Raw genomic sequence first — 119659 nt, 5'->3', positions numbered from 1 at the left:
ACCTTAACAGGCACACCCACCTGCTGCTGTGACCATGCCGACTGCACAAACCTGTTACTGTTACCAAGCCTACAGCAGAGCAGACTGGGCCTGCTTCCCAAATTACACCCTATTCGCTATGTAGTGCACTACTTTTGACCAGGGCCCATAGTTAAGATGTCCTGTGAAGTCAAATGTATGATCATGAGGGGACTGAACTTGTAAGGTTCTCTCTCGCTCTCTCTCTCTCTCTCTCTCTCTCTCTCTCAATTCAATTCAAGGGACTTTATTGGCATGGGAAACATATGTTTACATTGCCAAAGCAAGTTAATTGTCAATGAACAGTAAATATTACACTCACACAAGTTCCAAAAGAATAATGACATTTCAAATGTCATATTATGTCTATATACAGTGTTGTAACTATGTGCAAATAGTTAAAGTACAAAAGGGAAAATAAATAAACATAAATATGGGTTGTATTTACAATGGTGTTTGTTCTTCACTGGTTGCCCTTTTCTTGTGGCAAGAGTTCACAAATCTTGCTGCTGTGATTGCACACTGTGGTATTTCACCCAATAGATATGGGAGTTTATCAAAATTGGATTTGTTTTTGAATTCTTTGTGGGTCTGTGTAATCTGAGGGAAATACACTGCTCAAAAAAATTAAGGGAACACTAAAATAACACATCCTAGATCTGAATGAATGAAATAATCTTATTAAATACTTTTTTCTTTACATAGTTGAATGTGCTGACAACAAAATCACACAAAAATGATCAATGGAAATCAAATGTATCAACCCATGGAGGTCTGGATTTGGAGTCACACTCAAAATTAAAGTGGAAAACCACACTACAGGCTGATCCAACTTTGATGTAATGTCCTTAAAACGAACCTAATGGTCACTCTGGCAGAGATCCAGAGTTCCTCTGTGGAGATGGGAGAACCTTCCAGAAGGACAACCATCTCTGCAGCACTCCACCAATCAGGCCTTTACGGTAGAGTGGCCAGACGGAAGCCACTCCTCAGTAAAAGGCACATGACAGCCTGCTCCAGATCGCTCAGGACCTCAGACTGGGGGCGAAGATTCACCTTCGATCAGGACAACGACCATAAGCACACAGCCAAGACAAAATGCAAATCAATTTATAACATTTTTGACATGCGTTTTTCTGGATTTTTTTTGTTGTTTACTGTCTCTCACTGTTCAAATAAACCTACCATTAAAATTATAGACTGATCATTTCTTTGTTAGTGGGCAAACGTACAAAATCAGCAGAGGATCAAATACTTTTTTCCCTCACTGTATATAATATCCCACAGTTGGCAGTGCATGTCAGAGCAAAAACCAAGCCATGAGGTTGAAGGAATTGTCCGTAGAGCTCCAAGACAGGATTGTGTCGAGGCACAGATCTGGGGAAGGGTACAAAAACATTTCTGCAGCATTGAAGGTCCCCAAGAACACAGTGGCCTCCATCATTCTTAAATGGAAGAAGTTTGGAACCACCAAGACTCTTCCTAGAGCTGGCCGCCCATGACAAACTGCGCAATCGGGTAGAAGGGCCTTGGTCAGCGAGATGACCAAGAACCTAATGGTCACTCTGGCAGAGATCCAGAGTTCCTCTGTGGAGATGGGAGAACCTTCCAGAAGGACAACCATCTCTGCAGCACTCCACCAATCAGGCCTTTACGGTAGAGTGGCCAGACGGAAGCCACTCCTCAGTAAAAGGCACATGACAGCCTGCTCCAGAGCGCTCAGGACCTCAGACTGGGTCGAAGATTCACCTTCGATCAGGACAACGACCATAAGCACACAGCCAAGACAAAGCAGGAGTGGCTTCGGGACAACTCTCTGAATGTCCTTGAGTGGCCCAGCCATTTTAGAATAAGGCTGTAACGTAACAAAATGTGGAAGAAGTCAATGGGTGTGAATACATTCCGAAAGCACTGTATACATACACACCCATTAATTGTTGAAGAATATAACTATGAAGCTTCATGAGCTTAGTTCAACTGTTGTAGCCCATCAGAACCCAAAATATATGTCAGAATACGGCGACAGTGAAATGCGGTCGGTGAAGTCATACGCAGGACACGGAGCTACTGGAAACCGTACTTTAAATAAAAGACGCCAGAAAAATACACAGTCTCCAAAACAACGGAGAAAACGAACGACCTGTACACTGTCGAATGACACAAACAATAACACACAACACACAATGCACGACAGAGGGTTAAATAGGGAATACAATACAACATAATGGGGAACAGGTGTACACAATCAGACACAACAAGTCAAACACCGAGACATAGATCGGTGGCAGCTAGTACTCCGGGGACGACGAACGCCGAAGCCTGCCCGAGCAGGGAGGAGGAGCAGCCTAAGCTGAATCCGTGACAGTACCCCCCCCTTGACGTGCGGCTCAGCCGTGCGCCGACCCCGGGCTCGGGGACGGCCAGGAGGACGCGGAGCAGGGCGAGTCGGATGACTCCGGTGGAAGTCTCTCAACAAGGAGGGATCTAGAATGTCCCTCCTGGGGATCCAGCACCGTTCCTACGGACCGTACCCCTCCCACTCCACGAGATACTGCAGGCCCCCCGTCCGACGCCTCGATTCCAAGATGGACCGGACTGAGTACGCCGGAGCCCCCTCGATGTATTGCGGGGGCGGAGGAGCCTCTCGTACCTCATTCTCCTGGAGTGGACCAGCTACCACCGGCCTGAGGAGAGACACATGGAACGAGGGGTTAATGCGATAATACCTGGGCAGTTGTAACCTATAACATACCTCGTTCAATCTCCTCAGGACTTTAAAGGGCCCCACAAACCGCCGACCCAGCTTCCGGCAGGGCAGGCGAAGGGGCAGGTTTCGGGTCGAGAGCCAGACCCGGTCTCCTGGTGCATACACCGGAGCCTCACTGCGGTGGCGATCGGCGCTCGCCTTCTGCCACCTGATGGCACGCTGCAAATGGACGTGCGCAGCATTCCACGTCTCCTCCGAGCGCGGAAACCACTCGTCCTCCGCAGGGGCCTCGATCTGGCTCTGATGCCAAGGTGCCAGAACCGGCTGGTAACCTAACACACACTGGAAGGGTGTCAGGTTAGTAGATGAATGACGGAGGGAGTTCTGGGCTATCTCTGCCCAGGGAATATATCCCGACCACTCCCCCTGCCGGTCCTGGCAATATGACCTCAGAAACCTACCCACATCCTGGTTAACTCTCTCCACCTGCCCATTACTTTCGGGGTGAAAACCTGAGGTAAGGCTAATCGAGACCCCCAGACGTTCCATAAATGCCCTCCAGACCCTAGAGGTGAACTGGGGACCCGATCAGACACTATATCCTCAGGCACCCCATAGTGCCGAAAGACGTGTGTAAACAGGGCCTCAGCAGTTTGTAGGGCAGTAGGGAGACCTGGCAGGGGAATGAGGCGGCAGGCTTTAGAAAACCGATCCACAACGACCAATATAGTAGTGTTTCCCTGAGAGGGGGGAAGTTCCGTCACAAAATCCACCGATAGGTGAGACCATGGCCGTTGTGGAACGGGTAGGGGTTGTAACTTCCCCCTGGGCAGGTGTCTAGGCGCCTTACACTGGGCGCACACCGAGCAGGAGGAAACATAAACCCTCACGTCCTTGGCTAAGGTTGGCCACCAGTACTTCTCACTAAGGCAGTGCACTGTCCGACCAATACCTGGATGACCAGATGAGGGTGACATGTGAGCCCAGTATATCAACCGGTCGCGAACATCGAGCGGCACGTACCCCCGACCCTCTGGACACTGCGGAGGAGTAGGGTCGGAACGTAACGCCCGCTCGATTTCCGCATCCACCTCCCACACCACCGGTGCCACTAAACATGACTCCGGGAGTATGGGAGTGGGCTCAATGGACCTCTCCTCGGTGTCATATAGTCGGGACAGGGCATCTGCCTTAGCGTTCTGGGACCCTGGTATATATGTGAGCTTAAATACAAAGCAGGAAAGGAACATCGACCACCTTGCCTGGCGAGGATTCAACCTCCTCGCTGCCCGGATGTACTCCAGGTTACGATGGTCAGTCAGAATGAGAAAAGGGTGTTTAGCCCCCTCAAGCCAATGTCTCCACACCTTCAGGGCTTGAACCACAGCCAGCAGCTCCCTATCCCCCACGTCATAATTGCGCTCCGCCGGACTGAGCTTTTTAGAATAGAAAGCACAGGGGCGGAGTTTAGGTGGCGTACCCGAGCGCTGAGACAGCACAGCGCCGATCCCAGCCTCGGAAGCGTCCACCTCCACCTGGAATGCCAAAGAGGGATCCGGATGCGCCAGCACCGGAGCCGAGGTAAACAGGTCCTTCAAGCGTTTAAACGCCATATCAGCCTCAGCTGACCACTGCAGGCGCACCGGACCACCCTTTAGCAGAGAGGTAATGGGAGCCGCTACCTGTCCAAAGCCCCGGATAAACCTCCGGTAATAATTGGCAAAACCCAAGAAGCGCTGCACTTCCTTTACCGTGGTCAGGGTCTGCCAATTACGCACGGCAGAAACGCGGTCAACCTCCATCTCTACCCCTGACGCGGACAACCGATGTCCCAGGAAGGAGATGGACTCCTGGAAGAACAGACATTTATCCGCCTTCGCATACAGGTCATGTTCCAACAGTCTACCAAGCACTCGACGCACCAGGGACACATGCTCGGCCCGTGTAGCGGAATATATTAGGATGTCGTCAATGTATACCACAACACCCTGTCCATGCAAGTCCCGAAAAATCTCGTCCACAAATGATTGGAAGACTGAAGGAGCATTCATTAACCCGTATGGCAAGACGAGATACTCATAGTGACCCGAGGTGGTATTAAATGCTGTCTTCCACTCATCTCCCTCCCTAATGCGCACCAGATTGTACGCGCTCCTGAGATCTAATTTTGTGAAGAATCGCGCCCCATGTAATGACTCCGTCATGCTAGCAATCAGAGGAAGAGGATAGCTGTATTTGATGGTGATCTGATTTAGACCACGGTAATCAATACACGGGCGTAAACCCCCATCCTTCTTCTTCACAAAAAAGAAACTCGAGGAAGCAGGGGAAGTAGACGGCCGTATGTAACCCTGTCTCAAAGATTCGGTGACGTAGGTTTCCATAGCGGCCGTCTCCTCCTGAGATAGAGGATACACGTGACTATGTGGAAGCGCAGCGCCTACCTGGAGGTCTATCGCACAATCCCCCTGACGATGAGGTGGTAATTGAGTCGCCTTCAGAGCCAAATCGTCGTACTCAGGTGGAATATGCAAGGCGGGAACTTGGTTCGGGCTTTCCACCATCGTTGCCCCTACGGAAACGCCTAAACACCGCCCAGTACACTGATCAGACCATCCCTGGAGAGCTCTCTGCTGCCATGAAATGTTGGGGTCATGAGCGGTTAACCAGGGAAGCCCCAACACCACGGGAAACGCAGGTGAATCAATCAAATATAACCGTACTATCTCCTCATGACCCTCCTGCGTTCTCATCCGGACAGGCGCCGTGACCTCCCTGATCAACCCAGACCCCAACGGGCGGCTATCTAGGGCATGAATGGGGAAGGGCACATCAACAGACACGATAGGAATCCCTAACCTATAGGTGAACTGACGATCAATGAAATTCCCAGCTGCGCCTGAATCGACTAGCGCCTTATGCTGGGAGTGAGGGGAAACCTCGGGAAACACCACTTTAATACACATATGATCAGCAGAGAGCTCTGGGAGAGTTGGGTGCCTACTTACCGGGAAAGACTCATCAGTGCGTCGCCCACTGCCTCGATTCCTAGGAGACCTTCCCCAGCACCGACCAGCAGTGTGTCCTCTGCGGCCACAGTTGGTGCAGGGGACAGCTTCCCTCCTGGTCTCCCTACTAGTCTCCCTAGCACCAGCACCCCCGAGCTCCATAGGGGTCGGCTCGGACGTGCTGGGGGATGGAATGGACGGCCCCGAATCCAGACGTCCGCGGGTAGCCAACAGGGTATCCAGGCGAATCGACATGTCCACCAGTTGGTCAAAGCTGAGGTTGGTGTCCCTGCAGGCTAATTCCCGACGCACGTCCTCCCTCAGGCTGCATCTGAAGTGGTCGATGAGGGCCCTCTCATTCCATCCCGAGTTGGCGGCTAGCGTCCGGAAGTCCAGCGTGAACTCCTGCGCGCTCCTCCTCTCCTGTCTAAGGTGGAATAGACGCTCACCCGCCGCTTTACCCTCTGGAGGATGATCGAATACAGCCCGGAAGCAGCGGGAGAACTCCGCATAGCTGACCGTAGCTGCGTCTATCCCACCCCATTCGGCGTTGGCCCACTCCAGCGCCTTGCCGGACAGACAGGAGATGAGGGCGGACAAGCTCTCGTATCCCGAGGGCGCCGGGTGAATGGTGGCGAGGTAGAGTTCCACCTGGAGTAGGAATCCCTGACACCCGGCCGTGGTGCCATCATAAGCCCTCGGGAGCGAGAGCCGAATCCCACTGGACTCCGGAGATGGACCGATGGGTCTGGCTGATGGTGGTTGCATCGTAGGAGGAGGTGTGGGCAATCCTCCTCTCTCCCATCGCCTCAAAGTGTCCATCACTTCATGTATGGTGGTACCCAGGTGCTGGACCCTGGCCTCTTGGAGGATTATGCGCTCCTCCAGTGATCCCCTAGGCACACCCGATCCTGCTGACTCCATGGTGGTGTGTTATTCTGTCAGAATACGGCGACAGTGAAATGCGGTCGGTGAAGTCATACGCAGGACACGGAGCTACTGGAAACCGTACTTTAAATAAAAGACGCCAGTAAAATACACAGTCTCCAAAACAACGGAGAAAACGAACGACCTGTACACTGTCGAATGACACAAACAATAACACACAACACACAATGCACGACAGAGGGTTAAATAGGGAATACAATACAACATAATGGGGAACAGGTGTACACAATCAGACACAACAAGTCAAACACCGAGACATAGATCGGTGGCAGCTAGTACTCCGGGGACGACGAACGCCGAAGCCTGCCCGAGCAGGGAGGAGGATTAGCCTCGGCTGAATCCGTGACAATATAAGCTTGCTTTACAACTGTATCACTGTAACACTGTACATCCTGAAACTATGGATGATCAGTACTTGCATCCATAGCTGTCTATGAATTTGAGAGTATTTACATTTCTCCAGCACCATCCCTCAGCTGTTTACCAAAACAGAGGCGGGTTAGAGGATTTGTTGTTTTTTGAATTGCAGATTGCCCCTTTAAAACAGCCCTGGAAATAAAATCACCTGGGAGCATTTAGCCCCATGAGCGGAAAACGGCATTTGCTATTATCTTAACATTTTAACAAGCTTTGGGATGATAGATGATATTACAGTAATGGTAATCCTACATACAGCTGTGTGCAGAGGATTCCCAGATTGGGGCGTGTGATGACACACACGCACACAAATGCATGTGTGCACCTACAGTACGCATACACAAGCATGGCACAAGAGAGCACACACACACACAAGCACAGGCACACACGCACACACACACATACACACACATACCATTCTGTACACTCTTAGAAAAAATAGTTATTTGGGGTTCTACAGTGGGGGAAAAAAGTATTTAGTCAGCCACCAATTGTGCAAGTACTCCCACTTAAAAAGATGAGAGAGGCCTGTAATTTTCATCATAGGTACACGTCAACTATGACAGACAAATTGAGGAAAGAAAATCCAGAAAATCATATTGTAGGATTTTTAATGAATTTATTTGCAAATTATGGTGGAAAATAAGTATTTGGTCAATAACAAAAGTTTCTCAATACTTTGTTATATACCCTTTGTTGGCAATGACACAGGTCAAACGTTTTCTGTAAGTCTTCACAAGGTTTTCACACACTGTTGCTGGTATTTTGCATTCCTCCATGCAGATCTCCTCTAGAGCAGTGATGTTTTGGGGCTGTCGCAGGGCAACACGGACTTTCAACTCCCTCCAAAGATTTTCTATGGGGTTGAGATCTGTGTGTTTTGCTAAGTCTGGCAGTAACCCAACTATCAGAGGCAGAGGATCTCTCTTTTGGCTGCTTCTGACAACAACTACATGTAAGTTGTTCTTCTACATCATAATAATGATATGTCTGAATAGCATTTTGTATTCATTTTGGCAGATTAACTAATGCTTATTTCTGAAGATTAACTCATGTTTGTGCTCCTTTTTTCTTCTCCTCAGGAACCAGCCAGGCAACAACCCATACTGTAGCCTACAGTTCCATTAAGAAGTTAGAGTTGGTACCAAGATTGGTGTGGTCCATTATTTAAACAGAGATGCCTCCCTGGCCACCAGTGCATATTTCCAAACTATGTTTGCATATAATGACAATACAATTTCAAAACTGTGCTGGTATTCTTTTGTGCATTATTTGTTTATTATATAATATTATTCGCTAAAAATGATTATTTATTAGTAGTAGACACATTTCATAAATGGCACCATACAGGGTTGAATATGGAACCGATTTTGGTTCTGTGAAGAAGAACCCTTGGGGTTCTAATGAAAGAACCCTATAAAAGGGTTATATATAGAACTTTTAGGGGTTCCATATATGAAGCAAGCGATAGAACCCTATTTGGTTCTATATGGAACCTTTTTTTCTAAGAGTGTACTGCACTCTGCTCACAGCAAGGCCTACTCACGCTAACTAAACTAAACAGAGATAATATTATAACATACCAAAATCATAATCCCGTTTGAGTCCCACAGCTGTCTCCCAAAGCTCTGTTCAATCATCTCTCATCTGTGCTACTCTCTACTACTGTATCTACTCTGTCGGTTGGGGATCTCTGTATGTGACACACAGAGGTAATCTAGTTGAAATGGTACGCAGTGAGGGGAGGAAGGGAGGAGGGGGGTAAATTACAGGCACTCAGTCCTTACCTTCAATTGGTCAACAGTGTGGCCCCATAATGTTTGTTTTGTTTATAAGCTCCGGGGGAATAATTGCAAAATTGCAAAAGACGTAAATGTTGTTTTTGTGGTGTTTGTTTTGTTGAAGCCGTGATTGTGAAGGTAAATTGTTCTGCAACCCGCGGCAGGGGGTCTATCAAGATCTTTATGGTGTAGGTGGCTTTTAGCAGAACCCATAACATGGTGTCACACTTGTGCTGCCAGGAAATAGAACATTTATGGAAATACGGAGAAGTTAAATACGAAGAAGTTATACAGTACTGGTCATTGAGTTTAGGCCTACTGAATATTGCCCCCTGGAATATGTGTGATGCGTGATTTGAAGGAGTCAGGCGCAGGAGGGTAAATCAGAGTATACAGAGTTTATTCCATAATCCAGCGTAACCAGTCCAGTGCGCAAAACAGGCACACTGGAACAAACATGCACACGGGGAAAATACCCCGGCAATACAAAATACTGAGCTCAACCGAGCTACTAATCCTCACAATGAACAATCACCCACAAGGACAAGGGGGGCAGAGGGAACACTTTAACACTGTGTGTAATTGACAAGACAAGACAAATGGAATGATGAGATATGGAGCGGCAGTGGCTAGAAGGCCGGTGACGACGAACGCCGAAGCCTGCCCGAACAAGGAGAGGAGCCAGCTTCAGAGGAAGTCGTGACAATATGTGAGAGAGGTAGTCAGACAGAGAGGCAGAAAGACCATCTATACTGAAGAAAAATACAAACGCAACATGGAACAATTTCAAGATTTTACTGAGTTACAGTTCATATAAGGAAATCAGTCAATTGAAATAAATTAATTAGGCCCTAATCTCTGGATTTCACATGACTGGGCAGGGATGCAGCCATGGGTGGGCCTGGGAGGGCATAGGCCCACCAACATAGGCCCACCAACATGGAACAATTTCAAGATTTTACTGAGTTACAGTTCATATAAGGAAATCAGTCAATTGAAATAAATTAATTAGGCCCTAATCTCTGGATTTCACATGACTGGGCAGGGATGCAGCCATGGGTGGGCCTGGGAGGGCATAGGCCCACCAACTTGGGAGCCAGGCCCAGCCAATCAGAATTAGTTTTTCCCCACAAAAGGGCTTTATTACAGACAGAAATACTCCTAAGTTTCATCAGCTGTCCGAGTGGCTGGTCTCAGACGATCCCGCAGGTGAAGAAGCCGGATGTGGAGGTCCTGGGCTGGCATGGTTACACGTGGTCTGCGGTTTTTAGTCTGGTTGGATGTATGGTCGAGAAATTAACATTAAATTCTCTGGCAACAGCTCTGGTGGACATTCCTGCAGACAGCATGCCAATTGCACGCTCCCTCAAAACTTGAGACATCTGTGGCATTGTGTTGTGTGAGAAAACTGCACATTTTAGAGTGGCCTTTTATATTCCCCAGCACGAGGTGCACCTGTGTAATGATCATGCTGTTTAATCAGCTTCTTGATATGCCACACCTGTCAGGTGGATGGATTTTCTTGGCAAAGGAGAAATTCTCACTAACAGAGATGTAAACTAATTTGTGCACAAAATTGTGCACAAAATTGGAGTATTGAATATTTCTGGGATCTTTTATTTCAGCTCGTGAAACATGGGACCAACACTTTACATGTTGCGTTTATATTATTGTTCAGTATACTATGGAATTAATATTTCAGGACTGGTCACTGGTCATTGAGTTCACTGGCCCCTGGAATAAGTCAGAGGTGTAGTCAGGCAGAAAGACCAGAAAAATCATCTAAACTGACCGCTGAAGGCAGAGGAGCAGACGGTTCAGAAGATTTCGTTTGTATTTATTTAGCCAGGATAGTCCACTCAGTAACAACAGAAGAGCAAAGTGTTCATTCACCCTGAATAACAAGCCTACAGTATGTACAACGTTAACATCACATTGGAGACTAGTTAGTATTTTAAACCCTGAAGCAATACAAACTCGTAACTTCACACTGCTTTACTAAAATTGCATTGGCCAATACACTACTGTAATACCGTAATATATGCCATTTACGTAGCAGGCGCTTTTATCCAAAGTGACAACAGTGTGTCCACACAATTTCATATGTGACCCCAGTGAGAATCAAACACGCAACTCAGATGTTGCTAGTGCCATGCTGTTACTAACTGAGCCACACAGGACCACTACAATACATAAGTATAATACAATACTGTAAAATACAATACATTATTACAATACAGGTGGAAAGTGTATGATTGCTATCCCCATGAGCGTGCCACATTCCTTCAGGCCATGGATGAGGCATGCAACGACATCAATCCAGACCAGGGTTGCAAAAACTTTGAATACATTTCCTGGTTTTCCCGAAATCCCGGTTGGAGAAGGGAATAAGCAGGCAATCCGGTATTCTCCAACCAGGATTTCTGGAAAACCATGGAATTTATTGAAAGTTCACAGAATTTTGCACCCCTAATCCAGACCTATGTCAGGTTTGGATTCGCCATGCCAAAAGGTTTTTCCACAGGTGCATGAACAATGAGGACATTTACTATGATGTCGATGAGAACCTATGGCCAAACACTCAAGTCAGGCTTGATGCAAACTAGACCCTGCTAAACGTTATATATCTTTCATTAATTTAATTTGTTTCATTTGATTACAGTACACCTATAGTGTATATATGAAGAATACATGTATTGTTTTGCATCAATGATTGTGAAAGATGTCTTCAATGATCATACCTTTAATCACACATGGGACAGGAATTATGAAATGTAGATTTTCAGTAACTCTTGAAGGGTAGTGTAAGTGTATTGCCTGATATGAAACAGTGTAATTACTGCAATTTACAGTAGGCCTACTGTAGCATTTTACATTCAAAAAGCAATTTTGAAACATATATCTTGTATTTTTTGCTATTCGATTAACTGGTTGTTAAAATATCCTTAAGAGTCTAAGTAACATAATAAAAAAATCCCCATCAAAATCCATTAGCTAGATATACCTGTTTTTTTTTGCATGGGCTGTGTCTAAATCCGCCACATGTCGGCCTTCTGCATCTGTGGTGGTAGGTGGCCTAGTTACAGCGATGTTAGTCAGACCATGAGACATCCTGAAAATGGGTCTTCTCACAAAAACGTCTGTGGCGTCCGTTTTGCTCTACGATCCCCACAAGTGTCACGGGACTCTTCTGAATTTAACCCATACAAATGAATGGAAGTATTGAGGTAGTTTTGTGCCAACAAATATAAGGGGTTAAACATGAGTCCAAAAAAACTAAAATATTTCCTGAGCTTTCTTATATCTCCTAGATATAGGACAGACACTTCAAAACCTTATTCCTTATGATGTATTTTTTTACTGTCTTTTTTTTTTTTTTTACAATTTATGAATGTGTTGGCTATAGTAGTGAAGGCCAAATTAAATATTTGTTTTTTATACCTAAAGGGGTCCTACAATTCGAAATAAAATTGCTAAATGATCCGTGGTATTAAAACAAATCCATATGTTAGCTTAGTAGATGGTTAGGGTTTTTTGAGTTAAGGTTAGGGAAAATATTATTTTTAATGGTCAAATTGTATTTATATAAAAATAAAAATAATAGCCCCTTTTTCTGCAATCTTGTCTCATCGCTGCAACTCCCCAACGGGCTCGGGGGAGGAGAAGGTTGAGTCATGCGTCCTCCGGAACATGACCCGCCAAACCGCGCTTCTTAACACCTGCCGCTTAACCCGGAAGCCAGCCGCACCAATGTGTCGGAGGAAACACTGTTCAACTGACAACCGAAGTCAGCCTGCAGGCGCCCGGCCCGCCACAAGGAGTCACTAGAGCGCGATGAGCCAAGTAAACCCCCCCCGGCCAAACCCTCACCTAACCCAGACGGTGATGAGCCAATTGTATGTCGCCCTATGGGACTCCAGGTCACGGCCGGTTGTGACATAGCCTGGGATCGAACCCAGGTCTGTAGTGACGCCTCAAGCACTGCGATATAGTGCCTTAGACTGCTGCGCCACTCGGGAGGCACATGGTCAAAAAAAATTACGCTCCAGAAAGTCCAGAAATGTAACGAAAACAAAGCTGTGTGTGTGTGTGATAGAGAGTGAGTGAGTGAGTAAGTGAGTGTGAGTGTCCATGATGAACATGCCTTCTCCCCCCACCAACATTCCCTACACCAATGGACAAATAATCCCTTTCTTTTGCCAATTTTGTCCTGTTTCAGGATTGGACTCAGAGATAATCTGGGATTAAAAAGACCAGTGAGGGCTGGTCTATCTATCCCTCATTCATTTAGAATATCAGCCTAACATGTTCAACATCCACTGGTCATGTCCTGTGAGTCCAAACACATACCAGTACAGATCCTCACATACTTTATTATTTTATCAAATAGTGAATTTATCAAACCAATTCACTATTTACCAGAGCTAGCATGCTAAACAATGCATTATGAATGACTGCTGTTTCTCAGAGTTGAGGAATTAATTATAGCCTATTCCCAGTCTGTCATACACCGAGTGTACAAAACATTAGGAACAGCTCTTTCCATGACAGACTGACCAGGTGAAAGCTATGATCCCTTATTGATGTCACCTGTTAAATCTACTTCAATCAGTTTAGATGAAGGGGAGGAGACAGGTTAAAGAAGGATTGTTAAGCCTTGAGACAATTGAGACATGGATTGTGTGTGTGCCATTCAGAGGGTGAATGGGCAAGACAGAATATTTAAGTGCCTTTGAACGGGGCGTGGTAGTAGGTGCCAGGTGCACCGGTTTGTGTCAAGAACTGCAACGCTGCTGGGTTTTTCACGCTCAACAGTTTCCTGTGTGTATCAAGAATGGTCCACCACCCAAAGGACATCCAGCCAACTTGACACAACTGTGAGAAGTGTCATGACGTGCCTTTCATTATTGTGATGACTATTACTTATCAAATAATTACCTACTATGTTTAATTGTTTCTAGATTAAATTAATCATGTAACAATTAACTCATTAGGAATTTGGGGCACCACAGGAAAGGTTGTTTAACGAGTTATCGTTTCCCGAATGAACTCTAAAGATATCTAGATATTGCTTATCATTTAACAGTCATGTATTAATCATTTACCTCATATCAGTCTCATTCTGAAAGTCGTAGGCTCTTTAAGTCTGCACGAACCCGGGTCTTACTGATCATTCCGTACCACACAAATGTATTTCATTATTTATTTACTAACTAATTAAAAATGATAACACAAGATACAAACACATTCACGGTATAGGTAGGGATTAGAAACTTAATACAATGAAAACGGGTCCCTAGCGGACTAACACAATATGACACTTGTTACAAAAGATGGCGAGTTAAAGAGAGAGAGAGAGAAAAACACTTGGATACACATGGACCTACGCTCATAGTAATCCTAATACTTTGCCCAGAACTGCCGCCCGTTCGGTAAGAAGTAATGCATGTATTTACGTGTTTGTCTTCGTCGTCTCTGTTGGACCCAGGCCTTTGTGGGAAGGGTCGATTGGGCCTTCTCTTTTCGGATGTCCTTTTAGATGTAAGGCTCAGATTGTCCACAAGAGGTCACAATGTCCTTCTTCTTAGTCGTCTGTTTACTTTCACTCATTCTGGAAGTGGTCTTCTGAGGACAGCTAATCAGCCGTGTCAATGATCCCCTGTGGGGTGATGAGAGCAGTGTAGTAGATTATGGTTTGAAGAGAGTAACAGGATGGTCCCACTTAAATTCACCTTCTTAGATACAGTACTTAGAACAGCTACTCAGCCGTAACATTGATTGTTAGTGGAGGCAACTTTGTCGTCTTCACCTCGTGTTGATTTTCAGGGTCGGGACCAATATGGACAAAAGCTGCAGCTTGAGGTCCATCTAGTCTGATCTGATAATTCTTATCTCAGTCTTTTATGCACTTTGTTAAAGAGGGGCATTTCCGTCATACTGACACGCTCTCTGAGCTCCCTCAGGCGTGGCTAGTTACGAGGCAAAAGTATTATTATCACTATGATTTTGTTAGAAAGCTAAAATCTCATTCCTATCTTCACGAAAACATTGTCTTCCTCCTTGATATTTTCTACCCAAGGTATAGGATGTATACCTGATATCCACAGTGTAAAAGCTCTTCAAGTCACAAGGTTTTCATTATAACGCCTTTATACAATTATTAATGACATCACAAAATAGACATTAATTTTCCATATTCCATTTCTCATCATTCCCAACGTTTCGATGTTGAAATATATTGTCCCAATGTTCATTGTTGGAGGTTGAAGATATTGGGCGGTAAAAGTCTCTGAAACAAAGGACATTCCTTTCACCATACTAGAGGGCCAGAGATAGGATAATCTATCTCTAATTTATGGCAGTATTAAGGTGTCAAGACCGGCACAGCCCCCCCTGTAGGTAAAAGGGTTTGGTTGTTGTCGGCCATTTGCCAAGCTGATATGAGGCCTTTGATCCTCACACAGGGAGAGTCATGACAGAAGCATTGGAGTCAACATGGGCCAACATCCATGTGGAAAGCTTTCAACACCTTGTAGAGTCCATGCCCGACGAATTGAGGGGGTGCAGCTCAACATTAGGAAGGTGTTATGAGTCATAGAAATGATTACTGCGATAGAATCTATTTTTAATTAGCTTAAATTAGTAGACCAAGCTGGGTTAAACCATAACTTGGCCAAGGCATTAGTATGCATAGTTTAAATACAGTGCATTCGTAAAGTATTCAGACCCCTTCCCTTTTTCCACATTTTGTTATTACGTTACAGCCTTATTCTAAAATGGATTTTTTTTTTCTCACCAATCTACACACAATAACCCATAATGACAAAGCAAAAACAAGGTTTTTAGACATTTTGGCAATTTTATTACAAATAAAGAACATAAATACCTTATTGTAAGTATTCAGACCCTTTGCTATGAGACTCAAAATTGAGCTCAGGTGCATCCTGTTTCCATTGATCATCCTTGAGATGTTTCTACAACTTGATTGGAGTCCACCTGTGGTAAATTCAACTGATTGGACATGATTTGGAAAGGCACACACCTGTCTATATAAGGTACCACAGTTATCAGTGCATGTAAGCGCAAAGACCAAGCCATGAGGTCGAAGGTATTGTCCGTAGAGCTCCGAGACAGGATTGTGTCGAGGCACATATCTGGGGAAGGGTACCAAAACATTTCTGCAGCATTGAAGGTCCCCAAGAACACATTGGCCTCCATCATTCTTAAATGGAAGAAGTTTGGAACCACCAAGACTCTTCCTAGAGCTGGCCGCCCGGCCAAACTGAGCAATCGGGGGAGAAGGGCCTTAATCAGGGAGGTGACCAAGAAGCCAATGGTCACTCTGACAGAGCGCCATAGTTCCTAGGTGGAGATGGGAGAACCTTCCAGAAGGACAACCATCTCTGCAGCACTCTACCAATCAGGCCTTTATGTTAGAGTGGCCAGACTGAAGCCACTCCTCAGTAAAAGGCACATGACAGCCTGCTTGGAGCACCTAAAGGACTCAGACCATGAGAAACTAGATGCTCGGTTCTGATGAAACCAAGATTGAACTCTTTGGCCTGAATGCCAAGCGTCATGTCGGGAGAAAACCTGGCACCATCCCTACGGTGAAGCATGGTGGTGGCAGCGTCATGCTGTGGAGATGTTTTTCAGCGGCAGGACTGGGAGACTAGTCAGGATCAAGGGAAAGATGAACGGAGCAAAGTATAGAGAGATCCTTGATGAAAGCCTTCTCCAGAGCGCTCAGGACTTCAGACTGGGGAGAAGGTTCACCTTCCAACAGGACAACGACCCTAAGCACACAGCCAAGACAACGCAGGAGTGGCTTCGGGACAAGTCTCTGAATGTCCTTGAGTGGCCCAGCCAGAGAGCGGACTTGAACCCGATCGAACATCTCTGGAGAGCCCTGAAAATAGCTGTGCAGCGACGCTCCCCATCCAACCTGACAGAGATAAAAGGTTCTGCAGAGAAGAATGGGAGAAACTCCCCAAATACAGGTGTGCCAAGCTTGTAGTGTCATGCCCAAAAAGACTCGAGGCTGTAATCGCTGCCAAAGGTGCTTCAACAAAGTACTGAGTAAAGGGTCTGAATACTTATGTAAATGTACACAGCTTTGTTTTCGTTACATTTCTGGACTTTCTGGAGCGTAAACCTGTTTTTGCTTTGTCATTATGGGGTATTGTGTGTAGATTGATGAGGGGAAAAAACAATTTAATAAATTTTAGAATAAGGCTGTAACGTAAGAAAATGTGGAAAAAAGTCAAGGGGTCTGAATACTTTCCGAATGTACTGTATGCTAAAATGTTCATTCTATTCTACTGCCATTTACTTTATGTTCGTATTCTTATTTTTTTTACCAATTCTCATTGTTGTTACATTGTTGAGAAGGTACCTGCAAGTAAGCATTTCGTTGGACTATGTAAATAATGCGTATCCTGTACATACCACTAATAAAACTTGAAAACTAATTTTCTGCATTTATCCTAAGCCCCTACAAAAACTAAATCAATTTCCCCATAGGCTTAGTCCAACAAACCATGGCGGAGTTAGTGCCTACAAAAATATTCCATTACCATTTATCTCTATTGGCTGCTAACAGCTGAACACTGATAGCTAACTAGCAAGCACAAAAACAGTCAACAACTTCGGGAGTACAGACCCCTAGAAATCGGCCGAGCGCCCTCTAGTGGCAAACGTAAGAACTGACGAAAATGCACAGTCAAAGAAGAGACTAATTATTATTTTATATATAGAGCAATACTAAGACAAAATAATGTCTTAGCATGTGTAAATACTAAGATTTACACAGTGTGTAAATTATAACACATTAGTGCAGGAAATTGAATAAATGTATTAAAATGCTGGAAGTGAATGCTGGAATTCAAGAATTAACTATGCAAATGAGCAAAAGTGTGCATTAAATAAATAGATGCCTGGCTCAAATAGAAGCCTTTCTCTAATAAGCGCCTGTTGTGTTCAGTGATTTAAGCAAATAAACACCCGGGTTATTAATTGAAGTTTAACGGTACTTAACTTTAGTTTGTTGTTTGTGTTGGGAGCGACGAGTGTCCTAGGACCAGGCGGCCACTGGAGAGCTGTGTGTCGGCGCTGACTGATGCGGGGAGGGAGGTGCGCTCACTCCTTCACTTGTGCACAATCAAGAGTGGAAAGAGGCAGGCAGGAATGTTGCTTCTAAATTTGGGTTAGAGTATATCATAGGCGAACAAGCTTAATAGATAGCACTCGTGAGAATTTAGGACATGCACTATTGGTAGCATACGTGAGATTTCAAAACTTCAATTATTGCACACAACATTCGTAAAAAGGTTGGCACAGGAAATGCATTTGAAAACATGAACACAGCAAATGTGAGAGAAAAAAGGAAGCTCTTCGTTACCAGGTGACACTCCTCACCCTTTTGAAGGTTGCTGTCCCAGAAACCTAGGTTAGTGCCCTATGATTGGTACCTTAGTAGCCATTGACCTCTAGTGGACCGCAGAAACTGTTGTGGACTGTCCTCTGCAACTTCAGTGTGAGCTGGGGGCACTCCTGGTCAGTGGCCTGTTGTTCCTGCATTGTTGGTCGTACACCTGTCATTGTCGGGTCGCCTTCTCCGCGTTCTCATAGGCCTCCAGGAGGACCCCATGATGATGCTGCACACACTGGTCCACAGATCAACCTGTCTGGGGAAATTTGACTTCAAGTTTACATTAATTCGGCAACCGTGCATGTCTACCAAACATTAGTGTACCCGTTCCCACTGTGGACCATGTTGTTGTAGGCTTGAAAGAAAAGTCTGACTAGAAACCTCATATGGAGAAAAGGAATGCTTTATTCTATGTGGGTGTGGCCAATGGTACAGTTTTAGAGGCCGTCCTCTTGGCTGCAGAGATAAATGTTGCTAAATGCAAATAAGAAAAACACAGTTTTCTGAGCAGGTTCCACTCCTGCAGTAACGTTTTGATGGGCTGGGGCGCTGCTTGCCGTGCTGGGTTGTCCAAGGGCTGGCCCTGGTCCAACAGTGCTCCCACTTGTCGGCCTTTTGCCAAACACTCCAAGGCCATGTGTTTGGGGGGGTCCCCCTCTACTGAAGTACCCTCCAATGAACTGGGTCTGGGGCGTCTCTTCGTCTCCTTGCTCTGGAAGCCTAGAGAGGACATTGGCGTTGACACTCTAGAGACCACTGTACTGGGACACCAGTTTTTCGTGAGCTGGACCCCTGGCACTCCAATAACCTATTGAGAAGGTCGGCAATCATGGAGAACTTGGGGATAATTTTACTTGTGTTACTGTGGTAGGGGTAGTCCATTCCTTTACTGCTTCGACCTTACCAGGGTCCGGTGTTGACCCCCTAGGTGCCCACCACATGCCCAAGGTAAGTGACCGGTCTCTGCAACAGTTGACACTTCAGGAGTTGTAGTTTCAATACATCGCTCCAGATGCGCTCAAACACTTCTTCCAATTGGGTCAGGTAGATGAGCAATGACTCTCCTACCTGGTTCCCCAGCACCTTTGCATCAGTCGCTGGAATGTGGGTGGCACGTTAGACAACCTGAATGGCATCCACTCAAACTCGAACAGCCCAAGCGGGGTGGTGAAGGCAGTCTTCTGGTCCACCTCCACCTGCCAGTAGCCACTGGTGAGGTCAAGAGTGGAGTACCAGGCAGCCTTTTTCAGGGTGGTTAAGGGGTTCAGGGTGGTTAAGGAGTCCTCGATCCGGGGGAGGGGATAGGCATCTTTGTGGGTCACTGCGTTAAGCTTTCTGTAGTCAACACAGGAACACCATGTACAATTACTCTTCTTGACCAGGACAATAGGTGCAGCCCAAGGGCTAGCGCTCTCACGAACACCTCCTCCGTCCAGCATCCGTTTCAAAAGGCTGCGCAGTTCCTGGTAGAGTGCTGGAGGGATGGGCCGGAACCGTTCATGGCTGAGTGGGGCGGTGCCTGTGGGGATGTGGTGGAGCACTGCATCTGTATGGCAGAAGTCATCTTTGTGGCTTGCAAACACCTTGGCCCATCTATTCAACAGTTCTGAGAGTTGTTCAGCTTGAGCTGGGGTCAAGTCTTCCCCTTTCAGGACCTCTGTTGGCACTGTGTCTGCTCAGCTGCTTCTGGGGTAGCACTAGTCACTCCCATCTCTATGGTGCGGGGCCCTTTTGGGTTGAGAGCAAGGTCCTTTTCCCCTCTGGATCAGTGGAATGGATGGTAGCCAAGGGCCGGCCCTGAGGGAGCTCAGCAGAATATGGATTCACATTCTGCATTCTCACCAGGCAACGATTTCCTTCAATATGAACCAAGGCTCGAGCGACCTGCCACTCTGCTTCGTCCTCCATCCCTTCCACTAGGCCAACTAATGGTTGTTTCACAGAGGGGCCACATACCTCAGCCTTGCTCTGTTGCAGATGGTGAAGGCTTTGTCCCACTCCTTCCGGGTCTCTGGTCTAATGGCGGTCTGAAGCTGAACATGTTGAAGGGGAGTAGCTCCAAAGAGCTCTCACCAGCAGGCGGTTAGCTTATTCATTCCTAGCACTCCCCGATCACTCCCCAGACAGTCATCTTGTACCAGGATCACTCCCTTTTATGGTATCTTCACCCCTCCTACCTCAAAATCCAAGACACTGTACCCCACTTATGGGAAGGACAGCCCATTAGCCGCCTTCAAGGTAAACCAGTCGATATCGATTGCCTTACAGTGGCTGGGGATGTTTTGTATTTGTATTTATTGTGGATCACCATTAGCTGCTGCCAAGGCCTACTCTTCCTGGGGTACAGCAAAATGAAGGCAGTTATACAATTTAAAAAACATAACAATACATTCATAACAGATTTCACAACACACTAAGTATGTGCCCTAAGGGCCCTACTCCACTACCACATATCTACAACACAAAATCCATGTTTACGTGTGTGTATAGTGCGTATGTTATCATGTGTGTGTACTGTAAGTAGTGATGAAGTCAGTCTCTCCTCTACTTTGAGCCAGGAGTGATTGACATGCACATTATTCATGTTAGCTCTCTGTCTACATCCAAGGGCCAGCCGTGCTGCCCTGTTCTGAGCCAATTGCAATTGTCCCTCTTTGTGGCATCTGACCACACGACTGAACAGTAGTCCAAGTGCGACAAAACTATAGCCTGTAGGACCTGCCTTGTTGATAGTGTTGTTATGACCATGACAGTTTACAATCCAGGGTTACTCCAAGCAGTTTAGTCACCTCAACTTGCTCAATTTCCACATTATTTATTACAAGATTTAGTTGAGGTTTAGGGTTTAGGGAATGATTTGTTAGTTTAAAGCTGGCTGGTTGTCACCCTCCTGACGACGTCAGGCCGCGATGTGACCACTTCTCCTACAAAGATAGGAGATGGGGCGGCCTCTCTGGTCCCACTGGTAGTTTGGAGCAGCTCTTTCCAATATTATGCGAATAAATTCAACAGGCACTGAGTGTCTCTAGAGGATCTAGTCAAGGTAGCAAGCCTTGCGTCAGCACTTAGTAAGACTATAATGAACATGTGTCTAACTTGCACCGTTATGCAATTATTAAGAGACTAGATACAAATAGCTAATCCTGGCGACCAATGTTCTAGCATTAATTTATCAAGGCAAGCAGATCAGGGATGTCAAGGTGGGACCAAAGCATATGCTATGTGTATAGTGTATGTAACAACTACCAATAGACCTACTCAATTATAAGTGTATAGTCAATCAAAAAATTACTCTGTAAAACGAGGAATGCATTTACTCAATTAAACTAATATAATTGATTAGTCATGAAAGAAAGACTCAAACAATTGCAGTGTACATGAAATACATGATGTGTTAGAGACTACTCAGAGTAAATAACTATCACCAACACGTGAATAAAGAACCATAGATAATGCATGCTTGAAAATGGCCTTGACTCTTCAGTCTGCAGGTCAACAAATGCTATACAGAACCGAAAATCTATACATGAATAGAAAGGAAATTCTGATGAGAAAGAGGCCTTTCTATTCATCTAGTCTTCTACTCAGTATCCCACAGCAGTCCACGGGGGTGGACTGGCCATCTGGAAAATGCCATGACATAGACTGACCAGGTGAACTCAATATTAGGACGGTGTTCCTAATGTTTGGTATACTCAGTGTATATTTACATACAGTAGCTCTGAGTTCTACATTACCATTCAGTTGGCCTGATCATCACTAGGGACACCAATGGAAATAAGTCGCTGAATTTATTGTGCTATTTACTGTGCGTACATTTTTTTCAGTGACAAATAAAATCCATCTGTCAAGCAGAGTGCTAATCAGACCTGGTCAGTGAGGTGTGATGAATGACTCAATGACAATCAGCCACAGAGGAGCAATAGGCGTGTTTAACTCGGAATTGGATCTTTACATCAAACGTGTAGGCCTTCTAGTATCTTTACATCAGTAATGGTCATCCAATCTTTGGTTGATAGACAGACTGTTGGCTGATACATGTAGCTAACAGCTATATTGCCTGGAACGAACTGACAAGAGCCAAGGTGTTGTGTTGCGCTAAGAGGTGTGTAACGTGTAGACTATAAGAACGCGCCTGTGAGCGTTTTTCTGTTTTATCAACACTTCAGCAGACAGCTCCACAAAGGAGACTGGTGTTGAGAAAGGCATTGTAAACAACCTCTACTACTTGATGCTCTGTTCTTGTTTGTTTCTATATCCAGCCCCATGGGAGCAGCATGCACTGTTTGTAATGCTATTAAAATTTTCAACACGTCAGCACCATGGACAGTACCACAGTGGACAGCTCTGGTGGAAGTTCAGTAAAGCTACGTTTGTTCTCCTCCTACTTTGAGAGTTTTGAACACATTAGGACTATTAATCAGTGTTGTGTTTACACCTACAAGTGTTTATTTTAAATGAGGAACTAGAAAACCAATGGAAAATCGTTGTTCACTGTGATAGAAAAAGACATGCAGTCCGTGAAATAAAATGTGGTGAAGAAATGTTCTACCGCATTCGAAACTCGCACACATAGCAAGCTATCCATTCTCATCTTCGAAAGAAAGTGTTGCTGGTTTCTTTGAAAATGTTGTCTTCCACAAACCAACACTGCTCAATACAATTATTTGACAATACTGAGAGATAAAATGACTAGAAACAGAAGTCAATTGTTGTAATTTTCGACTTCATCAACAGGCTATTGTAATAGTTTATTTGTTTGAATAGCAAACAAACAAAATATTCAAATGATGAAAGTTGGTTTTCCCTTTTTCTTTGGAAGAAGTTATATAGCCTACGCTACTTTGCTATAGGCACGTTGCACAACACAATCAAACTTGTGGATTTGTTGTAGTGAGCATTTAGTGCTTCTTAGAAATGTTCAATGCAATAATTTATCTACACGTGAAATGGAGTGGCCTTTTTTCCAAGGTAGATTTTTTCATTTACTGTATTCCCGTTGATTGAACATCAGTCACGTTTCATACAAATCATGTACGTTCTATTCAGTTTCGAATGAAGGAAATCAGTCAATTAAGAAACTTAAATAATAAAAAATGTAGCCTACACGTTTGTAACAACAAAGGAAGATATGAATTAGATATGAGGTCACTTAGAAATATTTTTTGTGTATTCTGTAGTTTTTTCTTAAGTGATGGAGAGAGAGAGACGGAGGTGGTGTGGGGGGGACTCTAGTTAAGTGATAATGCCCTCGAAGCCGGTGTGTCCATAGCAGTGGTGGTCCTACTGGCCTTCCTCATCACCGTATGTGTTCTCTGCTACCTCTTCATCGCCACAAAGCCCAGTCGCCTTGACAATGGCCTGCCACTATGAGCACCAGGTAACATATCTGGCCAGAGGTAGCGACATGTGGTTATCATAGACTAGCTAGTCGGCCCCCAAGGCTTCAGGAAGCACTTCCTCAGCAGGAAGCTGGACTGTGACAACCAGCCGCCCGACCCCGAGAGACTGTTCCAGAGGTGCTTCATGGCCACCGTCACCAACGTCAACATGGAGGGCCCTTCGTAGTGCACCTTTTAGGGAGCTTAGAAGGACATGGAGGTTCCGATTCAGATGTATTCCACCCCCCCCCTTCCCCAATACACATGTAAATATTGGACTATAAATTGTGCCTTCTTGTATTATACTTATGCTAAAATGTTTACTCTATTCTACTATTGTTGTTGTATTGTCGAGAAGGAACCTGCAAGTAAGCATTTAGTTGGACGATGTATACCATTCGTATCCCGTACATACGACTAATAAAACTTGAAACTTGAAATGAGTTGTTGTGTGGAAGGTTGCCCAAGGCATTCAGATTCCACTATGTCTCTCTCCCTCTTCTGATCATTCTGCAGCTTCTCTTTAGGAGCTCATTTCACACACTAGTATTCCTCTCCAATACCTTGACTTTGTTGTTCTTAAGCCATTTTGCCACAACTTTGGAAGTATGCTTGGGTTCATTGTCCATTTGGAAGACCCATTTGCGACCAAGCTTTAACTTCCTGACTGATGTCTTGAGATGTTGCTTCAATATATCCACATAATTTTCCTTCCTCATGATGCCATCTATTTTGTGAAGTGCACCAGTCCCTCCTGCAGCAAAGCACCCCCACAGCATGATGCTGCCACCCCCATGCTTCACGGTTGGGATGGTGTTCTTCGGCTTGCAAGCTACCACCTTTTTCCTCCAAACATAACAATGGTCATTATGGCCAAACAGTTATATTTTTGTTTCATCAGACCAGAGGACATTTCTCCAAAAAGTACGATCTTTGTCCCCATGTGCAGTTGCAAACCATAGTCTAGCTTTTTTATGGCGGTTTTGGAGCAGTGGCTTCTTCCTTGCTGAATGGCCTTTCAGGTTATGTCGATATAGGACTCGTTTTACTGTGGATATAGATACTTTTGTACCTGTTTTCTCCAGCATCTTCACAAGGTCCTTTGCTGTTGTTCTGGGATTGATTTGCACTTTTCGCACCAAAGTACGTTCATCTCTAGGAGACAGAACACATCTCCTTCCTGAGCGGTATGACGGCTGCGTGGTCCCATGGTTTTTATACTTGCGTACTATTGTTTTTACAGATGAACGTGGTACCTTCAGGCATTTGGAAATTGCTCCCAAGGATGAACCAGACTTGTGGAGGTCTACAATTATTTTTCTGAGGTCTTGGCTGATTTCTTTTGATTTCCCCATGATGTCAAGCAAAGAGGCACTGAGTTACACCTCCAATTGACTCAAATTATGTCAATTAGCCTATCAGAAGCTTATAAATTCCATTTTCTGGAATTTTCCAAGCTGTTTAAAAGCACAGTCAACTTAGTGTATGTAAACTTCTGACCCACTGGAATTGTGATACAGTGAATTATAAGTGAAATAAACTGTCTTTAAACAATTGTCAGAAAAATGACTTGTGTCATGCACAAAGTAGATGTCCTAACCGACTTGCGAAAACGATAGTTTGTTAACAAGAAATGTGTGGAGTTGTTGAAAAACGAGTTTTAATGACTCCAACCTAAGTGTATGTAAACTTCCGACTTCAACTGTATCTAGTCCCCCCCATTTGAAGGTTGTCATAAGTATTTGGACAAATTCACTTATATCTGTATTAAAGTAGTCAGACGTTTAGTATTTTGTCCCTAGCACCCAATGACTACATCAAGCTTGTGACTCTACAAACTTGTTGGATGCATTTGCAGTTTGTTTTGGTTGTGTTTCAGATAATGTTGTGCACAATAGAAATGAGTGGTAAATAATGTATACGGATAATCATGAATAGATCAAATTTGTCACATGCTTCGTAAAAAACTGGTTTATACGAACAGTGAAATGCTTATTTTCAACAATGCAGATTAAAGATAAAAACAATTCCAATAATAGAAATAGTGACACGAGGAATAAATACACAGTGAATAACGAATAACAATGAGGAGTACAAATAACATGGCTATATATAGGGAGTAACAGTACCGAGTCGATGTGTAGTGGTACGAGGTAATTGAGGTAGCTATGTACATATATATACGGTTGAAGCGATTAGGAAACAGGATAGATAATAGACAGTAGCAGCAGCGGGCAGCTATTTGATTAGCTATTTAACAGTCTTGTTTAGCAGTCTTATGGCTTGGGGGTAGGAGCTGTTCAGGGTCCTGTTGGTTCCAGATTTGTTGCACTGGTACCGCTTGCCGTGCGTTAGCAGAGAGAACAGTCTATGGCTTGGGTGGCTAGAGTCTTTGACAATTTCTTGGTCCTTCCTCTGACACCGCCTGGTATAGAGGTCCTGGATGGTAGTGAGCTTGGCCCCAGTGATGTACTCACCACCCTCTGTAGCGCCTTGCGGTCGGGTGCCTTGCAGTTGCCGTACCAAGCGGTGATGCAGCCAGTCAAGTTTCTCTCAATTGTGCAGCTGTAGAACTTTTTGAGGATCTGAAAACTCTCAACCCACTCCACTACAGCCCCATTGATGTGGATGGGGGCGTGCTCGACCCTCCGGTTCCGGTAGTCCACGATCAGCTCCTTTGTCTTGCTGACGTTGAGGGAGATGTTGCTGTCCTGGCTACACAGTGCCAGGTCTCTGACCTCCTCCCTATAGGCTGCCTCATTGTCGTCAGTGATCAGTCCTACCACCGTCGTGTCATTAGCAAACTTGTTGATGGTGTTAGAGTCGTGCACGGCCATGCAGCGTGGGTGAACAGGGAGTACAGGAGAGGACTAAGCACACACCCCTGAGGAGCCCCCATGTTGATGGTCAGCGTGTCGGATGTGTTGGTGCCTACCCTCACTGCCTGGGGTCGGCCCGTCAGGAAGTCCACGATCCAGTTGCAGAGAGAGGTGTTCAGGCTCAGGGTCCTGAGCTTGTTGTTGAGCTTGGAGGAGACTATGGTGTTAAATGCTGAGCTGTAGTCAATGAACAGCATTCTTACATAGGTATTTCGTTTGTCCACATGGGTGAGGACAGTGTGGAGTGCAATAGAGATTGCGTCATCTGTGGATCTGTTGGGGCGGTATGCAAATTGGAGTAGGTCCAGGGTGTCTGGGATGATGATGTTGATGTGAGCCATGACCAGCCTTTGAAAGCATTTCATGGCTATAGATGTGAGTGTTACGGGCGCTAGTCATTTAGGCAGGTTACCTTGGCATTCTTGGGCACGGGGACTATGGTGGTCTGCTTGAAACATGTAGGTATTACAGACCGGGTCAGGGATAGGTTGAAAATGTCAGCGAAGACACTTGACAGCTGGTCAGCGCATGTTCTGAGTACGCGTCCTGGTATTCCGTCTGGCCCTGGCGTAGTAGGATTCAATCTTATTGCTGTATTGATGCTTTGCCTGTTTGATGGCTCGTCGGAGGTCGTAGCAGGATTTCTTATAAGCGCCCGGATTAGTGTCCCGCTCCATGAAAGCGGCAGCTGTAGCCTTTAGCTCAGTGCGGAATTTGCCTGCAATCCATAGCTTCTGGTTGGGGTACGTATGGTCACAGTTGGGACGACGTTGTCGATGCACTTATTAATGAAGCCGGTGACTGATTTGGTAAACTCCTCAATGTTATCGGATGAATCCTGAAACATATTCCAGTCTGTACTTGGGAAACAGTCCTGTAGCTTAGCATCCGCTTCATCAGACCACTTCCGTATTGAGCGCGTCACTGGTACTTCCTGTTTGAGTTTTTTGCTTGTAAGCAGGAAGCAGGAGAATAGAGTTATGGTCTGATTTACCAAAGGGAGGGCGAGGGAGGGCCTTGTATGCATTTCTGTGTGTGGAGTAAAGGTGATCTACAGTTTTGTTGCCTCTAGTTGCACAGGTGACATTATCATGTTTCAGGAGAAGACCCAGATGCAGACAGTGTCGAAGTAACACAAGTTTATTACAAAAAAAGGGGGCAGGCAAATGACAGGTCAAGTGCAGGCAGAGGTCAGTAATCCAGATCAGAGTAGAAAAAGGTACAGAACAGCAGGCAGTCTCAGGGTCAGGGCAGGCAGAGGTCAATACCGGGAAAACTAGAAAACAGGAACTTGAGAAAGACAGGAGCAAGGGGAAAAACGTTGGTAGGCTTGACGAAACAAAATGAACTGGCAACAGACAAACAGAGAACACAGGTATAAATACATTGGGGATAATGGGGAAGATGGGCGACACCTAGAGGTGGTTGGATACAATCACAAAGACAGGTGAAACAGATCAGGGTGTGACAGACATGCTGTTAAAAATGAGGTAAAACGGATTTCAGTTTCCCTGCATTAAAATCACCGGCCACGAGAAATGCCACCTCTGAATGGGCATTTTCTTCTTTGCTTATGGCCCTATACAGCTCGTTGAGTGTGGTCTTAGTGCCAGCATCGGTTTGTGGTGGTAAATAGACAGCCACGAAAAATATTGATGAAAACTCTCTTGGTAAATAGTATGGTCTGCAGCTTATCATGAGGTATTCTAACTCAGGTGAGCAAAAACTTGAGACTTCCTTAACATTGGAGCTGTTGGAAACATAGAGACACACCACTCCTCCCTTCGTCTTACCCAAGTATGCCATCTGGTCTTGACGATGCATAGAAAAACCAGCAAGATGTATATTCATGTCCTCGTTCAGACAACTCTGAGAAGCATAAGATATAACAGTTTCTCAGGTCTCGTTGATAGGATAGTCTCGAACGAAGCTCATCCAGTTTGTCCTCCAGTGACTGCACATTCGCCAACATAACAGAGGGCAATGGCAGTCTAGTTTGTTCGCTGATGAAGTGTCGTCAGGATGCTGCCTCGCCTGCCTCTTTTTCACCACCACTTCCTCTTCGTTTCCAGGGGATTAGGGCCTGGTCCGGAGTAAGCAGAACGTCCAGAGCTGCCGACTTGTTGAAGTAGAATGCTCATCCAAATCGAGGTTACTGATCGCTGTTCTGATGTCCAGAAGCTGTTTTCGGTCATAGGAAATTATGGCGGAGACATTATGTAAAAAAATGTTACGATCAGCATAAAATAACACACAAAATAGCAGACTTGGTCAGAGCCCGTAAAACGACCATCGTGAAAAATGATGAGTGAGAAAGTCACAGAGGCTCAAAGATCATACTCATTTCTATTGAGCACAACATAATCTGAAACACAACCAATACAAACTGCAAATGCATCCAACAACTTTGTAGAGTCACCCTGAAATAAAACATGACATTCTGTACTGTCACCTCATGAAATGGTGAAAGTAAGGCGATACGGTCTGGTTAGGCGTCCAGACAAATTAAATAGTGGAGGTACACCATACCGGTAAAACATGAGCCTATTACAATAATGAAAACATAATGTCAAGAAAACTGTAGGCTATTACACCATTATTTATCATTACCATTTGTCAGAGGCATGAAAAATGAGCGAATGGACTTGAAAATGGGTGGTAGGCCTTTAGCCTACACTCCAAAATGCAATGTGGTTCAACGAGAACACACTGACATTTTGCCAAGGCAGAGATGAGTGGCCGAGGGGTGCGGACAGCAGTGGAGGCATTAATTCTGGCATAATGACAATCGCAAATATAAAATATATAAACGCAACATGTAAAGTGTTGGTCCCATGTTTTATGAGCTGAAAAGAAAAATCCCAGAAATGTTCCATACTCACAAAAAGCTTATTTCTCTAAATGTTTTGTAAATTTGTTTACATCCCTGTTAGTTAGCGTTTCTCCTTTGCCAAGATAATCCATCCACCTGACTGACAGGTGTGGCATATCAAGAAGCTGATTATACAGCATGATCATTACACAGGTGCACCTTGTGCTGGGGACAATAAAAGGCCACTCTAAAATGTGCAGTTTTGTCACAAAACACAATACCACAGATGTCTCAAGTTTTGAGGGAGCATGCAATTGGCATGCTGACTGCAGGAATGTCCACCAGAGCTGTTGCCAGATATGTTCATAAGCCACATCCAACGTCGTTTTAGAGAATTTGGCAGTAGGTCCAACCGGCCTGAGAACCGCAGACCATGTGTATGACGTCATGTGGGCGAGCGGTTGCTGATGTCATGGTGGCAGTGGGGTTATGGCATGGGCAGACAACGAACACAATTGCATTTTATCGATGGAAATTTGAATGCACAGAGATACCATGACAGGATCCTGAGGTCCATTGTCGTTCCATTCATCTGCCGCCAACACCTCATGTTTCAGGATGATAATGCACGGCCCCATGTCGCAAGGATCTTTACACAATTCCTGGAAACTCAACATTTCCCAGTTCTTCCATGGCCTGCATACTCACCAGACATGTCACCCTTTGAACATGTTTGGGATGCTCTGGATCGATTTGTACGACAGCGTGTTCCAGTTCCCGCCAATATCCAGCAACCTCGCACAGCCATTGAAGAGGAGTGGGACAACATTCCACAGGCCACAATCAACAGCCTGATCAACTATGCCAAGGAGATGTGTCACGCTGCATTAGGCAAATGGTGGTCACATCAGATACTGACTGGTTTTCTGATCCATGCCCATACTTTTTTTTAAAGGTATCTGTGACCAACAGATTGCATATCTGTACTCCCAGTTATGTGAAATCCATAGATTAGGGCCTAATTAATGTTTTCAATTGACTGATTTCCTTATATGAACTGTAACTCAGTCACATCTTTGAAATTGTTGCATGTTGCGTTTATATTTTTGTTCAGTATAATTATATGATTAGGCCCCACGGCTGGCCCGCCCATTAGGCAGGATTAGGCAGCCACCTAGAGTGGCAGTTTTACGAAGGGCGACATTTTCAGAGCTAAACTGACCAAGACACACCTCCAACAACACATAACACCTCACATTATTCTGCCTAAAAACAATTATAACTTCTCTCACCCAGTGGCATGAGGGCAATTTAGGTGAGCGCTGATGCCGCCCCATGATAAGCAGTGCCACTTTGCCAAAGGCAGGGGCGTAAAATATTTAGCTTGTCCATGCCCAGCGCATCTCTCCAGGATGCTGTTGGAGAGACGCAGCGCTGCGGCTCTCCACCAACGCTCCATCAAATTCATTTAACATAAATGATGTAGCCTACGGTAGAAAGAGTAGTAGTCTATGTGGTTTTTCTGTAGCCCATAGACTGGACACCAAATGTATTACAATGTCATGAGACGGACACTTTTCAATCATTGACTTATTAATGAGGAGAGAGAGTGCGGAAGAAAGTCAACTAAAAAGGCAAGCGGGCAGACATCAGCTTTGGAGCGGGTGCGGCATTATTTACATTATCAAACAGAGGTGAACAGCAAATGGTGCCGAAAGTAATTCCTTTCAACAATGGTCTTCATTTTAATTTGACTTCACTTACAACAAGAGGGCTTTGTTGGAGCCTATTTCATACATGTATGACAGAAGCAATTATACTATCCATAGATTTGTCCGTATAGCCAAATCCTCCAATGCTGTCACCATGCACTCCTTAAATACATCGGTGTCTGGGAACGGTTTGGTGTGTTTGGGTAAAACTAGGGCTCAAATTGAGTAAGGGTATGCCATACCCTTTGTTAAAGAAAAGGGCAAAAAGGATACCTATTGTTAGCTTCATATTTTGAAATGAATTCATAAAAAGTATCCAGATAATATAAAGCGTTCTATAACAATGCCTCATGCTAGAAACAAGCTTTAAAATGCCCACAAAATACATGACTCTGATGCATATGGGGATATATTGATTCCTCACTATGACATTCTGAAGCTGAGCTGCGGCCTTCAATATTGGTGGAGACAAAACATTTACTTAGCGATCCCTATTAATTGAGCTTTTCACTTTCTGAAAATAGAGGATTTTTAAACCCATGCAGCTTTTAGGAAATCACTTATGTTGTTGGGTTAAGCAACGGACGAGTAGCCAGCAGTTTAAGCTTAAATTGTTCTGCGTCGTCGAGCCTCTGTCTGGGTGGAAAGGTAACTTTTGAAAGTGACATGCTTAGATTCATAAGGATGTCTAATATTTAATTATTTGCATACAGCAACCGTGTCGTTGAAAAGAAGACACTCTGGTTTGACATTGGCGAAATATGGTAAGAATGCCTGTCTCTGTCCATTCTTCCCTGAAACTTTTATTTCATTATCCACCTTTCTTTTGAGACTTTTTAAGAATACATTTTCTCTTGATTGCAAGCAGTTTTTCCACCAAACAATGCACAAAGAAATAAAACTAATTAAATAGAGGCATTGGTGATTATCTGTGTAGTCAGATCGAAAATATTAGGATATTTTATTGACATTGTGTTATTGACATTGAATGTTATTGTTACTGATTATATAGCCTTTGCAGTGTAATTTTTGTTGTTTAATTTGCCTATGAATTGGGCCGCTATTATGTTCTGTTCTGCCGACTATTAGCTACTCACAGTTGAGCTCGCTCAGTTTAGCTCAAGCTGATTGGCTAATTTTGTATACTTTTATTATCAAGGGAGTCCAATTTTGTATACTTTTTTTTATCAAGGGAGTCCAGATGCTGGCTGGCTTCAATGCTACGGGCAGCAACAATGTCATACTGGTTTGGACCAGACATGATCAGATAGATGGCCTACACAAAGAGAAACATAGGGGCGCTGTTTCGCTCGCTCAGATGCTTTCTCCTGTGTGATACATTCAGCCTCTTGCGAATTGAAGGAAAATTATGAAACACAGAGACCAAAGATAAATTATTATTTGTATACATTTTTCGTGCTACATTTTTTGGGGCATTGGCATCCATGAATACACGCCACTGCATCCATGTACAGTAAAGTGAAATGACGAGACAAAGTCATTGATGCGAGTAACCAGTCTTGTTCCGCACATTGCAATTCATCCGGGTATATGAAGCACACCGGTAAAAACACTGGTGGCGCAGTAATTAACATTTACCAACAGATGGCATCAACATGCCATCTTACACCCATAACATCTTCCCTTTTATAAAATAGGACAGGAGCTGTCAATTCACTAACAAAACAAACCTAGTAAGAATATCCATCATGAACAATTTAGTTTTTTTCAGGTATAAAATAAACACATTTTGATAGTCTCTTCACTTTCCCATTTTATTCCTTCTTTTATTTATTTTTTAAATCTCTGTCTGTCAACATTCCATAATAGGAAACCTACAGATGAAGTATTTTAGGTGGCTGGGACAGCCGCCCGCAGCGTGAAAAGACAGGGGGCTTTTCTGTGAGGACTGTGGGATCACGCGCAGACGTGTCACCTGACTGTCTGAGGGGAGTGTTGATGGGCGAGGGAGTGGCCGCCCTGTGATCCCCTGGCTCTTCGCCCAGTGCTTCAGGCCCCACGTGACTTGCTGGGGGTCTATCCCTATCACCATCAGGGTTCTGAGTAGGTGCTGGCTCAGCAACCCAAAGGTCAACCCTGTTACGACGGTACAGTGGTCCATTCACTTCGACCAAGTAGGAGCGTGGTGTAACATTCTGCACACAGGATCCGAGTCTCCAGAGGCCCGTCCGCTCCCCTGGTAGTGGCTTCATCCGCACCGCTTCACCCACCATGAGCTCAGGTAAGTCCTTTGCCGATTTGTCGTAGATGAACATGGACACCTGTGTTCTGTGACAAAGCTTCTCCAGCACGTCTGTCACCACACAGGGCTCCAGGAGAGTGTTGGCCACTGGCAGAGCTGCTTTTAAGCGCCATGCCATGAGGAGCTGAGCCGGGCTGCTATTCATGCCTTCCGTTGGGGTATTGCTCCACTGCAGGGCCACTTTCCAGGCATCCTTGCCCTCTCGCAGAGTTAATTTTTTTTGAGGTTCTTCGCGATTTTGACTGCCGACTCTGCGTCTTTTGGATGTCATGGCGATGAGGTGACGTGCTTGAATTCCCATTCTGCAGGAGAATTGGGGTCCATTATCTGAGATTACCCTATCTGGCTAACCAGAGCGAGCATGCTGAGAGGTCGGGGAGGAGGTCAATCTCCCAGAAGTCTGAGTAATGATCGACTAACAGAAGAAAGACTTTGCCACTGTGCTGGAAGATATGTAGACTTATTATCTGCCAGGGCCGCGTCGGTAGCTCGTGGGACATCATTGTCTCTCTCTGTTGCTCAATGGCGTATTCATTGCAGATTGTGCATTTACTGACATAGTATTTTATTTCACTCTGCATTCCTGGCCAATACAGTGTGTCATGTGCTTGTCTGTAACAGGCCTCACCTCCAATGTGACTTGAGTACATGCGCGCCAACATCTCAGGGTGCAGGGACCGGGGAATAACGACTCTCTGACCCTTGAATATCACTCCATTTTGAACACTGAGCTCTTCTTTGACTGGCCAATATTCTCTGATGGCTAGAGCAGTTTCTTCCTTGCAGTCGGGCCAGCCCTTCAGAATCACAGATCTCAATGCCTGGAGGTGCTCGTCCCTGTCTGTTGATTTGTACAAGGCGCTGGTCAATACCATTGAGGTAGTCAGCCTGGTTGATGTGTTCAACACCCACTTGCTCTGTTTGTAAGCTGTATACTGCGTGTTGTTCATGCATGGAGCGTGTGTGTGTGCCTGATGCAGTAGCCCTGCTGAGCGTGTCACTCACATACATCTCTGGCCCTGACTTAAACACCATCTTGAGGTTGTAGCTTTGTAGAGTTTTGGGACGTTCAGGAGAGGTTTGCTGAATATAGCAATAAGGGGCTTGTGATTTGTCCCTGCGGTAATGTTGTCGCCCGTGGTGGAAGCGTTGGCATGCAAACACAATGCTGAGGCACTCCTTCTCTATCTGGGCATAGTTCTGCTCTGTTGGAGTGATTGCCCTAGATGTGAATGCCACAGGCTGGCCCACCTGCATGAGGCAACAGCCCAGTCCATACTGGCTTGAGTCACTCTGAATAGTGATAGGTTTTGACACATCGTAGTATCTGGGTGACCAACTGCTTTATTTCCCTCACCACTGTGTCGTGTTTTGGGAGCCAATGCCAGATGGCATCTTTGTCCACGAGCCTCCTTAGTGCCCCACACACCTCCGAGAGCCGCGGCAGGAACTTGACCAGGTAGGTGACGAATCCGACGAAGCGCTGCAGTGCCTTCATGTCAGATGGAGGGGGTATGTCCAAGACAGCCTTCACTTTCTCAGGATCCGCCTTCCTGGGATGTTTTATTAACGCTCTGACAATGGTAAATTTAGGTTATTTGGAGGTATTTAAATAACTTCCTTAAAACATTTACTGAATGTTTCAATAAGACTTATAATAACACTGCAAGCTTATTTTGGGTGAACTTTTTGGAACCAGAAAACACATTGTAGAATGTGTAGATTACTACATAAACTAATTGATAGCATCAAAATTCAGAACAGTAAATAAAAGGACATTATATTCACTACCCATTTAAAAAACATGTCCCTTTTCAAAAACATTACAGGCTACGTAGACAAGCTCCTGGATCTCCTCTTCAATGAGGTCACCCTTGATCCAGCGCCGTATGTGGGGAACCTGTGCGAGCTGTCCATCCCAGGACCCCTGTGCCCAGAGTAAGAGGCCTGACAAGGAGGCCATAGCTGGATTTGTCTCCCTCTTCAATCTTGTTGATGACTGAAGCCAAGTGGGTGACTGAATCCTGCTTGATTGAAGCGGGGTACATGGGTCCCCCTCCTTTCCCGCTCCCCTCCCCATCAATCTCTGTAGCATTTCCTAAAGCCTATAAGTAATTCACTTTAACGTGACATGATATCACATTTTGTTACTTAGTATATATATTTTTTGCTTCCGGACAGAAAATGAGTGTTACAGATTGTACGAACTAATGGGGTCCTGTTGCACACTGTAGGGTGGCCAGGTGCTTACAGTGCATTCGGAAAGTATTCAGACCCCTTTACTTTTTCAACATTTTGTTACATTACAGCCTTATTCTAAAATTGATTAAATAGTTTTTTCCCCCTCATCAATCTACACACAATACCCATAATGACAAAGCATACGTTTGCAAATTTCTTGGGTATTCTTGGGTATGACACTACAGGCTTGGCACACCTGTATTTGTGGAGATTCTCTCATTCTTCTCTGCAGATCCTCTCAAGCGCTGTCAGGTTGGATGGGGAATGTCGCTGCACATCTACTTTCAGGTCTCTCCAGAGATGTTCGATCGGGGTTCAAGTCCAGGCTCTGGCTGGGCCACTCAAGGATATTCGGAGACTTGTCCAAAAGCCACTCCTGCGTTGTCTTGGCTGTGTGCTTAGGGTCATTGTGCTGTTGGAAGGTGAACCTTCGCCCACAGTCTGATGTCCTGAGCGCTCTGGAGCAGGTTTTCATCTAGGATCTCTCTGTACTTTGCTACGTTCATCTTTCCCTAGATCCTGACTAGTCTCCCAGTCCCTGCCGCTGAAGAACAACCCCACAGCATGATGCTGCCACCACCAGGCTTCACCGTAGGGATGGTTCCAGGTTTCCTCCAGACATGATGCTTGGCATTCAGGCCAAAGAGTTCAATCTTGGTTTCATCAGACCAGAGAATCTGGTTTCTCATGGTCTTGAGAGTCCTCCAAGCGGGCTGTCATGTGCCTTTTATTGAGGAGTGGCTTCTGTCTGGACACTCTACCATAAAGGCCTGATTGGTGGAGTGCTGCATAGATGGTTGTCCTTCTGGAAGGTTCTCCCATCTCCACAGAGGAACTCTGGAGCTCTATCAGAGTGACCATCGGGTTCTTGGTCACCTCCCTGAACAAGGCCCTTCTCCCCCGATTGCTCAGTTTGGGTGGGCGGCCAGCTCTAGCAAGAGTCTTGGTGGTTCCAAACTTCTTCCATTTAAGAATGATGGAGGCCACTGTGTTCTTGGGGACCTTCAATGCTGCAGACATTTTTTGGTACCCTTCCTCAGATCTGTGCCTCGACACAATCCTGTCTCGGCGCTCTACGGGCAATTCCTTCGACCAACTGTGGGATCTTATATAGACAGGTGTGTGCCTTTCCAAATCATGTCCAATCAATTGAATTTACCACAGGTGGACTCAAATCAAGTTGTAGAAATATCTCAAGGATGATCAACAGAAACAGGATGTACCTGAGCTCAATTTCGAGTCTCATAACAAAATAAGGTTTTTCTGTTTTTTATTTTGTATAAATTTGCAAAACATTCTAAAAACCTATTTCACTTTGTCATTATGGGGTATTTTGTGTAGATTGATGAGGAAATAAATAAATGTAATCAATTTTAGAATAAGGCTGTAAAGTAACAAAATGTGGAAAAAGTCAAGGGGTCTGAATACTTTCCGAAAGCACTCTATATGGCCATACATTAATTTTCTGTATGGGCTCTCTTGCCTGCATCTAGCTGATCTAGGGTGTAATCATTAGTCCAACAGTTGCAAACAAGAGTTTCTATTGGATATATTCAGGTATGTTTATCCCCGTATCATTCCGTTTGCTTCCGTTTAAGAAACGTTTTTCAACAGATTGGTGGAATGAATACACCCCTGATCACCCGCAACCACAGTTCACTTTCATAGCAGCCACATACAAACAGCTCATTGTATATATAATTCCTTCTCGCATCTGTCTATGTGCTCTCCTCCTCTCACCATTTTCCTTAGCTTGTGGACTTCAGTGCACAACAAATCAGCTGTCTTCCAGCTGTCTTCCAAACCAAACCTTCATATCATGACCGCTAACCGCTACACACAGCCTACAACTTTGTCACATCAAAGTAAATCACCATAGCTACTAGAACTAACGCATTAGTAAACCTGCTACAATCATGCAGTACAGTGTACAGTCAGCAGCAAGCAGTTTAGCAGATACACCGGCGGGCTCCTGTGGCAATACATTAATAAAACCAAAAGCTTACCTTGACTTGGAAGAGTTCCGGTGTTGGATAGCCATAGCCAGCTAGCTAACATAGCATCCCTCTCTGTTTGAGCCGGGTGTTTGAGTAGTCTAAACTAGCTAGCTGCATTCGATGCTATCTAAGTAAGTAAAAGTGAAAAATATATACAGTGGGGAAAAAAAGTATTTAGTCAGCCACCAATTGTACAAGTTCTCCCACTTAAAAAGATGAGAGAGGCCTGTAATTTTCATCATAGGTACACGTCAACTATGACAGACAAATTTAGAAAAAAAAATCCAGAAAATCACATTGTAGGATTTTTTATGAATTTATTTGCAAATTATGGTGGAAAATAAGTATTTGGTCACCTACAAACAAGCAAGATTTCTGGCTCTCACAGACCTGTAACTTCTTCTTTAAGAGGCTCCTCTGTCCTCCACTCGTTACCTGTATTAATGGCACCTGTTTGAACTTGTTATCAGTATAAAAGACACCTGTCCACAACCTCAAACAGTCACACTCCAAACTCCACTATGGCCAAGACCAAAGAGCTGTCAAAGGACACCAGAAACAAAATTGTAGACCTGCACCAGGCTGGGAAGACTGAATCTGCAATAGGTAAGCAGTTTGGTTGAAGAAATCAACTGTGGGAGCAATTATTAGGAAATGGAAGACATACAAGACCACTGATAATCTCCCTCGATCTGGGGCTCCACGCAAGATCTCACCCCGTGGGGTCAAAATGATCACAAGAACGGTGAGCAAAAATCAGAGAACCACACGGGGGGACCTAGTGAATGACCTGCAGAGAGCTGGGACCCATGTAACAAAGCCGACCATCAGTAACACACTACGCCGCCAGGGACTCAAATCCTGCAGTGCGAGACGTGTCCCCCTGCTTAAGCCAGTACATGTCCAGGCCCGTCTGAAGTTTGCTAGAGTGCATTTGGATGATCCAGAAGAGGATTGGGAGAATGTCATATGGTCAGATGAAACCAAAATAGAACTTTTTGGTAAAAACTCAACTCGTCGTGTTTGGAGGACAAAGAATGCTGAGTTGCATCCAAAGAACACCATACCTACTGTGAAGCATGGGGGTGGAAACATCATGCTTTGGGGCTGTTTTTCTGCAAAGGAACCAGGACGACTGATCCGTGTAAAGGAAAGAATGAATGGGGCCATGTATCGTGAGATTTTGAGTGAAAACCTCCTTCCATCAGTAAGGGCATTGAAGATGAAACGTGGCTGGGTCTTTCAGCATGACAATGATCCCAAACACACCGCCTGGGCAACGAAGGAGTGGCTTCGTAAGAAGCATTTCAAGGTCCTGGAGTGACCTAGCCAGTCTCCAGATCTCAACCCAATAGAAAATCTTTGGAGGGAGTTGAAAGTCTGTGTTGCCCAGCGACAGCCCTAAAACATCACTGCTATAGAGGAGATCTGCATGGAGGAATGGGCCAAAATACCATCAACAGTGTGTTGAAAACCTTGTGAAGACTTACAGAAAATGTTTGACCTGTGTCATTGCCAACAAAGGGTATATAACAAAGTATTGAGAAACTTTTGTTATTGACCAAATACTTATTTTCCACCATAATTTGCAAATTCATTCATTAAAAATCCTACAATGTGATTTTCTGGATTTTTTTTCCTCATTTTGTCTGTCATAGTTGACGTGTACCTATGATGAAAATTACAGGCCTCTCATCTTGTTAAGTGGGAGAACTTGCACAATTGGTGGCTGACTAAATACTTTTTTTCCCCACTGTATACTACGAATTATAGCTATCTCTCTCTCTTTTGCATCTCCTTAATTTTGGAAGAAATGTATTTGTTCAAAACTGTTCAACTATTGTCTTTCTCTGAGTCAACTACTCACCACATTTTACGCACTGTAGCTTATGCTTTCAGTACTAGATTCATTCTCGGATCCCTTGATTGGGTGGACAAAATGTCAGTTCATGCTGCAAGAGCTCTGATAGGTTGGAGGACGTCCTCTGGAAGTTGTCATAATTACTGTGTAAGTCTATGGAAGGGGGTGAGAACAATGAGCCTCCTAGGTTTTTTATTGAACTCAATGTACCCTTCATTGCAAAACAGTGTGTTTGAATCAATTATTTGGTGACATTAATATACAGTACCAGTCAAAAGTTTGGACACACCTAATCATTCAAGGGTTTTATTTATTTTTATTTTGACTATTTTCTACATTGTAGAATAATAGTGAAGACATCAAAACTATGAAATAACACATATGGAATCATGTAGTAACCAAAAAAGTGTTAAACAAATCACAATATATGTTATATTTGAGATTCTTCAAAGTAGCCACCCTTTGCCTTAATGACAGCTTTGCACACTCTTGGCCTTCTCTCTACCATCTTCACCTGGAATGCGTTTCCAACCATCTTGAAGGAGTTCCCACATATGCTGAGCACTTGTTGGCTGCTTTTCCTTCACTCTGCGGTCCAACTAATCCCAAACCATCTCAATTGGGTTGAGGTCGGGTGATTGTGGAGGCCAGGTCATCTGATGCAGCACTCAATCACTCTCCTTCATGGTAAAATAGCTCTTACACAGTCTGGAGGTGTGTTGGGTCATTGTCCTGTTGAAAAACAAATGATAGTCCCACTAAGCGCAAACCAGATGGGATGGCATATCGCTGCAGAATGCTGTGGTAGCCATGCTGGTTAAGTGTGCCTTGAATTCTAAATATATCACCGACAGTGTCACCAGCAAAGCGCGCCCACACCATCACACCTCCTCCTCCATGCTTCACGATGGGAACCACACATGCGGCGATCATCCGTTCACCTACTCTGCGTCTCACAAAGACACGGCGGTTGGAATCAGAAATCTCAAATTCGGACTCATCAGACCAAAGGACAGATTTCCACTGGTCTAATGTCCATTGCTCGTGTTTCTTGGCCCAAACAAGTGAAAAAAAAAGTATATAGAATACCAGTAAACATACCAAGTATAAGATGTCCTTTAAACTATAGGAGCTATAGGTGCAATAATAAATTCATATAATTAATGTGGTGATTGAATATATTATCTACTGTATATACAGAATAAATAATAATAATAATTTTATAATAATTAAACAGTTGATCTACAGTTGACCAAAACATGGAACACTGAATGAGATCAGAGATGTCTTTGACTGATCCATCATAAGATTATTAAAACAAACTTTGTATCAATGAAATCGTTTTTAAACCCCACAACCAGAATAATATAAATATTACAGGACTATTACATAAGTGGTTTGTCCTCTCGGGTATAATAATTTAGATTAATTTAATTTATAAACCATTTTCTGTGTGGGGAGTGGTGAACTAGTGGAGGGAGAGACTATTGGAGCTATCTGTCATGTAGAGAGTCTTAAAGACATGCCCCGGTACTTTGATGACTAGTAAGTATTTTTTAAACCTCCCGCTTTGGGCTGGATGTGTCAATGTGTAGTTGTATAATCTATGCATAATCTATGAGCAGAATTACTGTTTTACCTCAATTAGCCATTTCTGGAAGGTGTGCGTGCCATTTTCCTTACATTTACCCCCATGTGGGCCATCTCCCTAGATATTCGAGTTTCAGCCAATTAACTTCAGCCCCTCACCATTTGAGTGACAGCTAGCAAGATGCACACACAGTAGAGCGAGAGAGAGCAATGACGTGGTGCACATCTCTGCACATTTGTGGCGTAGTACCCATTTTTGGCTCGTGGGCGCTACTTTCAGAACTACTGGTTAAAAAGTATACAAAAGGACCAGAGAATATCTTTAACATCAGGAAGTTAGATAAATACTATGCCATGCTGCAATGTAGTGTATGGAAGAATATCTACACTGAGTAAAAAAAACCATTAAGAACACCTTCCTAATATTGAGTTGCACCCCCCTCCCCCTTTTGCCCTCAGAACAACCTCAATTCGTCAGGGCATGAACTCTACAAGGTGTCAAAAGCGTTCCACAGGGATGCTGGCCCATTTTACCTCCAATGCATTCCACAGATGTGCCAAGTTGGCTGTATGTCCTTTGGGTGCTGGACCATTCTTGATACACACAGGAAACTGTTGAGGGTGAAAAACCCAGCAGCGTTGCAGTTCTTGACACAAACCGGTGCGCCTGACACCTACTACCATACCCTGTTCAAAGGAACTTAAATATTTTGTCTTGCTCATTCACCCTCTGAATGGCGCACATACACAATCCATGTCACAAAGCTTAAAAATCCTTCTTTAACCTGTCTCCTCCCCTTCATCTACACTGATTGAAGTCGAAGTGACATAGCTTTCATCTGGATTCACCTTGGTCAGTCTATGTCATGGAAAATGCAGGTGTTCCTAATGTTCTGTACACTCAGTGTATTTCTCTTTGCAGCATGGCCATCTAGTGGCCATCTGTTTTCAACCTAAAGTGAGAAACATGCATCATCCACAGAGCTAGAATGGGTTCTATCTCATTCTATTTCTATGGCATCACCCTCAAGCTGTGTGGTCTGTACAGGTCAGTTGAACTTTAGAACTATTTGGAATGTAACTGGATACTACAAAAGAGTGATGATTATAACTATACCAATATATATGCTGCATGTGAACTGAATCATCCATGGGCCCCATGAAAACCACAGTCACTTAGCATCATAACCTGTTCAACATGTGACTGTTCTGCTATACACTTCCCTTCCAAGACTGTGTCTGTGCTTGCGTGCTTGTGTGTTTTCAGTTCCTGTGTACGTCTATGAGTGTGTGAGTGTGTATGAATACCTTCCAAAAAAAAAAAAGTAGGGGCGTGGATCAGAAAACCAGTCAGTATCAGGTGTGACCACCATTTGCCTCATGCAGCGCGGCACATCTCCTTTGCATAGAGTTGATCAGGCTGTTGATTTTGGCCTGTTGTCCCACTCTTATTGAAAAGCTGTGCGAAGTTGCTGGATATTGCCGGGAACTGGAACACGCTGTCGTACACGTCGATCCAGAGCATTCCAAACATGCTCAATGGGTGACATGTCTGGTGAGTATGCAGGTCATGGAAGAACTGGGACATTTTCAGCTTCCAGGAATTGTATACAGATTATTGTGGCATGGGGCCATGCATTATCATGCTGAAACATGAGGTGATGGCGGCGGATGAATCACACGATACTGGGCATTCAAATTGCCATCAATAAAATGCTATTGTGTTTGTTCTCCGTAGCTTATGCCTGTCCATACCATAACCCCACCATGGGGCACTCTGTTCACAACATTGACATCAGCAAACCACTCGCCCACAGGACGCCCATGTCTGCGATCTGCCCGGTACAGTTGAAACAGGGATTAATCCGTGAAGCGCACACTTTTCCAGCATGCCAGTGGCCATCGAAGGTTAGCATTTGCCCACTAAAGTCGGTTACGACGCCGAACTGCAGTCAGGTCAAGACCCTGGTGAGGACGACGAGCACGCAGATGAGTTTCTGAGAGGTTGTGCAGAAATTATTTGGTTGTGCAAACCCACAGTTTCATCAGCTGTCCGGGTGGCTGGTCTCAGACGATCCCGCAGAAGCCAGATGTGAAGGTCCTGGGCTGGCGTGGTTACACGTGGTCTGCAGTTATAAGGCCGGTTGGACGTACTGCCTCTTCGAGGCGGTCTTTGGTAGAGAAATGAACATTCAATTCTCTAGCAACAGCTCTGGTGGACATTCCTGCAGTCAGCATGCCAATTGCACACTCCCTCAAAACTTGAGACATCTGTGGCATTGTGTTGTGTGACAAAATGGCACATTTTAGAGTGACCTATTATTGTCCCCAGCACAAGGTGCATCTGTGTAATAATCATGCTGTTTAATCAGCTTCTTGATATGCCACACCTGTCAGGTGGGTGGATTATCTTGGCAAAAGAGAAATGCTCACTAACAGGGATGTAAACAAATTTGTGCACAAAACTTGAGAGAAATAAGCTTTTTGTGTGGGATCTTTTGAAGCTCATGAAACACTGGACCAACACTATACATTCATGTTGCGTTTATATTTTTGTTAAATATATTTTCTTCCAATCGTGTAGGATCCGACATTTTAATGATAGCCCGCTGGCCCGGGGCCAGTGGATCTCGTCAGTCACTGGCCCGACATGCTATTTGTATTTGAGCAATATGATTGGCCGTTCATTAAAGCAATACCACACTCCCGCAAGTCACAACTTCTCGAGCACTCAAGCAGTACAGAAGTTGATGCCTTCACACAGCACACACGAGCTGAAGCGCCCATCAATCTACTCACTGAGCTTATTTTAGGGAAAGTAAACCTTCAATAGTGAACATACTAGCAATATGCTGGCTACTGTTGATAGTCTGCAGATTGAAAGCTACAAAAAGATACCTAGCATTTGTCTTGGCTAGCCGACTGTAGCCATGTCATAGCTCCAAATAATTTTTTTTATAACTAAACCTCATTGTTATATCTGTAATAACTATTTTGGAATGTTTGTCTTAAAGGGGCAGCTTCCTATTTTTAAATATTCTTAAACTGACATACTTTAGAAACAAATGTGAATGCAATTAATACAATGCAATTCAAAAGAATAGAGTAATGACTTGCATAGCTAAATTATATTACTCAGCTTTTTAATACATATCATAACAACCCAATGTACCCAATTAATAGATGAATATGGAGAGAAAGCATGCAATTTCCTTTAAAGTATTACACCATGTCCGGGCCAGTAGAAATTATGTTCGGGACAGTAGATTTTTGGCCAACTGGCACGTTGGGCCATGGCGTGTTTCATATGCAGCCACGGAGTGCTGGCGCATAGGCTATTTACTGTGCTTTGATTGATGAACAGCAAGCTTGACTAGTTTATAAAAGGTGTCAAACTGACTGAATAAAGTCGATCTCATATACAGGGCCTTCAGAAAGTATTCACACCCCTTGACTTTTTCCACATTTTGTTGTGTTACAGCCTGAATTTATGTCAAAGTGGAATTAAGTTTCTCTACATTTTTACTAATTAATACAAAAAGAAAAGCTGAAATGTCTTGAGACAATAAGTATTCAACCCCTTTGTTATGGCAACCCTAAATAAGTTCAGGAGTAAACATTTGATTAACAAGTCACATAATAAGTTGCATGGACTCACTCTGTGTGCAATAATAGTGTCATCTCTGTACCCCACACATACAATTATCTGTAATGTGTAAGGTACAGAGTCGAGCAGTGAATTTCGAACACAGATTCAACAACAAAGACCAGGGAGGTTTTCCAACGCCTCGCAAACAATTCATTGTCTGCTTTAATTTTAACCCATCTACCAAATTGGTGCCTATCCCTTTTTAGCATGGTGAAGTTATTAATTACACTTTGGATGGTGTATACAGTGCATTCAGAAAGTATTCAGACCCATTGACTTTTTCCACATTTTGTTACGTTACAACCATATTCTAAAATGGGATTACATTTTTTAAAATCCTCATCAATCTACACACAATACCCCATATTGACAAAGTGAAAACAGGTTTTAAAAAATTTTAGCAAATTTATTAAAATAAAAAACAGAAATACCTTATTTACATAAGTATTCAGACCCTTTGCTATGAGACTCGAAATTGAACTCAGGTGCATTCTGTTTCCATTCTGTTTCCTCATGAGATGTTTCTACAACTGATCAAATAAATGTGTGAGTAAGATATGACTAAAGTGCTACACCCTCAGTTAAACTAATAATGTATGGCTAATTAGTATACTAGAGCTTAGAGAATTAATCAAATGTGTTTATATCCCAGCAACAGAGTATAGCCTGGTTCCCAAAACATACAGGAGAAGGGAGTGAGAGGCTGGCAGGATATTGTGAGGATGCGATAACTGAAGTTTGCAGCCTGCCCGAGCAAGGAGTAGGAAAAGATAAGAACAGTGTGTGACCTAATGGTCAGGAGAGCAGAGGAAAATATGAACTGAACCGAAGTGTGTGTGCTTACAAGATGTGTATAGTGGAAAAATACAGGCCGCCTAGGTGGGGGAGGGGCGGGATTTTTCGTATGACGTATGTGTGTAAAAGGATTGTACCACCATTTTGTTTTAGAACGTTCTCATTGAATAAATCCTGATGATTGTATGCTGGGCTGCTTGGTCTGATTATTAGAGATGTACGACCTCTGGGATACAGACTGAGTAATAAGTTCATTTTTGAAACATTGGGATAGAAATTCACGTAACTGCTTGGTCCTTTCGAGCCGGAACTCAACACCCGTTGTCTGTCGTCCCAGGGAACCCCGAAACCGTGCACGGGCGGATCTAGGATGCGTGGGATAAAGTCCTGACCTCTAAGATTGAGGGTTAATCCAGGCCGGTGGTGAACTGGTTCACGACAGGAACGGTGACGAGATCCAACCAAATTGAGTCCCAGCTACAAGAATAAGGTCAGTAATCTTTATTCATTGGATTTTGGGGGAATTGAACTGTAACCTGCAGTAAGGATTTATGGAGTTTAAATTTGCTGTAGTGAGGTTCCGTCAATAATCCACAAAGGGATCGACATCCCGGTAGCCTGTTTTTAGAAGACGGGGGGGGGGGGGGGGGCGCGTGTAAGATCAAAAAAGGGGGGGGGCTCCGAAATAGACTCCGGGTAGAGAGGCCATTACCGAACATAAACTAGCCTTGTGTTGAGACAATCAAGGATTGTCAAAAGTATACAAGAAGGGAGTAAACTTTAGCGTTTTTTAGACATTTATCTAGAGAAAACCACTCCTGAGTATTCTAGATAAATAGGAAAACGGGGGTGAAACTTCAAAGGAAGAGAGTGTGATAATGAGACAGTCTGGGATCGTCAATAAATATCAAGTATCAAGGGAATTTAAAATAGTATGTGTGAGAAATAGAATATTATAAGTCATAAACAACTGTAGATTAGCAGTAACTCTATCCGTTCCATGAAACTGGAGCCGTAATTTGTCTTAGTACAAACTCCAAGTCATGGAACTGGAGCCGTAATTTGTCTAATTACAAACTCCACGTCATGAAATTGGGGCCGTAATTTGTCTAAGTACAAACTCCAAGTTGCCGGTAGTGTTAACCAATAATCTTGCGTGAGACTTAATATTTGCTCAAAAGTCACATCTAAGAATAAATTCCAAAAACAGGGACCAAAATAGGTCGTGTGAGGAAGTAAGTAATTATAATTGACTATTTTGAGGAAGAAACTAATTAATTAAAGATCGAATAAATCATTAAAAGCAAAATTGTAAAATTATTTAATACCTAACAAAAACAATTATTAGAGAGTTGGAAGTAATCTAAATTCAAATAAAGGTGAGATTCAGCAATTTGGTAAAAGCCATAAAGTAATTGTTCAAAGTTTTGGGTATAGGACGATCAAAGAGTCCTGCCAATATGGGAAGCAAACCCTCCAAGGAGGTCCCGGGGTCAACCGGAGATGAGAGATTTATGGAATCCAGGGATAGAAGAAATCAATTATGTAACCAGGTGGAGGGAGAGGTATGGTTTTGAGGGACGTCTGGACGCAGATAAACTCGAATCCATGCTTAAACAGATACATAAGGTGTGTAAAGGAGAAAGAAGCAGTGAGAGAGAGAGAGAGAGAGAGAGAGAGAGAGAGAGAGAGAGAGAGAGAGAGAGAGAGAGAGAGAGAGAGAGAGTAGGAGGGGGCCAGTACCCACTGATAGCCTTACCTAATCTATTGGCGGGGAATGAAAGGGGCCCCAGCAACCTTAGATGTATACAGTAATAATAATAATAATAATATGCCATTTAGCAGACAGGCCATGAACACAGAGGACGTGGCCAGAGCAGTAGAAGGAATGACCCACTAGAAAAAACAGGAATAGTAAGGTTTGGGCTGCCGTTAGAGGGCAGTGGGTTTTCAGGGGACGCCCAGAGGGCACTTTTGCCATGGGCCAATCACGGAGAGTATGTTAGGAAAATAACTGAATTGTGCAATAGCCTCAGAGAACATTACCATCGTCATGCAGACTTTTCTAAAGCACATGAGTGTAAATAAGAGGATAATGAGACTGTCAGCCAGTACTTAGAGAGAGTTAAAGATGTGTTTAACGCAAACAGTGGCATACCTGAACCAGACCAGAGACAGGGGAATGATACGCCCTACCATCAGCAATTAAAGATAGCATTGAATGAGACCAGAGATAAGCAGAACCATTAAAATGACTTTGGTGGGTTGGGGGGGTGGCATCGCTAGCTGAGGTTAAACGATATGCAATTCATCATGAGCAGAATAACAGACAGGACAGAGTCAAGAAAGAGCATAAAGCAGCAGAGTACCTAATGGCCACTCTTGGGGAAATAGCGGGTAAAGGCAGAAACACAGGGAAAAGTGAAGGCTACAGCGGGGGATGTCGGTGCTTCAACTGTAACAAAGGAGGGCATGTCGCCAGAGAGTGTGAGGCCCCATGCAGATACTGTGGTAAGACAGGCCATAACTCTTTTCAATGCAAATCCAGAGGAAAAGGAAAGAAAGAAGAGAGAAGCCTAACAGACGTCTATTCCCCAGCTTTGAGCATGAGGAAGATAAGGCGTGACTAGTCCTTGAGGGAGAAAGAGTAGACTCTAGTGAGGGGGAGACTACGGAACCCATTGATCCAAATTGTGAGGTGTTTGAATTGGCTACTATTGACTTAGCACTTTAATAATAAAAGGGGTAATTCCAGTACAGGTGATACCCAAATCTAATCATAGGCCATATCAGAAGCAATACCCTATGAAACCAGAAGCAATAAAAGGTTTGCAGTTTACCAAGAGCAGATTGGGAGGGTCCTTGAGGGAGTGCCAACTCTCGGGGAGATAGTGAGGCCAGAAACAAAGGGGCAGTGTCCTGGAAATCACAGTCTGTTTTGTTTTTTTCAGTTCTGCTGGGAGTATATTTGATGATGGGGATTTTCCATCTTGAATGAGAGGCTAGAGACTTCATAAAATAATAATTGGAATAATAATTATATATTAACTTGCTCACCCAAACGTAGACATACGTCATGGGTGAGACATAATTAATATAATATTGTACAAAGCCAATTTAGGGTTTCCATTAAGGAACGTCAATCACTACATTGGATATTAATACTATGGAGATAAATTCAATATATGCTGGTCAACTACGGCATGTGTTTGGTGTTATTTGTAGCCTACTTAGAAAGGACTGTTACCTATATCTGCTGTATTCTAAACAATGACAGATTGGGGGTTTCATAAGAGGTGGCTATAATTTAGTTGATAACAGAGGTAATTAGATTTGAGAAATGTTGAGAAGTAATGTTAGATGGAAAGTCAGCAATAGAGGATAGAGATTGTACAGGGTTTCCTGTGTAAAGAAAAAGTAATAGAAATTGGGTGATGAGAAATGTTGAATTGCATTGTTTAAGCAAGAATGGTATTAAATTCATGCTTTCTAGTTATGTGTATGCAAATATGTTATTCGTTTTTGGTGGTGTGTGGATAGAATTTACTAATGCCATGATTTAGTAAACGAAGCAGAGAGATGTAGTGAGGGCAGTGGAAGGGATACTCCACCCTAAGACGGGGGTACACCAGGTCAGAAGAGATATGGAAGGGCTGACCGACAGCTTTAAGCTGAATACAGGGGTTCTAGAGTGGGCAGAAGGAGGGGTTTATGGAGATAAATTGACAACTGTGATAATCTGAGAGAATATTATCACAGACATGCCGACTTCTCCAAAGTCCACGAGTGTAAGCAGGGAGACAGTGAGACTATTAGTCAATACCTAGAGAGACAGAGATGTGTTCAATGCAAACAGTGGATTTATTAAACAATAGGTTTATATTTTAATAAATTAATGCAACAGGTTTAAATCAGTAGATTACCGGAAGGTGGTTATGGGTTTGTTATTTATAGGTTTAGTGAGTTTAATAATACGTGGAGTTATCTGATGTGTTCTGAGGGGGGAGTTTTTTGTTTTTGAGGATATGATCTGAAGGGTAATCAATTAAACATAATCATTGTATACTCTAGGAAGTTTGAGTGGTTTTATGGAGGAATTAGATTGATACAAACGATTATTGATGAGTTAGGACTGGGGATATCTGTATCATGTTTTGTGTGTACTTACCATCTTTCGATTACTGATGGCAATTGAAGGTTAACAAAATGTATAATTTCTCTTCCAGGAGAAAGAGATTTGCTTATCTCATTGGAATGTTGCCCAGGGCTAGGGGGAGCAGTTTAGTTGAGTTAGGCAATATTTAGGTCATAAAAGTGAGCTACCAAATTAAGTGGGGCCTGGCTATTTTTGGTTGTTGTTTTTCAATTGGGTTTTTCAAATTAAAAACAACAGACCTAGTATGATGTTTATAAAGGGTTGTTATTTCAATTTTAGGGGGTTTTCAACAGGTCAAAGGTGATAAGTCTTAAAGGAGCACACACAGTGAATTTTATGGAGTTTTTCTGTTTTTACTGAGTTTAGGGTATATATATGATTTCTTATGAGAATAAATGTCATGTAGACTTAATGAACACTTGGGATAAGTAACATTTATGAAATATTTAGAATGATGGTAATGTTTAGTATACTATGGGATGGAACAGTTCGTTGAATAATTTCAATTGCCTCTGAACTCTGTTTTGACTTTCTGGTGTTAATTAATCATCCACACTGGTAATTCTAAAGGCATGAGAGGAGGACTTTAAGATAGTTTATTTTACCAAGTTGAGGGTCATTTATAATACTGTGAAAAGTGTGAAGATTATAATTTGGTAATAATATATATGATTTGAACCATAAAATAACAGAAGAGAGAGAGAGCTTTCCCTGAATGAGGGATACCTGTTGCTAGTCAATTGTACTAATCTTGGATTACTTTTACGGGATAGAAGTAAGTTGAGGTATTATCAAATGTTGTCATTTAAATTTCATTTTTATTATGCTTTAATAAACAACAAGTTGGTATTTGAAACTAAATTAATGCAATGAGCTGCAGTAATCAGAGGAAGGCACAATCTAATGCGAAACAGCTATTACCTAGATCATTTATTTAGTAATGAGATCAGGAAGATAGGAGCAATAAAGAAGCAAGGGACAGTCTAAAAAATAAATAAGGGATGGCAATTGGATGACAAATTACCAATATTACCTAAGTGATTGTTTAGGTAGGTGGTAATATTGACACATGGGCAGTGACATGTGTCAAGAGGAGGGATGGATGGCAGAGCAGATTAGACAACACTTTGTTGCATATGGGATTACTAATTATTTAAAAAAAAACGTTTGTTCAAGATGTGTTATCTGTGCTCAAAATAATCCCCAGGGCAGACAAAGGGCACCTCAGGGTGAGTATCCTCCGGCTAAGTACCCTTTCCAGCAATTGGAAATGGATTTTATAGAGTTATCACGGAGTGAAGGGAAGACATTTAGAGCAACCCCAGATAAAGATGGGTTATCCCCCTTTGAGAAAGTGTTTGGAAGACCTTACAGAATGCCACAGTTGGCAGGACCAGACAGGCAGACATAGAACTAGAGAATACACTAGCAGAACACATGAGAAAATTGTTCGTTAACCGTATGTCTAAGAATTAAAGGAGAAGGTGATTCATAGTATATAACCTGGAGACTGGGTGTGGATCCAATCGTTGAGGAAAAAGGATCGAAAGCAGTCACGCTGGGAGAGACCATACCAAGTCCTATTGGTAACTGCCTTCGCTATAAGAATAGCTGAGAGAGCCACTTGGGTCCACGTTACCCACTGCAAAAAGGTAGGCCCACATACCAACACCGTTGAACACACACAGAGTTAAAGAGAATAACTGAACCATTAGGATTCGGGGGTAAACTCTGTTAACGAAGAAACCCTACCCCGACCTTTCATCACTGTGGGTTGTTTATAGAGGTGTGGGTATGGGGAAGTACCAGGCAGGTGTGTCAGGGACAGGATTGGGATGGCGGTTTTGGGGATTTTGGGGGACTCTGAGCTGCATCATCATGTTAACCATATTATGGATTAATCCAGGTCAACCTAAACAGGGAAATTATGCACTGATTCGATCTCGTAGAAATACTGAAACCAAGAAAGACTATTGGGGGAATGATTATTTTAATAGTTAAAGTCAGTTTAGGACAAGATGGGGGATTCAAGATACCATTCGACTTCTCCCATGAAGAGATAGGAGGTTTTGGGGGCTTTGGTAAGAAGGGGGCGTGTACAAGAAAGTTAGGTCCTAGAAGGTATGGTAAATACATTTGCACTGGGGAACGCTCATGTCCTTGGGCAAGGGTGTTTAAACATACCTGGGGAACATACTATGAGAATGGAATGGACGCAGTACACCGATGGGGAATTAAACAAACCCATGATAAATGTAAAACGGAACTGGTGATAACGGTAAAGTCAATTATGCATGATGACATAGCAAGGAACTATTGGGCCTGTGTTGATGATTTCGGGGCAGATATATGTTTGAGGTTCATTTTTCAGGAGAAAAATTAATCTTCCACCTCCGAGACAGATCAGCAGGTAGATCCAATGTTATTACCAGAGGTACCAAAAAACTAGTCTAATACCCCTTGGAAGGCCCTCAGACGAAATCCAAAATAGCACTGAACCACCAAGGGTAGAATATTTCCTCTTGCAGGAAATGAACCAAGGAGAAGTAGAAGGAATTTCAAATGAGAACTTTTGGGTAAGGTGGATGAACTACACAGCTAGGGTGTTGGGTCAAACTAATTGTTATGCCTGTTCAACAGGTAGGCCAACCCCCAACCTATGCCTCAGACCATGTTCTCTTGTGTGATAGATTTTGGATCAAACCAAACCTCACCTAATTGTTCTGATATTAAAATAACCACTCTTAAAAAGGATAATACTAAGGCACCCCAATTCACCATGAACCCCAGAGATTATCAATGTTATAGACACCAAAGTAATGCAAATCACAGATCAAATTGGAGAAGGGTTTACAGCAACGTTTTTTTCTGGTGGGTTACAATTGATAAAAATGTTGACTGGATTAATTACATCTACAAAGGTTCGTTAATTAGACAGGGGATGCAGTGAAGAGAATCTTAGGCCAACTATCCGCCACCTCACTCATGACCTGCAGAATAGTTTGGTTCTCTAAATGCTTTTAGCAGAGAAGGGCGGATTTGCAAGATGGTGGGAGGTCATTGTTGTATGTTTATCCCCAACAATACAGCCCCAGATGGTACAGTAACTAGAGCACTGGCAGGTCTCACTGCATTAAGTAAAGAATGGGCTGAGAACGGGGGGGTGAATACATCAATGACTGGTTGGTTTGATAAAATGTTTGGTAAATGGAAAACTATTGTTGTAACTATTTTAGGCGCGTCTATGGGTATGCTTGTTCTTTGTGGATGTTGTCTTATTCCCTGTGTCCGAGGATTTGTGAGCAAGGCGTTGGAGCAGTATCACAGCAGATGGTGAGATACGGCCCAATCCCGGACTCCGACCTAAGGAATTAAGAATATGACCCACCAGGCTTGGTGGAGGACGATGATGAGTCAGATAGTTTGAGACTGGATGTTTACCTAGAACTATAAATCTCTAGTTTAAAAGTTATTGTAATGATATTTTGTGTATTCAAGTCTTGTTTTAAGTGTGATGTACTAATTAATCAATATTGCAGGATGTGATGAAGCAAATGTTCTTCACTATAGGCTTAGACTTGTTTCCAGATAGTGGGTAAACAGGTTAGGTACCATTGCTAAAGAGTAACGTTACGCTTTTAATCATGGGGTAACCCTGATGAACCTGTATTGAATGAGACCATTTTTTATGTTTTTATATGCAAATCAACTTGTATGCCTTGTTGTGTGTTTCATTTGATAAAGAATGTAGTTTAAATGTGGGTGTGTAATTTAGTCAAAGGGTGGATTGATAAAATAAATGTGTGAGTAAGATATGACTAAAGTGTTACACGCTCAGTTAAACTAATAATGTATGGCTAATTAGTATACTAGAGCTTAGAGAATTAATCAAATGTGTTTATATCCCAGCAACAGAGTATAGCCTGGTTCCCAAAACATACAGGAGAAGGGAGTGAGAGGCTGGCAGGATATTGTGAGGATGCGATAACTGAAGTTTGCAGCCTGCCCGAGCAGATTTACAACCTCTGGGATACAGACTGAGTAATAAGTTCATTTTTGAAACATTGGGATAGAAATTCACGTAACAACAACTTGATTGGAGTCCACCTGTGGTAAATTCAATTGATTGGACATGATTTGGAAAGGCACACACCTGTCTATATAAGATCCCACAGTTGACAGTGCATGTCAGAGCAAAAACCAAGCCAAGAGGTCGAAGGAATTGTCCATAGAGCTCCAAGACAGGATTGTGTCGAGGCACAGATCTGGGGAAGGGTACCACATTTCTTTTGCAGCATTGAAGGTCCCCAATAACACAGTGGCCTCCATCATTCTTAAATGGAATAAGTCTGGAACCACCAAGACTCTTCCTAGAGCTGGCCGCCCGGCCAAACTGAGCAATCGGGGGAGAAGGGCCTTAGTCAGGGAGGTGACCAAGAACCCGATGGTCACTCTGACAGAGCTCCAGAGTTCCTCTGTGGAGATGGGAGAACCTTCCAGAAGGACAACCATCTCTGCAGCACTCCACCAATCAGGCCTTTATGGTAGTGGCCAGACAGAAGCCACTCCTCAGTAAAAGGCACATGACAGCCCGCTTGGAGTTTGCCAGAAGGCCCCTAAAGGACTCTCAGACCATGAAAAACAAGATTATCTGGTCTGATGAAACCAAGATTGAACACTTTGGCCTGAATGCCAAGCGTCACGTCTGGAGGAAATCTGGCACCATCCCTACGGTGAAGCATGGTGGTGGCAACATCATGCTGTGGGGATGTTTTTCAGTAGCAGGGACAGGGACTAGTCAGGATCGAGGGAAAGATGAATGGAGCAAAGTACAGAGAGATCCTTGATGAAAACCTGCTCCAGAGTGCTCAGGACCTCAGACTGGGGCGAAGGTTCACCTTCCAACAGGACAATGACCGTAAGCACACAGCCAAGACAACGCAGGAGTGGCTTCGGGACAAGTCTCTGAATGTCCTTGAGTGGCCCAGCCAGAGCCTGGACTTGAACCCGATCTAACATCTCTGGAGAGACCTTAAAATAGCTGTGCAGCGACGCTACCCATCCAACCTGACAGAGCTTGAGAGGATCTGCAGAGAAGAATTAGCTACAATTTCTAAACCTGTTTTCGCTTTGTCATTATGGGGTAATGTGTGTAGATTGATGAGGGGGGAAAAAACAATTTAATCAATTTTAGAATAAGGCTGTAACGTAACAAAATGTGGAAAAAGTCAAGGGGTCTGAATACTTTCTGAATGCACTGTAAATACACCCAGTCATACAAAGATACAGGCGTCCTTCCTAACTCAGTTGCCCGGAGAGGAAGGAAACCACTCAGGGATTTCACCATGAGGCCAATGCTGACTTTAAATCAGTTACAGAGTTTAATGGCTGTGATAGGAGAAAACTGAGGAAGGATCAATAACATTGTAGTTACTCCACAATACTAAACTAATTGACAGAGTGAAAAGAATGAAGCCTGTACAAAATAAAAAATATTCCAAAACTTGCATCCTGTTCGCAACAAGGCACTAAAGTAATACTACATAAATTGTTATGTTTGGGGCAAATCCAATACAACACATTACTGAGTACCACTCTACATATTTTCAAGCATAGTGATGGTTGCATCATGGTATGGGTATGCTTGTAATCGTTAATGACTGGGGAGTTTTTCAGGATTCAGTCAAGGGGTATGAATACTTTCTTAAAGGCACTGTATCCTTGCCATTCATAAATCATACAATGTAGTTATATGTCCATTATATCGCATTGGGACAAGTAAACTAAAGATCTCCTTTGTATTTTCCATATGAAGTCCATTAGGACTTGTCAGAAAGTGACATTAAAGTGAGTCAGTAGCCTACCAAATCGGTAAGTGAGCTGTTCATTTGTCTTTTTGGCGATTATCAGCAGATTAATTATTTTAGAAATTCTATGAAAATGGTGAATCTTCCTCACTGCAGGAACAACAGGTAGGCTAGTGGAGAGAGAGCCTCACTCTGGTCCAAAATATGATAAAAGAAAACGGATTGAATTGTTTTAAAAGCTAATGATACTTATATGGTATTTTCAAAGATATTGATGTAGGTCTACTGATTTAATCAAAGTATTGACAATGGTGTAGTCAACTGCTGCTTTCTGTGTAGCATGGCCCATGTTTAACACCTGCTTCATTCTTCAATCATACCTGTATTGCAGATAACTGAGAAAATGCATATTAAAAGGAAGCTTGAAGTCTGTGGAAGTCAGCAGACTCTCACAGGATTCTTTAAAGGCCCAGTGCAGTCAAAATTAAGTTTTTCCTGTGTTTTATATCATTGTACAACAGCTGATGAAACTAACACTGTAAAAGTGTGAAGAAATGTGATCAGTGTTATTTTCTTATAGTTGCTGGTTGAAAATATAATCTACACAGGACCTTTTAATCAGAAGGTTTGCATGGGCGGGAGTTTTGTCTTTCCATGGTGACATCACCATGCGGTAAATTGGTTGGTAGACCAATAACAAAGAGAGTTCCAAACCTCTCTGCTGATAACAGATAGTTTTCAGTTTTCCTCAGCTAGTTTTCAGTTTTTTGCCCATTTTAATGGAAATGTATTACAGTAAGGTATTTCATTTTTATTCTGAAATGATTTGATATTGATATAAAATGGCTGCATAGGGCCTTTAAGAAGAAATCTGTGGGTCATTTGCTAAACAAGTATTTTTTTTTTGAATTCACAAAGAGAGTTGCAAACACTTGTTGAAATTCTTTCAGTAATTTAACTGATGTCGTTCTCTCTGTTCTCTTAACAAGTATGGACCCAGAACTTAATTGAGCATCTGTTCTGTTTATTTTAAAGACCATTTTGTCATTTGAAAAAGTGCCCATCACACAATTTGTTTGATTTTAAATGTAACCTTTAATTTCTTTTTTTCAAGATAATTTGGGCTATTTACTTCATTTTTCTGTTTTAATAAAAATACAATTTATATATTGCAGTAAAATACTTTAATCTCAAGATAAAGGTTAAATGTTTAAAAGGTTTTAATGTTCTCTTACTTAGAAAAATGTCCTGATCATATAGGCCTATCCCTAGACGATATCCAAAACAACTAACAAAAGATTGAATTCATGCATTTTCAGTCATTTAAATTATAAACACAACAACTCCTTTTTCCAATCTGGGAGGTAAACTCAATAAAGTATTCAATAATTTCACTGTGTATTTTGGATGGAATCAAGGCCTTAGAATGTACCAAAGGCCACCAAAATAGAGTTTGTTTGGCAAAAAAGTATTATCCCAGGGGGACCCTGGCTGGCTGCTTGTTCTATTTGGTTGGCTAGTCCATGTGCTTGTGTAAATGTAAACAAACACTGTATAGTCTCAAAACATTGTTCAAACTATAATTTTGATGTAATGGATGGTCAGTTTTTGCATCCATAGCTCTGTCTATGAATTTGAAAGTGGTTACATTCCTCCAGCCCCAACCCTCATTACTTTATCAAAACAGTGGCGGGGTGTTTGTTTTGTTATTGTTTGAACTGCAGATTGCCCCTTGAAAAGATCATAAAGCTCCTGATGGTTGATCTAGGACTTAGATATCCCCATCTTTCTCAAGAGGAGAAAATACATCTGGAGAACAACGTTAAAGAAAAAGCTCAACTTTAGCTCCATCTAAATATCTAGTAAATCATCATTACATCTGTGTGAGAAAAATCACTCACGAGTAGCAGGAGAGGAAATGGTTTTGCAGTGAAAAACCACAACATAATGTCTCTCCTCTGTATGACAGACTCTGAGGCAAGTTGTGTGTGTGTGTTTCCCCGACTAAAAGCGTCAGAGCACATTAGGGTCCCTAGTCTGACTCAGTCTGGGTGACACTGTCATAACCACGGCAACTGGCTCAACAGGGTCGCTAACATCCGACCAGCCCGCTTTATTTTGACTGCTGCCATGGAGACTGGTGACGCTCCCAGACAGAATGTTTGGAGAAGGAGAGGAGGGAGCGGAGGGGAAGAGGGAATGCAATCACAAGGCTTGAAACTTTCAGGATGCATCCCAAATGGCACTCTATCCACTATAGTGCACTACTTTTGACCAGAGCCCTATGGGCCATGATCAAAAGTAGTGCCCTATTAAGGGAATAGTATTTATACCATGTCTGAAGGATTAATTCAGTTAGACTAAAGAAGCTTTCTGAGATTTCTCCACTGATAAAGTTCACCTGAATGTAGACTGTTTCACAGCTGTTGTCTGATCGCCTATGAGTCTGTCTGGCTCTGGACACTAACCTGAATCTATTTAATACCAGGATATATTTTATAGGTCTGGAGGAGATTGTCTATATCAATTTAGTACTCTGTTTAACTGTGTTTAATCTAGATATGACGTGTTGGATAACTTGTTAAATGTACTGTTAAGCTGTTTTATGTAGAAATGTAGTTAATCTTTTACCTGTTATGGGAAAGGAACAAAAACTCAAAAGGAGTTTGAGAAAATGGCAATACAATTTAAATGTTCACCACATTCACCATAATGGCTCTGTTCCATTCTCCCTCTGATGTAGCCAGGTCAGAGGAGTAGGTTTACTAACTTGTGCACGACCCCATGAAAAGAACAGGAAGAACTCCAGGCCTTATCTGCCCAGTCTAACCCAGTCCTATTGCTTACACACCTATCCAATTCTCTCAGATCCACAATCATGCCTAGGGGTTAGGGGCTAGGAGAAGGGACTAGGGTTAGGGGATAGGGCTTAGGAGCTAGGGGCTAGGTGTAAGGACTAGGGGTTAGGGGTCAGAGGCTACAGGGAAGGGACTAGGAGTAGGAGCTAGGGGTTAGAGCCTAGTGCCTAAAGGTTAGGAGCTAGGGGTTTGGGATTCAGTCCTGTGCGGTCCTATTCTCACCTGCATTTGCAGAGTAACTTTACCGGCCTCGCTGTTGGTGTAACTGTGGGACAGCATGCCGTTGTGCTCTGTTTCTGGCTGGCCCCCGGTGTGGACCCCAGGTTGGCCCAGGCCCCCCATACTCCTGGCCCCCAGGCCCCTGGCCCCCATAGGCCCTGGTACTGCTGCTGGCCTGGCTGGCCTGTCCTCTGGAGCACGTCCTTCACCACCTTTACCTTCAGACGACTACGCAGCGTGATGGCTGCATTACCTGGTACACACAGACAGACAGCATCCTCTACCTTCAAATACTTTAGCCAACTCTGTCTTGTATGATTCAAACTTGAACGGCGTCAGAGAATCAAAATGGAACGCCATAACTGGCTAGAGAGAGAGGGAGAGAGAGAGCAGGGAGAGTGTCACGATCGTTGACACATGATGAAGCGGACCAAGGCGCAGCGTGATAGGCGTACATACTTTTATTAGTGTACACACAACGAACCAAAACAATAAACGATACGTGAAGTCCTAGGTTAAATACACAAACCCTCCGGAACAAGATCCCACAATAAACTAGTGCCAAAAGGCTGCCTAAGTATGGTTCCCAATCAGAGACACGAGAATCAGCTGCCTCTGATTGGGAACCACCCTGGCCAACATAGAAAACACGAACTAGAACACAACATAGAAAATAACACATAGAAACTCCACACCCTGGCTCAACATATAAGAGTCCCCAAAGCCAGGGCGTGACAGAGAGGGAAGGAAAGAGCGAGAAGAGGGAGAGAAAGAGACAGAAAAGAAAGAGAGAACATTATATAACATACTGGAAATATGAAGAAAAAATCTGGCCTCATTTCCAGACCATTACCTAACAGCATGTCTCATTCCAAGTCTCTGTCCCAAATGGCACCCTATGGGCCCTGGTCAAAAGTAGTGAACTATGTAGGGAATAGGGTGCTGCCATTTGGGATGCAGCCAAGTCTGGCCAAGGACAACTCAACTCAGATCAACACCACGTTCTGTTCCAAGTAAAACAATGACTAACCCAAACACACTGCCTCAGTTATTTACATCACCAAACACACATACACACACCCAGCCTGCCCTGAGCCACTCAAGTATTAGACCCCGGTCAGATTAAGCAGGTGTGTTGGAGCAAGGCTGGAGCAAAACCTAATGTAACCTAATACACACATTTCCTGTAACTGTTTTGCTGTAGAGGAATGGATCTGTGTGTGTGTGTGTGTGTGTGTGTGTGTGTGTGTGTGTGTGTGTGTGTGTGTGTGTAGGACACTACTACCCAATCACAACCCTGTCCTTAACTCTTATCTTACCTCCTGATACTCAGACAGTTACGTAAGGATTCAATGCCAAATGATGCAACTAAAATATCAACAAAGGCAGAGGGGGAAACAGATTCCAGATCCCATTCAGTGTGTACTGTACATGCAAGGAATTTCCCACCAATGACTGAGGTTGGGTTAGGAAGAATGCAGGCTTTGGCTCTAAAGTGAATGGCAAGAAATGGTCCATGGAGAAAGTCAGCTCTCTTGTAGAAGGTAGAAATGAAAACAGTCAGATAGACACAGAAAATCAATCAGTCAGTCAAACAGACAGTGTCACTTACTCCTAACCACACATCTAAAAGGCAGTAAGTACTGTGGCTATGGAAAGACTGACTGGCTGCCTGCATCTAAGACAGTACTATGGGCTATATGGCAGCATTACTGTCCCAGTACAGTCGTGTGCCAGACAGTAAATAAAATATTACTGTCCCAGGCTACCTGCATCTCTCAGACCCAGAATTCTTGGGGGAGCTCTCCGCCGTCGAAGACCCAGAGGACTCTGAGTGTTCCTGTTGGCCCGGCAACCTGCCTTGCTCTCAGTCGGGCAGCAGCAAGTGTGATGATGGCGTTGGGACCTCTTTCCCTCTCGCCGTCTCTTAGGTGACTTCCTGTGTTTGGAGGACCTGGATGGTTCTGGAGGAGTGGAGCTTCTCTCTGGTGTTGCTGAGGAGCATGATAACTCCTGGCTTTCCTCCCTGTCCTCCATCCTAAAGGAACACACTTGGAAAGACTCCCTGGGATGGAAACTATAGATATTATTGGTTGGTTAACCACATATGGTGCAGTAGAGTGACTTGTGTCCCAATGTAGCTAGCTAACAACACCATGAACATTAGGGCTACAGGGCAAATTGAAACTAGAGCCTGTCGTTTCCAATTGGAGCAAATTAATCATAGTGGCCAGAACAAGCAAGGAGGTGGGCAGAGCCAAGCACGAATAGTGAGATCTTATTGGCGCGTTCTAGCATTTATTTGCATATTTCCGTTAGAGAACACCTACCAGCCATCACAGGATCCTTCTGAGCCTGTGTAGAGACCTGATTAAAGCAGAAAAGCAGGCTGTTTTAGTTTAATTAACATTTCATTACAGTTAGTTTGTTTGGATTTTTGTATTGTATTGTATAGTTTTTATTTATTTATTTTTTTTTGGGGGGGGGGTCCTTATTATCCACCTGTACAGTAGGTGGCGAAATGCACATATATTTGTTGTGAACGCCATTATACCAAAGAAGAAGAAGAAGAAGAAGAAGAAGAAGAATTTCTTATTCTCTGTGAGGTGCGTGTGTGCAATAACTCAGTTCGCCCTTGAACTTCGACTTCAGGGGTACTCCAGCCAGAGCAAAATTCAATTGGTGGTACAATAACCGAAAAAGGTTGGGAACCACTGCCCTAACACAAGCATTCTGTGTAACCTACTACTTAGTACTTTTCAGCAGACTATTGCCAATTTAGTAGCTTATGTATCTCCCTATTTTTAAGTTTAGACTGAAAACACATTAACATTTCAATCCTGAGTTAGTCATGAAAATGTGGTGGGAAGTGAGCTGCCAACGAGAGGTTTCTGGCATCAGTACCCTAGATGCACTTAACCCATAAATCTGCTCCAGCGGCACTCACTCACTTAACTGCAACTAATCCCTGGCTTCCAACCCCTCGGACATTATACAAATGACTATTCATGTTTTTCTACCCTTTGACAATAGGACCTGTGATACACACCTGTGACAGCAGTATGTGTCTACTGTCTATAGATCTTCACCGCTCTATTGACACAACTGCTGTGTGAACAAACACCCTATGTACTTATAAACTCAGCAAAAAAAGAAACGTCCTCTCACTGTCAACTGCGTTTATTTTCAGCAAACTTAACATGTGTAAATATTTGTATGAACATAACAAGATTCAACAACTGAGACATAAACTGAACAAGTTCCACAGACTAACAGAAATTGAATAATGTGTCCCTGAACAAAGGGGGGGTCAAAATCAAAAGTAACAGTCAGTATCTGGTGTGGTCACCAGCTGCATTAAGTACTGCAGTGCATCTCCTCCTCATGGACTGCACCAGATTTACCAGTTCTTGCTGTGAGATGTTACCCCACTCTTCCATCAAGGCACCTGCAAGTTGCCGGACATTTCTGTGGGGAATGGCCCTAGCCCTCACCATCAGATCCAACAGGTCCCAGACGTGCTCAATGGGATTGAGATCCGGGCTCTTCGCTGGCCATGGCATAACACTGACATTCCTGTCTTGCAGGAAATCACGCACAGAACGAGCAGTATGGCTGGTGGCATTGTCATGCTGGAGGGTCATGTCAGGATGAGCCTGCAGGAAGGGTACCACATGAGGGAGGAGGATGTCTTCCCTGTAACGCATAGCGTTGAGATTGCCTGCAATGACAACAAGCTCAGTCTGATGATGCTGTGACACACCGCCCCAGACCATGACGGACCCTCCACCTCCAAATCGATCCCGCTCCAGAGTACAGGCCTCGGTGTAAAGCTCATTCCTTCGACGATAATCGCAAATCTGACCATCACCCCTGGTGAGACAAAACCGCGACTCATCAGTGAAGAGCAGTTTTGCCAGTCCTGTCTGGTCCAGCGATGGTGGGTTTGTGCCCATAGGTGATGTTGTTGCCGGTCATGTCTGGTGAGGACCTGCCTTACAACAGGCCTACAAGCCCTCAGTCCAGCCTCTCTCAGCCTATTGCGGACAGTCTGAGCACTGATGGAGGGATTGTGCGTTCCTGGTGTAACTCGGGCAGTTGTTGTTGCCATCCTGTACCTGTCCCGCAGGTGTGATGTTCGGATGTACCGATCCTGTGCAGGTGTTGTTACACGTGGTCTGCCACTGCGAAGACGATCAGTTGTCCGTCCTGTCTCCCTGTAGCGCTGTCTTAGGCGTCTCACAGTACGGACATTGCAATTTATTGCCCTGGTCACATCTGCAGTCCTCATGCCTCCTTGCAGCATGCCTAAGGCACATTCACACAGATGAGCAGGGACCCTGGGCATCTTTCTTTTGGTGTTTTTCAGAGTCAGTAGATAGGCCTCTTTAGTGTCCTACGTTTTCATAACTGTCACCTTAATTGCCTACCGTCTGTAAGCTGTTAGTGTCTTAACGACTGTTCCACAGGTGCATGTTCATTAATTGTTTATGGTTCATTGAACAAGCATGGGAAACAGTGTTTAAACCATTTACAATGAAGATCTGTGAAGTTATTTTGATTTTTACGAATTATCTTTGAAAGACAGGGTCCTGAAAAAGGGACGTTTCTTTTTTTTGCTGAGTTTATTTTGGGTTCTGTTTGTACGTTTCTTTCCCTTCTGAACACTTCCTCCATTGTCGACCTATGGATAAACAGGTCACTTGCACTGTAAGATAATTGATGTCAACATTAACTACATTGCCTTTTATTCCCAACACTCCTTTTAAACTCATATGGGAACCACAAGAGAGACTCATAGCTACACAGTAGGCCTACAGTACACATCAGCAAAAGGCACATTGAGAATATTACTTCTACTAAGTTGAAATGCCTTTGTTTGTTCACCCAATAGGCTACAACAGAGCCATATATTTAGAGAGTTCGGACAACTTTGAGAATTTTGAATATTGATCTAATAAAAGACATTCAGTTGCTTAATAGTCCCCATGTTATGTTAATGGTGAGCTAACATAGCTGCCATATGTTGTAGTGTCATGTAAATGCATCATAACGCAGAAAGCTAAGTGGTCCCACCTCTCTAAATATATGGCTTTGGGCTACAGGTGTAGTGTATGATTTACAGAATTTTTTACATTGTCATTCATTGTGGTAATTTAAATATGAATGTTTGATGAACAATGAGGTAGCCAACATATATTTGAATAAATATCTCATAATATGCTAATTGATATGTTCTGTATTCAACACACTGAAAAACACCTTGTGATGAAGCTATTCAAGCAAACTGCCATCATAAAACATGCAATACAACAAGAGAATACATTTCTTTAGTGGTTAATATAAACAATTTTTTTAATTGTTGCATATTTTATTGATTTTATTTGTCATGGCAGAAATTTGACCATCAGAGATTAGACAAGTAGTAACCTATGGGAATCACATTTGAAAAGAAGTGGAGTCAAGAGCAGCTTGAATACCATTGAAAGGTGTGTGCTTTTTGTTCCTCCTACCACTCCATTACAAGTTGTGATTGATGCCTGTTTTTTGTTGTTGTTATTCATCAAGTTCACTTCATGTGCTTAATTTCATGTGTTCCGTTTATCTGGTAGATATAAATGTGTTTGATGTATGGAGAATAGTGTCAATGAAGACACTGTTTATAATTATGTGCTGCATCTACAACTTTTAAAGTGGTAGAGAATAAGTATCTATGCTTTGGTATGCATGACTGTAAGTCGCTTTGGATAAAACTCATAAAAGTGTCTGCTAAGTGGCATATGTATCAATGAAATAGAGAAGACGTGTTTATTAAAATGTATATATTCTGTATACTATATCATATTCTATACTATATCAAATGGGTTCTCATTGGATCCAAGGGTGTGTGATCGATGAACAGAGAAAAAATGTACATGGCTTGTGTCTTGCGTTTCAACAATCAATACGGACATTGCAATTTATTGCCCTGGCCACATCTGCAGTCCTCATTCCTCCTTGCAGCATGCCTAAGGCACGTTCACGCAGCTGAGGAGGGACCCTGGGCATCTTTCTTTTGGTGTTTTTCAGAGTCAGTAGAAAGACCTGTGTCCTAAGTTTTCATAACTGTCACCTTAATTGCCTACCATCTGTAAGCTGTTAGTGTCTTAACGACCGTTCCACAGGTGCATGTTCATTAATTGTTTATGGTTCATTGAACAAGCATGGTAAACAGTGTTTAAACCCTTTACAATGAAGATCTGTGAAGTTATTTGGATTTTTACGAATTATCTTTGAAAGACAGGGACCTGAAAAAGGACGTTTCTTTTTTGCTGAGTTTACATCCAACACATGGTTTCCATTTGTTTGATGCCATTCCATTTGGTCCGTTCCAGCCATTATTATGAGCTGAGCTCCCCTCAGCAGCCACCTGGTGAAATTAACATATAGTACTGTAAATATTTGAGTTACTAATGGGATAACAGTAACACACAATGTACCTTTCAATACCGGTGTGTTTCTCTACGGTGTGTTTCTCTACGGTGTGGGGCCCCAGCTCTTGCTAGCCACTGGGGCTGCAGTGTGGACTCTAGACCTCTCAACTGCCTCTGGGGCAGATGTGGATATCTCTAGATCTCTCGATAACATAACATGAAATCGAAACGGAAATGTGTCCGTCTTTGCTGTCAGCCTTGGGATTCAAGCGGGCAAGCCTCTGAGTAGCCTACTGGCTCGCCTCTCTAGCCACAAGGTTACCGCCGCTCCAGGGCCCCTAAGGCAACAGTATAACCCGCTCCAGGGCCACTAAGGCAACAGTATAACCCGCTCCAGGACCCCTAAGGCAACAGTATAACCCGCTCCAGGACCCCTAAGGCAACAGTATAACCCGCTCCAGGGCCCCTAAGGCAACAGTATAACCCGCTCCAGGGCCCCTAAGGCAACAGTATAACCCGCTCCAGGACCCCTAAGGCAACAGTATAACCCGCTCCAGGACCCCTAAGGCAACAGTATAACCCGCTCCAGGGCCCCTAAGGCAACAGGATAACCCTCTCCAGGGCCCCTAAGGCAACAGTATAACCCGCTCCAGGACCCCTAAGGCAACAGTATAACCCGCTCCAGGACCCCTAAGGCAGAAGGATAACCCGCTCCAGGACCCCTAAGGCAGAAGGATAACCCGCTCCAGGACCCCTAAGGCAGAAGGATAACCCGCTCCAGGACCCCTAAGGCAGAAGGATAACCCGCTCCAGGACCCCTAAGGCAGAAGGATAACCCGCTCCAGGACCCCTAAGGCAGAAGGATAACCCTCTCCAGGACCCCTAAGGCAGAAGGATAACCCGCTCCAGGACCCCTAAGGCAGAAGGATAACCCGCTCCAGGACCCCTAAGGCAGAAGGATAACCCGCTCCAGGACCCCTAAGGCAGAAGGATAACCTGCTCCAGGACCCCTAAGGCAGAAGGATAACCCGCTCCAGGACCCCTAAGGCAGAAGGATAACCCGCTCCAGGACCCCTAAGGCAGAAGGATAACCCGCTCCAGGACCCCTAAGGCAGAAGGATAACCCGCTCCAGGACCCCTAAGGCAGAAGGATAACCCGCTCCAGGACCCCTAAGGCAGAAGGATAACCTGCTCCAGGACCCCTAAGGCAGAAGGATAACCCGCTCCAGGACCCCTAAGGCAGAAGGATAACCCGCTCCAGGACCCCTAAGGCAGAAGGATAACCCGCTCCAGGACCCCTAAGGCAGAAGGATAACCCGCTCCAGGACCCCTAAGGCAGAAGGATAACCCGCTCCAGGACCCCTAAGGCAGAAGGATAACCCGCTCCAGGACCCCTAAGGCAGCAGTATAACCCTTTCCAGTGTTCCTAAGGCAGCAGGACTCATCTGGACCCCAGGCCACATCATGGACATGTCCATCCCCTCAACCTGTTCGGTCTCGGGGGGGGGTTATGCAGGGCTTGGCCCTGCTCCTCTTCCACCGAGCCCATCTGAACCAAAGCTTCCTGGGGCTGTTCTCCCTCTCTCTGACCCTGGTGTACACCCTACTAAGCTTGTCCCTATTTGTCCTTCACCTCCAGGTACAGCTGATTGATTGGTTTTGATAGAAGGCCGCTCCAGCCTGAGTCAAAATTACTGAACTTATTTTTTACTTTCATCGTTTGCTTATTGTTTCATTTAGTATAGTCTATTATTGTAATATTTCAAGGTAAGTTGTACTCGCAATTGAGCTTGTTGCTGCCACTTGTACAATGTCTTGCTGAAAAACAGTAAAATAAACAAACATTCTCTCTTTCTCGCTCGCTCTCTCAGGGAGACACCTCCCTCCTGGGCCTCCACCTCACCAGGCACCACGTCTGTCTGCTAGTCCAGATCGCCCACTGGTCCTACGACCTCCTCCTCTGGCCTGTGGTGGTTCTGACCGGGCTAGACCACTACTGGACCACCAACACCCTGGGTCATGTTCCCGGTCCGACTCTGAGACCACCTCGCTCTGGGGTGAAGTTAGGTAGAGATCTAGGATCAGCTTCCCGGACTCCCCCAATCCTGACCGTAACCATTAGTGGGCAAAATGCTAAACTCACCCAAGATCAGCATCTCCATCTAGGGGCAACTTCACCCTACACCCTGAGGAGGACTCCATGCTGGGAACTAAAGATCGCGTTCTCAGCGGTCGTCTCTCTGCTGTGGATAGTGGCCCTGCTCTATGTGTTCCCGGTGTCTGGGGTCATTCCAGTGTTGGGGAACCAGTCTCCTCACCAGCTGCATCAGTGCTGGGTGTTCACTAGCGATCGTACCTCAGTTGGCCGAAGTGCTGCTACTGACTGTGGCCTGTGCAGTGCTGTACGTTCATAGCCACACAGGGTCTCCTATGGGTATCCACAGGGGTGGAAGGATGCTCATATGGATTCATCCTCCATTTTGGAGTCACACTGGCAGGCAGGGCAGAGTGGAGGTGGTTCGCCAGGTGTTGTGGATATTCCTCAGAGTGGGCTCTGTTCCTGGTCTTCCAATTTCGGATCCCTGGATACCTGGGGCGGAACGTTCCCTGGCTCTGTCTGCTCAAAAGCTTCCTTCTTGGGGTTGTGTTGTGTGTTCGCTGCCTGGCAGGCTCTTCAGCTAGCTCAGGGCTCAGTGACTACTGACGGATTCTGTGACTGGAGACAGCTCTTCTGCCCCTAAGGACACACAATGCGCTGGAGGAGCTACACTTGTGCACTGATGCAAATAGCCACACTGAGCCGTAACTGATGCCTTATGGCCCACTCTGTAAGTCTCCAGTGACAAGACATAAACAATGGAGTCCTTCTACTGTAGGTCCTTTGTTTTTTTTGTCATTATCAGGCAAGAGAGCTGTACTAATCTTAACAAGGTATTTATAAGTCACAGTCTTACAAGTCAAGACTAAGAGTGTATGTAGTCTCTCGTGATAGATTACATATTACACAACGCAAGATTTGGTTCTGGGTACTGAGAATAATAGTAAGACAGACTGGTCAGTTGTCATTCTCATGTTAACTTTTTGGACCATGAACATACAAAAAAATATCTGCATATTCACTTTCACTTAGTTCTGTCTACTTGATGTGTAGGCTATTGCTGCATTTTGGATAATGATGCATACAATGTAACACGTTCATTTTATGATGTACAGTTATGTTTTTTTGTATTTTGTACTCTAGTTATAGTATTTGTATATACTTTGACTGGCTGATGTACTGCTAATTGCCTATGAGGGATAATAAAGATCTATTCTACTTTAAACTATCAGTGATAGTCTACGACAACACGTGACATCAGTCTTGAGTCCCGAAGAAAAGAAGATTCATGACACCAATTGTGACACTACAGAACTTTACTTGAATTTGATCCAAGTTCATTGTCTATACAGTGTATATTTATGAGATCTGAAATGAGGGAGAAAAAAAACTGAACACTAGATATACAACTGAGGTATTAGCTAAAAGCAAGTACAGGTATGTCATCATTTACTAGTAAATATCAATTATGATCAATGGTTAAAGATGCAGTGTCCTCTGCTTAAAAAACATTTTATATCACAACATGAGGTAGGAGAACAGTGTCTCGTTTCATGCAAAAAACAAACTTCTCAATCACACTGTATCGTTGTTGGAAACATGGTATGCAATGGCCATACATAGACACTCACTGCCATACAGGTTTCAGAATATAGCATAAAAAGAGAACTGTTTTGAATTATTTTTAACAAAGCCATAAAAAGATTACATTTTTCTTCTTTAAACTATGATTTGTCAGGTGTAGCCTACTAAGTTTAAACTCTAAACATGGCATGTCTATCCCAGGCATAAATAATAATAATAAACCATTTTGTGAAATCATATTAACAAGGTGTAATGGCCTAATGTCCTACCTCCCACGCTGGTAAATAAGAATGGTGTTTGTAAATAAATATCCAACTACAACACATAAATGGAAACAATTGATCCAGCATTATTTTGCAGATCCAAAATGCAACTTGTTGCTATTGTTAAAGAGTGCCACTTCTACACTACATCGCCTTCTTCATTAAAGGGATAGTTCAGCGATTTTACATTTTTAGATATCTAAAATTGCTGAACTATCCTTTTAAGTCTGGGAACAATCCATTGGGGATGTATGTAAAATAAAATAAAATGGAAACGCTAGTTACTGTTTAGCTGTGCTTCTGAAGCAAGGCCAGGACCAAGCTTAATGGTCTAGTAAGTAGTGAGTTGGGCAAACTGCACCCCTATAAAAAGAAATAACTGTACAAAGCACATCTGTTTTAGGTTTTGTCTTAAATGGCACCCTATTCCCTATATAGTGCACTACTTTTGACCAGGGCCCATAGGGCTTGGGACAAAAGTTGCGCACTATGTAGGGAACAGGGTGCCATTTGGGACACAGTATTTTAGTTCTCATAACACTGCGAATGCAAGAGGGCCCAGCCCGCTATGTTATAGTATAGTATTTGTTTTCTTATTTGAATCCATTGTATCTATCATATCATTATTATGGCATTCAACTAAAGTCGATATAGAGCGCCCTCTTGTATATATAAAATGCAATTTACTCCGACATACTTTTTTTTTTAAATACAGAAATACATTAGATACCCCAAAACGATTGTTAAAAAACGAAATGCAGAAGACTGTTGAGATAGGTTTGTTATTATCGCCATAATTACCTAATACTGATTATCTTGTGATGTAAACACAATGCAGTTACAAAGTTTCTATAGCCCCAAGAGGACAGGGTCTCTGTGTTGGACAAAAATGAGTAAAACCACAGCGCTACTTGAGAATAAGTCTCTCCCTTTTTCATAGCTGCTGTGCTTCGGTCACTTTCAAATCGATGGCATACACACATACATCCGCTCAGACACAAACTCAGACACACACACTTCTCTCATCTTTGCAGAATCTAATGAGGCTACTTGTATGGTATGATTAGGTAGTTGGACTTTAGTTCCATTTAGCCATCTTCTAAAGCCAAAAGTATATTTCAACGGCCTAACTAGCTCAGATGCCCTCAGTCAATGTGTCTCCATGCTAGTAGTGAGACAGGTCAACAACTTGTACGTTGGAGACACTGGTGGCATCCCAAATGGCACCATATCCCCTATATAGTGCACTACAACAGGAATAGGGTGCCATTTAGGACAGACCCTTTTTCTTTTTGACATAAACATATCAATTGAGTGGCTCAGTGAGAAGTAAGAAATCATTCAACTGACATAAAACAAATTAGGGGTATCGATCCACTCGTTACATGCAAACTTTCGTTTTTGGTTTGTTTTCAATTTGTTTCTTTTTATAAACAAATGTTCGGTGCATTTTCAAATTGTCTGGGGTGGGGGTTTAGCGTACAAAAGGGGAAGGTATTAAGGGAGAAAGCTTATACATCAACAGTCTATCAAGGTGAAATCATCCTGAAAATAAACAAATGAAAGCAATCCGTTCTGGGGAAGTACTGTAACAACGCTCTTTCTTTCCTATTCAACTCTGACCTCTGTCCTGTGTCAGGTGGTCGCATCTGAACACCATGCATTTCAACTCCCAAAAGCAAGTTTACATCCTTTAAAAGGTGCACTCCGCAATATGATATCATCATACACAGCAGAGCGACAACAAATTCAAATCTGCCAAAACTGCCACTATTGGTCTGTCCCAATGTAGGCACGCCTCCAAAAATTTGAAAGAGCCAAGTGTCAATCTTGAATTAGGTTGTTGATAATCTGTAAACAGGAAGTCACTCCGCTGCGTATTATGTCATATTGCCACGTGTCCCTTTAACAGGGTAAACAACAACAACAAGTCAAGATTCACTTAACAAAAACATCAGGGCTGTTTAGAGCCTCAGGCCTGGTCTGGTCCAGTCAATATTATAATAACCTTTAGAAGATTATCCCATAATAACATAGTTAATATATTAAATGACTAATGTATGTACAAAGTGAATATAAATCTTTAGTTAATACATTAAATATATTTTTCTTTCTTTATTTTTTTTACAATTTCCAAGAAAGGTTTATATGCAACAATGGTCGGTAGAGAGCATACATTTGCAGTATGGATTGGATTTTTCTGCATGCGAGTGAACTTCACGTCAGACACCAAGGGTGTTAGTTTCATTGTTTTTGTAGCGTAGTTGAAATGTTGAGAATCGATAACAAAATAAGACCTACTATACTTTAGTACTCTGGCAGAGCATCGAGTATGTTGTAGGGAACTCTTTCTTTAGAGATCTGCATTGAAAGGTTGAGCACAGTGGAATGTCTATCAACTTGCATGTACAGCAGATGCATACAAAAATCAGCTTGGAGTTAAAGCCAAGCCCAATACTATTTACACGCTGCCTGGCTCTGAGTCTGCCTGGGAGGCTATAAAAGAAAGACTGCCTGGCATCTAGACAAAACCCCTGTTCTGTGTGTGTGTGCACGTTTGTGGGAGGGAGAGATGGCGGTAGTGTGTGTGTGTGTGTGTGTATGTGTGTCAGAGATAGGGGCTCCTGTACCAGCTCCCCGGGGGCAGGAGAGAGAGAGGCCCCAGACTATAGCAGCTGCCCCAATTCTGACAGGGACAAAAGGGGCTCCTCTCTCCATTCCCCCCACATCATCCGCTCACGCTACTGGCCCACCCAGCCTGAGAGAGAGAGGGCATCAGCCCCCTGCACTACCTCCACCCCCCTTTCTTACTTTTTCTCTCCGCCTGACTGTCTCTCTTCCGCTCCTCTCTTCCCCGCCTCCATTTCTCTCTCCGCTTGACTGTACCTCCTCCCTCTATCCTTGTCTTTCCCGCCTCTCCCGCCATCCCTCCCTCCATCCCTCTCTGGCTCTGTTTGTTCAGTGAGTTGGAATAACACGGAGGGTACAGGGGCCTGGATCCAAAGCAGCAGCCAGCCCACACCACACAGTGTGTCAGTCTGCACCAACTCCTTTCACCTGTAACTCACATTCCACCAGGCAGACAGCTAGGTGCTGCTGTTCTCACAAGGAGGAGAGGATGGCAAACACACCAACTGCTGCCAACAGGGAAATCAAATCAAAACAGCCTAAACTACAGATTTCTACGAGGAAATTTGGTGCGTGTGTGTGAGACATGCCCTATCAAGACAGACCTAGCCAGACTAGTTCAGGGGTTTGTTGTTGTTCCAGTTCACAACCTCAGCAGTCCTCAGAGTCGCATCACTCTTATGTCTTTACATCTTAAAATCATATCACTTCAGCATTTTCATGAGGTTTAACAATGATGACTGCAAATGCTCTGTACAATAATGTTTTCATATACCTTTATGTTTTACACATTTAGAATTTTTTTCTTTTAACTTTTCTCTTCTTTGCAATTAATAGGTATAAGGAGTACAAAAACAAACAAAGGCTAAATGAAAATGTCTGTCAATGCAGTCTCCTGCTGTGTGTGGCTGGTAGCTGGTCCAGAGTGGCTGGGCTGGGTGTACGTACAGAGATGGAGAGCACCCACACGGGCACCATCTTGGCTCCAGTTGGCGTGCAAGGTAGTAGTAGAAAGAGCGACTGAGCGCTAGTGGAACCACAGTTCAGAACAGAGTCAAGGGGCAGGGCCAGGAGAGAACTGTCTTTCTGTCTGACTGACTTCCCAGTCTCTGTGTGGGCTAGAACACATCAAGTCCACGATCCAAGGAAGGAGGGAGGGTCCTAAAAACACCCAACTCCAACTGTCTGCCAAGCAGTCATCCGTTTGTTCAGTAAAACTATAAATTAAAACAAACATATCCTTCCCAAAATGTAAATACTGTTTAAGGATAGGGGGTATGAGGAATAAAAAAAAAAAACATAACTAATTTGATGTGATATTAAATAAAAACAAGAGTTCCTTTTCCAAAGAACTAAAGATGAGGGAGGGATGAGGAAGGTAACGGGTGAGACAGAGAGGAGAGAAGCAGTGCTCTGTCTGTCTAGGGCTGCCGTTTCTGCCAGCAGGGGGTGAGGGAGTAGGTTGGAGGAACAAAACAGAGGGGGGTTGGGGGGTTGAGAGACAAATGGAAAAGGGGCATTTTGTGAGGGGCTACTTCTGAGCGTGGCCGTTCTGCTGCTCGAGGCCTGCGGTGCGTCCCTCTGTGTGGGGTGTGTGTGTGGAGGGGGTGGGGGGTGAAGAGGGGCTCCCTGTAGCGATTGTGGTGGCTGAGGAGGAGGAAGATGAGGAAGAGGCCGTCTGGTCCATCTGGTGTTTGAGCTGAGAGATGATCCTATCCAGCTTCTCCCGGGTGTCCCGCTCCCTCTTCAACTCCTCCTGGAGCTCCTCCCTGTCAGCCTCGGCACCATCCAACCTCCTACGCAGCTCCGCCAGCTAGAGAGGAGGAGGGAGGGAGGGAAGGAAAGGAGGAGGGGGGAGGGAAGGGGGGAAGGGAGGAGGGAAGGGAGGAGGGGAGGAAGAAAGAAGGAGTGAGAGAGATGAGGTCAGGTTAGTCTGAACTGTCTGAACAGCACACAGACACTCACACACTTGGACACAGACACACAGCCAGACAGTCTGAGCCAGACGCCAAGGCTGAAGGAGACAGCAGGACAGGAGGGGTGTGTGTGTGTGTGTGTGTGTGTGTGTGTGTGTGTGTGTGTGTGTTACATTCCTCCCTGAGTTGAGCCCAGCAGCACTATCTCGAGATAAAGCTCAGTACAGGAAACCCAAACAAAGACCCAGTGTCCTCTACACACCACACACCACTACAGTGTCACAAACAGATATGAGGAACAGATATGAGTATATTTTCCTAGACTGACTGACTAAGTGTTGTGTTGTCTGAGGTCAAGCAGGATGTGGTGGTGTGTGCGAGTGTCTCTCCAGTGCCTACCTGGTTGGCGTAGTGTGCCTCCTGGTGTGTGTGTATGTTGTCACACACACAGCTCTGCCGTCGCAGCTGTTCCAGCCTGTGCTCCAACTCCCTCTGTTCCTCCCTCACCTGGCCCAGCCTCTGGGCGTGCTCAGTGTGGACCGCCTCCAGTTCACTCTGCAGCTCACGCTGCTCTGCAGACAACTGCTGCAGCCTGGCTGCCTCGCCTCCACGCAGCGCCTCCAACTCCTAGAGACGGGGAGGGGATGGTCAATTACATAGCTCTAAATGACAGTATATTACACACACAGAGACAGAGAGAGAGATACAGGGGATGGTCAATTACATAGCTCTAAATGACAGTGTATTACACACACAGAGACAGAGAGAGAGCGAGAGAGACACAGAGAGAGAGATACAGGGGATGGTCAGTTACATTCCCCATAAGCAGTTCAGTTCATTGAGAGGTTCAGGGATATACTAAATGCTTTTGAAATGCTGTCCTATGCCTGCTGATGATTTTAAAAAATGCAACATGTTGAATTCAATGAATTGGGGGGACTCAATATTTTCAAGACACCCTAACGTCTTGGTTGTTTGGTCTATCAAGCCCTCTTGTTGGTTAAATCAGGAGTGTTAGTGCTGGGTAGGAACAAAGAAGACCTGAGGAGTCCCTGATGAATAGATTGAGAAACATTGTTTTATGCTATTGACTCTCTGGCTAAATCTGTTTCTATGGGTGGAGTAGACAATCTCCAGTTGTCTCACTGTGTGTCTTGTCTCTCACCATCTCTAGCTGCAGCTGTTTGTGAAGGGTGGAGTGCAGTTTCTCCTGCTGTCTGCTGTACATCTGAACGATCTCCACTACGATCCTGTCCTTGTCGTCCTCACAGCCTGAAGACAGAACATCTTTACTCCCCAGCGCCGCTACCGATGACGTTACTACCGCAGTCACCGTGGCTCCCGCTACAGCAGAATAACTCTTGTTGCCGGGGCTGGTCTCCATGGAAACTGGCTGCTGGCGCTCCCGGTCGGCAGCAGAAACGACGTGCTGCTGAGATTTGGTCTCGTCGACAACAGGAGGAGAGGCGTGGCGATCTGAGGAGGGAGAAGGGAGGGGGGGGGGGGGGGGGGGAGGAAGAGAGAGAAGTTGAGAGATGGAAGCAGTACAGTCTGATCCACCTACACACACACAGCAGTCAACCCACACACAGCAGTCAACCCACACACATGCAAGGCAGATATTTTTTTTCCCATTATTTTTATTTTTTTCAGATATACGCACAAATACACACATCCTCCCACACAGCTGGAGAACAACCATTCACCTAACAACCCCGACATACAACACATTCACCCACACAAATGCTCCCTCATGCACACACACTTCTAGGGCTGAATCCCAAATGGCACCCCAATTCCCTTTATTAGTACACTACTTTTGACCCATAGACTTTTGCCCATAGAGCTCTGGGCAAAAGTAGTGCTCTATAGGAAATAGGGTGCCATTTGGGACGCGACCTGGGACTTTAACGCACTAATGTATTAATATACAGTACCAGTCAAAGGTTTGGACACACCTACTCATTCCAAGGTTCTTTATTTTTACTATTTTCTACATTGTAGAATAATAGTGAAGACATAAAAACTATGAAATAACACATATGGAATCATGTAGTAACCAAAAAAAGTGTTAAACTAATCAAAATATATTTGATATTTGATCTTTTTCAAAGTAGCCACCCTTTGCCTTGATGACAGCTTTGCACACTCTTGGCATTCTCTCAACCAGCTTCATGAGGTAGTCACCTGGAATGCATTTCAATTAACAGGTGTGCTTTGTTAAAAGTTAATTTGAGGAATTTATTTCCTTCTTAATGCGTTTGAGCCAATCAGTTGTGTTGTGGTATTCAGGAGACAGCCCTATTTGGTGAAAGACCAAGTCCATATTATGGCAAGAACAGCTCAAATAAGCAAAGAGAAACGGCAGTCCATCATTACTTTAAGACATGAAGGTCAGTCAATCTGGAAAATGTCAAGAACTTTGAAGGTTTCTTCAAGTGCAGTCGCAAAAACCATATAGCTCTATGATGAAACTGGCTCTCATGAGGACCGCCACAGGAAAGGAAGACCCAGAGTTACCTCTGCTGCAGAGGATAAGTTCATTAGAGTTATCAGCCTCAGAAATTGCAGCCCAAATAAATGCTTCACAGAGTTCAACTAACAGACACATCTCAACATCAACTGTTCAGAGGAGACTGCGTGAATCAGGCCTTCATGGTCGAATTGCTGCAAAGAAACCACTACTAAAGGACACCAATAAGAAGAAGAGACTTGCTTGGGCCAAGAAACACGAGCAATGGACATTAGACCGGTGGAAATCTGTCCTTTGGTCTGATGAGTCCGAATTTGAGATTTTTGGTACCAACCGCCATGTCTTTGTGAGACGCAGAGTAGGTGAACGGATGATCTCCGCATGTGTGGTTCCCATCGTGAAGCATGGAGGAGGAGGTGTGATGGTGTGGGCGCGCTTTGCTGGTGACACTGTCGGTGATATATTTAGAATTCAAGGCACACTTAACCAGCATGGCTACCACAGAATTCTGCAGCGATACGCCATCCCATCTGGTTTGCACTTAGTGGGACTATCATTTGTTTTTCAACAGGACAATGACACAACACACCTCCAGACTGTGTAAGGGCTATTTGACCAAGAAGGAGAGTGATGGAGTGCTGCATCAAATGACCTGGCCTCCACAATCACCCAACCTCAACCCAATTGAAATGGTTTGGGATGAGTTGGACCGCAGAGTGAAGGAAAAACAGCCAACAACTGCTCAGCATATGTGGGAACTCCTTCAAGACTGTTGGAAAAGCATTCCAGGTTAAGCTGGTTGAGAGAATGCCAAGAGTGTGCAAAGCTGTCATCAAGGCAAAAGGGTGGCTACTTTGAAGAATCTCAAATATAAAATATATTTTGATTTGTTTAAAATAAATTGGGTTACTACATGATTCCATGTGTTATTTCGTAGTTTTGATGTCTTCACTATTATTCTACAATGTAGAAAATAGTAAAAATAAAGAAAAACCCTTGAATGAGTAGGTGTGTCCAAACTTTTGACTGGTAGTGTATGTGTGACAGGAGGGCGCAGCAGCATGACTGACACTACAGCAGAGCTGGGGGGGATTCATCCATGTGTGGCGTCTGTGTGTGTGTGTTCACGCGTCTGTGTGTGGTACTGACCCATAGCAGTGTCGTCGTGGCCTTGGGTCAGTCTCCTGCTGTAGTGGTGTTTGAGCAGTACCCCCAGTACCTCAGGGCTGACCGCCGACTGTCCCCTCAGAGACACGTTAGGAGCCACCATCTTATCATACGTATACAGGAAGTGACTAGAGAGAGAGAGAGAGAGAGTAGATGGTTATCAAATGTATATACAGGTACAGAGCGACAGAGACACATGCACACCGTTATTCTACGTATACAACTTGTGCATTTTTAGCATCCAAGTTGCACTAAAATTGATACATCAATTATGGTAACTCTCTCTTTAAAGCTGCAATATGTAACTTTTTGGGAAGCCACGCTGCTTCTTAACACACTGCTTGCTTAACCCGGAAAGCCAGCCGCACCAATGTGTCGGAGAAAACACTGTTCCACTGACAACCGAAGTCGGCTTGCAGGCGCCCGGCCCGGCACAAGGAGTGGCTAGAGCGTGATGAGCCCCCCGACCAAACCCTCCCCTAACCCGGACGGCGCTGGGCCAATTGTGCGCCGCCCTATGAGGCTCCCGGACACGGCCCCAGGACTCCAACCCCAGGCCTCAGCACTGCATTGCAGTGCCTTAAACCGCTGCAGCACTCGGGAGGCCCAAAACTATTAGAATTTTTGCAACCACGAAATGGCAGATCCATTTCTGCATAGTGCACCTTTAATATGGGGCATGTTTTCACAGGTTAGCGAGACTCACTGGTGTTATATAAAACACTTGGTTCTAACGTTGCAATCCAGTAACGACCATTGTGAAAACCACTGAATGCGGGAAACCAGCTTTGGTCTGGTTGGGTCTGAGTCTGTAGTCTAAGGCAGACATGTCCTGTTGAGCGGTCAGTTTTAATCCCATAGTCTAGCCTTTCTGTTTCCTCCCTGTGGTCACATGCTGCCCTGCCCTGCCCTGCCATGCCTCCTATAAACCAGCTAGTCTCCGCCTGAATCTGGAGCCGATTACTGAGCAGAAGACCACAAAGTCACACTGACACACACCAAGGTAGGGTCAACTGGAGGTAGAGTAGGGGGCCGAGCAGGGTTTCAGCACTGCTCCAGCAACGGTCCCTGAGATGATGTTGGGAAAGTTACTTGGAATGGATTCTCAAGGGTCAGGTCTTCCCAGGAGGAAGAAACATACTGTAGCTAGCCAGTCCCCAGGACTCTTGGAAGATTAGCCTCCATTGTGGGCTAAAAGACATCCAAATAGGAAAACAAACATACCTGGGATGGACCATGGTAGGGTGACCAGGCTCTTCCTTAATGTGGGGGAACAGGCGGTTGAACACCAGAGTAGCCTGGGCTTTAGCCTGTAAACAACATAATAATACATTAATACACACGTTAATATACTGGAGATAAAAAATAGCACATGTAGATAAAACCAAAAAGAAGAGATATCTGTATTAGTTAGTATATAAAACCTATATCTGAATGTCAAAGTTTGTAGCTATAGTTGTGTGTGCGTGTTTGAGAAGAGGAGAGTGTGTTAGGGGCTGACCCCAGTTTGTGTGGGGTTACGTGGTAGGGGGGTTGGGTTAGGCCATAGGGGGTTTCAAGGAAGGTTAGGGGGAGGGGTGAGTGTAGTCAATTCAACCTGCTACGTTGTCAACGTGAGCAGTAGACTGCTTCCTGTGTGTGTGTGTGTGTGTGTGTGTGTGTGTCGTACCTTGTGGCGTGTGTGTGGTGTGTGTGGTACCTTGTGGCATGTGTGTGTGTGTGTGTGTGTGTTTGTGTGTGGTGTGTGTGGTACCTTGTGGCGTGTGTGTGTGTGTGTGTGTGTGTGTGTGTGTGTCGTACCTTGTGGCATGTGTGTGTGTGTGTGTGTGTGTTTGTGTGTGGTGTGTGTGGTACCTTGGTTGCTGCGTCGCTGTCGGACAGTTTGCTGTTAGGAGACACCAGAGGCTCAGGAGAATGCGATCTCCTCACCAGGCTGTCCTTGTCCTCATCTTCCACCTTCTGAAACACACAGAGAGAAAGGGAGAAGGAGGAGGGTTAGACACTGGAGAGAGAACGAGATGGGCCTCTATGTGTTATGGCGCAGGTTAGCCAGAGGCTTCCACCTTTTTCAATACATTATTTTCCAGGACTTTTCAATTAATCTTTTGGGGAAAACGGCATTAACTGCACATACAGGCATCAGGTTTTTTTTGCCCGGGGCTACAACAAAAATGTCTGGCCCTCCCAGCCACGCAGTCCAATCTCTCTCTGCTCCTCTCAGTCATCTTAAAACCTGGGAGCACCCATGATAGACTGTGTGTGTCATGTACATGATTCAGTCATTCTGTCTCACACGCTCTCGGCTCAGTGTGTGTTCGGTAAATACTGCTGGAGCTGCTGCCGGTTGTGTGCATGTGTGTGCTTATCCAGGTCACTCTCAGCAAGAGGCCATGAGCTGATGTGCTAATGCTCATCTCGGGCAGACAGGGCTGACACACACACACAGCACTAATGCAACAAGACGGTTCTGCGGCTCAATAACAATTCTAACACGCAGCCAGGGGAAGGAGGGATGGAGAGCGCGAGAGTAGCCAGTAGTAGGTAAGAGAGAGAGAGGTGTATATGTGTGTTTTTGCATTGGGCTTGGCCGTGTGTGTGTTTACATGTATGTGTGGTCGGGTGTGTGATGTACTAATGCAGAAAAGAGTACACCTTCTCGCCTGAGCCAGTGTGAATGTTCCTGAGTGGGTGTGTGTGTGTGGGTGTGTGTGTATGGGGAGCGCTGTCTGTTTGTGTGTGTGTGTGTGTGTGTCTGAGATTGTTTGCTGTTTTTCTCAGAGGCAGTGCACACTGCAGCAGAGGAGGGAGGGAGGATAGGAGGGAGGGAGGGGGGGATGTAAGCAACAACAAAATCAGCCACTGCAGTGGTGAGGAAGCCTGTCCCTCTCTCTCCCTTCCTCTCTCCCACTTTTTCTCTCCCTCTCACCAACTCCCTTGCTCTCTCCATCACCTCCATCTCCCTCTCATATTAGACCAGACAAACAACAACACCAGGTCATTTAGAGGCCTCTCCATTAGGACAATATAACTCATTACAAAGCTGTGTGTGTCTGTGCGTGCGCGGTGGGTGTTCTGTCAAACCAGGAATCCCAGGGAGAAACAGGGAACCATTAGAACTCTGTGCACATCCCAGAGGGCACTCACAGTGTTCTACAGGAGCACCAGAGAGCATACTCTCGGACTGCATCACAGCCCGGTACGGCAACTCCACCGCCGCGGACCACGAGGCTCTACAGAGGGTGGTACACTCAGCCCAACGCACCATTGGGTGCACACCGCCTGTACTCCAGGACACATCTGTGACCCTGTGCATGTGACTAATAAACTCTCAAATAAAATGTAACATATACATACACACAAACTGATGTGTGTGAGCATGTGTGCTTATATACAAGTAGCTATGTGTGAGACTGCTAATTCCCCCCCCCACACCCCACACACAGGTTCCCCAGACCCCCCCCAGCGAGCTGTATGACAATGTGGATTAGTATTCTAGGCACAGGCCCAGCTCTCCCCTACTGTTATAATCCACCAGCCACAAACACACACACACACACACACACACACTGCCAGGGTCTCCACTCCACATCTTCTCCACTGCTGAGGAGGGTCAGACCAATGATATATATGTATTCACTAGATGAATGACAGAGGGCGCTGTTCTGAAGTCACTGTCCGCCATTATGATACTCCTAAGGAACAGCCTCCATAGGAATTCATGGGAATTTATTGTATTTCAATGTCATTTTTCAAGGACAAGAATACATGCATATAACTATTTATTTGTTGTAGTGGGGACTCAAAAAATAGATATATATTTAAAAAAATTATTGAGAAATGATTGGCTTCTTTCAGTTCATACAATACTATGTATTGTTTAAAAAAAGTATGTATTACAGTGTCTGTAATGGAAAGAAATATGTATTTATCTTCTAAAACCTGTAGCAGTTGAAATTAAAACATGTAGCTTCCCTATCTACACTACAACGCAACACAATTTCGATTACTATAATGTAAAGCTGGAGAAGTTAATGCATGATCCCATAATAATATGTTTTCAATAGTTTCAATATTGAAATTCAATCTCCACTATATTATTGAGAATTAACGTGTCAGGACGAGACTGACATATTTTCTCAGCCAGTCGAAATCATGAATCAGCATAATTTTCTGGATACAAAGAAGTGTCAATTGAAAAACAAGTCAAACGACATGAAATGCAGCTAGTTTGCGGTCTTACCAGCTTCAGTTTGAAGTGATTGCATTAGCTGTGTAGTTGGCTAGCTCCTCTGAATGTGTCCTGACAAGAGAGCATCATTAGCTCATTGTTATGGATGTATCCAAAACAGCTTAAACAAACGCAAATGCGGCTCCTTTACTGTTATTCTAGCTGCACTGTTTGACCTGACTCTGTTAGCCGTAGTTGGCTAGCTAGCAAGCAAGGGATAAGAGCGAACATTTAGAACGAACGGCTGGGTCGTGTCCATAGATATAGAACAAAAAGACTTAACGACTGGATCTCGTCTCTGGCAACCTAACCAATAGAATGAACGGCCAGCCGATTTGGGCTAGCAAGCATAGATGTGTCAGGACTAGGCCTATATTTTTGTTGAGGGATGAAATAGCAGCCTATAATATAATGTTTTTCATTTGATTGGTAACCGGTTGTAGAAAAGCAATTTTACACTCGAGGTTGTGCAAAACTACTTTTTAAGCACGGCTGGGCTGATCTACGGTACGAGGTAGAGCCTCGTACATATGACAGCAGCACAGCCTGCTAAAAAAGTTGTTTAGCACGCCCTCTTGTGCACAATTGCTTTATTATTTAATTGGTAACCCATTGTAGAAAAGCAAATTGTACACTCGAGGTTGTGCAAAACAACTTTTTTAGCACGGCTGTGCTGATCTACGGTACGAGGTAGAGCCTCGTACATAAGACCGCAGCACAGCCGTGCTAAAAAAGTATTTTGTACAACCTGACTGAAATAGCCGAATCCACTCATTTTAAGGGGTGTCCACATACTTGCATTACTATACTGTTTTACCATAGAGAATCAGACAGAAATGTAGGCTACACTCTGCCTATTGGCTTCTTTGCATATTCAAACCCGTCTCACAATACAACACTGCCCCTTTAAGGCTCTACTGGAGGATGGTTGGCCAGAATGGTCACCCTTAGTAGCCAATAAAATATTGCAACATTACAATTACAACCAAATACTTGTCTTTATTAAAATAATTCCATCCAGGGCTCGAAATTAACGGTCTCCTGTAGTCCCTGGGACGATAAAAAAATATGTATAAGGTTCAAAACTCTGGGACAGTTCTGGGACGACAGAACTGTACAACAGCTGCACATTAAAATATTTTAAAAAGCAATGAGGCTGATGCAACAGATAAGACTGTTTAGTTAAATATTTTTGATAAAATGCAATTAGTGGGAAAACACTGTTCTCAAAAGCGCACCGCACTCGTGAGTGGTTTCATGTGACAGAGATTAAAATATCCATTAGAAAATAAGAGAGGGGAGATCTAACGATGCATCAACTAGCATGGGTTACTTATATGGTTAGGATTATGCCTTTGCTGTTGGACAATAAAATAAAGTTGATTTGAAAACCAAAAGAACATGAGAAAAATGCTGGTTTCAATGGCATATTAAGTGTTTATAAAGTCATTCCTCAATATTTCTATGGTCGTATTTTGGCTAGGCTACTTTGAAACAAGGTAAGACATGCTTCATAAAATGATATAAAACGTCCAGGTTTTAAACAATTACGTTTCTGGTTAGATAGTTTCAAAATTCTGACCGTCTCAGTTCAGATTAATGTGCGGTGCGCAACAGAGGCACTGTCCTTCACTCTCCAGTATTGTGACCATTTGATCTGAACGAACCGTGCCTCGAGTACGTCGACAGAATCAAGACTTTAGACGTTAATTATCCTTCATTATATTTGTCAAACATGACTGCCATTTAGCATATATTTATACAATTAAAAGCAATTACAATTTGGCTACATTTTCTGGCGCCTCCCTAATGTCAGTATCGGTTTGGACATGGAGACTGTGGCCAATATGCATATCACCTACACTTTGACATTTTGTGATGTTTTTGCTCGTTTGGGCCTTCGGCAAGGGTTTTTCGTGCGCACAATTTTTTTTGCCTCGAGGCAAGCCGAAATTCAGATGACGAAGTCTACGCGCCTTCGTCTGTGATTGGTCAACACTAAGGATTCTTCAATTAAGTGTTTGTCATTCAATGATAGACAACTCGTTTTCATGCCGATTTTTTCACTTGAGGAATACTGCACCAAACATCCTAGTTAGATGTAAAATTGCAAAACTACGATCTCGGCAAAATCGTCCAAATTAAATGACAGATTTCTTGAGTTATCTTAGATTAATTCTGACTATTTTGAGGAAGTGTATACTGGCTACAGCGTCTCAAGATGGACAAACAGTACTATTGCATTTTTCAAGCAAAGGTCTTTTCAAGCAAAGGTCAAAGGTAGGCGAGCACCCTTGTTCAATTCTCCACAAGCCTCACAAGACTCTGAAGTTGGTACAGCTTCTTCTGCCAACTTCTGTCTGTAGCGTCCGAACGGGTTTGGACTACACACTAATATGACCACTCTGTGGAAAGCTGAGACTCTCACCAACACGAGGGTCTGAACACGTATGTAAATAAGGTATCTGTTTATTTTTTATAAATTAGCAACAATTTCTACAATCCTGTTTTCGCTTTGTCATTATGGGGTATTGTGTGTAGATTGATGAGGGGAAAATGTAATTTAATCCATTTCAGAATAAGGCCGTAACATAGCACAATGTGGAAAAAGTCAAGGGGTCTTCCAAATGCACTGTATATGGAGATAGTTTAGTGCCTAAAATAAAGGGATAAATACATGTAAAAGAAAATACATTAAAATAGTTTCCTGATCTTTCTTATATCTCTCATATATGACAGACACTTCAGAACAAACTTCCTTTTGATTTTTTGGGGGACTATCTGTTGTTCAATGTAGTGAATCTGTTATTTAATGCATTTATATTGGCTAATAGCAGTAATGCCAAATTCCATGTTTTTTTTCTGATACCTTAAGGGGTCTTAAAATTGAAAATCAAACAGCTAAATTATAATTGGTATGACTATCTTAAAACAATTCCATATGTTACCTTAGAAGCCCACCCCCACCCAGCTTAGACAGGGCTTAAGACTCTAGAGGATTAAGAGGAAGGGGCCAGGGAAAGACACAGGAGCTGGTCTCTACCTAGCTGGCTCTACAAGGAAGTAAAACTATGTTTGGGTTAGCATTCTCTCTCTCCCTCGCTCTCTCTCTCTCTCTCTCAGACAGAGAACAAGGGAGGAAAAGAGAAAGAGACACAGACACCAGTCAGTGGGTCCGCCCTGTCTGCAGTCTACCACATCCTGTTCCAGAGCTCACTGTTGTTAGAGCAGTATCAGAGTTCACTGTGTGTGTGTGTGTGTGTGTGTGTGCCTCACACTTCGTTCTCTCTGTGCCCTAAGAAAAAAATGCCGACAGACCCCTTGTGACTGTCTGGTTAAACACACACAGACACACACCTGTTCCTCTGTCTCTCTCCTTCAGACACAAAACACAGGAAGAAGAAAACTGAAGCAGACAGACACACAGATAAATATCAGCCCCGCCGCACACACACAAACCGACAGATAAGGACAGGTTTATTCCTGACCAGAGTTGGCTGCGGGCCTGAGGCACATTTTTCAGGCCATATGGGCACTGTCTAGACGCCTGTCATCGGTGGCAGCGTCACACACACCCAGTCTTCCCCTCCGAGCCACTCAGTCCAATCTCTCTCTTCTCAGCCATCTTACAACCTGGGAGCAGCCATGACTTTGTGTGCACCTGTGTGTGTTCTAGTTTCCTCTAGAATGCAGCCTGGAGCATTAATTACCCAGCTGTCACTGCTTACCTCTGTGAGTCATCTCACACACAAAGACACACACACTGAGTGGCAGGACAGGATGATGACGCACCTTACAGTAAGCACACCACAGTACACACACAACATAAACACACAGTAAGACACGCACAAACCATAAAGGGATGAGAATTAGGCCAGTGGGTCTAATACCAACACACACACACACACACACAGGAACCAGGGGATATTGTTTTGGGAGTACAGTACAGTAGTATTTCTCTAATGGCTGTAGAAACGGAAGAATTGGTTCCTGTCAGTCAGAATCCCATCTGATGATGAATCTGTGTCATGTTGTTGTGATGATGAGTGGAGAGAATCAGAGCGCACGCAACACGCAAGTAATGCAGCCCACATCACGCTTGAGGCGCTGCCAGCACACACACAGCCATCCATGAGTCATCAGGCTACAGAGCTACAGGAAGCAGCGCAGTGACGGGGAGGAAGTGACCCGAGAGAGGATGGTGGGACCTGTGTGTGTGTGTGGGGGCGGAGTTTTGGACAGATGGCCCTGACCCTCTGCCCTCTCATGCCCATGGGTACCATAGCCTGTGTGTGTGTGTGTGTGTGTGTCACAGGACCCCTGATGATGCCACTACACACTGAGTGTGTCACTCCCTCGAGCATGCTGATAATGGCCCCACGTCATAACCTCACAGTCCAGTAGCAACAAAGTAACGTATACTAGGGATGTGACAAATGGAACAACATTCTTACAGTTTAAAACTGCAACACAAAAAATATCGGTTTTCCACTTCGCTCCTGTCGCTTGCCTTTCTCTCCCATTTCTCCAACTTAACGACGATGACGTAGTGGTGTTCTGAAAAAGAATTGTTTCCTCGACTCCCAGTGTCGACTCCTATTTCTGAGTGTCAAGATTAGTTGCCGTACTTCCGAGAACATAAACACCTGCATCTTTCATAGCGAGCTAGCTAGCGAGGGATGGAGATGGAGGTGAGGGGCACAGTATAGGCAGGTCGACCACCAGGAAGAGTCAGAACCGTGTATTAGGGCAATCTATCGCCAATCAAAAGCTGCATCTTGCAATGGAATGCTGTATCTCTTGGCTTGCAAAGTCTCGCAACTTCAGTAAAGCAGGGCCTATCGTCAATGAATAGGCTAGGATATTGAGATGAGCGAGATGCAACACGTCGCTCTCACACAGTATCTCCGCACAGGTTCGCTTCACACTGTTCACAGCGTGGTAGCCAGGGCACCAAAACAATGGAGAAGTTGAGCCTCGGGCGTCAACGCTCTTAGTTGTTGCGGAAATTGACCCACTATGCTGTTTTCTTTCTGCATCTACGTCAAAAAAAAATTCGGTTAGCGATTTTTCTTAACGTTAAGGATCCTAATTTAGTTTGAAAGTTTAACAGTTCAAACCACCAACATGCACAAACTATACAGGATTGAACCCTCATGTTCTTGTATGACGCACATGCTGTGTGTGGTGTCTCTGTGATGTGCAATAGGCAAATGTGCGTACTATCCGTTTATGATAGCAGAAACAACAGTACTGTATATGGACTTCTCCTAAAGGCTGTGTTTTCCTTAGCTACCTCACGACTACAAGCCTGACTGTCGGGCACCCATTTGGGTCAGGAGGGAAAACTGGGAGCCCAGAAGGGTGGAGAGGGTTCTCCTGAGGTTCCTAATGACCAGAGAGGACACGGTGTAAGTGCAGCTAGTTCGCAGAAGATCCTCAGCCTCTATCGCCTCTGCTTCCCGGCTTCCTCGTGTTTTTTTCCCAATAAGCCAAGTGATGAACGAGATTTGGAAGTATGGTAATGCGAGACTGTTGCTACTGTAACTAGCCAGCTTCAAATTTAAACACATTGGCAGCCATGTTGACATGGGAGCTACCAACCAAAATGAGGACAAAATTGCTTTCATTAAAACAAGGACATGAGAGCAACCAGCAACCACCACACACACCATTAACACACACAGTGTGAATACCTAATCACACACACCACCACCATGGGTGCGTCCCACATAGCACCATATTCAGGGACTATAAACAAAGCTATGAAACAAAACGACAGAAACACTTTGAAAATAGCTACTGCTGCATTCATTTAGCTATAAATGTTCTCATACTTGACTGCGAGTGAAATGCTTGCACTGTGGAGCCCTGACCACCCGCCAATGATATAGACATATTACCCGCCAATGCCAAAATCTACCAACATTTGGAAGGTGTCAGGTGTTGATTTTAGACCCTGACCCTATTCCCTTAATAGCGCACTACTTTTGACCAGAGCCTAATGGGCACTGGTCAAAAGTAGTGCACTATAAAGGGTATCATTTATTTAGGATACACATCATCCCTTCCCCAGCAAATGACAGCCATTACAGAACCTGCTGCAGATATAGGAGTGGTAAAGTGGAGCGACGACGATTGGAATATGGTCTTTTCCCTCTTCCCATGATTTCCCCATGTTTGCATCATGTATAATGGATAGATAGATGGTGGAAGGAGAGAAGAGAGAAGGATGGAGAAAGGAGAAAAGAGCTGCATTAATGTTCTGTAGATGTACAGAGACTAGAGATCACCCACTGGGAGTATGTCGTTTTGATATGTTCCTTTCCCTCTGTGTGTGTGTGTACATAAAGTGCCGTCTGTCTGTGTCTCTCCATTTATATCTTACCATTAATCACTACTCCCACTGGGGCCAGGCACAGAGGAGCCTTCCACACACACAATCTCTCACGGATCTTAACAGTACGTACACACACATCCCTCAGGTTGCTCTGGGAGACCAGACACTGGGCAGTTCATCTTCTCGTTGGTTTATTTATTTATTTATTACCTACTACTAACTACTCATTATTATTCTGGTCTGCATCCTAAATGGCACCCTATTCTCTATAGTGTGCACTACTTTTGACCATGGCCTATATAGGGCTGTATATAGGGAATAGGGTGCCATTTGGGACACAACCCTGGTTTCAGGCTAACAACCTCATCTCCATGTTCTCCTCTCCATCCTCCTGCCTTCCTTTATGTTGTTGGAAGCAGATCCGTCTCTCTGTCGACTTTAAGTAGTGAGACATGGGAACAGGCGTGTCTGTGTGGGTTAAGTTTGCTGCCTGACTGCCTGGCTGGTTGGCTCTGGGCTGGAGTGCGTATGTAGCAAGCTGCAGTTAGAGTACCCTCCCCCCTACCCCCTGACAGGGCCCCTCACTGCCAGAAACAACAGGGCAGGAGCATGGCTCTATGGAGAGAAGTGAAGTTTCCCTAGTAACTCTACGGCGCATTTCCATACAGGATTTGCCTCAGTGTTTTACCCAAAAGGCTCAGACTTTTCTGTTTCCATCTATGTGGGCCGGCACCTGTGTCTCACTGGGCCATGGCTCCGGCGGACCTGCTCTCACTTGGGGCCAAAGCCAGGCCACTGGTACCTTTCAGCCGGCATTTACATAACAATGGCTAACTGTGAACTTTAACACCTTCTCACAAAGCAACCGTTTTGATTATGCTGAGGTTGTTGATTCTGGTCTTCACAAGTCTTCACTGTCAGCCCTAGCTATGGAAACACAATTTCCCTAGCATAACATAAGGGTGTATACTAGGGGTGTAACGGTACACGTACTCGTACCGAACCATTCAGACTGAACCCGAACGAATACGTACAAATATTTAAAATAAAAACACTTGGCTAGGCAATAAAAGACTAGGCAATAGGCTATGCCTACACTGCGTTGTAGGCCTATGCCTCGAGTAAATCTGAGCTGAAAAAAACATTTCAGGCTATTCCGTTAAAACAACTAGAGCCTATGCGCACGCTGTATTCAAGACTCAAATCTTAAATTGGCACATTTCAAACTGTCCTTTTGTGAGGCGCAGCCAGGGAACTACTTCTGTACGATGGCGAGTGGTGGGGTCGATAAACCAGGAGGATTTTCCTTCATCGTTTCAATCTCCAGTTTGGGAAAATGTTGGCTTCCCAGTAAATTAAAAACGGCGATGGACAGAGTTGTGGATAAAATGTTAACAGCATGTGGCCACGCTCAATGAGAATAGCCTATGCAGCTGCTAACACCTCAAATATGTTCACACATTTATGCCAACATCACCCTAGTATACCAGAGCAAGTTGGAAACGCAGCATCAGAGTGGAAACTTGAGGCTCAACATAACAATCCGGTCACAACAGACAATGCAACAAACATTGTGACTGCTGAACATTGTGAATGGCATTTCATTTTCCAGCTGTACCGAAACCGAAACGTGGCCCAAAAACCGCAATACGTACCGAACCGTGGGTTTGGTGAACCGTTATACATTTACGTCATTTAGCAGACACTCTTATCCAGAGACGACTTACAGTTTTTAGTGAATGCATACATTTTTTCATACTGTATACACTACTGTAACACTGGTGTTACAGTCGAAAAGCAGCATTACCATCTTTCCTTAGCTGGGGCTGTTTAGAAATAATGTAGTGACTCTCATTATACATTTACATCCACAACTGTGAACAGGTTGTTATTACAGCAGAGGGTAAAGTAAATGTGTGTAAAAAAAGACAAACACGTCCACACGGGGGGAGAGAGAGAGGGGGGCTGGGAGAGAGAGGGAGGGGCTGGGAGACGTAGGGAGGAGGCCCTAGCGTGTGATTGGCTGAACATGAGAGTTGTTCCAGGCTGAGCATTTCGTTCAGACGAGGTCTTGTGAGGTTAAAGTCTCACCCTGAACGAGGAGAAGAAGAGAGTAGAGGAGAGAAGAGGGGGAGGAGAGGAGCGAAGCGAGAGAGGAGAGCAGGGTTCATACACATGTCGACAGATGGAATTTCATGACTTTTCCGTGACTTCTCCATGACTTTTAACCACATTTCCATGACCAACAATTGGCAGCGTCTCTATGTATGTATAAAAAAGGAAGCGTAATGTGGTATCGACATTGGAGGCCGCTCTTTGATCCCATGTTCAATCTACTGTTGTTGTTGTTAGGCAATTGTATAAAACACGTGGTCAACCCTAAGGCTGGAGAGCTACTGGGTGTGCAGGCTTTTGATCAAGCCCTGCTCAAACACAGTTTATGAAGGTCTGGTTGAGCAGCTAATTTCTAAAATGTGGTTTGTTAGAGGGGAACTGTAATAAAAGCCTGCACACACATTAGCTCTCCTGGAGGATGGTTGACCACCCTTGATGTATAACATTGCAACATTACTACCAAATACATGTTATGCCTTTTGAAATAATTTGCTCATTCAATATATCAAAGATTAAAATGGCTATGGTAGGCTACAAATCTTTTTATTCAGCTGAAGCAAGCCCACACATTTTCTTCAAGAAATGTACCTTTTCTAGTTCAGTCATATTTATCTTAGCTACCTTAGAAGTGTTTACTTTGCAGGCTGACTAGCATCAATTGAGTTACAATGTCACATACACTGGACGCCCAAATCAACTGGAAGTATCTACAAGTTCTGAAGCCACATAATCCAAAAGACAGGCTACATCTAATATTTTTTGCGATTCACAAATGATTATTTTCACCACGATTGAACCAAATCCCAACTAATACAATGGCGAAGTGAATCGTTTGTTTTGTCAATCGTTAAAAAAAGTCTATCAACTTTGTATGGCGTTATTTGTGAGTGTCAGTGTAACGTTTTTTGAGACATGACAAAAACATTAATACATGCTAATAGCTAAACAGTTAACTAGAGGGTACAACATATGTTTTGAATTGGCTACCTAGTTATTAGTCTGTTCATATATTTTTTTGCTGCTGCAATGTCCGACTGTCTCTCTCTCTCCTTGAGCAACAGCCCACACATGCAGGTGATGCGCACAAACAGTCGCGCTAAAGTGTAATTCTGATCCTGGCTGATATGTCGATTTTTTTTTTTTTTGATAAAATAAATAAAAATAAATAAAAATAAATTTCCATGACTTTTCGGATTTGATCATTTTCCAAAACTTTTCCAGGCCTGGAAAACACAATTTTAAAATTCCATGACTTTTCCATGATTTTCATGACCGTACAAGCCCTGGGAGAGGAGTGAGGGATGAGAGGAGTGAGGGATGAGAGGAGTGAGGGATGAGAGGAGTGAAGTGGCTTCAAAACAAGCTGCTGCGTGTCCCCTGTAGCTCAGTTGGTAGAGCATGGCGCTTGCAACGCCAGGGTTGTGGGTTCAATTCCCACGGGGGGCCAGTATGAAAAATGTATGCACTCACTAACTGTAAGTCGCTCTGGATAAGAACGTCTGCTAAATTACTAAAATGTCAAATGCATGAGGGTTTTGCATGTCTGAGCCATGCGTAGACAGAAACAAGACAGTGTGGTCTCTACTGAGTTATTTAAGCATCGACTTATCGTCTCCTTTCAATTCTTATTTTGTTACTGTCTTCTAAATTGGGCCCCCGGGGACGTTGACTGTTTTTTTAAAAACACGTGGGGGGGGGCTCTGGACACGAAGTGGGAAAGATCTGTTCTAGAACTCTGCAGAGAGTAGAATGCTCTAGAACGATTTGGAAGACAGAGAGACACACAGTCAGAAAAGGAAGGCAGAAAGAGATGGGGAGACAAAGACGGGGGACAAACGGCGAGAGAGAACCGATGTACCGATGCAAGGAGGGCTTTCTATGCCATTAAAATATATATTAAATTAGACATACCAATTAGGATCTTGCTCAAAATATTCTAATCAATAATAGAACCAATTGCACTATATGGCAGTGAAGTGTGGGGTCCACTTACAATGCAAGAATTGGACAAATGGGACAAAAACCCAATTGAAACACTGCATGCGGATCTCTGTAAGAGCATCCTCCAGCTTCACATCCACCAGATGCTTCAAACTCTTTGCGTTCCGGCGGAAGTAATTCATTGTCAATGGAGCAGTCCGCAACGCTACGTTGGGGATGCCGCACTAGGCTGCGGTGCTTTCTGTGTACCGTATGCGTTTAATATTTTCAACTTGTGCGTTCCATTACCTTGCGGTAGTACAAACGGAAGTTCTTCAAAGTTGCCCATGGCGGGGGTGGCACCATACAGAGGCCAAATGATAATGACTATTGTGTGGTTAGAGACAAGAAGATACCGGCTGAACGACTGGAAATCTGTCTCCGGTAAGAATGACACTGGGACAATTCATCATTACTACACTTGGGTAGTGCGCCCTGTTGGCTAGTAAAAAGAATGGCGTGCATAATTAATACGCACAGAACTGTTCTGTGCGTAATTTAGCATTCCATCATGCAGGGAAATCTAGTGATTTGAAATAAGTACTCTATATGGGAAAAACCAGTTCAATTTATTGATGTTGCTAGAGATGAATGTGACAGAAGAATAGAGACGAACTAGATGAATTGTTGTAATGCCCCCTTGTGCGTGCCAGTCTGTTGGTAGCTCTGCCAGCCTATGAAACCAGTAGATCGATAGTAGAATACTTTTCTGTTCTACTTATTAGCTTTGGTCGAACAGGGCGAAAATGATCTTCTCCATGCTGCAAACCATTCTGCAGCCTTGCGAAGCACAAATGAGGCTACACATCCGGTAAAAAAACATGTGCATCTGGTGGACATATGGCGTCAGAGTACAGAGAAAAACTTCAAACAACGTACGCAGAGCAGAATTAGGCCAATTCCCACTTCTGATTAATATCTCAAAAAGAACCACCAAATTGTATAGTCATTTAAAAACAAGTGACCCCCACTCCTATAATTACAAAGCCCTCAAATGCCAAGAGGTGACCATAGAGAAGAGTCCCCTCAGCCAGCTGGCCCTGAAGCTAAGTTCACTAAACACTACCAACCCAATAAAGCCTCAGAAAATCTGGCCCAAACAAATGATCAAAGCAAAAAGGAAAATATATCGCCTATTGGAAAGACACCACAGCAAAATCGAAGTAAACTTCCATGCTATTTGGTACACGACGGAAGACTATCTGACCAACGAGACTGATAGTCAATGTTTTTCTCCGTTTTCTACGTACAGACTCAATGAGCACAGTCTGGCAATAGAAACTGGCCGTCACAGGCAGATCTGGCTACCCAGAGAGGACAGGTTGTGCCCACTCTGCATTTTCTCCTACAGCGCGAGAACTATACAGACTTAGGGGCAATTTTCTTCCCCAAAATTGAAAACAAATACAACGATTTTGAAACAAAAACAGAAAAACCCCTTCATGCCATATTAGTTGCAAAATATGTAGCTTCCTGCCACACCCGTAGGGACAACCAGCGGAACGACCAACCAGAGTATTAACATTTCTACCTGTGTCTCTCACTATTTAATGATTGTCCTCATTTCTTATTGGATTGTCCTGTTAATTGTTATTGAGTATTATAATTTTTCCAATTATTATCAATCTGTATCATTGATTTGATGTGTATATATGTTTGCTTTGGCAATGTATGTGGTAAAACTTTCCATGCCAATAAAGCCTATTGATTAGAGAGAGAGCGAGCGAGAGCGAGAGAGAGAGCGCACGAGAAAGAGCGAGAGAGCATGCGCGAGAGACAGAATGCAGGTCTGGCCTGTGGTAATGAAGTCACTGGTGCGTAAATAGCCAATAGAGGAAGCGTAGAGAAGCAGCTGTCTGCTGTCTGTACCGCAGCCGTCGTCTAGGACCTGCTGACAAAGACACGCACGCACACAGGGAGGAGTGTTGTCTGTCTACCACAGCTGACATGGTGCCAGGGCTAGAACTACAGGGGTGGATTGGTATAAGGCAACATGGCTGGCTCTTCTGGACTGAACAACTCTCAGGCGCACGCACACACACACACACACCAAACCGGTCTCAGACAGACAGATATGTAAAATGTTCCCCAGCCTCACACACTATCCTAACAAGTACGTCACAAAGTGTTTTTCCTAATCTGAATGTGTGTATATCAGGACACTGTGTCCTTCCAGACAGACTAGCATGCATTTCACAACCAGGCCAACTAGGCCAAGGAGGAGTCACACACTGGGAATTTCTGCTTCCTCTAATCGGAGAAGAGACAAAACCCCTCCCACCATAGATGACGCCACCCTATCAGTCTGTGTGCGTGCGATCTGTCTGAGAGGGAAGTACAAGTTGCTTGTCATCCCACAGGCTCATTACATCATTGCTTTAGATGCTAAACACACACACAAATACTGTAAAGAGCTGCCATTTATAGTAATCTGTCTGTCTATTGTCTCACCAACATCTCTTTTGACACTATCATTACTACAGAACGACCGATAATTGGTAACCCTAACCCGAAGGTGTTCCTAATGTTTTGTACATTCAGTGTAATGTGTATTAAAGTAGTAAAAAGTTTAGTATTTGGTCCCATATTCCTATTCGTATTTTGTTTCCGCGCCACGATACTAACGAGTCTCGCGATACTGGTATCATCCCGGCCCTAGCGAACAGCCACAATAAAACACAGCCTAAACTAACAAAATCTCATCATAATATATAAACAAACCGTTTCGACTGGATAGCATGTGACAGGCTTACCTCACCAGTCAGCGTACACCTTCAGGGGTAGGCTACATGATACACCATAAGGTAGGTGTGTGTGTGTGTGTGTGTGTGTGTGTTTAGTCTGCTCTGCAGTGGAGACATGTGTCTGTGTGACTGAGTGGCCCCAGGTCTATCTGTCTGACTCTCTCAGACGAAAGTGAGACAAGCTGAGTAGCGAGGGAGGAGGGGGGGGGGGGGGGGGTCGGAATGTGGTTCGGGCACTAGACTAGACACCAGACAGTATTTCCGGCACAATCACGCACATACTCACGTACACACACACACAAGTCAAACACACAGGGAGGGAGAGGCTGGGGCTTCTCTCTCACACCTCACTCTCTTTCCCTCTCTTTATGCCAGACACAAACACAGCAGACAGGGAGTGCCAAATGACTGTACAGCAGGCAGTGTTCTCACACCTGTCTGCACACACACACTAAAGCCTGTCTGCTCCGAGTCCATAGTCTCTCATTTAACCCATAACCTGCCAGGCGGCTACAGTGAAGACAAATTACTTGGCCTAGAAAACACCAGTTAAAGTCAGTGTTTTTCTCAACAATACATAACTGAGCCTGCATCCCAAATGTCACCCTATTCCATAGATACCGCGCTACTTTTGACCAGAGACTTATGGGCCCTGGTCAAAAGTAGTGCACTTTATAGGGAATAGAGTGCCATTTGGGATGCACATGATAGTCCGGTTTGGTCAAGAAGAGAACATGAGACATGGATGTGAACCAGTCAATGGAAGGGAACCAATCTAGAGCTTTTTGTATTTTCAGCTATAAAAACAAAGAGAGTCGCACACTCCATATGTATAAACTCCCACTAATTTATTGGGTAAAACACCAACGTTTCGGCATCACTGTGCCTTCTTCAGGGTGTCTGACATTTCTATAGGTCCTGGCCCGTGCTCTGCTCTGCTCTCTCTCCCACTGTCACTTTTGTTTTGTACGAATGACGGAAAGTAAAAACCATCAAAACCCCCTCTGCTCTGTAGAAGCCTCCCTTGGGTTCTGGTCTTTAGTGGAAAGCACTGGTGGTGATGGTGATGCAACATGGGAATTCCCCCATGCAAGGGCTTAGGTGCCTGTTCCTGTACACTCCAGCTCAGTGGTACAAATAAAGATAAAAGGATGGTTTCCTGGACACATTTTAAGCCTAGTCCTGGACTAACAGGGCCCTAGAAAATCCACGGTGCGAAGACATTAAAACATCATTCAACAATATAACAAAAATGTATTGAACTTTATGAAATAAACTTAAATGCATTGAAATTATAAAAAATGCATTAATTTGCCCAAGATAATCATAAGACATGAACAAAATGAATCAGTGATTCGTATTTTCCTGCAACTTTCTGAAATGGCACAGGAATGCCCGTCTGTGTGTGTGTGTGTGTGTGTGAGCTGCGCATGTAGCCTGTCTACACTTTGTGTAGCCGTTAGAGATGATGCTAATGATAACCTTCTGGTAGAGATGGAACAGCTTTCCCAAAAACCTCCTAAATTAAATGTTAACTACAAAGTAGCCTATGCCTACATGGCAGAATGATATCATGATTATTGCATAAATCCAGTGGCCATTTGTTTTGCAAACTCTGCAATCACATGAGCACTACAGAAAAATTGCTAACCAAACAACGGTCTCTTGCTGGCATCGTATGGTAACTACACCCAAGAAACAACATTTCTTATTTTTAAGCATTGTTGTGGACTAAAAACATCAAATATTGTTGTTTTCCATTATAAAAGTGTGGGTTTGAGAGCAAAGACCGGGAAAAACTGGAATCAGTCAAAAAAATAAAACAGATTTTTATAGGGCCCTAAACTAGGGTTGTGCAGTATACCGTATTTTACTATATACATACACCGGTATTTAGGGGTGTAAAAGTTTAACCAAACCCACGGTTCGGTTACAGCGGGAAAATGAAATGCCAACAGTTACTGTAGTTCCTAGTCACTTGTGTGACTCTCATAAAGGGGGTGTGTCTGTAGCACAGTACTTCTCATATCCCACTCTGGGGTAATGTGATGGGCTGTCACTGTTAAGTAGCTCTCCGTAGCCCTGGAGGTCCATCCGTCTGTAGTAAGCGCAACACAGGGTGCATTGTATTCATTCGAGTTCACAGTGCAGACCGAACCGAGGTCCCAGTACAGAACGGTGTACCGTTACACCCCTACCGGTGTTGATACGCAAACGGGTATGGGTTTCTAATTTACCATTTAACACTATTTCAATGTTTGGTTTGTTAAATGACCTGCCCAGTGACACAAGCTTACCAGACGAGCGAAATCACTTCTATGCTTGCTTCGAGGCAAGCAACACTGAAGCATGCATGAGAGCATCAGCTGTTCCGGATGACTATGTGATCACGCTCTCAGTAGCCGATGTGAGTAAGACTTTTAGGCAGGTCAACATTCACAAGGCCGCAGGGCCAGACGGATTACCAGGACGTGTACTCCGAGCATGCACTGACCAACTGGCAAGTGTCTTCACTGACATTTTCAACCTGTCCCTGACTGAGTCTGTAATACCAACATGTTTCAAGCAGACCACCATAGTCCCTGTGCCCAAGAACACTAAAATAACCTGCCTAAATAACTACCGACCCGTAGCACTCACGTCTGTAGCCATGAAGTGCTTTGAAAGGCTGGTCATGGCTCACATCAACACCATTATCCCAGAAACCCTAGACCCACTCCAATTTGCATACTGCCCCAACAGAACCACAATCTCTTTGCACTCCACACTGCCCTTTCCCACATGGACAAGAGGAACACCTACGTGAGAATGCTATTCATTGACTTCAGCTCAGCGTTCAACACCATAGTGCCCTCAAAGCTCATCACTAAGCTAAGGACCCTGGGACTAAACGCCTCCCTCTGCAACTGGATCCTGGACTTCCTGATGGGCCGCCCCCAGGTGGTAAGGGTAGGTAACAACACATCTGCCACGCTGATCCTCAACAAGGGGGCCCCTCAGGGGTGTGTGCTCAGTCCCCTCCTGTACTCCCTCTTCATCCATGACTGCATGGCCAGGCACGACTCCAACACCATCATTAAGTTTGCCGACGACACAACAGTGGGAGGCCTGATCACCGACAACGATGAGACAGCCTATAGGGAGGAGGTCAGAGACCTGGCCGTGTGGTGCCAGGTTAACAACCTCTCGGTCAACGTGATCAAAACATAGAAGATGATTGTGGACTACAGGGAAAAAAAGAGGACTGAGCACGCCCCCATTCTCATCGACGGGGCTGTAGTGGAACAGGTAGAGAGCTTCAAGTTCCTTGGTGTCCACATCACCAACAAACTATCATGGTCCAAACACACCAAGACAGTCGTGAAGAGGGCACGACAAAGCCTATTACCCTCAGGAGACTGAAAAGATTTGGCATGGGTCCTCAGATCCTCATAAAGTTCTATAGCTGCACCATCGAGAGCATCCTGACTGGTTGCATCATTTACATTACATTTTAGTCATTTAGCAGACGCTCTTATCCAGAGTGACTTACAGTTAGTGAGTGCATACATTATTTTTTTTATTATATTTTTTTCATACTGGCACCCGTGGGAATCGAACCCACAACCCTGGCGTTGCAAACGCCATGCTCTACCAACTGAGCTACATCCCTGCCGGCCATTCCCTCCCCGACCCTGGACGACGCTGGGCCAATTGTGCGCTGCCCCATGGGTCTCCCGGTCGCGGCCGGCTACGACAGAGCCTGGATTCGAACCAGGATATCTAGTGGCACAGCTAGCACTGCGATGCAGTGCCTTAGACCATTGCGCCACTCGGGAGATACATCATTGCCTGGTATGGCAACTGCTCGGCCTCCGACCGCAAGGCACTACAGAGGGTAGTGCGTACGGCCCAGTACATCAGTGGGGCCAAGCTTCCTGCCATCCAGGACCTCTATACCAGGCGGTGTTTGACCAACACTACCCTGTCCCAATAATTCCTTCCTGGCTTATTCATTTGTTGTCATGTCAAACAACAAAGTATTCAAAGTGCTGTCCACTATATTACAACTATTGAATTACAATAATCCTTGTATTTCCATGATTCCAACAGTTCACCAATAAACTAGGCCTAGATTGTTTGCCCATATCCATCATGGAGCCCCTACGTGGCACAGTATGGAAATAACAAAAATGCAGGAAATGCAGAAATGTATGAAAATGCAGTATTTTTGAGGTGGTTGAACCGTATAAAACAATCAGAATGGAGCAAGCTGTATTGAAATCACTTATAATTTATGTGTTACCACCCTAGGGTGCTAAACTACTCATATTTAGAACTTGTATTATTCAAGAACGTAAAATACTGTCATAAATTTGAAAGATTTCGTGATATGATATTTAGGCCATATCGCCCAGCAAAACCCTAGACTAAGAAGCATTCTCAAAGTACATTCTCCATAAAAAAATGTTTACCGTCCCTAAAAGTATAAATTAACTAAATGACTTCATAATACTTACAAAGTAATTTAAATATGGAAGTGTGTAGCGGGTGGATGCAATGGATGCTAATTGTCTGCCCATCCATTCCAGCCCAGAGGTATGTGAGAGAGAGTCCACTAGTCCAGTTTGTGTTGTGGCCTATTGTCTAGTGATGGTTCTAGTGACCTCCAGCTGACCTGGAAGACAAATGATGCCCTTCCCCGTGACACACACACACACAGGGGCCGACCGAGAGAGAGAGACCAACTGGTCAGTGGTCATCCTGTCCGCCCCTCCTCAAATCAAAGTTTATTGGTCACGTACACAAATTTGTATATGTTATCGCAGGTGCAGCGAAATGCTCGGATCTAAAACACTACAGCCAGCAGGAGGGGTGACACCTGTCCCATGTGTCCTGTCTTATACACACACACAAATTCTGACGCATGCACACACACACACACACACACACACACACCTAATGAGACCCATAGCTGGGGCTGGCTTCTTGAGACTCAATAGATACAACTACCAACAAATGGTATCGACAGTGTAACCAAACGAACTGACAAAATAAAATAATTCTGACACACACACACACACAATAAGAGAATCAGTGCTTACTTTGTCAGTGGTCCTGTTGTAGTGGAACTTGTCCTTCATGTCCTCAAGCAGCAGTTTGAGCTGCGGCTCCTCAGCCGTCCCCAGATACTGCCTCCCCAGCTGCAGGTAGCACGGCCACTTGGCCGAGTCAAAGCCCCAGTGACAGGTCCTCTTGTCCGGGGACTTGTGAGAGTGCATCACAAACTTCTGCGGTGAGAAAAGCAGCTGGCACTCCACGCATTGAATACAGGGCGCCTCGGGCTGCGTGTAGAACGTGGGTACAAACAGACCCTGGCATTTCCCTAGACACTGATGCTCCACCTGGAAGCTAGCCTCTGTGTCCTTGAGGAGCCCCTGGCCGGGCCGCTTGGTGCTGGGGTCAGAGGGCAGGGCGGCCCCCGGGCGGAGCAAGGCGTTGCAGAGGCGCTGGGCGTCGGTAAGGGTGATGAGGCCGCAGGACGGGGCGTTGAAGGGTAAAATACCCAGCACCTTGAGGATGTGGAGCTGTTCGCCGTCGCAGCGCGAGCAGTACACGTAGAGCTCGTCGCACACTGCGTTAATCTGCTGTAAGGAGAAGTCGCGGAGCACCGAGTTGAGCACTTGGGGGAGGCAGAGGCGTTTCTCCCCACCGACAGCGAAGCTGGAGATGGATTCTCCCTCTAGAAGGGAGTGGCTTAACTCTGTGGAGCTGTCGCTGGGCACCAAGAGGGGTCCACCTCCTAGGACTGGTGGGGAGGGTAGAGGGGCCATGCCGGGGCAGGAATCAGGGCCGACCTCGGGGGAGGAGGAGGCTTCGTGGCCGGAGCGGGCGGAGAAGGCTGCTGGGCCCCCCAGAGAGCTTTGGCTGCTGAGGGTGAAGGCAGCCAGTGTGTGTTTCAGCCCAGGGCTGAGATCCAGAGCCTTGGCTCCACATACCTGGAGCTCCCCTCTACTGTCCATCTCTATGGATCTATCCATGCCTCCATCTGCCTCCCGGTGCTGGGTCTGCTCCTCCCCAGCCTCCCTCTTCACCTTGGGGGTCTGGAGCAGGGTGTCTAGGCTGCGTCGCTTCAGGTTCATCTCAGCCATCAGCCTCTTCTTGATGGGCGCGTCCTCTAGCCTCTCGCGGTACAGCCGCTTCATGTTGCCCTTGAACAAGGTCAGGTCTTTGAATGGGGTTTTCAGACTTGTTTGAGTACTGGCCATGTCGGCGTTGATAGAGGTCCGTCTCGTTCCACTACCAGCTTCACTTGGATTTATAGAACCGGTTGAGTTAATGTGGGTTTTGTTAGTATGTTTTGTTCTCGTTTCAAATGTTCCAGATCTTCTGGTGTTCAGAAAGGTACATGGCGGAGACTGCTGTGTTTCTGTCTGTCTGTTTCCTGTGGGGGAGTGGAAGGGTTCTGGCGTTAACACAAACCGAAGGGGGAACATTTGTATTTTTTTAATCACTGGTAAACCTCAAACTATGTTCAGCCTGCATGTAGCCTTTTTCATGTAATCTGAAAGGATTCCTCTAAATAGAAGACCATCCCATCAGATGAGTTTTTCTCTGAGCATAAAATAAAGTTGAAGGTGTTTAAATGTTTTATGGAGGCTATCCTGGTTGGGGGTTGAGTGGCTATTACCATACCTCACCACTCAAACATCTGCCCATTCAGCCCTTGTCATTAAACCCCATGGGGCAATGACAAGTTTTCACCCACCACACCAATAAAGCACCATTCCATTGCCAACAGAAAGTGCTAGTTTTGTCAAGTTAAACCAACCAGGTGGCCAGACAACCAACAACTAGTATCTAGCAATTCTCTCTGGCCTTCTTTCTGTCACTAGATACTGTGACAAAAAGTTCACACTTGGTGTCGCCTAGGTAATCAAATTAACAACTTGCCCAAATGGCTCCAAATTGACCAAATAGCCAGCCTCCCCAACCCCACCAGTTGTCCTGCTTGCTATCCTCAAGCCAAGGTCTGCTCTACTGGTAACCCCACGCTGACCCCATCAACTATGTGAAAAACAATTGATAAAAGAGTATAAAGGCTCTCATTCAACCAGTTCAATTGTTACCGAAATGCACAGCGTGACATTAAATGGATGTTGAACGAGGTATCTTCCCTAAGCCACGGAATCTACCTGCATTTACACTGCATAAATTCGAATAATAAACTGTTCATACCTAGTTACACCTATAAACTACGGTTTTATTAACAGTAAATTGTATTGTAATCCAATTTTAGGAAAACGTAAATATCTGTGGCTACAACATTTCACTGGAAACCCTCAACATTGGGCGGTGTAAAGAACCAGTCTCCAATAAAGCTACAATCATATTGGTGCTTGTGGGTGACCAATGTCTTTTATACTACATTATCATCCATTTAAAATCGGCTGCCATAGACAAAATGGGGTTAAATTATATATATATATATCAAACAATTTAAGAGACTACATGCGTTTAGGCAGTTCAAATGTAGCTGTGTGCGGACAAAAGCAACAACACTAACGCGTTAGCTAGATTATACCAGCAGCACCACTGACCTCCATGCAGTAACTACAGTACACCGCCGCCAGATCTTTCCACCAAAGCGAGCTACTATCGGGAACAAAAAGTCGGACCACAGAGCAGGCTTTGGTCGCAGTATGGTAATAATTACATAACTAACTATGCAAGGAGGTCTGCGGCGATGCAAGCTTCACTACCCGTGATTCCGGCGTGGATTTACAACCAAAACGGACATTTTCCCCACGCAACAATTTCGGTTTTAGACAGGTTTTTAGACAATATTAATATTCTTACAAATCTAACTATTTCTCAAAAAAATATATATCGTTGAGATTCCCTTGCTGTTTTTTTCTCCATCTCGCGCAGTGTCACCCCCTTCGTAGCTAGCAAGGACACCGCGCACAGCTTGCGCTCTGCTCCATTCCTCCTCTCTCCCGCCCCCTTCTCTCTGGCTCGCCACGATGGCACTGGTATGCAGACAGCACTGATAATGACATTCACTGGCGACTAGACGGTCTATCGACCTAGTTAGTTACCTACAATTGCCAGCTAACATTAGCTGAACGTAGAACCACATACCCGGCTTGTAGCAGCAAGTTTAGCCGACATGAGAATTAGCTAGCAAAGGCTGCTGTGTGGTGTATTTTACACCACGAACCCCGATAAATACTTGTCTTTCGGGAAATTAAACATAAAATAGCGAATATTATGATAATCAAATGTAAGGAAACCAATAACGTTACAATTATTATGGCAACACATTTGAGGACCGCGTAAAAGAAAACAGAGAAAGCCAATTCGATAGCTCGAATTAGCATTGCTTTAGCTACAAAAATGTATATCCGAGCTGGGCAAACGGGGATTAGCGAGGTTAGGTTAGCATAGCCACTTCTGTTACACACCCTGCGCTGTGTGAAGCCATAGTAAGCTAGCCTAGGCTAGTTAACAATTAGCGAACGCTTGTTAAAACCCTCAAAGCATGCCTCTATTTCGTTAAACCGTAAAATAATCCAACACATGATACATAACATTACCCATTTCATAATGTACATAGACGCAAATAAGGACGTACCGAAACCCGATTAAAAAGACTTGCCTGAATGAGATCGTTTCGGCTCCTCTTCTCTCGGTTCTCCTCTGTTCTACCGACCGTCAACAAGATGCAGCCAGAAACCACTACATCTAGAGCACGGCAACGTCACATCACTAATGGAGATACGTCACCCAGACTCGAATTGGGCATGTCACGGAAACTGTGCAGGTCTGTCTGTCTCGCAGTCTGGTTGGTTTGTGTAGACTACATCTGCAGTGGACAGAGAGAATGTTGCGCTCTATCTCACCGGCCATAACGATTTGTTTTGATTCCCATTCGTTCTGTCCTTGATGTCCAGACCTGTAATGTATGTCAATAGGTTACATATTAACCAAGGTTTGTGTTCTTTGTAAATGCCCAACTATTAAGAATATATTTTATTTAAAACAATTCGCTGTTTGCCTTTAATAATCAACATATTGTAGCGATCTTCGCTAAATGAGCCACGTTACAAAAAATGTCAAACTTCAGAAGGCTTTTTAAACCTAAAATACACTACAAGTTTTACATTTCCTGAATTACAGGGCGATCAAAGGAAGAGAATAGATCACTGCTGCTACCTTGCTTTCCAACCAATATGCATGAATTGAGGAGCAAACTGAGGTAGAGGTCAAATGAAGATCCTACACCTGTATATAGGGAATAGGGTACCATTTAGGATGCACTCAATAATGATTTATGCCTCTGACTGGGTTGCTGCTGCTGTGGCTTCCTCAGACTCAAGCCTGTATCATGGATGAGCCATTGGCTGGGTGTTTAAACATGACAAGTGGGAAGGGAAAGGGCAATGGAGGTCTGAGTTCAGCTCTATCTATTGTCCAGATACTGTTTAAAGCCCTACATCCTCCTCGAGGACCTGAACCAGAAGGGCTAGGGGAGTTTTATACTATATAGGTGTACGTAAAAGGACTGTGTAATGTTTCATATAGGACTCACTTTCTATACACTAGGCAATCCCTTTCAGGGCAGTAAAATGTGTTACTATAAAGAGGAAAGAAAATGTTAAAAGTTCACTCTTCTGTCAGGCAGATATAGATCATTACAATATCTTTTAGGTCACATTTCTTTGATTGTTAATTGTTTAAAGTAGCCATAGCTGACTAAACTCCACTCCATGGTGAAGGAAGTTTCTGATGAACTCCACCAACGGTGTGGAGCAGAGACCACCCACTGGGCACAAACTGGTCAAATCAACGTTGTTTAAACGTAATTTGTCAACGTATTGTTCTCCTCTGGAGAATTTATCTATCTACGGCTACCTTTTAGTCTCCCATCATCCACAGCTATGTTTCAATTCAACCCAGAATTCAACTAAAAATAGACAATACATTAGACCTAGAGTATGTGGACAACTACAAATACCTAGGTGTCTGGTTAGACTATAAACTCTCCTTTCAGACTCACATTAAGCATCTCCAATCCAAAGTTAAATCTAGAATTGGCTTCCTATTTCGCAACAAAGCCTCCTTCACTCATGCTGCCAAACATGCCCTCGTAAAACTGACTATCCTACCGATCCTTGACTTCGGCGATGTCATTTAAAAAATAGCCTCCAACACTCTACTCAGCAAATTGGATGTAGTCTATCACAGTGCCATCCGTTTTGTCACCAAAGCCCCATATACTACCCACCACTGTGACCTGTACGCTCTTGTTGGCTGGTCCTCACTACATATTCGTCACCAAACCCACTGGCTCCAGGCCATCTATAAATCACTGCTAGGCAAATCCCCGCCTTATCTTAGCTCATTGGTCACCATAGCAACACCCACCCCTAGTATGCGCTCCAGCAGGTATATCTCACTGGTCATCCCCAAAGCCAACACCTCCTTTGGCCGCCATTCCTTCCAGTTCTCTGCTGCCAATGACTGGAACGAATTGCAAAAATCTCTGAAGCTGGAGACTCTTATCTCCCTCACTAACTTTAAGCATCAGTTGTCAGAGCACCTTACCGATCACTGCACCTGTACACAGCCCATCTGAAATTAGCCCACCCAACTACCTCATCCCCATACTGTTATTTATTTTGCTCATTTGCACCCCAGTATCTCTATTTGCACATCATCTCTTGCACATCTATCATTCCAGTGTTAATACTAATTGTAATTATTTTGCACTATGGCCTATTTATTGCCTTACCTCCATAACTTGCTACATTTGAACACACTGTATATATATTTTCTGTTGTATTTTTGACTTTATGTTTTGTTTTACCCCATATGTAACTCTGTGTTGTTGTTTTTATCGCACTGCTTTGCTTTATCTTGGCCAGGTCTCAGTTGTAAATGACAACTTGTTCTCAACTGGCTTACCTGGTTAAATAAAGGTTAAATAAAAAAAATAAAAAACTCTGGTTGATTTCAAATTGAATGATATTTAGTGATATTGAATTTTGTTTGGTTATCAAAACAACCAAATATCAACATTTGAAGGCGTGGACTCCAAAAATCTGAAGGGGCACAAAGGAAATAAGGATGGCTAGGGGTGGTGGAGAATTTTGCATTTTTCAAACACCTTAAACATCTTTTTCCTGCACTCTAGAGCCATAATCATTATGCTTAATTCTATGTAAAAAATATGTTAATTTTTTTGTAGTTCTTTTTAAAAATAAACTAATATGCTCCTCTGATTGAAAGGAATGTGAGTATTTTAAAAAGTATTTAGTCAGCCACCAATTGTGCAAGTTCTCCCACTTAAAAAGATGAGAGAGGCCTGTAATTTTCATCATAGGTACACGCCAACTATGACAGACAAAATGAGAAAAAAAAATCCAGGAAATCACATTGTAGGATATTTTATGAATTTATTTGCAAATTATGGTGGAAAATAAGTATTTGGTCAATAACAAAAGTTTCTCAATACTTTGTTATATACCCTTTGTTGGCAATGACACAGGTCAAACGTTTTCTGTAAGTCTTCACAAGGTTTTCACACACTGTTGCTGGTATTTTGGCCCATTCCTCCATGCAGATCTCCTCTAGAGCAGTGATGTTTTGGGGCTGTCGCTGGGCAACAGCATTCCAGTGTTAATACTATTGTAATTATTTTGCACTATAGCCTATTTATTGCCTTACCTCCATAACTTGCTACATTTGCACACACTGTATATATCTTTTCTGTTGTATTTTTGACTTTATGTTTTTTACCCCATATGTAACTCTGTGTTGTTTTTATTGCACTGCTTTGCTTTATCTTGGCCAGGTCGCAGTTGTAAATGAGAACCTGTTCTCAACTGGCTTACCTGGTTAAATAAAGGTGAAATAAAAAAAATAAAAATAAAAAACACAGACTTTCAACTCCCTCCAAAGATTTTCTATGGGGTTGAGATCTAGAGACTGGCTAGGCCACTCCAGGACCTTGAAATGCTTCTTACGAAGCCACTCCTTCGTTGCCCTGTCACGGACAGAAGAGGACCCAAGAGCGCAAGTTCAAATTCAGAGTTCTTTATTGAAGGTTTCAGGCGGGAAGAGGAGTGCCAGGGGTGTCAGGGGTTCCAGGGGTGCTTGGGGCTCTGGGGTTTTACAGGGTCCTGTGGGTACCTGTGCTCCGGGGGTCACCAAATGTCCGGGGGTGTCCAGTCCAAGTGCTTAGTGTGTGTGTTCCCCAGTGATGGAGCGGCGTATCGGGCTGAGGGTGGTGAAGCGTCTGGGCACGCTCATCTGGTGGTCGGAGACCGGAGGGGCTGAAGATCGGAGAGTAGTCGAGGTCCAGAAGGCAGGTCGGGATAGACGGGGCAGTAGAACAAGGAGGCAGTCAAGAAAGGATCGGTATCACAAACAGGAGTCAGAGCGCAGACAGGCAGGTTACTGGTCCGGGTTTGAAGACGATCTGACAGGGCTTGGCTGAAAAACAGGGCTTGATATACTGGGAGAGGTTAGTGGGGAAATGCAGTTCAGCTGGCAGAGTAATTAGAACAGAGTGAGGCAAGGTGAGGATGGTGAGTGGGAAATGCAGTGCAGCTGGCCAGGTAACAAGAGCAGAGCAGGGCGGAGCCAGGTGGAGCTCGTTAGGCAGAGTAGGGAGAGAGTGAGCAGAGTGGCAGAGAATTGAATGCAATTAATGTTGCTACCAGGGAGAGAGAGTGCTCATGACAGGACCCCCCCTCCAAGGGACGGCCCCAGAAGTCCCAAGAACAACATCATGCCGGGAGGGTGGAGGGGAGCAGGCGGCGGGTCAGAACTCCTCCGAGCGGTCCGAGTGAATCTCCTCATCCTCAGAAGGAGCTGGAGGGTCACGGTCGGGAGACAGGACAGGCACTGAGACAGGAGCAGGGTCAGGCACAGGACAGGAAGCAGGGCGGGCAGGACGGCTAGGAACCCCTCTTGGACGGCCCCTACGGATTGCAGGCTGATCAGGATGTAGTCGGTGGAAGTCAGTGATAAGGGTCCGGTCCACTATCCTCCTGGCCGGGATCCAGGTCCTCTCCTCTGGACCATATCCCTCCCAGTCAACGAGGTACTGGAGACCCCTACCCCTTCGCCTAGAGCGGAGCAGCCGCCGGACGGTGAAGACAGGACCGCCATCTACGAGGCGCGGAGGAGGTGGCGCCGGAGCTGCAGGGACCAGGGGACTTTCATGGACCGGCTTGACCTTGGAGACGTGGAAGGTGGGGTGGACCCGCATGGAAGCGGGCAACTGAAGTCGGACCGCCGTTGGACTGATGACTTTCTGCACAGGAAAAGGACCAATGAAGCGAGGGGCCAGCTTTCGTGATTCAACCCGCAGCGGCAGATCCCGGGCAGACAGCCAGACCTTCTGACCAACCCGGTAAGTAGGTGCTGGGGTCCTCCGTCGGTTGGCACCGACGGCGTAGCTGGTTCCAGACTTCAGGAGCACAGTGCGAGCCTGGGCCCAAGTGCGGCGGCAGCGGCGGGCATACGCAAGAGCAGACGGACAGGTGGCATCCGCCTCCTGGCTGGCAAACAGTGGAGGTTGATACCCGTAGACACACTGAAAGGGGGAGAGCCCGGTGGAGGAACTGGTGAGTGAATTATGGGCATATTCCACCCAGAGCAGGTGTTGAGCCCAGGCCCGGGGATTTTGGGAAGCCACACACCTCAGTGCCTTCTCCAGCTCCTGGTTCATGCGTTCAGTCTGGCCGTTTGACTGCGGGTGGAATCCAGACGATAGGCTGGCGGTGGCCCCAAGGAGATGACAGAACTCCTTCCAAAAGGTTGCTGAGAATTGCGGGCCCCGGTCTGACACTATATCCTGGGGTAGGCCATGGATACGAAACACATGTTCCAGGACCACCTGGGAGGTCTCTTTAGCAGAGGGTAGTTTGGGAAGGGGCACGAAGTGGGTCATCTTACTAAAGCGGTCAACAATGGTAAGGATGACTGTGTGTCCGTCAGAGGGCGGAAGGCCCGTAACAAAGTCCAGTGAAACGTGGGACCAGGGCCTCTTGGGTATGAGTAGGGGTTGCAGCAACCCAGCAGGAGGCTGGTTGGGGGTCTTGTTTCGGTTACAAGTGGGACAAGCTCGGATGAATTCTCGGACATCCCGTCTCATCCGCCGCCACCAGAACCGCTGGCGGACCAGATGAAGGGTGCGAGTGATGCCGGGATGACAGGCCAGACGGGATTCGTGCCCCCACTGAATCACAGGTGACCTGAGATTTGCTGGAACAAACAGACGGTTGGGGGCGCTGGTGCTTGGACCTGGCTGGTCCCGAAGAGCCTCCATGACCTGCTTCTCGATCTCCCAGGTGAGGGCCGCTACGACCAAGTGGCTGGGAAGAATGGGGGCTGTCATGGCGGTGGTCTCGTCCTTCTGAAACATCCGGGAAAGAGCATCAGGTTTGATGTTGCGAGATCCCGGGCGGTAGGAGAGCGTGAAATTGAAGCGCGTAAAGAACAGAGACCACCGCTGTTGACGGGAGTTCAGCCTCCTGGCTGTTTGGATATACTCCAGGTTCTTGTGGTCTGTCCACACTACGAATGGTTCCTTTGACCCCTCTAACCAGTGCCGCCATTCTTCAAGGGCGAGCTTGACAGCCAACAGCTCGCGGTTCCCAATGTCGTAGTTGCATTCGGCAGGGGTTAGCCGACGGGAGTAGAAGGCACAGGGGTGCATCTTGCCATCCTCAGCTGCTCTTTGAGAAAGCACTGCACCCACTCCCACGTCCGAAGCATCTACCTCCACCACAAACTGCCTTGCTGCATCTGGCATCTGGAGGATGGGAGCAGAAGTGAAACATGTCTTGAGGATATTGAAGGCCTTATCAGCAGCTGATGTCCATTGGTACGGTTGTTTAGTGCTGGTTAGCGCCGTGAGGGGTGCAGCCACTGTGCTATAGTTTCTGATGAATCTCCTATAAAAGTTGGCAAAGCCCAGGAACTGTTGCAACTTTTTCCGAGACTCAGGAACTGGCCAGGAAGTGACAGCCGACACCTTCGTGAGATCCATCTGAATGCTGCCCTCGGTCACCACATACCCCAGGAATGAAACGGTTTTGGCATGGAACTCGCACTTCTCTGCCTTCACGAAAAGAGAGTTCTCCAGCAGGCGGCGCAGGACCAACTGGACGTGGTGCGTGTGTTCTGACAGAGTCTTTGAGAATATTAAAATATCGTCAAGGTACACAAATACGAACGTATTTAGCATGTCCCTGAGGATATCATTCACTAGGGCTTGAAAAACTGCTGGGGCATTGGTGAGGCCGAAGGGCATGACGAGATATTCATAGTGGCCGGTTGGTGTGTTGAACGCTGTCTTCCATTCGTCTCCCTCCCTCATCCGCACCAGATGGTAGGCATTGCGAAGGTCCAGCTTTGTGAATACAGTGGCTCCCTGCAGCAGTTCGAAGGCAGACGAAAGTAAGGGCAGTGGGTAGCGATTCTTAACCGTGATGTCGTTCAGACCCCGGTAATCTATGCATGGACGAAGAGAACCGTCCTTCTTGCCGACAAAGAAGAACCCCGCTCCTGCGGGGGAAGATGACGGTCTAATTATCCCGGCGGCAAGAGAGTCATTAATGTAGTCCTCCATGGCCTTTCTTTCCGGGGCTGACAGTGAATACAGACGACCCTTGGGAGGTGCTGTGCCAGGCAGGAGATCAATCGCGCAGTCATAGGGTCTGTGTGGGGGTAGAGATGTCGCCTTGGATTTGTTGAACACCTCTTTCAGGCTGTGGTAACAGGCCGGAACATTGGATATGTCGGGGGTAGCGCTAGATCTTTCCCGGTGAACGGGCAGGGTGGCCCCCCTTAAACAGGTCTGGTGACAACTCCTTCCCCACTCACGGACTGTTCCTGTCTCCCAGTCGATGTGGGGGTTGTGCTGACGGAGCCACGGGTATCCAAGAATGAGTGGTTGGCCAGGTGAGTGTAGGAGGTGAAACTGGATGGACTCCTGGTGGTTTCCTGACAGCAGGATTGTCACAGGGGCGGAGATATGAGTGACAGTGCCAAGATGATGCCCATCCAGGGCTCGTGCAGGAATGGGTTGTGTCAGTTGATGATGGTTCACGCCCAGTTGCTGTGCAAGCTCAGGGTCCATGATGTTTGCTTCGGCTCCGGAATCCACAAGGGCGGCCAATGTATGAGTCTTGTCAGAAAGCTGAAGGCGGAGATGAAGCAGGGTCTTTCGGATGGAGGGAGACTGAAGGCTTGTTGAGCTCACCCGGATCTCCCCTACACCTGGTGAGCTGCGGCTTTTGCCGGACAAGTGGCGACACGGTGATTTTCGCCACCACAGTAGAGGCAAAGGTTGGAGCTTAGACGGCGCCGACGCTCCTCGGGAGTCAGAGAGGCACGGCCAATCTCCATGGGCTCAGGCTGATTGAGTTGGCTATGGGACTTGACAGGCAGGGGCTGGACAGAAGCGGTATCGACCCGAGTGCGGATGGCAGGTTGACTGAGACGGCCCTTCTCCCTCCTCCGGGTCTGTATACGGCGGTCAATGCGGACGGCAAGGTCAATGGCGGCATCAAGCGTTGAGGGCGGGTCATGGGAAACAAGCTCGTCTTTGATATAGTCCGCCAGGCTATGGAGGAAGGCTTGCACCAGTGCCTCTGGGTTAAACGAGCTTTGACTGGCCAGGGTACGAAAGTCAATGGAGAAGTCTGCCACTGTCCGATTGCCCTGACGGATGGTGAGCAGAGCTTGTGACGCTTCGGCTGTTGGCGAGCCTAGGTCAAAGACCTTTAACATCTCCTCCTCAAAGGCACTGAAGGAGGCACAGGCTGGGGTTTGCCGGTCGAATTCCGCCGTTCCCCACAACCGAGCTCGACCGGTGAGATGTGTGATGACATACCCCACCTTGGCTCCCTCTGTTGAGAAAGTCCTGGGCTGTAGTGCAAACTGGATTCGGCAGCTGCTCAAGAATGGTCTTACTTGCTTCTGGTTGCCATCAAAACGTTCCGGGTTCCCAATCTTTGGTTCAGGAGCGTGGGGATCTGGTGGCAGCACTGCCGGGCCTGCAGCATTGGGACCTCCAGCGGAGGGATGAAGGAGTGTCGGTGGTACAGGAACAGAAGGACCAGGGGGGGGTGCAGGTGGAGTAGCCGGGTTTGAGAGTAGTTGCAGGGCTTGGGCTAGCTGTTGTTGCTGCAGTTGGAACTGTTGTTGCTGCTGGTTGAATAGCTGGAGAAGGGAAGCGATGTCGCCAGCCATCCGATTTATGTCTCCCTCAGAGCGTTCCAGTCGCTGTAGGGCAGTCATCTCTGGCTCTTCTTCCATCGTGGTCAGGGAGTGCGCTGGGTCCATGATGGTCAGATCGTTCTGTCACGGACAGAAGAGGACCCAAGAGCGCAAGTTCAAATTCAGAGTTCTTTATTGAAGGTTTCAGGCGGGAAGAGGAGTGCCAGGGGTGTCAGGGGTTCCAGGGGTGCTTGGGGCTCTGGGGTTTTACAGGGTCCTGTGGGTACCTGTGCTCCGGGGGTCACCAAATGTCCGGGGGTGTCCAGTCCAAGTGCTTAGTGTGTGTGTTCCCCAGTGATGGAGCGGCGTATCGGGCTGAGGGTGGTGAAGCGTCTGGGCACGCTCATCTGGTGGTCGGAGACCGGAGGGGCTGAAGATCGGAGAGTAGTCGAGGTCCAGAAGGCAGGTCGGGATAGACGGGGCAGTAGAACAAGGAGGCAGTCAAGAAAGGATCGGTATCACAAACAGGAGTCAGAGCGCAGACAGGCAGGTTACTGGTCCGGGTTTGAAGACGATCTGACAGGGCTTGGCTGAAAAACAGGGCTTGATATACTGGGAGAGGTTAGTGGGGAAATGCAGTTCAGCTGGCAGAGTAATTAGAACAGAGTGAGGCAAGGTGAGGATGGTGAGTGGGAAATGCAGTGCAGCTGGCCAGGTAACAAGAGCAGAGCAGGGCGGAGCCAGGTGGAGCTCGTTAGGCAGAGTAGGGAGAGAGTGAGCAGAGTGGCAGAGAATTGAATGCAATTAATGTTGCTACCAGGGAGAGAGAGTGCTCATGACATGCCCGGGCGGTGTGTTTGGGATCATTGTCATGTTGAAAGACCCAGCCACGTTTCATCTTCAATGCCCTTGCTGATGGAAGGAGGTTTTCACTCAAAATCTCACGATACATGGCCCCATTCATTCTTTCCTTTACACGGATCAGTCGTCCTGGTCCCTTTGCAGAAAAACAGCCCCAAAGCATGATGTTTCCACCCCCATGCTTCACAGTAGGTATGGTGTTCTTTGGATGCAATTCAGCATTCTTTGTCCTCCAAACACGACGAGTTGAGTTTTTACCAAAAAGTTATATTTTGGTTTCATCTGACCATATGACATTCTCCCAATCCTCTTCTGGATCATCCAAATGTACTCTAGCAAACTTCAGACGGGCCTGGACATGTACTGGCTTAAGCAGGGGGACACGTCTGGCACTGCAGGATTTGAGTCCCTGGCGGCGTAATGTGTTACTGATGGTAGGCTTTGTTACTTTGGTCCCAGCTCTCTGCAGGTCATTCACTAGGTCCCCCCGTGTGGTTCTGGGATTTTTGCTTGTGATAATTTTGACCCCACGGGGTGAGATCTTGCGTGGAGCCCCTGATCGAGGGAGATTATCAGTGGTCTTGTATGTCTTCCATTTCCTAATAATTGCTCCCACAGTTGATTTCTTCAAACCAAGCTGCTTACCTATTGCAGATTCAGTCTTCCCAGCCTGGTGCAGGTCTACAATTTTGTTTCTGGTGTCCTTTGACAGCTCTTTGGTCTTGACCATAGTGGAGTTTGGAGTGTGACTGTTTGAGGTTGTGGACAGGTGTCTTTTATACTGATAACAAGTTCAAACAGGTGCCATTAATACAGGTAACGAGTGGAGGACAGAGGAGCCTCTTAAAGAAGAAGTTACAGGTCTGTGAGAGCCAGAAATCTTGCTTGTTTGTAGGTGACCAAATACTTATTTTCCACCATATTTTGCAAATAAATTCATAAAAAATCCTACAATGTGATTTTCTGGAATTTTTTTCCTCAATTTGTCTGTCATAGTTGACGTGTACCTATGATGAAAATTACAGGCCTCTCTCATCTTTTTAAGTGGGAGAAATTGCACAATTGGTGGCTGACTAAATACTTTTTTCCCCCACTGTAGTTATTGCTTGCTTTTCTAAAGTCTACTAACCTTGCTAGCAGGCATGCCAGCTAAGATATTTAGACAAGCTAGCTACTCTAACTTGATTTAAAGCCTGAATTGGCTTCTTGGTAGCTAGTTATGATTGGGAACCTAACTGAGCTAGCTAAAGCCAACTTCATAAAATTAATAGGTGGCTAGTAGTATTACAGAGAAACAACAACAACAAACAGGACAAATCTGAGGGGGCACATGCCGTGGTGCCCCCTATGGGCATGACACCTCTGTTTGAAAGAGATGTATCTTCTGCTTGGATAGTTCCATCTGTGCCACTGACTTACTCTGGCTTTGATTCTAGTTTGTCTACAAATTTATAGTTGATATGTCTCCACCTCAACGAAAAATCTAAGTTAAAGAATAGGACTAAATTAAATGTACATTTAAAGTTTGATTTAATTTAGTCTATCCGAGCAGAAGATACATCTCCTTCAAATGTTGAGATTTGGTTGCGTTGACAACAAAATACATTTCAATATCACTTTTGAAATACAATAAATGGCCTACTAACTTGTCAACAAGTTAACAAATCATATATTGGATTAATGTCTCCAAATCAACCAAAAATAAAAGTTAAAGAATGGGATTAAGCCAGTGGCTCAGATGGAACTATCCAAGCAGTAGATATATTTCCCTTAAACATTGATATTTTTTTGTGTTGTCAACCAAACACAATTCAAAATGACTTTTGTAGTACAGTAAATAGCTTAAAGTTAAGACTTTCTTACAAACAAATGTAACATTCACCCTAAAAATAAGTGACACATCCATGGCCACATTTTGAGGTTACTGTAACTATACATTTCTTCTTATGAAATAATTTATGTTCAAGAGAGCATTCGGAAAGTATTCAGACCCCTTGACCTTTTCCACATTTTATTACGTTACAGCCTTATTCTAAAATTGATTAAATAAATAAAAATCATCATCCATCTACACACAATACCACATAATGACAAAGTGAAAACAGGTTTAAATCATTTTTTGCAGATTTATAAAAAATAATACCTTATTTACATAAGTATTCAGACCCTTTGCTATGAGACTTGAAATTGAGCTCAGGTGCATCCTGTTTCCATTGATCATCCTTGAGATGTTTCTACAACTTGATTGGAGTCCACCTTTGGTAAATTCAATTGATTGGACATGATTTGGAAAGGCACACACCTGTCTATATAAGGTCCCACAGTTGACAGTGCATGTCAGAGCGAAAACCAAGCCATGAGGTCGAAGGAATTGTCCGTAGAGCTCCGAGACAGGATTGTGTCGAGGCACAGATCTGGGGAAGGGTACCAAACAACTTCTGCAGCACTGAAGGTCCCCAAGAACACAGTGGCCTCCATCATTCTTAAATGGAAGAAGTTTGGAACCACCAAGACACTTCCTAGAGCTGAGGAATCGGGAGAGAAGGGCCTTTGTCAGGGAGGTGACCAGGAACCCGATGGTCACTCTGACAAAGCTCCAGAGTTCCTCTGTGGAGATGGGAGAACCTTCCAGAAGGACAACCATCTTTGCAGCACTCCACCAATCAGGCCTTTATGGTAGAGTGGCCAGACGGAAGCCAATCCTCAGTAAAAGGCACATGACAGTCCGCTTGGAGTTAGCCAAAAGGCCCCTAAAGGACTCAGACCATGAGAAACAAGATTATTTGGTCTGATGAAACCAAGATTGAACTCTTTGGCCTGAATGCCAAGCATCACATCTGGAAGAAACCTGTCACCATTCCTACGATGAAGCATGGTGATGGCAGCATCATGCTGTGGGGATGTTTTTCAGCAGCAGGGACTGGGAGACTAATCAGGATTGAGGGAAAGATAAATGGAGCAAAGTACAGAGAGATTCTTGATGAAAACCTGCTCCAGAGCGCTCAAGACCTCAGACTGGGGTGAAGGTCCACCTTCCAACAGGACAACAACCCTAAACACACAGCCAAGACAACACAGGAGTGGCTTCGGGACAAGTCTCTGAATGTCCTTGAGTGGCCCAGCCAGAGCCCGGACTTGAACCAGAGCGAACATCTCTGGAGAGACCTGAAAATAGCTGTGCAGCGACGTTCCCCATCGAACCTGACAGAGCTTGAGAGGATCTGCAGAGAAGAATGGGAGAAACTTCCCAAATACAGGTGTGCCAAGCTTGTAGCATCATACCCAAGAAGATTCAAGGCTGTAATCACTGCCAAAGTACTGATTAAAGGGTCTGAATACTTATGTAAATGTGATAAATATATATACACTACCGTTCAAATGTTTGGGGTCACTTAGAAATGTCCTTGTTTTCGATGAAAACATATATTAAATGAGTTTGAATAGGAAATATAGCAAAATGCATTTTCGTTTTATTGGCCAGTCTGAGATATTTTACATTTACATCATTTAGCAGACGCTCTTATCCAGAGTGACTTACAAATTGGGGCATTCAACATATGATAGCCAGTGGGACAACCACTTTTCTTCTTTTTCTTTTTTTATTGGCGGGTGGGGTAGGGGGGGGGGGGGGGGGTAGAAGGATTACTTTATACTATTCCAGGTATTCCTTAAAGAGGTAGGGTTTCAAGTGTCTCCTGAAGGTGGTCAGTGACTCCGCTGTCCTGGCATCGTGGGGGAGCTTATTCCACCATTGGGGTGCCAGAGCAGCGAATAGCTTTGACTGGGCTGAACGGGAACTGTGCTTCCGTAGAGGTAGGGGAGCTAGCAGGCCAGAGGTGGATGAACGTAGTGCCCTCGTTTGGGTGTAGGGTCTGATCAGAGCCTGAAGGTACGGAGGTGCCGTTCCCCTCACAGCTCCGTAGGCAAGCACCATGGTCTTGTAGTAGATGCGAGCCTCAACTGGAAGCCAGTGGAGTGTGCGGAGGAGCGGGGTGACATGAGAGAACTTGGGAAGGTTGAACACCAGACGGGCTGCAGCGTTCTGGATAAGTTGTAGGGGAGCCCAGCCAACAGCGAGTTGCAGTAATCCAGAAGGGAGATGACAAGTGCCTGGATTAGGACCTGTGCCGCTTTCTGTGTAAGGTAGGGTCGTACTCTGCGAATGTTGTAGAGCATGAACCTGCAGGATCGGGTCACCGCTTTGATGTTAAAGGAGAACGACAGGGTGTTGTTTCTTTGCAACTCTGCCTAGAAGGTCAGCATCCCGGAGTCGCGTCTTCACTGTTGACGTTGAGACTGGTGTTTTGCGGGTACTATTTAATGAAGCTGCCATTTGAGGACCTGTGAGGCGTCTGTTTCTCAAACTACAGTTGAAGTCGGAGGTTTACATACACCTTAGCCAAATACATTTAAACTCAGTTTTTCACAATTTCTGACATTTAATCCAAGTAAAAATTCCCTGTCTTAGGTCAGTTAGGATCACCACTTTATTTGAAGAATGTGAAATGTCAAAATAATAGTAGAGAGAATGATTTATTTCAGCTTTTATTTATTTCATCACATTCCCAGTGGGTCAGAAGTATACATACACTCAATTAGTATTTGGTAGCATTGCCTTTAAATTGTTTAACTTGGGTCAAATATTTTGGGTAGCCTTCCACAAGCTTCCCACAATAAGTTGGGTGAAATTTGGCCCATTCCTCCTGACAGAGCTGGTGTAACTGAGTCAGGTTTGTAGGCCTCCTTGCTCGCACACGCTTTTTCAGTTCTGCCCACGTATTTTCTATAGGATTGAGGTCAGGGCTTTGTGATGGCCACTCCAATACCTTGACTTTGTTGTCCTTAAGCCATTTTGCCACAACTTTGGAAGTATGCTTGGGGTCAGTGTCCATTTGGAAGACCCATTTGCGACCAAGCTTTAACTTCCTGACTGATGTCTTGAGATGTTGCTTCAATATATCCACATAATTTTCCTTCCTCATGATGCCATCTATTTTGTGAAGTGCACCAGTACCTCCTGCAGCAAAGCAACACCACAGCATGATGCTGCCACCCCTGTGCTTCACGTTTGGGATGGTGTTCTTCGGCTTGCAAGCCTGCCCCCTTTTCCCTCCAAACATAACGATGGTCATTATGGCCAAACAGTTCTATTTTTGTTTCATCAGACCAGAGGACATTTCTCCATAAGGTACGATCTTGGTCCCCATGTGCAGTTGCAAACCGTAGTCTGGCTTTTTTATGGCGGTTTTGGAGCAGTGGCTTCTTCCTTGCTGAGTGGCCTTCAGGTTATGTGGATATATGTCACGATCGTCTAGAACAGGAGACCAAGGCGCAGCGTTTGCAAAATACATCTCTTTATTTAGGAAGAGAGAAAAACACGAAACCGAACACTATCCAAAACTAACAAAACAACAAACGACCGTGAAGCTAAATAACGTAAGTGCACAGACAAGCAACAAACGTTCAACATAGACAATTACCCACAAACACATGATGCCCATGGCTGCCTTAAATATGGCTCCCAATTAGAGACAATAAACCACAGCTGTCTCCAATTGAGAACCAATCTAGGCAGCCATCAACATACAAACACCTAGACAAGACATACCCCAATAACCTACAAACCCCTAGACAAACCAAAACACATACTTCACCATGTCACACCCAGACCTAACTAAAATATTAATGAAAACAAAGATAACTAAGGCCAGGGTGTGACAATATAGGACTCGTTTTACTGTGGATATAGATACTTTTGTACCTGTCTCCTCCAGCATCTTCACACGGTCCTTTGCTGTTGTTCTGGGATTGATTTGCACTTTTCGCACCAAAGTACGTTCATCTCTAGGAGACAGAACGCGTGGTCCCATGGTGTTTATACTTGCGTACTATTGTTTGTACAGATGAACGTGGTACCTTCAGGCATTTGGAAATTGCTCCCAAGGATAACCCAGACTTGTGGAGGTCTACAATCTTTTTTCTGAGGTCTTGGCTGATTTCTTTTGATTTTCCCATGATGTCAAGCAAAGAGGCACTGAGTTTGAAGATAGGCCATGAAATACATCCACAGGTACACCTCCAATTGACTCAAATGATGTCAATTAGCCTATCAGGAGCTTCTAAAGCCAAAACATAATTTTCTGGAATTTTCCAAGCTGTTTAAAGGCACAGTCAACTTAGTGTATGTAAACTTCTGACCAACTGGAATTGTGATACTAATAATCTGTCTGTAAACAATTGTTGGAAAAATTACTTGTGTCATGCACAAAGTAGATGTCCTAACCGACTTGCCAAAACTATAGTTTGTTAACAAGACATTTGTGGAGTGGTTGAAAAACAGGTTTTAATGACTCCAACCTAAGTGTATGTAAACTTCCGACTTCAACTGTAGACACTCTAATGTATTTGTCCTCTTGCTCAGTTGTGCACCGGGGCTTCCCACTCCTCTTTCTATTCTGGTTAGAGCCAGTTTGCGCTGTTCTGAGAAGGGAGTAGTACACAGCGTTGTACGAGATCTTCAGTTTCTTGGCAATTTCTCGCATGGAATAGCCTTCATTTCTCAGAACAAGAATAGACTGACGAGTTTCAGAAGAAAGTTCTTTGTTTCTGGCCATTTTGAGCCTGTAATCGAACCCACAAATGCTGATGCTCCAGATACTTAACTAGTCTCAAGAAGGCCAGTTTTATTGTTTCTTTAATCAGCACAACAGTTTTCAGCTGTGCTAACATAATTGCAAAAGGGGTTTCTAATTATCAATTAGCCTTTTAAAATGATAAACTTGGATTAGCAAACACAACATGCCATTGGAACACAGGACTGATGGTTGCTGATAATGGGCCTCTGTACGCCTATGTGGATATTCCATTAAAAATCAGCCGTTTCCAGCTACAATAGCCATTTACAACATTAACAATGTCTACACTGTATTTCTGATCAATTTGATGTTATTTTAATGGACAAAATAATTGCTTTTCTTTTGAAAACAAGGACATTTCTAAGTGACCCCAAACTTTTGAACGGTAGTGTATGTTGGTCTGTGGTGTGTAATGAGGAGCAAACAGACACTGCACTTGACACATTTGTGAAATTGCTTATTCCC

At 44.6% G+C, this 119659-nt stretch overlaps 1 protein-coding gene across 2 annotated transcripts; it reads right to left on the bottom strand.

The window, feature by feature from the left end:
* Positions 1-70978: 70978 nt before the first annotated feature.
* On the bottom strand, positions 70979-103204 carry LOC311147001 (ski-like protein). Of its 2 annotated transcripts, none has more exons than XM_084183597.1 (8): positions 103120-103204; positions 99563-100902; positions 78926-79030; positions 78296-78381; positions 77054-77199; positions 74597-74907; positions 73831-74058; positions 70979-73328 (listed from the first exon to the last, which is right to left on the bottom strand). In XM_084183597.1, exons 2-8 carry the CDS (start codon positions 100724-100726, stop codon positions 73047-73049), a joined length of 2322 nt encoding a protein of 773 aa, XP_084039723.1. In that variant the 5' UTR covers positions 100727-100902; positions 103120-103204; the 3' UTR covers positions 70979-73046. The 2 variants fall into 2 exon arrangements, with proteins under 2 accessions (XP_084039723.1, XP_084039724.1); XM_084183598.1 differs by having other exon boundaries at positions 103096-103177.
* Positions 103205-119659: the final 16455 nt, after the last annotated feature.

This window comes from Coregonus lavaretus (genome assembly GCF_964263955.1).
Source record: "Coregonus lavaretus genome assembly, chromosome: 19".
NCBI lineage: Eukaryota > Metazoa > Chordata > Actinopteri > Salmoniformes > Salmonidae > Coregonus > Coregonus lavaretus.
Note: the sequence above shows the minus strand (reverse complement) of the source record. Positions and strands in the feature narration are given on the sequence as shown.

Coding starts and splice junctions, on each gene's coding strand:
- LOC311147001 (XM_084183597.1), bottom strand. CDS start 100,726: ATGGCCAGTACTCAAACAAGTCTGAAAACCCCATTCAAAGACCTGACC. Junction 74,908..77,053: donor CCACGACGACACTGCTATGG/GTCAGTACCACA, acceptor CTCCCTCCTCAG/ATCGCCACGCCTCTCCTCCT. Junction 73,329..73,830: donor AGGCACACTACGCCAACCAG/GTAGGCACTGGA, acceptor CCTCCTCTCTAG/CTGGCGGAGCTGCGTAGGAG.